Raw genomic sequence first — 135,916 nt, 5'->3', positions numbered from 1 at the left:
TTGTGCCCGTTCCATGAGAGGTCCAGAGGGTGGCAACATGAGAAGGGGGTCTTTTCTGCGGTGGCTCACCGCTTGTGGAAGGCTCTCCCCAGGAAGGCTCACCTAGCCCCTTCCTTGCATATATTTAGGCGCTAGGCAAAAGCATTCCTCTTCTCCCAGGCCTTTGGCTAATTAAACAATCCATGGCCTATTAAACTGTAGGGAGAATGTTGTTTTGTTTGTTCCTATGGTATGTACGGTGGATGCTCGGGTTGTGAACATGATCCGTGCAGGATGCATGTTCGCAACCTGCAGCATTTGCACCCCGCAGCGGCACATCTGGGCATGTGCGGGTTGCAATTCGGCGCTTGAGAGCCAGTGTGGTGCAGTGATTAGGAGTGATAGACTCGTAATCTGGGGAGCCGGGTTTGCGTCTCTGCTCCTCCACATGCAGCTGCTGGGTGACCTTGGGCTAGTCACACTTCTCTGAAGTCTCTCAGCCCCACTCACCTCACAGAGTGTTTGTTGAGGGGGAGGAAGGGAAAGGAGAATGTTAACCGCTTTGAGACTCCTTCGGGTAGTGATAAAGCGGGATATCAAATCCAAACTCCTCTTCTTCTGTGCATGCGCGACCGCCGAAACCCGGAAGTAACCCATTCCGGTACTTCCAGGTTTCGGCAGTCCATATCCCCCAAAAAACGCAACCTGAAGCATCTGTAACCTGAGGTATGACTGTATTTTTGTTTTTTTACATTGTAAAACACCCTGTGATCCTCAGATGAAAATAATAATTGATAAATAACATTAATGTGTGGTGGGTAGCAGCCCTGTTAGTCCAGGTAAAATTACCAAGAGCCTTGTATGGCACCTTAAAGACCTAACTTTTTCTTATGGCATAAGCCCACTTTTCTGTGTATGTACAGAAGAATGTAAGAAGAGCCTCCTGGATCAAGCCAGGGACACATGTAGTCTAGCATCCTGTTATCACAAGAGGCCAACCAGATGCTGGTGGGAAACCATCACCTCAGGAAAGACTCGACCAGAAGAGCACTCTTACCCTCCTGAATTTTTCAGCAACCTGGTATTCAGAAGCACTGACTGCAGCCTCCCAACTGTGGAGGCAGAACATATCATGGCTACTAGCCAAGTTCCAGCAATGTACTTTCTTTTATCTGTCTTGATTCTTCCAGCATTCATGCACACAAGGTTGTAAGGAGGGGGATTGTAAGCAACTGGGGTCAGAGGAAAATGAAATGCAGGAAGGACTGACAATTCAATTAGAGCCAGAATGTATTGAAAATAAGCACAGAAGCAGTGTTAAGTGATAAAATAAAAATGGCAGTGCTGAGTTAGTTAACATCTTTACAGGGGAAGGAAACCATTTGTCTGTTCAGACCGCTATATCTTTATACAAAGAGTTACATGACACAAAAGGAAAAATGATTGGGAAGGAGGAAGAAGTGAAACTCAAGCGCTTTGTTAAACTGTGGAACTTCCTACCACAATATGTAGTGGTAGACACCAGCTTTGACAACTTGAAAGGAGAATTAGAAAGATAAGGCTATCCACACCTACTAGTCATAATGAATATATATTGCCGCCAGTATCAGAGGCCATATGCTGCTGAACACCAGCTGCTGGGGCAGAGGGTAAACGGCAGGAGAGGGCTAATTCACTCACGTCCTGCTTGGGGCTTCCCCTAAGCAGCCCATTGGCCACTGTAGTGAAGCCGAGGACAGAATGGTGGTTTACATGGGTATATGGTCTGTTCCAGCAGAACACTTATTAGGTTCAATGTATTTAAATGTGCAGTCTTAACCAGGGGCAGATTTAGGTTTGATGAGGCCCTAAGCTACTGAAGGTAATGGAGCCCTTTATATGTCCAGCTGTCCTTTGTCAACAACATATTGTTGCTATTTTTTGTGTTGAATTTATGCTATATGGTAATTTATGGACCTAGTAGGTATCTAAAGCCATTTGCACATAACAAAATAGGTATTTTATCAACGTAATTGTTGAACTGAAATACAATTAAGAAGTATATTTGGGGGAAGGCCAAGAGAGTGGAGCCCTAAGCTATAGCTTGTTTAGCTTATATGTAAATCCGGCACTGGTCATAACCATTAACTCCTTTTTTTGTTATTCCTGTCTTTTCCCCCCTCCAAGCCTGCCACAAGAGTAACATTTAACTCCTTAAGGCAAACAGCTGGCATCCTTGCAGTCCAACCTTATCTTGCTTACCTGGAAGCAATTGCGCATAGGATTACAGTCTTGTAGCACAATTGTTTGCCTGTTTGCTCAGAAATGTTTGTTCTGAAAGGAGCTCCCCAAAACTGAGTGAATGGGTGGTAAAATGGCAAATGCAATTCCGTGTAAACAAATGTAAAGTGATGAATGTTGGGGGGGGGGGGCGGATTTCACATATATACTTGTGGGATCTGAACCAGCAGTGACTGACCAGGAACAATGTCACAGCATTGTAGTGGCCAGCTCAGTGAAGATGTCTACCCAATGTGCAGTAGGTTTTGGACTTGTTCCACTGCCCTCAGAAGCTTTGGGGTGGGGCCTGACCCAGGAGAGGGCATCCTCTGTGGCAATTGTTTTTAACATTGAGTTTAACTTGTTGTAACCTCCCCTGGGATCTTAGAGCGCAGGGAGGGGAATTAATAATTATTAGTAATAACAACAACAAGCTATATTCCCCAGATTCTCCATGACTATTAAAGGAGTAAATAGTGCTTTAAACAGATGGTGTGGCTGTGACCTTTAACAATCCCTGTGTTTTTTCCACTATCAGAAAGCTTGGCCACACCTTTCTCCCCTTCCCTTCTAACCAGGTGAATGGGGTCAAGGTGTCGGCCTCCTCTCTTTCAACTGCCTTAGCTCCCAGTAGAGACATATCAATTGAATATGATGTGCTGTTAACTCTCTTTTGTCAAGTCCTAGATTCTGGCCAAGTGTCTTCTTAGGCAAGCCACACCTGATAGCCCTGCTCTCAGAAATATACCGGTAATAGCACACTAGTTTTCTACTAGTACAAACACGGAATTTAAAATAAATAAATAAACTCACTTAAAAGTATACTCTGTGCTTCATAGGAATAAAAGAGTACTATGGGGGGGGGGGGGAGATTTGGCCAATTGCTGGAAGTAAAAGTAACATTATATTCACCATCTGTTATATTGCATTTTGCAGAAAGAAAGTGTCATATCAGTATGAGATTGTAAGCAAGGTATACATGTTTAAACAAATAATAATAGGACAGAGCTAAACATTTTCTGCTGGCTATTAAACTGATATTTTGCTGTATTAAATTGTGCTGCTTTGCTTGATTATGAAACCATGTTTGCCTGTTTAAACAAGTAAATGCTGGCCCACAAAAAGGTGAGCTTGAGGGATGTTTTTATTTTCATTACCATATTTTATATAAAAATATAGTTTTATAGTGTTTTTAAAATAAATAAACACATAAAGGGATAGCGTCAATGAATTGAATTAGGGTCAGTGAAGACCAGCCTGTAATTTGCATATTTCTTCTGGACACTATTGATAGCATTAGAAACACAGATGTAATATTAATGCAGGGGGTGGCTTCTAAATGGGACTTAATTTGTTGCAAAATATTCCCCCCAAAATCCCTTGCATGAGGAGTGGAGTACCAATCCCAAAGCAAACTCCCATCTAGAAGCACTGACCTTTTTATTTAGCCCGATCCATAATTATATTTAGGGACGCGGGTGGCGCTGTGGGTAAAAGCCTCAGCGCCTAGGGCTTGCCGATCGAAAGGTCGGCGGTTCGAATCCCCGCGGCGGGGTGCGCTCCCGTTGCTCGGTCCCAGCGCCTGCCAACCTAGCAGTTCGAAAGCACCCCCAGGTGCAAGTAGATAAATAGGGACCGCTTACTGGCGGGAAGGTAAACGGCATTTCCGTGTGCTGCGCTGGCTCGCCAGATGCAGCTTTGTCACGCTGGCCACGTGACCAGGAAGTGTTTCCGGACAGCGCTGGCCCTCGGCCTCTTGAGTGAGATGGGCGCACAACCCTAGAGTCTGTCAAGACTGGCCCGTACGGGCAGGGGTACCTTTACCTTTACTATAATTATATTTAGTTCTGGCCAGCTATTCAAGCATAGTCTCTGATTGGGATTTATAATCAGAGAATTGGAAGGGACCCTGAGGATCACTTAGTCCAACCCACTGCAATGCAGGAATATGCAGCTGTCCCATATGGATATCAAACCTGCAACCTTGACACTATTGGCACCACACTCTAACCAGCTGAGATATCTCCCTCCGTTCAAAGTTTGTTTGAAATTATCATAACACAGTAACCAATCAACAGTAAATACTGGGCTGTTTTACAGTGCAATTCCTGTATGTGTCTACTCAAAATTAAGTCCTGGCATTACACCTGGGTAAGTGGGTATAGGATCGCAGCCTCGTTTTCTTTAAAAGAGTCATAAGCCTGTTTGTACCTGCAGCTGCTAAAACCATTTATTTCAGTGACTGTAACGCTGCATTGAACTGGACAGAAAGTAATGCTCTCCGCTGGGGATGAAATCCAATAATATATTAATGCAAATCATTTGTCATGGCAGTTGCATGTTTCAGGTAGAGGCACAGACTAAAGTGCAGTGAGTAAAACAGTTTTCATTAGGCTTGGTTAAAGAGTTGGGCACTGTGGTGTCTGAGAGCTGTGAACCAGGAAATGCGTGCTTCAAACATCACATGATGAACTTATAGGATGGCCTTGGGCAAGTCCTTATCTCTCAGCTGTCCTCTCCTATCTGGAGTATAGAGCTAATAATACTTAGCTATCTCTCGAGATTGTTGTCCTAAAGATTACTGAGATAATCTGCGTGAAAGGCTTCTGAAAATCTCAATTCCAGTAGACAAAAAAAGCACTATTCAGACATCAGCAGGCTCCAGGGCAAACTACATTTTGCAGAATTATGACAAATCTTCAGGGTGGAACCATCGGCGGGAGAGGGGACAGGCAGACCCCACGCTCAGTGAGCGGTGACAGACCTTGGAGTCCCAAATTTCAGCAGCGCCCTGTTGGACACCAAAATTGAGTGCCCTCTCCGCTTCTTGTGCGCCATTCTAAATCATAGTCGTGGCATCCCCTGCAGCACCCCAAAGGCTTGGTGCTCAGTGTAACCAAATCGATCATGCTCCCCTAAATCCGCCTCTGCGGTGAGCATGGAATGCTGAATCTTGCTGATTGTGTATCCTGCAAGAGAGTTCCACGAACAGAACCGCTCAACGCTGCAACTTTTTTGTTGCGTGTCTCATTTCAATGCCGTATTTGACTTTGATAGTCAAATTGAGAGCAGAGCATGTCTGAGGACATCCGCTTGAATGAAGGGTAGGCAACCTAAGGCCCGGGGGCCGGATGCGGCCCAATCGCCTTCTCAATCCGGTCTGGGAATCAATATGTTTTTACATGAGTAGAATGTGTCCTTTTATTTAAAATGCATCTCTGGGTTATTTGTGGGGCATAGGAATTTGTTCATTATTATTTTTCAAATTACAGTGGTACCTCAGGTTAAGTACTTAATTTGTTCCGGAGGTCCGTTCTTAACCTGAAACTGTTCTTAACCTGAAGCACTACTTTAGCTAATGGGGCCTCGCGCTGCCGGAGCACGATTTCTGTTCTCATCCTGAAGCAAAGTTCTTAACCCAGGTACTATTTCTGGGCTAGCGGAGTCCGTAACCTGAAGCGTATGTAACCTGAAGCGTATGTAACCCGAGGTACCACTGTACAGTCCGGCCCACCACGTGGTCTGAGGGACGGTGGACCGGCCCATGGCTGAGAAAGGTTGCTGACCCCTGACTTGGATGTTCTCTCTCTGGCTCACAAGCAATCGTGCTAGCTATAGGATGAGGGTACTTTTTTAAAAAAAACACCACCACCAAAATATCAGTAATAGTTCGAGTGACTGCTGTTTGCTAAAACAGTAATGGCACATCTGCAAGCCGCAGTACTTCACAACTACAGCCTTGGCTCTGGAAACTGCACACCTGGTTCATTATAGGGCTTGTGAAAATTCATAACTCATAATCTTAACAGGGAAGGTAAGTAGGCTAATCTTGGCAAAGATTGCTCTCCAGGGAGCGAAATGAGGCCAAGCGACCAAAGAGGAGGAGCCGATCTCTGTTGAGACTAATGTCCCTTAAGTATAGGGGTGAAAAGGTTCTGAGGGTTCCTGCCGAGAGTGGGAGACCCACAGTGGGGCTTCTTTTATTTCTGTAAGCGTGCATCTGTTCAGAATTACCCAGGAGGAGGGAAGGTAGATTGAGGATAAAAATAAAACTGAATAGAAACATTTCCAACTCTCTCTTTAAAAAACAAACCACAAAACCCCACAAAACCCTCTCACATGTGCTCTATATTATTAACTTTTTTTTTAACACTGACTGCAGCCAGAATATAACATTCAGCTTTTTCACAGCTTGGTTGGATGCATCTTACCCATATTCAGTTGGTCAATAATCTACATAATCAAAATAACAATGTGAAGCAAAGAGAACAGTCACTGTAGAGTAGACTCCAATATTTTCATGGTGATGTGGTATATTACTGTAACTTTCTTGCTCTCGTGGTTGAATGGAAGCATTTTTGACAATTGATTCTAAGCATTCTAAATATGTGTCTCTTTCTGAGGCATTATCTTACACAGGAAATATGCAGTCTAGAGTCTAGATCCTATACTGTACATGATCTCTATTCATGTGTTTTCCTGTCTGACCCACCTTCTGAATAACCCACTGAGATGCTTCTCCCTCAAGCTGTGCTACACTCTCTAAATGTTCTAAGTTCTGCACAAATGTCACTCAGCCAACATAAAGCATGTTACTTACGCACAATATCTTGATTTGCGTGATTTATTTCTGCCAAAGGAGCACTTATAAGAAGGCTTCAGTTGATGATCTGAGTGAGATTAGAATTCCTCCTGAATTCAAGGAGGATGAAGGTGGCTTCCAAGAGACTAGCTGAACAGAAGAAGCCCATATCTGTGATTAGCTTGTGTATAGGAAATGTACCCGGAAGACAAAAATGTATTGCGGAGTTAGTGATCTGACACAGTTACCCTTCCCGCCTCTGTTCCTTCCCCCTCCCTCACTCTTGTTAAGTTCTTTGATGGTGTGAGAACAGTCTTTAATGTCCTGAGAACCTTGGGAGAAGGTGAAGCCCCACACACAGCTGCCTTAATCAGTTGTTACCTTCTTTGATGTTAGACATTGTTTTGAGAAAGTGAGGCATTGGGAGGGGGTGGCTAATGGATGATCTGCACGTAGCCAGCCTGGCAAGCCACATAGGCTATCTATAAAATCGGATGGTTTGGGCAGAGTTTCTTTGAAGCTTGTGCATGGACTGATTGGCCGCAGGGCCGTGCAAACTGAGGCTACCTGGGGGAGTTGCTTCACCACTTTTTGAGGGCTTCCAAGTGGCAGATTGAAGAGCTTGCTTGGTATGTACCGTATTGGCCCGAATATAAGCCACACTTTCCCTCCCTAAATTTGGGCCGTGAAAAGTATAGCTTATATTTGTGACTTTACTGCATGACTCCCCCCCCCCCCAAGGAAGCAGTCCAGGAGTGCGGGGCAGTGGCGCCCCAGCCGCCTAAGGTAGGGGGAAGGGGGGGAGGCCACCAGCAAAGCAACGCACCCCCCCCAGCAGCCTGGGAGCAAGGGGCAGTGGCATGCAAGCTTCTGTAAGGAAGGGGAAGGTGGAAGGCTGCCGGCAAAGTGGCGTGGCTCCCCCCCAAAGGAGCCCGGAAGTGTGGGGCAATGGCACGCAGTCCGCCCAGTGCTCCCAAGCCTCCCCCGGTGCCAGCTTGGGAAGGAAGTACCGGAAAGTACAAAGTAGCCTTTAATTTTAAAGGTGTGGCTTATTTGCAGGTGCGTCTCATATTCGGGCCAATGCAGTATTAAAATATTTAATCTTCTCACTCACCTGTGTTTTGTATTGCTACTGAATCTCATTTTAAAAGAACCACCTTGCATTTGTCAAGACAGCTTGGAGCATGAAATTATGTCTTGAGATGATATAACAGGATCTCTGATACAGCTGACGACAAAGGTGCTGATTGGGCCCCAGCCCATGGGTGCTCAGCGGCAAGCATGCAATGTGACATCAAGGGGGAGTGGGGCCCCTTTTTTCCTGGGTGATAGTGAGCAGAGGCAAAGGCCAAGTTTAGGGTTTCAGCACTGAATGACTGAGACTGGGGGGATATCCTTGGAGTCGGTTAACAGTGAGAAACTGAAGGAGGGGCAGAACTTCATGGGACCTGGCGATTACAGGCTAGAACTAAGAGACACAGGAGATTGTGGGGGGTTTTTTTTGGTTTTTTTTGTTTTTTTGTTTTTTTTTTTTTTTTTTGCTGTCCTTTGAATCCAATGCTGCCCTTAAGGGGGAAGCCAGACCTGCATAGGATCTGAATGCTCTGCAATCCCTCCTTCTAGGTGCAGGTTGTATATATGTGCAAATAAAACCATAGATCATAAAGACACCACAGTCTCTGCTGTGCCTAATTTCTGAAGGAAACATGAACTCTGGATAAGCTCCTGCAACCCCTGGAATCTCACACCACTTGGAGATAGGGCGGCATGTATCAATATTCCAAGAGGCAGTATGCTTCTGAATACCAGTTGCTGGAAGCCACAGGAGGGAAGAGCAATGTTTTACCCAGGTCCTGCTCGTGGGCTTCCCTTTGGTGTCTGGTTGGCCACTGTAAGAACAAGACGCTGGATTTGATGGGCTACTAGCATGATCCAGCAGGCTCTCATTATGTTCTGATGTTCATGAGCAGACACACAGCCTTCCAGGTCTTCCTTACTACGGTGAGATAATTTATATTTTAAATTACATTAATTATCTCTAAATATGCATCAATATGTATAAATTAAAGGTAAAGGGACCCCTGACCATTAGGTCCAGTCGTGACCAACTCTGGGGTTGCAGCGCTCATCTCGCTTTATTGGCCGAGGGAGCCGGCATACAGCTTCCGGGTAATATGGCTGGCATGACTAAGCCGCTTCTGGAGAACCAGAGCAACGCACGGAAACGCCGTTTACCTTCCCACCTATTTATCTACTTGCACTTTAACGTGCTTTCGAACTGCTAGGTTGGCAGGAGCAGGGACCGAGCAACGGGAGCTCACCCCGTCGCGGGGATTCGAACCGCCAACCTTCTGATCGGCAAGCCCTAGACTCTGTGGTTTAACCCACAGCGCCACCTGCGTCCCTATGTATAAATGAGTATAGGCCAATTTTATGCAAACCTCTCTCCTTTTCAGGTGAGGCACTTCCACTTTTTATTTAACACACGTGCCCACCCTAATTGGTGCTAAGGGACTGTTAGAAAGATGACTCCCTTCAGACTAGACATGTGATTTTGCTTTGGACACTTGCTGAGTCTCTGAGATCAGCCTATTAGCACAGCCTGCTGATTTTTAGTAATTGCCTGGACTTGGAGGTCATCCCTGCACCACGAAGATAACTGCCTTTGGCTTCCATTACCACAATCAGCAGCCTTCAGGTACCCATCTTCACATTTGCAAACAGACAGGTTTATCGGTTTTGTTCAAAAGCAGGCTGCATCCCAGTCTCTCATTTTCAGAATGGCAGCAACCTATCTCAGTGCCTAGCCTAGCAGACTGCTTGCCATCTGCCAGCAGCAAAACAACATACAGTTAAATGTTAAATACACAGCAGTGCCATGTGACACCCAGAAAAGAAGGCAATGGCTTAAAGCTATATGGGCTTTGTTACATAAACAGCATCCTGAAATTAGTATTTGCTTTTTGAAAAGTAAATAGACATTCTGAGTGTTCTGCCTAGCAGATGGTGGGAACAACAGTTCTTTCCTGGGGGAAAATTTGCTTGATGACCCGAGGGGAACTGAAGTCCCTCTGCTCTCCAGATTGGGGCCCAGAGACAGTTTGTTTCATTAATCAGCTGATCAGTTTATATCCTCGCCCTCTTTGCCTGCCGGCTGAGACTTCCAAAGGGTGATGGGCAGTGGAGCTAAATAGCCAGTGAGCAAAGGTTAAAATAGTAAAAGCCAGCAAATCAGTGAGCAAGGTTATAGCTCCCTCCTGCTAGTCAATAAACCTGATTTACAAGTGTATTCTCTATTTCTGGTGATCACCGGTCATTATATTTTACATATATTTCTTTATTTCCCAGCAGTGTTTTTCCTTGCTTGATGGTGAAAGGGGATAAACTCTTACCCAACCAAAAATTATAGAAATGCTACTACTTATTTATGCCAACACATTGGTAGATAAATGTATCTTCACTACCCACACTCATTACAAGAGGTGGGTGGTATAACCACTTGCTTGTCACTCAAATCCTAAAGGTCCGCATAGTTGTGACGGTCCTTTAAAAGAAGTCACTACCAGATATTGCATATTGTTGTTAAATTTGCAGTGTCCCAGTCCATTTGGGATGGCCCATAAATGAATGATCCAAGAAAATAGGAATATACTGAGTCAGACAGGTGGTTCATCTAGTTCCATACTATTAATTGACTAGCAGCAGCAATCCCTGCAGTGGCCTCTCCCAGCCCTATGTGGAGATATCAGAGATTTAAACAGAGACCTGCATGGCAAACCTGTGATCTGTCATTGTTCAACTGTCCTTCTCCTGCCCTGGCTCAGCTTTCCCCATTTCTGCGCTACTTCATGTTGTGCCCTGCCCTTGAAGTCTGGGTACTGAAGGCTGTCTTTTGTAACGTGGCCATCCCATCCTGATCTGCTACCACTGGCACCAACATCCTCTGTCGACTTGCGATGGTGGCACAATGTCACAGGTCATGATGTTGCAGAGGAACAATAATATTCATATATAGCCTATCAGCAATGTTGAAATAATATTCAACTGCCAATCCAGCCAGGTGGTTTTTTGGGGGGGAGGGGGGGGGAGTTTGTTTTTACTTTGTTACCAATGCTTTTAGGACTGGCCCTGGGTGTAATTATCATTTGTACTTGCTTTGTTCTTACAAGTGGAGTATATTCCATATGCAGGTCAAGATTCTGTTCATCAGTGTCGGGATATTAAAAATGAAAGCACCAATATGCCATTGTTGGCTTTATTTTTCCCTTTAAAATCTCTTTATCTTCTAGGAATTGGAGCATGGCCTAAGCCAGTGGTTCCCAATTAGCTAAATACTGCAGACCCCCTGTTTTGCAAAGTCATGGACTTTTGAAAATTTTGATATCTCTATGGTAGTTTTTGTTATGTGAATGGTGCCATGGACCCCCTGAGTGGGTTACACAAACTGCCTGGCGTCTGTGGACCACCAATTGGGAACCACTGGCCTAAACTATTCCATGTTTTCTAGGCCTGCTCTAATCTGGATTTCACTGTAGTTTATAATCCAAGAACGTTGGCATCTCTGTCAATGCCTTCGTTTTCATTATTGCTCAGCCCAGCAATGGGAAAGGTTAAGGGGAAAAGACTGACAGCCTGGGAGTATAAAGGCTTATTTGGACCTGCTTAAGAGTCAAAAAATGAGCTAGTAACAGAAAACTTCTGTCTGTGCAGTTTTGTAATTTGTTCTGTAGTTATTTGATTCATGACTTCTGTGTGAATCTCATTTCTTCTTCTTCTTCTTTGTCTCTTCTCACCCTTGGCTCTTCTTTTTTTTTTTTTTGCCAGTCAGAGCCTTCTGATGTTGGCTTTCGACTATAAGATTTATGTAGGGATTCCAGCATGTAATTGTCAAATTTCAACTCTTCAATGAAATCCCAAACACTTGTTCTTTTAAAAGAGAGAGAGAGAGTGCAAATCAAAACCTGGAGCAAAAAGATTCAGTAACAAGTTAAGCATCAAACAACTCATTAGGTGCAAAATTTAGTTACTGGAATTCCTTGGAAAAACATGCCTCTTAAAAAGAATAAACAGACTTGGCATGAATCCAAGGTCTGGTGTCACATGATGTTTAATCCGTCAATACAGGACATAGTGAACTCATGAGTAACCTCCTCCTCCTCCTCTCATAGTCCTGCCTCCCCTCCAATGCCTTGCCCTTGGCTGCTGGGCTGCCACCTGCTCTCTCTATCCCACCCCACAGCTGCTGGTTTAGAATAACAAATTAACACCCACTTGCAGAGACCATTACCTACTAGGCATGACAAAGTAAACCTATTAACCTGGGACAGTGTGTCAGCTGGGAGTCTGAGAGGAAATACAAGCCTTCAAGAAGTGGGCAATTTTGCTAGACCAGCTGTAATAAAATAAAATAAACACTGGACCCGGAAGCGGTTTATCTAGGCCTACAAAGTAAAGAGACAAATCCGTAAGAAAATAGGACTAAACTGCATGTCTCCCTCCTTAACTCAAAAGAGGATGGGTGGAGTTTTGTTTGGAATGAGGGGCTGTTCCTGTTGAAGTGAAGGAACTGAGAATACACCCTGCCCAGAACCCTGGAAAACTCATACCAGTCGGCATAAACAGCATAGACCCTAGAGCAGGGTAGTCCAACCCCACATGCAGCCCTCAAGACCTGTTTTGGTGGTTCTCACCAACATTTGGCACCCCCACAAGCCTCAAGCTGCCTGGCTTTGGGAAGGAGGCATGAGGAAGCCTTCCCAAAGCCTAGTTAGCACTTTTCCATCTTTGAGAAGGAGGTAGGAGGGCTCTAGCACCCAGACAGAGTCCTGACAGAGCCTCCTTCCCCAAACCCAGCACCTTGCTTAGTTGGCTTTGGGAAAGCAGCATGAGGGCTGGGGGGGGGGGGGCAGAATTTTTTGCCCTCGCTCTCCACCCCTGACGCGACAAGGCAGTGTGCAGCCCATGGGTTCCATGTCGAAGCAGTCTTGCGACCCACTTGGTATGCAAAGTTGGACCGCATTGAACTAGGTAGATCTACTGGCAAGCTTCCTATGTTCCTGAAGGTTACGCATATGAACAGTGTAGCTATTCATCACATCAGTGGGGCAGGTGAAGTATGATGCCAAGAGACTCAGGCTACCATCCTAACCCAGTTACCTGGGAGTAAGCCCAATTGAATTTAATTGGACTTGCAAATGACTAGATTTGGTTAGGGTTAGGATGGCACTGTTATTGCAGTGAGCCTAGGAGATAAAAAGCTTCCTGGCTATTTCCCCCCCTTTCAGGTCAATTGCCAGCAATGCATGGGGCACAAGGCCGGTTTCTCCACACACACACCCTTTCAGACCTTTAATTTTGGAGGGCGATACATCTAAATGAATAGAGACAGGTGCACACTGAGTTCCAGCCTGCTGGGGCCCACCCCAGCTCCACCGTAATCCTGCTCTGAGCTTTGCCCCCAGTTGTTGTTGTTTAAATTGAAGAAAAACCCTAATTGCAACCAAATGAGTGCATTTAGTAACACTGATTTATTTTAATTGTGAAATACAGAGCAGGAAAACTAATAACGAATGCTTAATAGCCACGATAGCCACTTATTCCATGCAGCTATTTCAGGTGTCCCAGCAAGGATAGCAGACAACACAGTGACACCATGCATTATACTTCTGCACAACTACTTGCACTTATTTGTGTTCTACACAGTTGCTTTTTAAAGCGTACTTGCTACTGTTTTTTCCCTACCTGTGGGTGTGGTGTGGTGGTTAGAGAGTTGGACTAGGATCTGGGAGACCAGGGTTCAAATCCCCAGTCTGACCTTGGGTCAGTCACTGTCTCTCAGCTTGACCTATTTTATGGGGGGTGATAATGCAAGGCTGAAATGAGGAGAGGGAAAACTATGTACACCACTTTGAGCTCCTTGAAGGAAAAGTGTGATATAAATGTAATAATAAACAAACCCCTTTCCCAGCACGTCACTAAAATAAAATAAAAAAGCTGGAGGCACCAGCTATTGAAGTTTATTCAGACTCATTATTCTGTTTTCTCCCCAAGTATGGAGAGGCTGCTATCAGTAAAAAGCTTTCTCTATGTTCAAGCTCTCGAACTATGAGCAGTCCATATGAATTATGAATTGCTGATAACTTCGCATGTGGTACAATAGCTATCCTTTGTGCAGCTCCTTGCCTTAAGCACTTTAATGGTGAAAGCCTCCCCAAGGCTCTAGGGAAGGCAGTGCTGCGGAATGCATTCTCGCCCAACAAGCCAAATGATGTAAAAGCTGCCTTGGATTCCAGACAAATGAGGGGACTTGTTTCAACTGGAAATGGAATGGAATTCCCTTGCAATGCACTAAGCTCCTCTGCTCTCTTGTCAGAAGAAGAGGTAGATTGATTGTGCTAAAGATCTGGTCTAAACTTAGCTCTTGGAACTGCAAATTGGTTCTTGTTGCAAAATGAGTAGGCTCTAGCTGGCAAATCCTCCTTCCAAAATTTACTAGGCTCCTAGCCTGAAAGGTAGGCAGCTAGCACATCTCCTAAAATAGGTTAAGCTTTGAATAGGCCTGCCTGAAAAATGAATAATTTATCAGAATCACTGCAACATCAGCAATTAGTTAAGAAGCCAGAGGGAGTAATACTTGCACATCATCTGTCATTCTGACTGTTTTACATAAGACACAATCCTGTACGTACTCAGAATGTTGCTGGACTGCATCTCCCATCATCCCTGACTATTGCCCATGGTGACCTGGACTGATGGGAGCTGGAGTCCAGCAACATCTGAATGGCCACTGATTCCCCATTTCTGGGCTTGGCAGAAGCCCCACTCCACTGGCAGAACTTGAATTATGCCTACACACTGAAAATAAACTGATTCAACTGCATGGATGTGCTGGCACACCACTATGCCAGTATATTGGTAGCACTGATACAACCCTGCTGCAATATGCAGCAACAACCCAAGCAGGATGGCAATTATGGTGATTGTAAATCTATGCACTTCTATCCTGCCTTTCTCCCAAGTTGGGAGATGGGGAGGAGCAGATTAGGCCAAATCTTATAGACTCCAGCCATGTTCCTGTCAGTGGTTGCATCCCCTTTAAAGTCAAAGGTCTGAAAACAAGAATGGCATGAGATAAATAGTTCAGTACTCTGGACAGATCCAAGAGAAGAGACAATTGGTTCTGATAAGGGTTGGTTGCCGACTGAGCTCCTAAGGAGTGCTGGTTTGGGTACTTGGCTGAGACTGTCCTGAACCCCTGGCATACCTGATGGCAAGTCAGTATGTCAAAGTACATGCATCTAAAGTCCCATGGAGGTCCAGCAGCATCCAACATGGGCAGTTGAGCAGACACAGCACCTCAACTCTGCTTCCCTTTTAAACTTTGCTTTCTGATTGCAGCATCTGGTCTTGAGTCATGTGAACCTCACCATCAGATTCACTTGCTGCTGCTGCCGCCATTTTCATGCCTTTTTGCAATTTAAATCACTTTATTCATTTTCCACCACAGTGCACATACGTGGTCGCACCTCAGTGGGAAGACACCTGTAATGTACTATGCAAATAATGTTCAGGAATCCAAGTGTAAGTTGCTGTATCTCCATTATAGTATATCACTTGCTTTGTATGTAGATTTTTTTTCATTTTCAGTCACCGATATCTCCAAATAAAGGATCATAGGGGCCTGAAGAGACCACTGACCCAAGTCCCAGGAGAGCTGTTTGTCATCTGAATAGATGATACTGGTGCAAATGCACCAACGGTCTGACGCAGAATGGACATTTTATCCTTATAAGCTGATTTACTTTTGCTTTCAGCCAGTAGTCTGCTGAGCAGAAACTGGGTTTGGGATCTCATTATTGATAATCACAGTGGCAACCAGACCTATGCTTTCTTCACCATGCTGTTTTCAGACAGCTTGCTTCGATACAATTTGTGTTTCACAGAAGGAACACAGACTATGTTTTCTGCAGTGTCTTACAAGACTTGCATATGCATTTGCAGAGGCAGCAGCAAAGCATTTATTCTGCTTCATTGGTGTGACTTGGTTATTCTGGTGCAAACAAAATGTAGCAGTGATCTATCTGATCAGACTGCCCAGTTACTCAGAGGTAACAAAGGCTGGTAGTGGGAAGGTGCGATGTTAAGCATCCAATTTCCTTTGCTGTTGGGTGCTCAAAAGGTGGCATAAATCACACTGAAACCGCAAAGCAGTACATTAGCTGGTGTCAGAGGCATCAGCACAAATAGATGGTGTAACAAGAAGCAGCCTTGTTAAATCAATACTGTTTTAACAACTTGGGAGCCTCGGAATATTTTCCAGCCCGCTCTTCCTGGGGGCATCATCAGCCCATGTGGAGCTAGTTTCTGATGGTGGGATAATTACATTATTTCTTCCTTTCATCTCTTCAGTTGCTGCTTCATAACTCAGATGCCTGAAAAGCTTTTTCCATATGAGATTGGATAGAATTAGATAATGTGCATATTTTGACAGCTTTTCTCTAAGCCTTCAAATAGTTTTCCCAGGAAAATTTCAGTACATTATTGTTAAGCTAATCCATCTTTCCTGATTTAGATTTTAAGGGTGCTATCCTGTACTAAAGATCCACCAGTTTGGGGAGTCCTGGAATGTGGCAGATGCCAGCTGTGCGGGCACAACTGGAAACAATTACTCCATCCAAACTCTCCTAACATGTCATCCCCTAACAAGCTCCATGGACAGAGCTGTTCCTTACACTAGTAGAGTAGCAAAAACTGGGTAGAGACATGGACAGAATATGGGTAGCATGGAGGAACAGCACACTCAAGCCAGATATTGTATATTCCAGACTACATTGAGAGCAGGCCTTTGCACCACCCTTGGATATGGTATCATGAATTTTCTTCTCCTTGGTTTCAATGTGAAGGGGAAATAAAAAATAGTCATTGTCCCCGTCTTCCACCTCACCCACAGTGCCATAGTGCCATGACATACTATAGGACATGGTGTGATTCAACATCTGATCACAACACATCACCAACAGTATATAAACCCCATATATGAAGACCACAATATCTTGGTGTCCTCACTGCATACACACTGTATGCAAGGGGAAACCATAGAGAATGAGCACTTTACACAACAGGGAGCACTTTGTAGATATAAAAAGAGCCTGGACTCACTGACACACATGGAAACCTCAGCACATTGCCCACAATTTTGTGTCTAAAACCCTAACAGTTGCCTCACCTAGGGACTTCAGACAATGTTGTCTTCATAGACTTGCATGGGGGGAAATGAAAGTGACATCCCCAAAAATGGCTGGGGTGAGGGAGCTTCTTGTTAAGGATTCATGGGGCAATAAGGTCCTTGCTGGGGGTAAAATCCCTCCTTCCAGCCATTTTCAGGAGGATGCCGTCTATATTTCTCTATTTTGGGAGCTGCTCTGAAGCATATCTGGAGTTTCTGGACCACTCTACTTCAACTTGGACCATTTATTTACTTTAAATGATGTCAAAATACCTCCAAATCATCCTGCTTCAGTTCAGTATTCAAGCGTAGTGCAAAGTGGATGCAAATCTCAATTGTTTGGTCGCAGGATGGCATTCGTTTTAGTTGTACCTGGGTGGAGTAAGCAGTTTGCTGTTGCTGTTGTGTAATTGTTTCTCTAAATAAAGGGGAGGGAGAGATGTGTGGATACTGTCATTATAAGGTTTAGCCACTAGGTGCCACTGGTTAGTTTCCTGTCCCTGTTCAATTCTTATTGAACAGAGACAATAAAGTTCTCGTTTCACTTCCTGATGGTGTGTCTTTTAAGCCTTCCACAACAGTGAAGATGTCAGCACACAGCAGCAGCCCTTCTGCTGATTAGCAGAGTCCTGCCCTCTGGCAGTTGATGAGACTGTCCAGGTTCCAATGGGCAGAAGGAGCTGCAGATGGCTGGTAAGGATGCCAGCCCCTCTGTCAAACTGCAGAGTCTTTGGATCTTGACCAGTATGCTTCACACTGTAGCATGGCAGTGTAATGTTATACACACATCTACTCAGATGTAAGTGAGTATAGAACTGCAGCCTTAGACCACCAACTCTTTTACATTGCATTTTAAATGGGAAATGTTATAAATGCCAAAAAAATGTATTGTTTTCTTTCTTCAGATTCAAAAAATGATGCTATTTTGGAAATGGAAAATCAGCTGGGCTAAAAAAAAAAAGAAATATAACTATGGAACAACACAGCTGATCAGTGACAGATGCATACTTACATTCCAAATACTTACATTCAGGGTTTCTCAGCACTTTTTAATTGCCCAGCAGTTGCACGCATTTTCTGGCTTCCTGTGGAGGATTGTTGCCCTGAGACACAGGGCTAAGCACATGGCTTTTGGTCAAGGTAATTCCAAGAAATACAAAACCTTCTGGAAAACGTATCATGCAGAGCTGTAAAATGAACCCATTGTTGCTCCTGCACCCGGCTATCTCTTGACATCATTGCTGTGTACACAGCGCTCATTAGGACCCCCTCTGGCCACTCAGAAAGAAAAGACCAAACAGGGCAAAACAGCTGGTTAGTATATGTGCAGGGGTGTGGTGCCTGTATGCAAACAGTGCTTCAAGGAGCCACAGATGAGAAGAGTGTGTTGGAATTAGTCCAGATACAATTAAGTTAAAGGGGAAAGGGGCTAACCCTATAGACAAATATCCTGTCCTGTTTCAGTGAGGCATGCTACCTATAAAACTTATACCTACTCACTGTAGTAGCAGGCTCCCTCCTTGAAAATACACATTGAGTTGGAATCATACGGCTGCTGTTATGTGTGTTTGTGTGATGACTGCAAGTTCCAAGTGATAAATTGGCCATTTGAAGCTTCCACTGTATGGCAGCTGTCCTGAACTAAAACTTCTCCATAAATGCTGTTGATCACAATAAATTATGTTTTTTACAACTATGTATTGTTAACTGGAGCATTCTTGAGTGATAGTTTATCATTTTGATTGTAAGTCACTTTGGACAGTCACTTGCCCCCCAAAGTGACCTAATAATATTAATATTTGGGAGCAAAGAGATGATCATATTTAAGTATCATCTCACATTGTATTTGTCATATTGGCTGGCCCTGTGCTAAGGGACGTGGGTGGGGCTGTGGTCTAAACCACCGACCCTCTTGGGCTTGCTGATCAGAAGGTAGGCGGTTCGAATCCCTGCAATGGGATGAGCTCCTGTTGCTCGGTCCCAGCTTCTGCCAACCTAGCAGGATAGAAAACATGCCAGTGCAAGTAGATAAATAGGTATCACTGCGTTAGGAAGGTAAACAGTGTTTCCGTGTGCTCTGGTTTCCGCCACAGTGTTCCGTCGAGCCAAAAGTGGTTTAGTCATGCTGGCCACATGACATGGAAAGCTGTCTGTGGACAAACGCTGGCTCCCTCGGTCTGAAAGTGAGATGTGCTGCAACCCCATAGTCGCCTTTGACTGGGCTTAACCATCCAGGGGTCCTTTACCTTTTACCTTTCTTACCTTGGGCTTTAGTTGAATTTTATTTAGTTCTTAGAACTTCCATGGGGTGAGGGCAATTTAGGCTGGGGAATCTGGCACCGGGAAAAGAGTTACACAAACCATCCCTCCTATAGCCCAGTGCTGCAGCTTTTGATTTGATTTGGGTCTCCTCATGACTGCTTTTCACTTACAGAAAGTGAGGGCCCATCCACACTGGAGTTTAATGTGGGTTTGAATCTGCTTGTTTCTCTATTTATTTATTTTGCAGAGACCACACAATAGCCTCCTCAGGTGACAGACAGCCCCTGCACACCACTAAATGCAGATGTCCCCAATCCGTTGAGAATCCCAAAGGAAACGAAAATCCAATATAAAATCACATGTTATCTAACTGTGGATGTGCTGAAGTGCATTGTGTGAGAGTTTTCTTTTTACATGTGTGGTGATGTTTCCCGGGGTACAGTATTGTCTGTTACCACACACTCCTACTTCTGGTCCATTTTAATCCTTGGCAACTCACTTGAAAACATTCTTGAAATGCAAATCTTTGTTTCTTGTTTAACCCCTAAAGTATTATTTCTCATTAGAGAAATACCAACAGGTCAACATAATTTTAGCCACAAAATGATATTTAATTTTTCCAGCCCTATATACTCTGCTAGTTCTCCAAAGGCCACCTAGTGAACTTTATGGCTGTGTTAAGACATTCCAACCCTGTACTCTAACCACTGAACCTCAAATTATCCTCTTTTATTGGAAAGGGGCAGCTACAACCCCAAGAAAGAAAGAAAGAAAGAAAGAAAGAAAGAAAGAAAGAAAGAAAGAAAGAAAGAAAGAAATTTTCCTTCTAGTTTTTTTAATAAGTCCTGAAGAGTGTTGTTGTTTTTTTACACAGTCTTGATTACCTTGGTGATCTAACCATTTTCCAAACTGTGTTTCAGGCTGCAGTCAAGCAAATGAGATAAATGACTACTTCACGTACCATCTGGCTTCTGACAGGCTGACGGCAGAGTTCACCGGCTCTCCTGCTGACAACACCCTCTGCATGGCAGGCTGCATTAGAGCAGTTTGGAAAATGTAGAAGCCAGGACTAAGTGCAATAGGAGAATGCTCCATTTCATGTTTATGGAGGACACTAGGGCAGTCGAGGTATGACAGCAGAACACTTCAGATCATTCGCTACCAATTAAACACTAAGTTTGTATTTGGACGCTGATGTATATGATAAAATTGCTGTCCAACACTGCATGCTCCTTTTGATTCATGTCCAAACGAAGAGTGAAAGTCCCAGGTTGAAATCTTCTCTAGCTGGAGAGAACCTCAAGTAGGAAGGTTGAAGAAGGGGGTTACCTGGTATCTTGGAAAGCAGGTGTGAGTCACTCATACTTTCTCTGCAGCTGGTTTCTGGGGGAGGTAATAAACTGCACCATGTCCCTGCAGATCTGCATGTTATGGACTCTAATCTGAGACCTCGTTCAACTGATTCCATAGTAAAAACTAGGATCAGCCCAAGTCATTTTGCAACCTAAGGAAGAACAGCATTTGGCACTGCTCCTAGTTCAGGATCATAGGGTCTGAGACAACTAAGCCAGCACAATGAGTCTCTCTTGCACAAGAGCTGGGACTTTGCCACCTCTTGTTCCCCTATGTGCTCCTCTACCTTCCCCAGATGTGCTTGGGAGAGTCAAGAGAACACCTAGAACAGTATACAAGGAGGGGGAGATCATTCTGTCTGGCAAGCAATTTGTGTCCCTTCCGTGACACTCCAAATCAGTTGCCTGAAGCAACCATCTCTGTGTCCCAAATAGTAGGGCTGGCCTAAAAGCCAACACTGGTATTAACTTTGCAAATTGGCACATAGGCCCTGGCAGGCTGCTCGGAGTCTGTTATTAGTGGGAACCTGAGATGAATAGTTTCAAAATAAGGAACATCCTTTAGGACCTGTGGGAATATGACCTGAAATAAGGGCTATTTCCTCTAAATATGACTGAGATTATTACCGTGAAGCAGTTTATACAGAGGCGTAGGAAAGGGGGTGTGGGGGTGCAGTCCGCCATGGGTGTCATCCTTGAGGGGGGGTGTGACAAAATGGCACACCACAGGGGGCGGCACTTACTGTGGGGCCTGGTCTGCAGTGCGCCCAAGCCACGCGCCTCTCCTGGGAGTGACGCGGTAGCTCGGGCCCCGCGGTGCCCAAAACTGCAGCGTGGGGCTTGCGTCTGCCAGGCGGACTCTGTGGGCAGCTTGAAGCGCCACCCTCCAGAGCGGATCACCGCCCCCATGCACAGATTGCTGCACTACCCCTGTGGGTGGATCACCCCGCCCCCGCTGCTCCGAGTGCAGAGCAGCTAGCTATGCCCCTGAGTTTACACACGGAGAGGTACAGTGGTACCTTGGGTTAAGAACTTAATTTGTTCTGGAGGTCTGTTCTTAACCTGAAACTGTTCTTAACCTGAGGTACCACTTTAGCTAATGGGGCCTCCTGCTGCCGCCGTGCCACTGCCACACGATTTCTGTTCTCATCCTGAAGCAAAGTTCTTAACCCGAGGTACTATTTCTGGGTTAGAGGAGACCTGAAGCGTCTCTAACCTGAAGCGTCTGTAACCCGAGGTACCACTGTATCATGGAAATGAGAAATAATAGCATCAATAAAAGGTTCCCTTAAAATATGAGGCATTTGGTAGCTTTATGCAGAAGGCACAGAGTAGTACTACTTGAGATCAAGGGCTAAAGATGGCTTTAGGTGTAAAAGGTGCAGCAGTATCCATTCAGATAGTAGTCTTGTATGATTCACATCTTTATTTGGTCTAAAGCATTTGCCATGTGCCATGCTTGGAGTGCTGTTTTATGATGTTGGTTTTATGGGTTTTACGCAATACTGCTGTGTTGTATTTTCACTAATTGCTTGTTTATTGCCCTGGGATCTTCCGGCTGCACAGTAGATTACAAATACTACCACTACTGCTACTACTACAAAAAATCCCTCACTTTTTAAGAGTTGGCATTTTGAGAGCCTCCAGATTCTCAGCAGAAGCTTACGGTTTAGAGAAGCATCTGACATTTACTTGCTATTCTGAGAAATGGTTAAACATCATTCCTTCAACACAAAGCTAGAGAGTCTCTAGGATACAATAACAACTCAGCCTTTCTCCCCTCCCCACCCACAAATTCCCTGCCCCAAATTGGTTTAATTCCTAATCCTATAAAGCTCATGCATATACCAATCTGGTAATTTGGCTCAAGTCTGCTTTGAGAGTCTCTTGATATTCTTTTATACAAAAATGATCCTTAACAGTTGTTCCACTGTTCAATTTTACCAGATTTACTGAAAACATTTAGTCTGTTAATTGCAACATGCTTCCTACTGTATGAAATACAGCAACAGATTGAGGGTGAATAAAGATGAAGAGAGCAGGTTTTTTTAAATATATATATATATTTTTATTCAGCAACAACCAAGTCAAAAATGATTTCCTGACAAACAGTGTGGCTTATTGTCTATTCTCATATACAAACTCCTCCACACCAACCATCTGATATCCATTATTACCATTGCAAACAACCACTAACTCCCCAGCTGGTCAGCTCCATCTCAACACTGCAATAACCATTCAGGGCTGCCATATGGTACGAGAGTTTCCTGAGCTGGGTTGTCACTCAGCTTTATACATTTCTGAATCAATTTCCTTCTGGGGATTTTGTAATATATAATTTGGAAACCCTATTTTCATGCAAGCTGAAAATTTGGTTTGAGCGCGCTCTCTCTCTCTCTCTCTCTCTCTCTCTCTCTCTCACACACACACACACACACACACACAACACCTGATGGTTAATCTGCAGCTGTAGATCAACTGTCTAAAAATGGCGGAGGGAAGTTTCTAGCTTATTGTGAAGCTGCAACTACAGCTGAAGAGGCGTCTTGACTTAAGAGAGTTTATGTATGTCCAGTTCTAAAATGGATGCTAAAAGAAGTTCTTCCTAGGCTGCTGAAAGATCTGTTCTTAGGGTGCTTCCCAAAGCCAGGGCTGGGAAGAAAGCCCCCCCCCCAACCCCCAGAAATTATCTAATGATAGAGGTTCTGGGGTAGAGGAAAGGTGAGTTACTGGTGCCATTTAAGTGCAATAGATGTTCTTTCCCAATTCTGCTGGTTCATATGGACTAGCAGTGATAAAAATGGAGAACACCTGCTTCCTCCCCTTCTTTTAAAATTAAATGTATAACCTGCTTTTCTAAAAAAAATAAAAATATTTTTTTACTCTAGATAAAATAACGGACACTTTATTTATTTCCATTCAGTGTATTAGCACCAAGGAAGCTAAAAGGAAGACTAAAACTACAACAACATTATTTTAAAATAAGTTAATAGGTACATTGGCAGGAGCGCCACTGCAACCACCTTAATGCTTCACCCTCTCCCTTCCAGTAAGCACCAGTGACACCCCTCCAGGGAAGTGAGCTTGGTGGCTTTGCCCCACCAGGCAAGACACTTCTGCAGGGGTAGGATTTCTGTGGACAACATTACGACGTTGAAAACATTTCAACTCCAGGTCCTGTGTTTTTTGATGATGCAGATTATCCATGTTGCTCCAAGAAACTCTCTTGTGTCCTGGTCTCAGGAAATCTGCAGATGCAGAGGGCGCTTGCTGATGTGCCCACATATGGGGCAATGTCACTTCAGCTCATGTCACTTTCCTGTGGGGGAGGGAGCTCGAAGTTCAACGCATCCTGTTTACCCCAGTCCTTAGCTTTGCTTCATGTGGGATGCAGCTGCCAGATGTCTGAGCAGCACATCTTTTTCTCTCTCTTTTCCTTGAGATGCACAGCTGGTATCCCTGTGGTGGAATGCAGCATATATGAAGCTGGAAGGGCTTTAGAAAAAGTCTGGTCGTCTGTCCTGCCATCTGGACCCAATGCCCATCTTGATGACCGAAGGCAGTTAAATCATCAATCACAGCTCTCACCTAAGTAGCACAACAGCAACAGGTCTCCATCTTCTAAACACCCTTCCTGGGAATTGCAGCAACTACAAAACACAGCCAGTGTGGTGTAGTGGTTAAGAGCAATAGACTCGTAATCTGGGGAACCGGGTTCGCTTCTCTGCTCCTCCACATGCAGCTGCTGGGTGACCTTCGGCTAGTCACACTTCTTTGAAGTCTCTCAGCCAATTTAGAAATAATTGCTAGAATTTAAATAGAAAAACAGTGCACCTCACCCTAGTGAGAAAAATTGGGACCAGGCAGCCAGCAGCTCAGTCTGCTATTGTCTGATGGGCAGCATCAATGCGTCACCTAGTTGTAAAACAATGCTGTAAGGTAAGCCATTATTATTATTATCCCTCATATTGCACATGGGGGACTGAGAGAGAGAGAGAGAGAGAAAACGGGCTTCCACAAGGTGGAACTCCCTCATGCGGAAACTTGGGGGGGGGCTGCATGCCAGTGGCTAGAGGCTTTGCGCATGTGCGTGTATGCAAGCACACATTTCCTTCCTCATTTCAAGAATGCAAGAGGCATTGTCGCAGCTCAAGGACACCCCCACCAGCCAAAAGTGCTGCAGGAGGACCTGGGCACAGCTGATGAGGGGTGTCGCCTGGGAGGTTGTGTGACTTAGAGAGTGTCTGGATGGCTGCATAGAGAGGCCTGGATGCCTACAATAGGAGCCAGCTCCTAGGGCCCAAGGTCCCTTCAGCTTCCCCAATAAAAAATTCAAGGGGGCCACCCCCCAAGTTGATGGGCATTGCCATTCAAATGGTGTGCTTGTGCTGCATCTTGTGATCAACTATGCATGGCAGGGCTTATCTTGGGTCCCCCAATATTTTATTCAACTTGGTACGCCTGATGCCTACATTGGATTCCCTGTGAAGTGCTAACTAGGCTTTGGGAAGAATGTAGGAGGACTCTAGGACCCTGTCAGAGCCCCACACCTTCTTCCCAAAACCCAGCACTTCATTTATCAGGCTCTGAGAAGGCGCCCCCCTCAAATCAGTGCCCAGTGCATGAGCACTGCTCACACAGCTTTAAATCTGCCCCTGCCAAGGCTACCTGGTGGCATAGGTGAGCCTTGAACAGGGGACATCCTGAATCAATGCTTTAGCTAGTACACCTTTCATTACTTAAGATGTGAAACATGCATAGGATCATGGGAAGCTGCCTGCAAGGTCAATCTGTTTGTTCATCTAGCCTAGCATGGTCCACGCAGGTGTGCAGCAGCTCCCCAGAGACTTGGGCAACAACCTTTCCCATCATTGGCTACTGGATCCCTACTTTGTCTGGGGATGCCAGCAGCTTACCCTGGGACCTTCTGCAGCAAAGCAGAACCTCTGACCCCTGTTTGCATAATCTTGCTTATGACATTACACCTGAACCAATCTCTTTAAAGTGCCCATTTGTCCTGGTTGCAAAACTGCTGTGACAAGCAGAATCAGCACAACCAATGGGCTGGGGCTGAGCTGGATGGATAAAAGTGGGGCTGGGTCAGGTCTGTGTAGGAGGCAGAATGTTTGAAGCTTGAGGGAGGAAGGCTAAGGAGGCAAGGTTTCTGTCCAGAGCCTAAGAAATCGCAGAGTCCAGGCTTTCAGCAGCCAGAATTCTGGAACTGTGCTTGGAACTGAGTCTTCATGCCTAACCTTGTGAGAATTATGAGTGTCAGCGGGGAAGCCAGCTGGATAATGAAAGCACTCACAATTGAACAGGTGCTAATGAGCCCAGGCCTGCTAAAGATCAAAAGGTGAGCCAGGTGCACAGGTTTCAGAATGAGATGTTGAAGAAATACCAGCTGCAGGCACAGCAGGCTTTGGAAGATGCCTTCAAGCTGAAATTATTTATTTGCAGAGTGTTCTTCTGGTACGAAGTTGTTCCTTACCACTCTGGAAAACAATGGCCGCAATGGCCATTTGTACAGGTACAGGCTTTATTATTTTCTCCAAAGATTGTTAAGATTCCTGTGAAGATTTTGGATAAATACTATTTGAAATGACTGAGGTATCTAGAGCTTTGGCCAGTCCTGCTAGCAAATGCCTGCGCTATGACTTCCACTAGCACAATAAGGCTCCTCTCCTCTTTTCTCCCCATGCACCCACAAATTGCCTCAGGAAGGTGGACGGGATAACCCCCCCCCCAAAAAAAAACAACCATGCAGGAGGAGGAGAAGGGAGATTGTTCTATCAGACAAGTTGAAAGATATCCCCCCCCCCCCGCTACTGCGTGTAGAGTCAGTGGCCATTTTCAGAAAAATTATATACTGATTTGTCGAGCTATGACAAGAACAAGCCTTTTGCCTTTGCTTTGAGTTGCAATTAAACCAGGAAGTCTGTAATTAGTTTCCTGTTGCATCTCAACTGGGAAATTATGGTTACCCGCTTCAGACATGGTAAACCATGGTGTGAAGTTGGGTAGATATTGTGGCTTGTTCCAGAGCTGGTAACCATGGCTTCCAGGCTCAGATAGAATGGGAAACCATGGTTAATTAGACGGGACCCAATCAGGATCAAAAGGCTTGTGCAAAGCTCAGCTTAATATGTGGATACAGTGGTACCTCGGGTTAAGTACTTAATTCGTTCCGGAGGTCCGTACTTAACCTGAAACTGTTCTTAACCTGAAGCACCACTTTAGCTAATGGGGCCTCCTGCTGCCACCGTACCACCGGAGCCCGATTTCTGTTCTTATCCTGAAGCAAAGTTCTTAACCTGAAGCACTATTTCTAGGTTAGTGGAGTGTGTAACCTGAAGTGTATGTAACCTGAAGCGTATGTAACCCGAGCTACCACTGTATATGATCACTCACTTGGGATCACTCTAATTGCAAAGTTGGGTTCTATAAAAAATATATGAGCAAATGGTTCACAAAACGGTTTTTCCTAGCGCTGCTGGGTGTGTGCACCCTTACAGATGATATTAATATGGCTTTGGAGTGTATGGTTTAAGAAGTCTGGGTATTTTCATGCACAGCTGGCTGTTACCATGTACAAACATTTTTTTTTTTTTTAAAAAAAGATTGCTTTATACAGTTCATTACCATATCTGGCCATACATGAGAAGAAGAGTAGGGTCTGTGCAGTTATTGATTTTTCTAAACTGGGTTTAAATTATCTCATGGTTTGTGCGTGTTCGTTCATCAGGTTTTACATATGCATGCAGGGGCACATGGGTCATGCTTATTTTGTTAGCCGAAAAGCAAGATTACGATTACTATGAACAAGGCTTTCAAACATTCACTTCTCCTAATTGTGTGGTACATGACAAAGTGCAGCCACAAAGCAAATTTGAAAAGCACTGTATATCAAACTCAGGTTGTTTCCTTATCGGGCTCGTTCTACATTCTTGGTTTCTGCATTCATCATATACAAGAACATTTGTAACAGCAGCAGTCTCGCCCCTACAACAGCATACCCATTTCTCCAAAACAAACTAAAGAAAATCTCCGCAATACTAAACAGGTTCACACAGTCCACGCTTAAAGCATGGAAGGAAAAATAAGGCCCTGGCTTATCACCCACTATTCCAACATGCAGTACAAAACCTCCAAATAAAAACCTGGCAAGCCAAAGATCTACACTATCTAAAAGATTTCTACAAAATCAACAAACCCATACCAACACAAGAAATACAAGACAAACTAGGGGATACCCAAATACCCTGGATAGCACACCACCAACTATACACCACCTTAAACAAACCAGCAGTAAAATCAGCAGCCACTAGGCCCTTATACAATATACAAAATACTGCTCCAGAATCCCACAAACCCCTTGAAAAAGCAATGGGAAGACAGCATAGGCTATGAAATAACCCTTCCCAATGGACCAGAATGTGGTCTAAACCTCCGTTTAAATCCATCTCAGCCAAAAGAAGGGAACTCACTCTGAAACTCACCTACAGGTGGTACTTAACTCCATGGAAACTGGCGATGATATGCCCAGGAACCTCACCAAAATGTTGGAGAGGCTGCAGCTCCACAGGCACATACCTCCACGTGTGGTGGGAATGCCCCCAAATCCAAACCTTCTGGACAGCAGTCCTACAAGAAATATGCAAAGTAACTAAAGAGGTATTAGAACTCATTCCAAAACTGGCCCTACTGAACATTTTCCAAGATCATAATGACCACTCACATTATAAAGAGCTTAAAACTCACCTATTCTCAGCAGCCAGAAGCCTCATAGCCAGACACTGGAGAGACCTGACAGGAGTGAACATGGACAGCTGGTACCAAATCGTATGGGGAAATTGTTGGTTAGCTTCCTAGAAAAGCTAACCAACAGACTGAAACTGACATGGGAACAAATAGAAGAGGATGCCTTCACCCCAGTATGGCTCTCCTTTATCACATATACAGCCCAACAAGAAAAGAACAAGAACCCACCGACAGCATACGAATCAATCTGGCTAACTTGACCAAACAATTTCTCCCCTCCACACACACACACACACACACACACACACACAAATTTCACTGCAGACAACTAAAAACAATCAACCACACCCTGGGCCCCCCAACTCAACCTCTCTCACTACCAAGAAAATATAATAAACAGAAGGAGAACCTACCCAAATGACGCTGACATAAAACCCCCACATACACACTTCTCCCACCTCCTTTTTCCTCCTTTTCCAACCTTATTCTGCATACAACACTAATGTCTCTCATCATATGTAACTGACATATAGAAAAAAAACTTTACAACCTGAGAAAAGAGACAATGCATGTACTTTTGTAAACCAAGAAAATCTTTATTAAAAATAATTTAAAACAAAACAAAACAGCAGCAGTCTCTTGGTTTCCCAGGCATCTATCACACTTCTTTTTCTGAAATCACAGTCCCTTACCTGTGACATCAGTTTTCTGCTATAGGCATGATTAACTTGGCACACACAATGGATTAGCTATCCAACCTGGATGAAAGTGAGATCAGATAAAGCCTTCAGAAACAGGGTCAATGATGTATGTCATACAAAGGACACTGGCAAGAATAAAAATTAGAGAAACAAATCAACCCCCTAGAAACTTGCCCGCTTTCAAAATGTCTCCTACCAAATGTGGGCAAACCACAGTTTTGAAACGAGCCTAAAATGTTCAGTTTATACATTCCATAAGCCTCTTTACACTTCCCTGTTGACTCTTCTGTCTAAGCAACAGAAGTTCAAGACACACACACACAATTTCCTGCCATAGTATAGCAGAAATGCCTTTGCTATCAATCTGGCTGCAAATGTGAGTAATTCACAAGTACTGTGTAGATTTCAGACGCATTTGGGCTGCAACGGTCCTCAGAACCTGTGTCAGGAATGTTTTTTTGGAGGCCAGCTATCAAACAGTTAAGACACAACTGTATTCTTGGAAGGATTCACTGGAGGAAGTGTAGAAAAGAGCAACTCAAATTATCTGAGGGATGGAGCCCCTTTCTTATGAATAAAAAAACTTTAAAAGTTGCAATTTAAAAAAAAAATAGGGGAAAAATATGGCTAAGGAGGACCATGACAGATTTATAAAGTTATAAAGGTGTAGCGGGAGGGGTTGTATCCAACTAAGTCCCCTCTCCCCCCCCTCCCAAATCTGCTCTGGGGTTTTCCTGACCCTTCAGAGCAGTTTTCGAGGGGAAGGGGGTTGACACAGGTAGCGGAATTTCTGTTGTAGGATCAGAAGTCATTCCTCTCATTACAGCAACTTAGAGATTCCAAAAAGAGTGAGCCTGACAGATCTCTCCAGGAAGGTCATTCTAGTAACACAGACTCCACTCCTTGCCTACTTTAAAGTGGACAAGCCTTTGCATGAATGGAGAGTTAAATCTGTTACTTCCCCAGGCAAGCAATTATGATGTCTTCACGGCAAGGTGGGAGCCTCATCTGTCTATAATGCATCCTGTAGAGATTTATTTTGCAAGATGCTAAAGTGGACAGAAGCAAAAGGAGGGCAGGGCTCTTCTTGTATGCACCAGAGCTGCACAGAGAATGGCATTGCAGCAAGTGCAGCTGTGCTTGCTCATGTGTGGCCACATGTGTGTGTTGTTACCAGCACCCCCCCTGATTGGTGCGCCGCAGAATTTTTATGGGCATTGCAGCCCTGGGTATCATTTTTATGCCATTTCTGCATTTTCTGTGTTGTGCTTTCCCCTCCTGAGCAGTACACACATTGGCTACAGCAGCCACTCCTCCAGCAAAGCCCTCTACAGTGTAACGGAAGTACGTATAGGATTGCTCTGCATTTGGAGCGCGTTTGGAGCCCTGTGACAGATGGAAAATGGAGATTGGGAACAGATTGGTCCAGCTGACCGTGCTGTCACTTAAATCTGCCACTAGCCCAGATTGTTTTCTCCTTAAAAAGCATGTGTGCAGGATGAAATCCACAAAGCAAAGAAATTCTTCCAGAGAGATGTGCAGAACGTTGTCTTCTGCTGTTATTCCCGAACCAGGGTTGCATGATTAAAACGTCAAAAATGAAGGGAATTGTTTAAAAAATGAAGGCAACTTTCGATCTAGGGAGTCTGCGTCCAGATGAAGTTCAGTGGTGTTCATCAGCCCTGGGGGGTGGGAGAGCAGGTGAAAAGGGAAAAAAAAGAACATCTTCCCACTATCAGCTGTGGAACTGAATTGCTATGAAATAATGTCCAAAGTATTCAGAACTCATAGGCAAACAGTGAACTATTAGGGCAGTAGGGATAACAAATCTATGAAAATAATCAGTGGTGGGTGGTGCCCTTGGGACTGGTAGGGCAGAATTCACTGACAGTAGGTGGAGCTACAGTCAATGAAAGATGGAGTCAGCTAATTCTAGTTTCACCCTCACCCTTCTCCCTGCTTAAGTTCTGCTACAAGGGGCAACACAGGGACTAAGGAGGAGGAAGCTGTCAGGCAGAGCCATCCCTTGGACTCGTTGTGTGAGACAGGCAGTTGGGGCCTGCTTAAGAGCAGAAGGACATTGGTTGGGCAATGCCCATTGACCCAAATAAACCAGCCTCCATTTTCATCAGTAACACATCAACCTTTACAACATCGTAATGTGTACAATTCAATTAGGCTACAGGTATTATCTCTTGAAATAGAATTCACAGAGGCATAGACTCCAGTTGTTGTCATCCATCTGTCTCAGGAGACAATAGAGGAATGTGCCTTTCGGGTTATGTCAAACCGCCAGAGAGTTACAGCACCTACAGTGGCTGTAGAGGCTGATACAGGAGACATGTTTTGTTGCAGCTTGGGCAGATGAAGGTGTCTGGTTGTGCTGCTGCAGATGTACCATGGCATTTATTCTCTCTGTGCTCCTTCCCGTGGTCATTCCTCCACTGGTCACTGCTGCGGATACATGACCTGACTGTCTGTCTCCAGGCAGATTTCCACATCTTCAAGGGATTTCCACATGGTGCAGTTGATTTCCAGGGATGATCCCTATTCCCTGGTCCATGCCTTTGGCAGATGATCAGTGACCCTATTTTGCCCCTATTGCTGCCTTTGTGGGTGCCTTGTTTTGTTAATGTGAATTTACTAGAATTGTCATTATTCAGTGTTCATATCTAGAAGTTCAATTTCTGACCCTCCTAATGTTGTTGGATTCAGCCAAAGATGATGGAGGTTGTAGTCAAGTTATCTCTTCTTCTCTGGTGATCACTCATAATTGAGTAAGATTGTCTTTCATGAACATGGTCTTAACAGTGAGTCCGTAAGTGACTGTGGAGTCCAATTCTGAATCCACATGTCCTTCCACAGTGGGGATATAGGTTTCCTAGCAGGAGTTGATCATGGTGAGGAATTGCCAAGCGTGCCTTCCTCTTAGCATGTTTCTCCCTTTAGTCCTGAGTTTGAGCATCTTCAAGCCTTTGATAAAGGCTGTTCTCCAATTGGAGCACTCACAGGCCAGTGTTTCCCAATTGTTAGTGTTTATACTACATTTTTTAAGATTTGCCTTGAGAGTGTCTTTCAACCACTTTTGTTGACCACCAGTATTACGCTTTCCATTTTTAAGTTAGGAACAGAATAGTTGTTTTGGAAGACGATAATCAGGCATCTGAACTACATGACCAAATGGTGTTTCCATGCACTCGTCTGGCACTTGTCATAGTGTTCTGTTGCACCAGAAGTGGTTTAGTCATGCTGGCCACATGACATGGAAAGCTGTCTGTGGACAAACGCCTGCTCCCTCAGTCTGAAGCGAGATGAGTGTCGCACCCCATAGTCACCTTTGACTGGACTTAACAGTCCAGGGGTCATTTGCCTTACCTTTAGTCAAGTAATATCTGATAGGCCGACAGATTGCCCAACTCTGGAGTAGATGGATAGATGTATCTTCCTCTAGTGCACATGTAAGGAAATAGATGCACATGAATACTACAGCACCATGCAGCACACAGACTACCACTTCACATACTTGCAGGAGCTGATAACTTATTGCAGGACAATTATGGGTCTTAGGGTGCCATCAGCAAAAACACTTCTTGACTTTTAAATCAAGTCAAGTTGACACATGGCTACTATAGCATACAGCAGGTAGAGCCTTCAGCAATGTGGAATAGTGGAGGGAATGAAGCTTGCAAAGTAACCCTTGGGGTGTGTGTGTGTGTGTGTGTGTGTGTGTGTGTGTGTTGGGTGGAGCGGAGGGCAGGGAGTTAAAATGCATGTCCCCATTTAGGATCATAGTGAGGAAACCCTTCTCATTCTTAAGTTTCCTACTCACAAAGAACAAATACCAGTTTAGGGATCCCATTACCAAGGAAGGATTAGCTGTTGTGAGCAGCTCTCTTCCGTGATGGCTGTTTAAGAATGGTTGTAAAACAAGAGAGATTTAAAGCACATTCAAAGCACATTTCCCCCCCTCAAAGTATTCCAGGCACTCTCCTTTAAGAGTGCTGGGAATTATAACTCTGTGAGGAGCAAACTGCAGTGCCTGGAATTATTTGAGGGGGGAAATATGTGCTTGAAAGGTGTGTGTGCAGCTTAGACGTCAAGATACTCTCCTTGTCTTTCAGACGTGATCAGCTTAAATCAGTTAGGTTCTCCAGCTTTTAGAAACTTTCCTCATGAACTTGGATTACAGTCCTAAACACTCTTATGAGGGAGTTAACCCCAATGAGGTCCCTGGGACAGACTTCCGTGTGTGATCCTTAGTTTCCCCTTCCCCTCAGTATTCAGGATGTCGTCTTTACAGGTGCTGCCCCTGCTGGAAATGTTTCCATTCTCTGCAGGCTCCCTTTTAAGTGCCTGGCTAGGAGGAGCAGATCTGCTGGTATGGCAGCTGCTGCCACCTCCATCCATCGCCACTTCACTTCAGGCTCTCACTGTGAGCTCACCCCACTGCAGCTTCCCGTCCTTCTGCTTCCTGAGCCATTGCACGAGGCCCAAACAAAGCAGGCCTCAGTGACAGGCTCCCTTCTGCAGGCTGACAATGGGACACTCACACTTCTCCCATGTGACTGCCTTGGCAGCTTGGAGACGGATGATTCCGGAAGACTGTGGGGGATCGCTTTGGCTTTGCTTTCATGAATAACAAATGTCCCAGATCACCGCAGTGTACTAGTAGCAGAAGTAATAATAATAATAATAATAAATTTTACAACAATAACTATAGCATTTTACAAAAAGAGAGAGAGAGAAGCGTACAGTCTACAGTAGACTAAGGTTAGGAAGAGATATGGAGATGGACTAAACAATGGAAGAATACAAGACAACTTTAGTTAGTCATACTTATAGGCTAAGAATGCAATCCCAATCTGAGGATCAAGTGGAAGATGGAGAGTACCCTGGTGTGGCCATGAAAACCTCCTCAGACATAGAACTACTGCCAGTGGAGTCTTTGCCAGTATTTTACCTTGAAACAGAACATTCCAGGGATGGCCCAGAGGTGGTCTTGTATCCATGGCATCCAAAGCACCTTTGTTTCTTCAGGAAATGTGTGGACATTTTGAAGCTATTTGGCTTTTGTGGAGGGTTGGAAATATTGGGTGGGTGGGTGCAATACTCATTTTTGGGGTATTTGTTGCATATTGACAGTCACTTGGCTACTTTACAAACATAAGATGTATTATGTATAACTTGGTATACCATGGAAATGTCATGTCTGGTATATTAAAAGTACAGTTTATTCCTAGAATCCTGTAATTACAAATTGACTTTGTAACAATAAAGAATAATAAAGAGCTGATAAAAAGAGGCGAGGGGGAACAAAACTCAAGGAACACTACACAAAATTTAATTAGTCTCTTTTTCTAAATGATCACTATCAGTTTATTTCTTCACATTTGTCATCATATTTTTGTGGAATTCTAAAAGCTGAAGGTTTGCCTTAACTGAAACAAGCTACTAGCCTTTCACATGCCAGTTTATTTGTTGATTTGGTGTTATATTTCCAAACACCTGAAGATAATACGTATAGGTCAGTGACATCTCTTGTTAATACCGTTCTCAGCTTTCCCCAACAACTCCCAACAGGGCCAGGTGCAGGGCCAATGGTCAGTCACATTGGGAATTGTCACCAAAAGCATCTAGTGGGCACCAGGTTGGGGACAGCTGGCTTTAGCAGTTCACTAACACAGTATCACAATTATTATGTGTACAGATGCTTGTTAAAACAAATTACAGTGGTACCTCAGGTTACATACGCTTCAGGTTACAGACTCCGCTAACCCAGAAATAGTGCTTCAGGTTAAGAACTTTGCTTCAGGATGAGAACAGAAATCGTGCTCCAGCGGCGCGGCAGCAGCAGGAGGCCCCATAAGCTAAAGTGGTGCTTCAGGTTAAGAACAGCTTCAGGTTAAGAACGGACCTCCGGAACGAATTAAGTACTTAACCCGAGGTACCACTGTACATTATTACATCAATATCCTGGCTTTCTTCCAAGCAGCAATACCTGCCCTCAATAGCAACAACACCCAACAACAATCCTGCGAAGTTGGCCTGAGAGACAGTGGCTGGTCCAAAGCCACCAAGCGAACTTCATGGCTGAGTAGGGATTCGAATCTGGGTCTCCTCTGACTTAAGTCAGGTACTCCAGACACACAGAACAAAACCGATGAAACCAGTTGCAAGGCAATGTGAATAACGCAGATAGTCAAGCTAAGGGAATGCAAGGCTTTCAAGACGACCTAATGAGACCGTGTCAAGTGGCAATGATAAATCTCTCTCTCTCTGCCTAGTGCTAGACAGGGTGAAGTTAGCCATGAACTTTGGCAGAGTCAATATCTGAATGGCGGCTGTTTGGGTCTCCTGCTCCCGAAAGCCGTCTTCAATAGCAAGGCAGATTGAAGGAGGGGTGGGAGGTTGCATTATACTGCTGGGGGTTAATATCATTTTCATAGAGGGCACAGGGTCTCAAACAAACAAGGGGCCATTGACCAGATGGGGAGATGTGTCTGTTTAATCATGTGATTCAGGCCCCTATTAATCACAACAAAGGAGGGTGCCTTCCTAGCAGCTGGCCCCGGGAAAGAGGTTAAAGAGACATGTGTTGGGGCAAAGCACCGAGGAAGCAGGGTGGCAGAGTGACCAGACCCTTTGTCTCCAGGGTCATTAGCCATCTGACTAGAGGAGCAGGTGGGGAGAAACCTATTCCAAGCATGATCCTCTTTAACTCCAGAAGATACCTAGAAGCTGCTGGAGCTTGGCAGGGATTTGGGAAATGCAGGATTCAATCAAGGGCTCTGGAAGTAAAGGGGTGGGGAGCAGACAGTCTCCAGGGAGGTGGGGGCGTCTGGACAATCATGTTCGGCGAATGTGCTGCCTTTGTTGCCCAGGCTGATAATGAATAAATTTGAGTTAAGGAGCAGGATCTTCCCAATTATGCGCACTCAGTGTCCTCTTCCCGGTCCAGCTCGCAATGCCATGAGCGCTCTTATCAACCCAGGGCCCCTGGCAGAGGGCGGAACAGCAGCGCACACAATTGCAATCAATAACCACCAGATGAATCTTTTCCTGTGAAGAATGGAGCTCTCACTTGGCTGCCCGTAAGGAGAGAGGAGAAGGAGGACACTCTTTATTCCGATTAGGCGCCAGTGCTCTTCTTCAAGCTGATAATAAGTAAAAAGATGTCAGCCAATGCCAGATAAAGCAGATCTTTGGCTGCAACGGCTCAAATAAAAAGGGTGGTGGTTTTGGGGTTGTTGTTTTTTAAGGAAACAAGACTGTCCTCTGGAGATGTTACAGTGTGAGCTAGTTTATAACTTTGCAAGGAAGCACGTGGAAACATTGCCAGTGTTTAGGATCTCATTAACATGTCAGCATTTTACTATGGATGTTTTTAAGCCACAAAAATAACACGATGCATGATAATAGTACCTATGTATATCTGTCTACACTCACTCACCACACTGTAATTCTATTTACCTTTCATCTTGGAAAATAACTATTAATTATCCGTGTAGCATTAAATTCAGAAAGTCTAAAACATCTGTCTTGGGTGCCCATAGTCTGAGCCGCAGGAGAACTCTCTCTGATTAACTGGGGCTCTACCCTATAGCTATTTTATTCTGCGTTTAACCCAGTGTGAGAAGCTTTATGTTAATAGCAATCACATCACCCAGATGCAAGTGACCAAAGAGGCTATTTGCAGGATGTAGTGGGGTGGCAGGCCTTGGGTGTTGAGAACTTATAACAAGGGTGTGGAACCTGTGACTTTCCATAGCCTGTGAACATTAGTTATGCTGGCTGAGGCTGGTGGGAGCTGCATACCAAAAAGTCTGGAGGTTTAAAAATTCCCTGCCCTTGCCCTATAGGCTTGAGAATGTTTGGGCAACTGAATCTTGCACCTCTCTTCCTCAAATGACAAAAAGATCCTGAATCCAGTAAATGAAGCATGCTCCTTGACACTCTTAACATGCAAGTGTCACTTGTACAAGTAAATGCCATGGCTAGGGAAGGAGAGGATCACATGTGTAAGACTGGGAGGAAGTAGGCACCTTCTTGCTACCGTCCATTGATCTACCGTGGGCACTCAAACCCAGGCAGTTCTTGAACCGAGAAGGCTTCAAGCTGTGCAAAATGCAGCTATTGCCCTAAGTCATGGATGGAGAACCCGTAGGCCTCTAAACGTTGTTGGATTCCATCAGCCCCAGCCAGCATGGCCAAGGGTCAATAATGGAGTTGTCATCTATAGTGTGTTAGGGGAGGGGTGGTACCTCTGGTGGGGAACACGTCATGCTCCTTCTGGGGTGGTTGGTCCATCTTATGGTAACTTGAAGCAATGGGCAATCAAGCCCTACACCACCTTTGATCCCCACCCTGCCCTGCACCTAGTCTGGAGATACCCAAAACTGAGCATCCTTGGGTTCCTTCTGTTTGTGCCTTCTCTGGAAGCATCTCCTAGATCAAGCTGGTTGTGGACTGAGTGAAGAAGAAAAGAGAAATATCAGGGATTCTCCTCCTCTCTCTTTGTCCCTGCCTGGACAATTTCTCACAAGCCTTCATTTATAACAGTGGTTCTCAACCTGTGGGTCCCCAGATGTTGTTAGACTACAATTCCCATCATCCCTGAGCTCTGGCCTTGCTGATGGGAGTTGTAGTTCAACAACATCTGGGGACCCACAGGTTGAGAAAGGCTGATGTATACCCTTTGAGTTCTCTTATACTTCTTAAATTCCAGCCTAGAGCAATACTCTGTTGCTTCAGTATTATAGTAACCTTGGAATGGGAAGGTCATTTCAGCTTAAGGAGTGCATTCCCTTCTGCGCAACCTTCCAGGCACCTCATCCACAATCTAATGGGGGGGGGGCAGGGGCAAACTGGGAGCAGCAACGAATGTAAATCTTATCTTTGTAAAGTTGGCTACACAGGTTCACACAACCCTCTCTATTCTCAATTGAAGGCCTAATCAAAGTTCAAGGACACCACACAACCAGGCAAAAACACTCAAGAAGAAAGCAAAGTGATAATTGCTAAGTGTGGCCTGGGGAGGGGACCCAGAAAGAGAATCTTGGGCGAGGGTCACATCTGGACTCTAGGGCTAGGCTAGAAGTGCCTCGTGTTCATGCAATTGGTTTGCCTTAAACCTCCCACCCCATGTTTGTGTAAACAGACCTATGCCTAGGATGGGGAAATTTTGGCCCTCCATATGTTCTTGGACTAGAACTCCCACCAGCCTTGACTATTGGCCATGCTGGTTGGGGCTGATGGGAAATATAGTTCAGCAACATCTGGAGGGCCAAAAGATGTTTAGATGGTAAATCACTTGTTAAAAAATGGGATGGGGTGGGTAACAGCAATGGGGATTAGAGCACTGTTCTGTTTCTGTTCTGCTTGTTTAATACACAGACATTAAAGTTTAAAAACTCTCAAATGTTAGCTGATTGTGCATACTGCAGCTTTTATTCTGCAACTAAACCTAGCCTGGAAAACTGTTATTGTTGAAAACTCAAAAGGCACCCTTAAACAAAAGTAAACATATTTTATTTTCATATATATCATTATTTAAGCCAGCCTCGTTATTTTGAGAATGGTGGCTCGAACTGTGCTAATCCCACATGTCCACCCCTTTGCTTTCCCTGAAGAAGAAAGCATTTTAAAAATAATTCCCCCTCACGAAGCAGGAGACACACCACCTTCCAAGTCCCAGGCATAACCTTTCCAAGCCCTTGCTGTGTGAATAGGAGTCGAGTGCAGGCTTGCAGACAGCACCTCATTATCTGGACTAAGCCTTGATTTTCAGCGCCTGCAAATCTCTCCTTAGCAAAGACAGCAGTGGGCTAATTTCAATTAGCTGCTCTGTGCCATATGAATTCTATTAATATCAAAGTAATGAGGTAATTACTGTGATTTGAAGAAATTACTAGGGAATTGCTCTGGATGAAATCTAGCGAGCAGCAAATGAAAACATCTGTTTTCAAAGGAACAAAAGAATATTTTAAGAGGGACTTTTCGCTCCCCCACCCCACCCAAATTCCATTCTTCCTTTTTAAAAGGAATAACACATTCAACCTCTCTGATATTATCTCTGTAGAGAGTGGCATATGCTGAAGAAGGGGGAATGGTGCTGAACCTTTTGTACTGCCGTACCTGACTGGAAATGACTGTCATTACCCCAGACTCCAGCAGTGAACTGGACACCGAGGCTGAGTGGTGTTAATGCAGAAGTCACCAGGCCCAAGGGCCACCAGTGAACTGGGCACCCCCCAAGCCCCAAAAGACAGACACCACCCCGAACTGAGGTGTCAGAGACACATTTGAGAGGGAGTTTGGGAGCACAGGTGCAGGATCCAATGCAGGCAGTGCATGCAGCATAACCTTATAAGGTAACTGTTCCCAACCTTGGTCTCTTCAGGCGTTTCAGCCTACAACTCCCAGGCATAAAAGACTCCAGCCAGATCCCAGATGTCTGTTGCTCATTAGGAGATCTCCTTGGAGCTGTGACAACTGCACTGCCTTGTTGCATATGCTCCTCTGCAGGAACAGGACATGACAAGGACAATGCAGGAATGCGTCAGACAGGGCTTGGAGGACACACCAGTTAGGAAGCTAGAGGAGAACCATTTAAAGCCCTGCGATGCCTCTCTTACAGTCCTAGATTCCTCCCAAGAATACTCAGAACTATAATTTGTTAAGGGTTGTTAGGAAACCTCTGTTCCCCTCACAGAGATACAGTTTGGGAGTAGTTTAACAACCAACCCTCTTATGTGCTAAAACGTTGCCGTGTAAATGAGATCCTCAAGATTGTTGGTGTTTCCTTGGTGTATAGAAACTGGAATTGTTGGGTGTTTTCTTGGAAGTGGACATTTTGAAGAATGTTCTACACAGGCGGTGACCATTTTGCATGAGGGTTCCAACCACAGCCCCCACGGGTGTTGGCAGGCCAGGTATAAGCAGGCCTCACCTCATTACACCCCACCCCATTATACCCCCTGTTCTGCCTTCTTCCAGGTCCAAAAGGACCTGCGCATCAACAATCATGCATCATTTGGATGCACCAAAATGGTCACTGCATGTATATAGTTGACAGGTGAAGAATTGGAAGTTCTCTTTCCCCCCCTTTTTTAATCCCCTTGTTTTTCTTCTTTCTTATTCGTTTTTCTTTTCCTCCTTTCAGTTTGTGTTTTTATTTAGATTAGTCGGGTATTTGACATTAACCTTTGTATAACTTCTTTCAAACCTTAATAAAATTTATTGGGAGGAAAAGGACTGGTGATGTTTCCATGCGATTTGTGGGAACTGCCATTCCTTGGATTCTTTGGGGGCCCCCATGGCTGTTAAAGTGGTATAATGCTTTAAGTGTAAAGTGTGCATGTGGCCTAATTACTATCTCCTCCTAACGAGAACTGAACAACAGGAGTAAACATATGACTCCAATATAATTAAGTCTAGTGCAGCCTAATAACTAAGCTATATAATGACAACACCCACCACAACTCCCTTTTGCTTAAAACAGTTAAATAAATCAGCACTGTTGAAACATCTGTAGCTCAGGTAATCAGTCACTCATCTCTAAATCTGAAGGACTTCCAAATAACTTGATTGGAACAAACACCAATCTCAGTGGTTTAACTTTGTTGCCAGTCTTACGAGCTGTGAGACTCAGGCAGAACCTGAGAAGAGTCACTTGGGTTTTCAGCATCTGTGAACCTGGTTATGTACTAAGCTGTAATGCAGGCATAGGCAACCTTGGCCCTCCAGATGTTTTGGGACTACAACACCCATCATCCCTAGCTAACAGGACCAGTGGTCAGGGATGATGGGATCTGTAGTCCCAAAACATCTGGAGGGGTGAGTTTGCCTATGCCTGCTTGATGAACTATTCTCTCTCAGTGATTGTTCTCCATTTATATAACTATATAACAAAATCAATAAAAGATAGATAGATAGATATTTAAAAAACTTGGGTTTTCAGCTACTAGGTGCCTTCCCATTTGGTAATAGCACTTTTCAAGAACCCTGAGAAGTTGTAATCAATTTATGTTCAGTAATTAACATTCAGTCTCAGGTGTTTCAGCATCTGAAGTCTGCTGAGCCTTTTCTCTTATCATTTTGATATAAATTCTCTCCCCCAGCAATAAACGTAGTATTTGTCTGTCAGGGCCTGGTCCCATGACAGCAGGCTGGAGTGGATCAAGAGCTGGAACCAAAGAGGGCAAACCAGCAGAACAAGCCAAGCGTAAGAACTGAAGAGCAATCAGGATCAGACCAAGGCTAGAGACACCTAGAGCGCAGGTAGAGATTGTTGCTCAAGCAAAGCACCTGAGCCAAGAAACCTCTTATATTCCTTCCAGCCCAGGAGGAGCCAATGGCCATTCTGGGTGGAGTCAGGTCTTTCCTGAGAAGCTGCAGGGCTGCTGATCATTGCACAGGACAGCTATTGTTCTCAGAGTGGTTAAACGAGGGTGGGGGTCTTTGGTCCTCCAGATGTTGAACTGCATCTCCCACCCGCATGGCCAATAGTCAAGGCTGATGCAGGAGGCGGTGTAGTCCAACACAACATCTGGAAGGCTAATGTTCCCCATCCTTGCTTAAAAAAAGCCTCTGCATTATTTGGAGGTCTGTTCTAAATCTGTACTCTCTCTTCGGGAGTTGTACACTCACAGAACTCTTCCCACATTGTTCTGTAGTAGAGTGCCCAGCAATGACAAACACCACTATTCCCAGAGGAATAGGCTCCAATCTAACACACAGGCTTTTCCCTCTTGACTCACAGAATAGCTCTTGGCCGACCTCTGCTGGCAGCCTTAAATGGTGCACTTGATCTCTCTCTTCCTGCCTCCCTCCCTCTCGCTGCACCAATGCATTTTGGTGTGTTACATAGGTCGGTTCCATGGTACGATCCCACTCTACTGCACCCAACCATACCTATGCACCACCCATAAGTTTTCAATCATTGTCCCTCTAGTCTCCTTAACCTCAATACCTCCCCATGTATTTCAACCAGGACCTTGTGATTGTTCCTGCATTGCAGGGGGTTGGACTAGATGATCCTCAGGATCCCTTCCAGCTCTACAATCCTATGATTCTTTGATCATCATCCTTTGTGTGTCTTCTCCTGGGGTGTGGCAACAGAGGATGGGCCTTTTCTGTGGTGGCTCCCTGTTTGTGGAATGCTCTCCCCAGGGATGCTCGGCTGGTGCCTTCACTCCATGTTTTTAGGTGCCAGGCGAAAACATTCCTCTTCTCCCAGGCCTTGGGCTAATTGAACGATCTATGGCTTTTTAAAGGGACGCGGGTGGCACTGTGGGTTAAACCACAGAGCCTAGGATTTGCCGATCAGAAGGTCGGCGGTTCGAATCCCCGTGACGGGGAGAGCTCCCGTTGCTTGGTCCCTGCTCCTGCAACCTAGCAGTTCAAAAGCATGTATAAGTGCAAGTAGATAAATAGGTACCGCTCTGGTGGGAAGGTAAATGGTGTTTCCGTGTGCTGCTCTGGTTTGCCAGAAGCGGCATAGTCATGCTGGCCACATGACCTGGAAGCTGTACGCCAGCTCCCTCGGCCAATAAAGCGAGATGAGCACCGCAACCCCAGAGTTGGTCACAACTGGACCTAAGGGTCAGGGGCCCCTTTACCTTTACCTTATGGCCTTTTAAAATGGGACACAGGGGGTGGTATAGTTTTCATTTGTCCCTATGAGGCACGTTTTCCTGCTTTTAATATTGCAAACAGCCCTGTGATCCTCAAATGAAGGATAGAAAATTAATAAATAAATAAACAAACCAGGGAAGGGAAGATGCATCAGAATTCAGCTAGCCAGGCCCACGGGATTTCCTGGCCCTATCTGGGCTCTTTCTCTAGGATCTTAACACAGCAAAGGAGCAGGCTGCAGACAACCTCTTACACCGCTTCATGTTCTCCAAGTACCTGGTACTACCACCACCACCACTCTAGGGATCACGTACAGCCCAAGATACCAAGAGTCCTACAATCTCAGTTATTAGTGGAGACGAAATTAAATTTCACACAAATTCAAAATCTGGCAACGTCCCAGCAAAAGTTCTGCTTTCAAGGCAACACATGCAGGTACACACACACAAAGACATATTACAGTATGTATAAGTCTTGCCAATAAATTCTACAGCATTAATGTAGGGTTGGTGAGAGCACCCTTCAATTCTCTAGCTTGCTTCTGCAAGCCCTGGGATTCTGACTGACTCAGGGCAGGGCAGAATTGCTCTCCTATGAGAAAGAAGAGGAGGAAAGTGTGAAGTACATAGGTGGGGAGCAGCCCAAGAGAGGGGACAGCACCTCCTCCCCTTACCTTTAGAGAGCCACAGAGTAGACAAATTTCCTAGCAATGGGGCATCAACCACCAGGGAGGGGAGGCTGGGCAGCTGAAGAAGGACCCTGAGGAGCTGACTCCTGTTTCATCACCAATAACTGGGTTTGCCTCTGCTCTTGGCTGTGGACTCCACAGAAGTGCATGCCACCAAAAGCACAGGTCACAGTGTGCCTATCTTGTCTTTAAAAGCTGGCAGGAGGGGCATGACCAGTTGTTGATAAATCTTTACAACTTTCATTCAATCTTAGACCCATGATGTCCTTTTCGTATATTGTCCCCACATGCTTTATATCAGGCACCCCCAAACTCGGCCCTCCAGATGTTTTGGGACTACAACTCCCATCATCCCTAGCTAACAAGACCAGTGGTCAGGGGTGATGGGAGTTGTAGTCCCAAAACATCCGGAGGGCCGAGCTGGAGGATGCCTGCTTTATATCAATAAAATATAAAACAATACAATCACTGCTATTTTCTAGAAAAAGAGGTGCTGGAACTTGTCATGAACACCTCCCTCGCTCTCTTAGAATGGCAAAAGTGCCCATTTGAGAGGTGCTGAAACTGTGAGCTCCCCCTGAAAAAAAGCCCTGATTACAATAGAATAAAAATCAAATGTAATACAACATGCAGGAAAAAAGGCAGAATGAAATTATCCACTGATTTCATTAAAATTTGAGTGCAAAAAAATGGCAGGTAGTAGAAGCATCAATAGTATATAACTCTACGTATTCACAGACCATAGCCTGAAAGCATATTCTTGAAACTAAGCAGGTCTAGCTTTAGTGAGTATCTGGATAGGATTCACTCTCCAAACACCAGGTGTGCCGTCTTAACTTCCATGATGGAAAAAGTCAGGGCATAAAATCGTAATTTTAAATGTCTCCCTCCCTGCTTTTATTCTCTTACACACACATGGAAATGACTCCCATTTTTTTCTTACGGTAAACGTGGTTAAAAGATTATTTCCTCAACATGGGAAGCATTAGAGATCCCTGAAGGGATTAGCTGGTTCTGATTCTGAACACCAGAAAATGGATCCCACTCAGTATTTATGCCAGTAATGGGATGAAGGCCTTCTAATTTAATAATCTAGATAATGTAAATTAATCCTATCCCACAAGAGGTTATGACATCCCTCGCATTCTGACTGGTAGCTCGAAAGGGTAATTATGCCCAACAGCCATCTCTAGACAAGAGGAGAGGAAGTGCCAGTTACACACGCATGATTAGCTGTGTAAATAAATCTAAAAAGAAATTTACCAAGTCACTGGGCCATTAGACTCTGGTGTAAATGTCTGAAACATTTGCAAAGGCCACAATCCAATGCAGAGTTAAGTCAACAACAGGCCCTGCTTCTTTATCCTATGAAATCCAACAACTGTGAAGTTTTTCTTATTCTTTGTGTGTGTTAACTCAAAGTGTGTGTGTGTGTTGTACAGTATTCCCTAAATGATTCCTAAAGGTTTTCCCCCCCAAGATTAAAATTAGAAACATACTTCACCCTAGAGAGAGAGAGAGAGATCAGGACCAAACTAAACACAAGGGGAGAAATTTGATTCTGTTTGCAGTTTTGAGAAAGTACCTAATCTGTCCTTCCCAGACTGACACAGCTTGCCCTACACAGTCATAGTCCTCTCTTCAGAAGTTCACCCAGTGTGTGGATAGCAGCGTTGGGGATGGAAGAAGACAGGGCAACAGTGATAGTACAGCCCCACCCTTCCTCACACATGGCTGTTAATCACGAGAAGCAAAAAGCAAACGAGGCCAGGCATGGGAATTCTGGTTTGGAGCCACACTAAGGCTGCACCATGGAAGCAAGATGTGTCCTTACTTGGTTTCCTGGGAAGAAGCTCATACCTGATATTTTGGCAGGTGATGGAGCAGAAGAGTTCCCTATGCCAAAAGTATGGAGCATCCCGGACAAACTTTTCATATCTCACCCCCCTCTGTGCTCTGGCATGCATTTTGAGACTCGGTGCTATAATGGTTGTGTATAAGAGGGGATTTCAAATATTTGCAAATATTTATTTTGGTTCTACTGCTTTCCTACGTCCTATTGGATGAGTGGCCATTCCTTCCCCAGCAGCACAGCCCAAACAATGCCAATGAAGGGAAACAAAGCAAACTTCATATCCGCCACAAAGTTTCTTGGACAATTCAATTTTAGCCTGCGTTCTTTATTTGTAACAAATGCCACCTGTTATTTTTTATATCATACCCTTCCTCCAAGAGGTTAAGGAGGTTTACATGAAACAATCCCATTTTATTTCCACTACAACCCTGTGAGGTAGGCTAGGCAGGACATACTAACAGAACAATCACCCAATAAGCTTTGTAATGGAGTGAGATTTGAACTTAGTTCTCCTTGTTTCATCCCCATCACTCTGTCCACTGAATCACACTGGCTTTTATTTAAAATACTAAATACACACTTGGAATGGGTTTTCATGTCCCTACAAAGAAAACAACATGATGTTCTGCACAAACCCCAATGGATTATTAAACTATTAGGCATGTGATGTATTTATTTTATAATTGCCCAGATTTCCACCAGTATCAACTATGATGAAAAACATAGGGAAAGAATCACATCCTAATCATACTAGGTAATCAATCATTCTTCTCAAGCCTACCCTTCTCTGTTAAACACTGTGCTTTTGACCAGCAGGGGGAGCCTAAAGGCTACAGCGAAACTTTATGGGTTATTGAATGCTCCCACACCTGAACATCATCCTGAACATATTTTGTCCAGAACAGAGCATGGAGACATTCCACCTGATACAGAGACACTCTTTATAAAGCATCTGGATAACAATGGTCCTTCTATAGATTATGTCAATACCCTTTAAAAATGCTCCCACGCTTATTACAGGTGCCATCAGGGTAACCCAGCCAGATAGAACCAGCCAGATAGGCAGGATATAAATAATGAAATCATCATCATCAGTGGTTCATCACACAAAATATCATGAGAATTGCCTAGCTGGGTGCCAGTAGGAAATTCATGCAATGTTTTCGTTGCTCAAATTTTGTGTGCCCGTCCCACTCGTCTGTCCATTGATTAATATCAGTTTGCTTTACTATCATGTTCAGCTCATGGATATCAAAAAAGCATGTTGGCTAACAGCTAATTTGGATATTCACAATGGTGATACAGTACTGTGAATCTGAAGCCAGCACAAGTGGCCGTGTTTTGGTTCAGATACTGACCCAGTGAATACTTCAACATACATCTGGAAATACATTGAGATCACTGCATGCGGGGACAGTATACGACAAACTTTGAGATGAGGTGGCACATGTTTGCCCTCACCTGTCGGAGGTAGTAAGCTGTTGCACTCAGATATTGCTTGCAAGCTTCCCATAAGTATCTGGCTGGCTGTTGTGAGAACAGGATTCTGGGCTACATTGCCTGACAGCCTGATTCAGCAGGCCCTTTTATGTTCTTATCTTCTTATGCTAATGATCTTGACACACAATGGAGCATTCACAAAGAAATAATGGCAACTGATGTTGCCATACACAAATAATCATGTGAACTGACAACCCTCCAGGCATAAGAATGTTGTTGTTTAGTCGTTTAGTCATGTCCGACTCTTTGTCACCCCGTGGACCATAGCACACCAGGCACTCCTGTCTTCCACTGCCTCCCGCAGTGTGGTCAAACTCATGCTGGTAGCTTTGAGAACACTGTCCAACCATCTCGTCCTCTGTCGTCCCCTTCTCCTTGTGCCCTCCACCTTTCCCAACATCAGAGTCTTTTCCAGGGAGTCTTCTCTTCTCATGTGGTGGCCAAAGTATTGCAGCCTCAGCTTCACGATCTGTCCTTCCAATGAGCACTTAGGGCTGATTTCCTTAAGAATGGAGAGGTTTGATCTTCTTGCAGTCCATGGGACTCTCAAGAGTCTCCTCCAGCACCATAATTCAAAAGCATCAATTCTTCGGCAATTAGCTTTCTTTATGGTCCAGCTCTCACTTCCATACATCACTACTGATGCATAAGAATACAGTAATGCATCCTCTGACCTATGGAAGAATATTTGGTCTCTGAATGCACAAAACTCCCTTGAAAGTTTTTTGACTTTTGAGAATTTCTTCTCGGTGGGAACATTTTTCCACTCTCTGATCACAAGCTCTTCATTTCATGTCAGTAGCAGTTAATTTAATTAATGTTACCAGGGGGAAATGTCTAGCCCTTTTTCTATAAATACACAGAGGTTTTGAACACAGCTCCTTCTCTATGCCTGGAGTCTTGCAAAGAAGCAAGGTGCTATAACAGATCTGGGAGTAGCAGAGTTTAGGGGTGCAAGGGCATTCATAACTGCTAACGTTAGTGAATGTTAGAAATTAATGCAGGGTAGAATTTAGATAAGATTTGGAGTTTTGAAGGAAAAATGCCTGGCCAGAGCCTTACCTGCATAGAAGTCATTAACAGTGACAAAAGGTGTTGGAAGCAAGTCATTAACACATCAATGAAAACCATGATGAGGGCAAGAAATTCTCTGCCTGTGGACAGAGGGGAGAGTTCCCATGGTTACTGTGGAAGGAGAAAGGTTTAGGATTTCAGCTCCAAAGTCTAGGAAAACAGGGGAGGGTGCAGGCTGAGCCCACAGGGGAAAAAAGGGTTGCATTACACAAGGCTTGGGTTTTTTCCTAGCAAGTGTTTCTGGGAAGAAGGGGGTAGAGCCAGGACTCCAGACAGAGGCCACGTGAGGCAGAAGCATGATCCTGGCTGGGTGGGAAAGAGGCACAGAGTTGGCGTGCAGGATGCCTTGAACTCCAATGCTGCCCTGCTGTGGGGAACAAAACCCTCCTGAGATGTGATGCTCTGAACTCTCTCCAAAGAAGACCCAGGTGTAAACACGTGTGCAATAAATCATATTTCTTAAAGCCCCTGGTCTCCACTGTGCCTTGACTTCCCAACGGAAACACAACCCTGGGTGTTGTCAGGGCTTCAGGAATTCCACTCCTTCCTGTTGGCAGCAAGAAGCAGAGAAACAAGATAAAGGCCCTTTTAATGAGTTTATTCATTCATAACAGCAAGAGACAAAAGAACTCCGTCTACCCTAATCATGGTGTTGCTCCAAACTGGGCTCCTCCTCCCTCCTTCCTAGCAACAGTATCTCCCTTTACGGTGGCTCCTCATGCCAAATGTCTCTGATTCCTTTGTTCCTGCACTCTTAACGAACTCTGAGTTCTGGGAGAAGGGGGATCAGAAATACTTTCCAGTGGCAACATGTCAGCTGGCTGCTCTGCCAGAGTCCCCCCCCCCCCTTCTTCTAACACTTCCCAACTCTTCTCTTCGCCTATCTCTGAGCTGTGACTTCCCCTCAAACCCCAGCTGTGAATCAATGCTGCATTCCCCTTCTCCAGCGGCGTCAGGAAAAGGGGGGGGGTGTCATCTCCACCATTCCTCCTCCTCTCTCTCGCCCTCTTGAATCCAATCCCTGACAGGTACACACCTGGAACCCTGCAACCTTTGCAACAAGTACTACAATTAGCCAGAAGGTGAAGTCTGCCTTTGATATGACCTTATTTCTTATTGGCCTGTGTGGATGCTGTTAAGAGGCACATGCTTGGAGCAGAAATAAACCAGGAAAGACGTGGGTTGTATACAGCATTAGTCATCTTCAGAGTAGACCTTCCAACATCAGCGGATATGAGTAACTTAGGTCCATTATTTCCAGTGGGCCTAACTCACTTGGAAATAGCCTAATGCTCTGTAAAGCTGTATCACAGCCTTAACGGCTGCAGTTAAATATTATCATTTTATGCATTATGCTTGCTCTAGGGAGCTCCAGGCGGTGTTTGTAGGGTTCTAAGTCAGCCCAGTGCCATCCAACACAGCAACTGACCATAGCCAAACGCAGGCTGCATTCAGAAGTGGAATGTATTGTGTTAGTTTTACTGGACGCAATGCTAGTACTCCTGTCTTGATATCTTATGTTCCTTTTACATCACAGTATCTGTTTACTACTGGAACTGTGGCTTTGTGATCAATATACATACCACCATGTCGGACTAAATGATGAACAACAGGAAAGAACTACATGCTAGATACTGCCTCAAATTTTGTCACGTCACATTGCAAGGCAAAGCTGCTGTTTATCTATCTTAATGGGGCTGAAAATGGATTCCCCCGTAAACAATTAACATGGAAATTAGCACTAAACTTCTGCTAAATTCCAGAAGTTGCTTTGATATCACGTGAAAGATCACATAAAACGTGGAAATTAACAGGCAAAGAAACATCAGGAAGGCAGAATAAAGTGCCACATCTGAATACAGCCCCACATAGGATCAAGGAAATTGCTACATCAGGTGCCTTTGGAATGTTTTGCTTCAAGAAGAAATTCCTGAATTATGACAGTGTTCTGCTGGGAGACAGAACAAAAGGAAACTGGAGGCCAGTTCTTTTCCCCCATCAAAAATATTCTCAGTACTGGGGACAGTAGATTATGGCCAGAAACCACTTATGACCATGCACAAATGATGCAGGCATTATAAATGCAGAGTTCCTAGCAGAGCAGCAACATGTAGCCAGTGGCAGAGGAAGCCGCTTGGGTGCCGGGGGCAGGGTGAGCCGCCCATAGGGGGAGGGCATACAGCGGGGCCTCCGGAATCTGCCTGCGTCCTCCCACTCAGCCACCCTACAGCTGGGGGGAGGCAGCAGGTGGACCATTTGGGCAGCGCAGAGCCTGTGTGTGTCCAAGCCACACATGTCTTGGGTGAACTGCAGGTCCCACGGTGAGTGCTGCCCAGCATTTTGTCACTCCCCTCAGCGGTGACACCCGGGGCAGCCAGCACCCACCACACTCTCCCTTCCTCTGCCCCTGCATGTAGTATCTGAGAGATGGAAGAGGTCTTAGTGCAATGTTGGGGAGCCTATGACCCTTCAGCTGTTGTTGGACTCCCATCAGGCCAGTGGTCAGGAATGATGGGAACTGTAGTCCAGCAACACCTGGAGCCCCCCAGGGTCCCCATCCCTAAGTTAGCAAAAGATTAGTCCCAATTATTGCCATCTTCAAATATATCAAGGGCTGTCACATGGAAGAGGGAACAAGCTTGTTTTCTCTTGCTCTGGAGGGTGTTACTCAAACAAATGGCTTCAAGTTACAAGAATGGAGATTCCAACTAAACATCAGGAAACACTTTCTGACAATAAGAGCTGTTCAAGTGAAATGGTCTCCCTCAGTAGGTTGTGGACTCTCCTTCCTTGGAGGTTTTTAAGCAGAAGTTGGATGGCCATCTGTCATGGTTGCTTTAGCTGAGATTCCTGCATTGCAGAGGGTTGGACTAGATGACTCTTGGGGTCCCTTCCAATTCTACAGTTCTATGATTCTAATTAGTCTAGCCCAAAAGTGACTCACTTCTATCTTCCTACTGGCCTACTTTCCAATAGTTCCACAAAGTGCTCCAGACACCAGTTTGGGGCAGCTCTGCAGTTGGGTAACATTAGAAGGTAAAGATAAAGGTACCCCTGACCGTTAGGTCCAGTCACGGACGACTCTAGGGTTGCGCGCTCATCTCGCTCTATAGGCCAAGGGAGCCAGCATTTGTCCGTAGACAGCTTCCAGGTCATGTGGCCAGCATGACTAAGCCGCTTCTGGTGAACCAGAGCTGCAGACAGAAATGCTGTTTACCTTCCCGCCGGAGCGGTACCTATTTATCTACTTGCACTTTGCCGTGCTTTCGAACTGCTAGGTTGGCAGGAGCAGGGACCGAGCAACGGGAACTCACCCCATCGCGGGGTTTCAAACCGCTGACCTTCTGATCGGCAAGCCCTAGGCTCTGTGGTTTAGACCACAGCACTTGGGTAACATTATACTCTGAGCATAATGGTCTAACAAAGGCTCCCCTCTTTTGATTGTAATGCTTTTGCTTCAAAATGTGGGAAGCCAGCCCTGTTGCACTGGGGGACCCCTCCACCTCACCCTGCTGAGAGGGGCCCTGGACCTTTGTCCTAAAGCCCTGTTCTGATGGCACCACTAGTTTATGGGGCTGAACAATCCAACCCTCTCACAGAGCACCGAGGTTTGTGTAATGAAGTTGGCAGTCAGCTAGAAGCAAAGTACACTCAGGCAGGGAGTGCAGATGTTCAGATGTTGAGGTTATTAATTTGTGGGGACTAGGAATTATTGTACATCCAGGCAGGAGGACATCAAGAAGAGGCAATGTGTAGTGATCCTTTGGCTTTTCAGAATATACAATAAAACCCAAAACCAAAGGTAGTTTGAGGATCAGATCTGGGCTGTGAGCTGCTGATTAGTCGCCTCTAGTCTAGCCTGAAAGAAGATGTTTTGCTCCAAGCAAAAAACATTGGCAGGTGCGGAATAGAGCCCATGGAATAATCTTGAACTTGACAGTGGTGGTCTTGTAGATGTCAAATATAGATCTAGCCTCTTTCCTTCTTTAAGTTGTGCATAGCGACAAAAGTAACTTGTTCTATGCATTGAACAGAGTCTATCTATCTACAGTGGTACCTCGGGTTACATACGCTTCAGGTTACATACTCCACTAGCCCAGAAATAGTACCTCGGGTTAAGAACTTTGCTTCAGGATGAGAACAGAAATCGTGCTCCGGTGGCGCGGCAGCAGCAGGAGGCCCCATTAGCTAAAGTGGTGCTTCAGGTTAAGAACAGTTTCAAGTTAAAAATGGACCTCCGGAACGAATTAAGTACTTAACCCGAGGTACCACTCTATCTATCTATCTATCTATCTATCTATCTATCATCTATCTAACTATCTATCTATCTGCAGCATTTATATTCCACCCTGTGGCCAAAAAGACTCTCAGAGCTGCTTACCATTTCTGAGATGGTCCCTGCCCTCAGGCTCACTATCTGAAAAGACATGACTTGCGAAGAAAGAGGGAATCGGAGGGAAGAGGGATATGCAGTGGTCTCTAGCCCATGAAGTCTTATGCCTCAGTATATATTGTTACTCTGTAAGATTCTCAAGACTCTTTGCCGTGTTTGCTTTCCGCTAATCTGTCAGCCAGCTTTGGCATTTAAATGCTCTCCCACCCTAAAAAAGATATGCACCCATTTCACTGGATTAGCGTGGCAGAGCAATTTCATGATAGGAGAGTTGGGCGGATAATACGAATAACTTATGACAAACACTTCAGCAGAGTCACCGCAATCGCATCAGAGGGCAAAAGAGCTCTGAGTTAATATGGAGAAATGGAGCTTAATGAAATGTCACTGCTGAAGTGCCTGAACGATCTTTTAGCTTGATATATAAGATACACAGCAGAAGCGAGGATGCAGAAGGGAGCCTTTCTGTTAGCAAGATGTGCTTCATGAGCATAGCCAGTTTCCCCTCTCTCTCCCCCAGCCTTTTAACTATCAGAGAAAGAAAAATAAAAGCTGTTTCTATGTGCAGCTGAAAGAGGATTTAGTAATTATGCATCTTTCCCATCCCGCCTGTCATTATGGTGACAAAGAGTACCTTCTAATAATGTGCTGAGCAACATGGCAGCCATCTCTTGCATCTTCTTCCTCCAAGGTGACAGGAGCACAGGTCCCTTCTGTCTGGGCAAAGCAAGGGCCATTCACTCACACCTTATTCAACACTGACTTCGCCACTGAATATAGATTTGGTAGAGGAGCTGCAGCCAATGTAGATGAAACACAACTCTCCAAATACATGCCACCTGCTTTCATGAGTTCATCTAAAGCCACCTCAGGTGTGCATGATGTCTGAAATGGCCATAAGTGAGGAGAAGGCCTCCAGTGATTATTAGTCATGAAGGCCATGCTATCTCCATATTACTACCAGCAGCAGAAGTGTTGTGCTTCTGAGTACCTGTTGCTTCGAATCATGAGCAGGAAAGCATTGCTGCATTCATGCCCTGCTTTGGGGCTTCCCGCAGGCATCTGGTTGGCCACTGTGAGAACAGCCTGCTGGACTAGATATTTATTTATTTATAAAAATATGTATCTACTGCTGCATCATAAAAAATATATCACAGCAGATTTCAACAATATAAAAACCAAAGAGAAAATGAATAAATAGATTGAGTGGCAGTCCAATAAGTTTTACTCCAAAGGAGACCCACGGAAATCAACGAACATGACTAAGTTGTGTCAATTAATTCCTCTTAGTAAAATTTAGTTGAGTACCACTAATTTTATCCCCATGAAACATCTTTGGTATGTACGCTTAAATAATCTAAGGTACAAATTTGCCTGACAGCCTGAAGAACGGTTGCTCCTCACAATAGAACGAGGCTAAGGAACCTGTAGGGACGTGGGTGGCGCTGTGGAGGGATGCAGGTGGTGCTGTGGGTAAAACCTCAGGGCCTAGGGCTTGCCGATCGTATGGTCGGCAGTTCGAATCCCTGCGGCGGGGTGAGCTCCCGTCTTTCGGTCCCAGCTCCTGCCCACCTAGCAGTTCGAAAGCTCCCTTAAGTGCAAGTAGATAAATAGGTACCGCTTTATAGTGGGAAGGTAAACGGCATTTCTGTGTGCTGCGCTGGTGCTGGCTCACCAGAGCAGCTTCGTCACGCTGGCCACGTGACCCGGAAGTGTCTCCGGACAGCGCTGGCCCCCGGCCTCTTAAGTGAGATGGGCGTGCAACCCTAGAGTCTGTCAAGACTGGCCCGTACGGGAAGGGGTACCTTTACCTTTACCTTTAAGGAACCTGTGGCCCTCCAGATGTTGTTGGGAGAATAACTACATCAACCCTGACCACTGACCATAGGCTTGCTGGCCTGTGGCTGTTGGAGTCCCACAACTTCTATAGGATCACAGATTCCTGCATCCCTGCAGTAGACAATATTGCGCTAGATAAACCAGTAGTTTCATTCAACATAAGTCAGTTTCTTGTGTCAGGAGGTGGTGGCGCAATTACCCAGTTTCATCTTCATCTTCCTCAATCTATGGCAGCAGCCTTGAAACAAAGCCAATTACTTGGAAGCAGCTCCACTGATGGTGATTTGTAATTGATAAAACAAATGGCCAAAGTACTACAGGAGTGCTCCTCTGCCCTCGTGATTTTGCTTTTTAGTTGACGTCAACAGTAATTCTTGTGAATAAGTAGTTTTCAGGCCGCAGGGCAAATGTCTTCTGTCCTGTCCACGTGACAGCATGAAAATATATTATTTCTTTGATCTAGGGAAACTGGCATCAATCCCTGCAGTAACCGTTTCAAAAGTGTTTTAAAGTTCTGATAATTCGTTTGCATCTAACAAGGTTGTCATACTACCTGCTACCCCAGGGATGAGGAAGCTCTGGCTCTCTGGCCATAGCAAGACTACAATTCCTGTCATAGCTGAACATTGGCTAGGGGCTGATGGGAGTTGGAGTCCAACTTCTGAGGAGCCACACATTCCCCTTCTCTATGCTAATGAAAAAGAATGCTGGGAAATATATAGGCCAGGACCCAGCCTAGTCCTTTAGGCTGCAACCCTATCCCCATTTACCTGGGAATAAGTACCACTGAATGTATGGAAGTGATGTATGGAAGTGAGAGCTGGACCATAAAGAAGGCTGATCGCCGAAGAATTTATGATTTTGAATTATGGTGCTGGAGAAGACTCTTGAGAGTCCCATGGACTGCAAGAAGACCAAACCTATCCATTCTGAAGGAAATCAGCCCTGAGTGCTCACTGGAAGGGCAGATCCTGAAGCTGAGGCTCCAATACTTTGGCCACCTCATGAGAAGAGAAGACTCGCTGGAAAAGACCCTGATGTTGGGAAAGATTGAGGGCACAAGGAGAAGGGGGCGACAGAGGAGGAGATGGTTGGGCAGTGTTCTCAAAGCTACCAGCATGAGTTTGACCAAACTGCAGGAGGCAGTGGAAGACAGGAGTGCCTAGCATGCTCTGGTCCATGGGGTGACGAAGAGTCGGGCACGACTAAACAACAACAAGTACCACTGAAAATTATGGACATTACTTCTGAGTAGACCTGCACAGGCTTGCACTGTAGATAATAATCCAGAAGAAAAAGCGCCACCAGGACCAACAATTTCCAATGCAATAGGAATCCCCTATCTGTTACCTTCACTATCAAAATTATTTATTCCATTTCTTGAACATTAAGAAGGCATTATCCTAAATGCTTTGCTATATGTTAGCTGACAGCCCTCTGCTTTCACCATATGAATGACAGTATTCATAGAAACATTCTTCCTTTAATGCATTGACAGTAAGTCTAAAATCCCCATGGTATCAACACTTTGCAGTCATCTAAGTCCCTTTGAAAGGTCTCTTGCTGTCACCTGAGTGAGGAAGAGAGAGGGAGATGGGACTAGATTTTCAAAAGAGATCACAGTTCAGGCTTTCAAGTGATCATCTCAACTGAAGGCAGAATTTCAAAAGAGCTTTGTGCATGTTGCACTGTTTCACACTGAACCAGTTATTTTGGCATCCCTAGTTTTCAAGAAAAGAAAAGAAAAATCACGAATCTTAAAAGCAAGCTGGTGATTTCTCTACCTCTGGATCAAAAGAGGAGGATGAATAAAAAGCAGAACCTTGTTTACTTGCAAAACAAAACTTTTTGGCTGCCTATATAGTTTGGAACGTGCAGTTTTATAATATAGCTGTGTGTTACAGTGTGGAACAGGGCAGTACTTCCTAACATGTGGGCCTCAAATCCTGTGAAAGTGGGTTGTGGGATTTTTATAAGTAAACCCAAAATTATTATTTTTATCTTAATTGCTCTTAACTGGCACAATGAATGCTTCTTAAAACTATTTGCTTTGCTGGCATATCATAATGCTGTGTTGACACTTGTAACTGAATGTCAGAAAGACTTGAGTCTTACATATTAACACCTGGGAACTGCTCTCTGGTGACAGTTTGCCACAAGCTGTGCATACAGGGAGTTGTTTTGAGGAGCCTCTGCATCAGAGGCAAGCTGTAATAATCACCCAAAACAACTCCCTGCACAAGCACCTTGTGGCACATTGCCACTGGATCTGCTGCCAGGGTTAATAGTTAACCCACAGGAGATTTGAAGCCTGCATGGTCAAAATTTATCCATTGCATTTCAGCTTAAGGAACAGAGAAGTTTGAGTGATGGCATTCAGAGTTGTTGAACTGTCTGGCCTTGACCGGATGGATACTGGAATCAACAGGGGAAACCCACATGACCTGAAGGTGTTGCTGTGTAATGCCAGGTCAATGATGAATAAAACCACTGCCATCCACGACCTGATTGTGGATGGAGGATTTGACCTGGCATGTGTGACAGAGACCTGGTTGGAGGAAGCGGATGGGCCTGTCCTTTCCGCTGCTTGCCCTCCAGGTTTCTCTTACGCACAGCAACCCAGGTCATGTGGGCGGGGAGGGGGGGTTGCAGTGATTTTTAGGAAGTCATTAGCTTGCATCAGGCGTCCTACTGGGAAGACCCAGTTTTCTGAGTGCATGTTCTGGAAGTTGGGCAATAGGGGCAGTACAGGATTCCTTTTGGTGTACCGACCTCCCCGCTGCACCAAGGATTCCCTGTCCGAGCTGCTTCAGGTCGTGGCGGATGTTCTCCTGGAGACACCTAGTTTGGTTGTCCTAGGGGATTTTAACATCCATGCCGACACGACCTTACAAGGAGCCACTCGGGACTTCGTGGAAAGCATGGCGTCCATGGGGCTGTCCCTGAATAAGTTTGGCCCAACTCATAGTCATGGGCATGCCTTAGACCTGGTGTTCACCTCTAGTGATGTGGGTGATCTGACACTAAGTAAAAGTGAAACAAAAGAAGTGCCATGGTCAGATCAAGGAGAAGGGGACGACAGAGAAGGAGATGGTTGGACAGTGTTCTCGAAGCTACCAGCATGAGTTTGACCAAACTGCAGGAGGCAGTGGAAGACAGAAGTGCCTGGCGTGCTCTGGTCCATGGGGTCACGAAGAGTCGGACACGACTAAACGACTAAACAACAACAAAAACAACAGTAAATGTGTTATGCCTCTCAAAGAAAATTTTTTGGAAGTTGAGTTTTCTTTCCTTGTTGGGCCGAATTGCTGCTATAAAGATGAATGTATTGCCAAAAATGCTGTTTTTGTTCCAGACTCTACAGATTGTGGATAAAGTGGAGTGTTTCAGGAGGTGGCAGAGAGATATCTCCAAATTTGTCTGGCAGGGCAAAAAGCCCAGAATTAAGTTTAAAATATTAACTGATGCTAAAGAAAGAGGGGGGTTTGCCCTGCCAGACTTAAGGTTGTATTATGAATCAGCAGCTTTCTGCTGGTTGAAAGATTGGCTGCTTCTTGAAAACACTGATGTTTTAGATCTGGAAGGATTTAACAATGCTTATGGATGGCATGCATATTTGTGGTACGACAAGGTTAAAAGTCATAAGGCTTTCAAGAACCATATTGTCAGGAAAGCAGTGTTTAACGTCTGGACAAAATACAAAGACTTATTAGAAAACAAGACCCCAAGGTGGTTGTCACCAATGGAAGCCAAGGCCCGGAAAAGACTCAATATGGAGGCCAAATGGCCGAAATATTGGGAAATATTAGAAAAGGATGGAGATACTTAGAGGTTGCAGAGTTTGGAGAAATTAAAAGATAAAGTGCGAGATTGGCTACATTATGCTCAGATTAAAGAGGTTTTTAATTCGGATAAAAAGATAGGATTCCAGGTGGAAAAATCGAAGTTAGAAACAGAACTGTTAGAACCTAAGACTTTAGAACCTAAGGTACTTTTACCTTAGAACTGTTAGAACCTAAGGTACTTTCAAAAATGTACAACTTGCTGTTAAAATGGAATACACAAGATGAAACGGTTAAATCAGCTATGATAAAATGGGCACAGGACATTGGGTACAATATCATGTTTGCTGACTGGGAAAGGTTATGGACCACCGTGTGAAGTTCACGGCATGTAATGCCTTAAAAGAAAATATTATGAAAATGATATATAGGTGGTACATGACCCCAGTCAAGCTTGCAAAAATATATCACTTGCCCGACAATAAATGTTGGAAATGTAAAGAAACTGAAGGAACGTTCTTTCACCTCTGGTGGACTTGCCCTAGGGTCAAGGCTTTCTGGGAAATGATATATAATGAGTTGAAAAAGGTATTTAAGTATACCTTCCCTAAGAAACCAGAGGCCTTCCTTTTGGGCATTGTTGGCCAGAGGGTGTTAAAGAAGGACCGAACATTATTTATGCATGCAACAACAGCAGCAAGGATACTTATCGCCAAACATTGGAAAACCCAAGATTTGCCCACGCTGGAAGAATGGCAGACGCAACTGATAGACTATATGGAATTAGCAGAAATGACTGGCAGACAGTGGCGTAGCGTGGCGGGTGCAGGGGGGGCCGGCCGCACCGGGCGCAACATCTGGGGTTAGGGCAAATCCATGGGTTAGGGGGCGCAAATCCACAGGTTAGGGGGTGCAAATCCACGGGTTAGGGGGCGCAAATTACTTGCCTTGCCCCGGGTGCTGACAACCCACGCTACGCCGCTGCTGGCAGAATCCGAGACCTGGGAGAAGAAGCAGTGGAAGAGGATTGGAAGAAATTTAAGGACTATTTACAAAAACATTGTAAATTGTATGAGTGCTAAGAAGGATGCAAGATTGAAAACAACATGGCATCAGCAAGCTAGTTGAAAGGAACATGAGAATAGGTGAAATTTGAGAAAAAGACAAATTTTGGATTAATATTATGTCTAAATTAAGTATTTAAGCTCTTGATAAAAGTATTTAAAGTCAGAGACACAATATTGGAAAATTACAAAATAAGAATCGAAACAAGGTGATAAATTGCTGTTTAAAATTTTATAAATTAGGAACGCAGGAACGAGAGATGTGAGGAAGTCCAAAAAGTGAAGAAAATATGGTTATTAACTATTTGATTTTGTTGTGGTATGCTTTTTGTATTATGTGTTAATCTTTTCTTTTTTGTGTGTCTTTCTTTGTTTATTGTATTCTGGTGATGGTTTTATATGTGTTTGGTGATTATAATGTCTAAAATCTTTAATAAATATTTTATAAAAAACAAAACAAAAACAACAGTAAATGTGTTATGCCTCTCAAAGAAAATTTTTTGGAAGTTGAGTTTTGCAAATATTCAGTGACCACAGAATAGCCTGAGCTTGCTGATGAAGAAGTACCTGTGCTGCTGACATATCTTTGCAAGACGGTCTTTTCAGCAATGACTGCTATGAGGACAACATGGAAAAGCAGGCTATGTATCAATAAAAACTTGAGACTTTGTCTGACAAGCATCAAATCCCACACTTAACCTACTCGTTGGCAAAATGCAAATTCCACCATCCCACTGATACTTGCCAAAATGGACTTCCTCATGAATAAAACCATTAAAAATATCTATAGTTTGTTATATCTAGCACTGCTTGTGTAACAGTATGTTTTTGGAATAAATATTTATAGCTTATGAAGCAATACCCTGCAATTAGATGGTTGGTATTCTTCCATTCCCATAAACAAAACTGTGAATAACTTTGTAGGTACTATAAATATTTCAACAAATTCCACATTAATAGGGGTGTTAAGTAAATTTGTGCTTAAGTAAACTTGTGCTTGGTTATAAAATAGGGAAACTCGCAGTTAAAATGCATGAAGCCCCAGCAAGACCCAGAATTCACGTGACAATAAATCAATGGGTAAGCGTATCAAGTAAATTTGAACTTGTGGGTTGTCATACCGAAAAGGCTGGGAATAATTGGAATAGAGGAATGCCATCCACAAGACAGAGGGATCAGCTTAGGGGCCAATGTTTCCCTATCCCATCCCACACATCTACAATTCTGTATACCTGCGTTCATCTCCTGAACCACTTCCTACAATGATTGGAGGACCACCATTGCTCTAGGACAGGGATGGAAAACCTGTGGTTCTCCAGAGGTTGTTGAACTCCAAATCCCATCAAACCCAGTAAGCCTGACCAATGGTCAGGGATGAGGTGAGCTACAGTCCAACAACATCTGGAGGGCCACAGGTTCCTCATCCTAGCTCTAGGAACCTCCATTAAATTCTGGGGTTGTAGAAACAGAGATGTTTACACCACATCTCTGAGTAGAGAAGTTCTGGGGTGCAAGGCTTACCAGATTTTGTTTTGTTTTGAAGGAGCTCACTGGAAGCTTATGTGGCATTTTTTATTTATATTTTTATCCTTAGAGAAGTGGGGCAGTCAGGGGAAGAGCTCCAGCTTTGATTTAAAATGCTAGGCCGCATCTACACCATATATTTAAAGCACATAAGAATCCTGGGAACGGTAATTTGTTAAGGGTGATGGGAGCTGCAACTCTGTGAGGAGTAAACTACAATCACCTGTGAAGGCAAGGCTATGTTGTGATGGCAATTCCTGTCTAAGGCTGCATTTAAAGTGCATTTAAAGGTAGGAAAGGCTATGTAAATATGGAGGCAGCTGACTTGAGGGGCACCTAAGGTAAGAGCCTCTCCTCAGCCTATTTAGTCCCAGAGTCTAAAGTTACCTTACTGCACAATAATAGCAAATCGGTTCATGGCTCATGTTCTGCCATGACAATAAATCTATCGCCACTCTGTCATGGAATGTGAAGTGCTGAAAAGACAAAAGCAGCATATTAGTGGGCAGGCAGCAGCCATGAGGAAAGTGGCACAGAGCTTGCTCTCAGATATGCAAACTCCACAAGTCTCCAGAAAACAGGCAAGTGCAAAAAAAACAAACCAACAACCCCACAGCATTGGGACGGAGTGACCTGAAATGTAGTGTCAGGAAGAACCCACATGGAGTGCAATATTAATGGACCTTACCCCAGGACACAGATGTTCTAACTGGTCCTCTCTGCTGATGAAATTGCAGACACCACAGTTCCTATGGTGCACCTGGGCTTATGGTCTCCTGGGATCACAGCAGCATTTTCCTGAGTGCATCGCTTTGCCTCTTGAAGTAGGAATGGCAATGTGAGATTTTTATTTCTTCATCCATTGCATTTCTAAACTGCCCATATTTTAAATTGTTGTTACTTGCCCTGGGACCTGCTGGTGAACTGTGGAAAGTAAACATATTTATATATTATTATAGCTTAGTTCTCTGGGTGGCTTACAATCCCATTAAAAATATGAAATGTGGCCCAAGGTTTAGACAAATAATAACAATAAAACCAATTATAAATAACAGCAAAAAATAAGATAAAAAAAAACTAACAATGACATAGCAGCTAAAACAGCTAGGCATAAAGCCAGAAAAAGGACTAAATTGGTGCAAGAATCTAAAAGCACCAGTTAAATATATCCACTGTAATTAAAAGGCCTGGGACAACATGAATGTCTTCACAGGGCATCTAAAAGTCCATAGAGTGGGCACCAGGTGAGCTTCTCTGGAGAGGACATTTGATAACTGGGATGGCATCACCAAGAAGACGCTCTCCCTGGTAACTACTTGTCACCCTTCATTAGGTAGGGTGACTTGGGAGAAAGCCCTCCAGTGAGGCTCTCTAGGGCAGGGGTCAGCAAACTTTTTCAGCAGGGGGGCAGTCCACTGTCCCTCAGACCTTGTGGAGGGGCCAGACTATATTTTTGGGGAGAAATGAATGAATTCCTATGCCCCACAAATAATGCAGAGGTGTATTTTAAATAAAAGCACACATTCTACTCATGTAAAAACACCAGGCAGGCCCCACAAAAAACCCAGAGATGCATTTTAAATAAAAGCACACATTCTACTCATGTAAAAACACACTGATTCCCAGACCGTCTGCGGGCTGGATTGAGAAGGCGATTGGGCCTCATCTGGCCCCCGGGCCTTAGTTTCCCTACCCATGCTCTAGGGCCATGCAGGCATATATGGGAGAAAGTGATCTTACACTATAAGTTGTCCTGCTAGAATATACCAATGAAAGCAGTGCTTTTCTGCCCCTAAGGCAAGTTTCCATGGAAACAGGTCAGGAATTACTGAACTTCCTCATATATTCCTGCACCTCTGAGTCTTGCCTCTTTTTTTCTGCTGTAGGGAAGCTTTCTCCTGACAGTGCATACAGCCTCTCACAGAGCCTAAAGAGCACCAGTTGTGGATGTATCCTGAATGTGAACCTAACACAGTGCATCACATTTTCCCATATGATGCCATTTTTCTTACTAAACATTACTAGCACGTACCGAGCCTTCAAACTCAATGTGTACAGCATGCTAAAAAACGTTATCCGTTTTTGATAAGTTAGAAACAAAACCAATGTCTTACAAGATTACATTTTTTTCATCCACCTCGAAGGAGCTCAAAGCAGTGTTTCCCCCTTCGTTATCACAATATTGTGAACTAACGACAGGACCCGGGGAATCATTATCAGCCTGAGGGCCACAATCCTTTTTGGGCAACCTTTCAAGGGGCTGGGCCAGAGGCAAATGGGGGCTGGGCCAGAGGCAAGACTGGGCAGATCAATGAATGTTAACTTCACCTTTGTTGGGTAGGCTAGTTTCTACACATGCCTCTCTCTATTCTCCATCCAGGCAAGCACAAAGCATCCCAAGAGTTGAAGGACATATGTCAGGCAGGCAAAAACACTCAGTGTGAAAACAGGACCAGTGAGAGGTGTGGTCTATGGAGGAGTGTGGCCACAACAATGGCTCTCAGATGTTTCTGATGTACTTTGCCCTCATCAGTGTTATTTTTTAGATGGTAAGGTAAAGGGACCCCTGACCATTAGGTCCTGTCATGGCCGACTCTGGGGTTGCAGCACTCATCTCACTTTATTGGCTGAGGGAGCTGGCGTACAGCTTCCGGGTCATGTGGCCAGCATGACTAAGCCACTTCTGGTGAACCAGAGCAGCGCATGGAAATGCCGTTTACCTTCCCGCCGGAGCGGTACCTATTTATCTACTTGCACTTTGATGTACTTTCAAACTGCTAGGTTGGCAGGAGCAGGGACCAAGCAACGGGAGCTCACCCCGTCGCAGGGATTCGAACCGCCGATCTTCTGATCGGCAAGTCCTAGGCTCTGTGGTTTAACCCACAGCGCCACCCATGTCCCTTTTAGATGGTAGGGGAAAGTATATTCTGAAACTGAAAAATTCTTCAGTAGGGTGCGTCAGCCATGGGACCTGACTGAAATCACTTGCACTTGACACTTGGCTTTGGCACAGTGGAAAGCTGCTCTTGTGGTTAGTAATGTAAAACAAGTGTGCCTATTTTCATCTGACAAATGTTGAATGAGACAGGCTTCTGCCTGCAGCAGTGTAGCAAAGGAAGGCAACACAAAGTGTGCCAACAGTGATCTCCCTCTGCTTAGGAGGGGCTCTGTTCTGCCAGAGTAACAGGGCGTCTCTGAAAGGCTAGCATGAGAGGGATTCAAGTTCGCACTGGGAAATGTTGCTTTGCACAATTAAAGTGGATTTAAAGCTGCAACTGTGGTACAATAAGTCTGCTTTAGGAAGAAAAAAAACCAGAAGAAGAAAAAAACAGGAAATGCATGGAAAAGTGTAGCATGAAGGTTTAACGCGAAATCGTATAAACACCACACAAATCAGATTGAACGCTTAAAATATAATCTAACCTCCGCATATGCTTTGTGCAAACAAATCAGGATACTTACAGAATAAATTAGTTATCTGGAGGAACCCTCACCAGCATGCCTTTAAAAATAAATAAATAAAAATCAACAGGTAAAGCCTTTCCCCACATGGAAATGCAAAACTGGGGGAGATGTTACCTGCTGAATTTCATCCTACCAGGCAGCTACAATGCTGGGGCCCTGCACAGTGGTGCAGTCAGGTGATTGTAGATTCCAGTCTTAAAGGCTCTTAAGGTTAGATGCTAGAGCTAAGGTTAAATCCCTTCGATTTAGCCACATATTTCAAAGGGCCAGCGCTGCTCCATTTAGGGCTCCGCACTGATCCGAAAACCCTAATGTGGCGGTTCCCTGGGCAGCAGCGGAGCCTGAATTGCAGCTGATGCCCGTTATATCCGGGTCGCCTGAGAAAGCGTGCGGCGAACGGTCAGGTCTGGATCGGGGGCAGTTTTCCGAGACGCCCTCTCTCCTTTGGTCAGGGCGGCTTCCGGGCCTGCGCGAAATGAGTCTGGGGTGTTTCTCCAGACGGGGCGTCGCCAGACAAGCGCCGATGGGCCATGTGCCGGCGGGTCCCTCCCCCCTCCCGGGCTTGGAGAGGAGGGTCCGGGGGCGGCTCCGGGGGCGGGGCAGCGGCGGGCGGTGGCTGCTGCTGCTCGCTCGGCTGCCCGTCCGCCCGGCCGGTGGCTTCTCGCTGCGCGCCCCGGCTCCACTCCAGGCAGGCAGGCAGGCAGGCGGCGGAGGCGGAGGCGCAGTAGCGGCGGCTAGCCGAGGAATGCGCTGAAGATGGCGGCCGGCCGGAGAGCTCCCAAGAGCGGCTTGCTGGAGCTGCGGGCGCCGGGCGAGCAGTGGCTGCGGGTGCTCGTCACCCTTTCCGACGACTTCTTGAGCGTCAGCCCCAGCAGCAAGGGCGCCGACGAGCCGCTGCAGCCGCCGCCCAGCCCCGTGCAGCTGAATGGCGGCGAGCCGGGCGCCCCTGTCCCGGACTCCCTCGCCAACATCAAGCGCACCGTGCGGATCGTCAAGCAGGACGTCGGAGGGCTCGGCATCAGTATCAAAGGTCAGGGGCGAGGGACGGGACGGGACGGGGCAAGAGCCAGAGGACCCGGGGCTCGCCAGTTTGAGCAGTTTCGCTCTTTTCTCGCTCTCAACCTGCTGTGCGCCCCGGCCGCCCGGACAGACTTGGGAACGAACCTGCATATCTCTCCAGAGCCGAGTTTGCCTCCGCTGGCTGCGGGAGTGGCTATTTTTGGGCACTCGGCAATCGCCTTGCCCCTGCGGTGGCGGAGATGACACTGGGCAAACTTGAGCCGTGTGCTCGCCACTTCGGGGCTCTTGCAAACATGTCCTTCGAAGTCAGTTTAAAAGGAAAAAAGCTCCGAGGGACTGGGGCGCATAAGCTTCTGGGGGAAGTCTCCATTTCAGTTCTGGTGAAGCGCGAGGTATTAATTGCAACCGCTTCGGGAGCTGCTTAGCTGCCCAGAAGGAATTGGGACAGTGTTGAAGTTGGGAACGTGGTGGTAGGGACCTCGAGGAGTCTTGCATTCTTCCTGTAGGTCCAATCTAGGTATCTCACGAACGTGCTAACTGAACGTTTTCTAAGAATTTTATTGCATAACCAAGTGGAGAAGGCATTCTGTGTTGCTCAGAGTTTGCATGCTTCATTGGGAACGCTGGTTAATTAATAAGTGACTTAAAAAAAATAAGACCCTGTGAATTTGCAGTCTGCTGGACCAACATAGCTATCTGATCCTGATACAATCAGTAGCAACATTGTAATCAACACAACATAGTATCAACACAAATGTTTCTTCTCAATTTAGATTGTTGCAGAATGCAAACAGAATTGTATTCAGTGTTACTCCTGCTCAGAGCAGATCTGTTGAAATTGATGAACATTTGTGTTAATTTCAATGAGGCTACTCTGTGTAAAACACAGTTGGAGACAACCAATTGATTAGATTTACAAGACATCAGTACTGCAAAGGCCTTTGACCATATATGCAACAAAAATTGACTTGGCTGACAACTGAGCTTTGAATCTCAGCCACTTAGTACTGAATTTTATGTCATATCTGAAGAGCCACTTCATAGGATGATCAGTTCCCACGCAGAGATGATTTACATGTAGGGTAAAAAAAACTTTGGGCGTGAAGTGACCCTGGCAGTGCAGTCTTATACAAGTTTACCAAGAAGTAAGTTCTGTTATGCTTACTGGGACTTACTCCCAGGTAAGTGTGTATAGGATTGCAGCCTGAATGGCCTGAAAACTGTGTAGATTAACTTTGTGGCTGTATAAAACCCCAACTTTCTAGTAATGGGACTGCTCAGTGCTCAGGTGTGCACTTTGGCTTCAGAAACTTTCAACACCCATGTGTGTGCTTTACAGACACATTATGAACAGTCCCATCAAACGGAAGAGGTCAGTTGTCTGATAATACCAAGCAAACTGTCCGCTACTTACTCGCAACTACACAAGCTCAGCTTTGTATATGCAATATTCTCTTACTAGTTATTAGTTAGGAATCTAATAACATCTAGCCAGAGGGTCCCCTACCCCACCTTAAGAACTGGGTAGTGTTCTCTGCAACCCTAGAAATGCCACACAAGTGGAAATTCTGGTAGGCCTGAAGTTAGTTCTGGCGGCATTTTTAGCGTAACTGACTACATGTGCCGTGTGAGTTGATGCAAAGCTTTGTCCTCCATCACATACAGCTGCCTTGTCAACCCTAGCCTCTAATAAGGATTTGGGCTGCAAATGTGAACACCCTTACTTTGGACTATGTCCCATTGTATCTCAGTGGGGCTTAACTCTTAAGTAGATGTGTACAGGATTGCACCGTCAAACAGGTAAGGCTAGATCCTGGAAAACCTCTTGTATGATAAATGATGGCGTGAAAATTGAAACTGCAGAGAGATCTAGAAACTCAGACATTTGCCATGTACATTCTTTATTTCTTAGTTGTGTTTTTACTGGTAGAATGCACTCCTGCAGTTGGGCTAGATGGAAGCATACTTTTGCATCAGAAAAGTAGGCCATGTTCTCACATACTTTTTAGTCTAGGGAGTTCATTTCTTGTAGGTCTAGAAAGCAGGACAGGGACACTTTTACAAATCAAATATGCATTCCAGTCACTGGAATTATAAATGTCAAAAATTCAAGTATCACTTGTCAAAAGTGCCAAAGATGCAACAAAGGAAATTAGCATGATAGACGATTCCGTGAGTAATGGGAGATCCATGGGGGCATAAACTTGAAGATTCAGGGCCCTTCGGTTTTTTCCTGCAATGGCAATTATATAAGAAGATTTATGACTACATCCATTAGTAACATTTTTATTTGGCCTTTAAGTAGCAGTGTAAGGTGGAGGAGCCGACATTATTCAGGCTTATGCATCTGATGAAGTAGGCTCCAATCTCAAAAATTTATATGCTGCAGTATATCTGTTCCTCTTTAAGGTGCAACAATGCATTTTGTTTTTGTTGCAACCAATGAATGCAGCTGCTGCTCTGAAATCCATTTAGCAGCATTAAATGACTTGAAGATCATGCAGGTTGAACTTCATGACTGCATGAGATTTACTAATCTGGATTTCTTGGCAGTGTGGTTGCTTAATGCACAGGTGTCCTCACTTATTATGTTGATCCTTTCAATTAAAAGCTAAAATACAGTATTCGTGTAAAATTTAGACATGCATTTATATCCTTTAAATTAACTTGTGGACCCCATTGTTAAATTACATTATGCATGTAAAATTAGCATGCTATCTTTCTGTCTGAGGGGAGTTTTTTTGCTTTTCAAAATGAGGGTACATTCAAAACATGTAATACCCTTGACTATTGGAGTTTGATCATTGACTCAAAGCTTGTGTTCCTTCACATATTATTGGATGCAGCATAGTCAGAGTCCAGCAACAGCTGAAGAGCCACAGGTTTCCCACCCTGCTCTTAAAGAGCTACTATTCTGTTTAGCTGGCACAGGGTAGTGACTCTGAGCAATATTCAAGTGCATTATTCTTGAGCTTCATGTCCACAGGACACTCTTCAAATAATTTGAAACATTTAAAATGTGTGTTTTTTAATTGCAAATAAAAATCAGCATTTTTTCCACTGAAGCTAGTGGCTGCTAGTGTTGATTCATCGGCCCCTAATGTCTTAGGAGATGGGATATTTTGGCATATAAATCTTTGGAATAAATTCATAATTCATTTATATGTTGCCCATAGCTTGGTACATTTGATTGCTGCAAACTACAGGGCACCTGTATGCAGCTGTTGCTGATCCTTTGATCTATAAACAAAGTAATATAATTGTAGAATTAGTCCATGGGGCACAGTCTTGAGTGATAATCTTATAAAATACTGTGCAATATGGCATATCTTAAAATGAAGCAAAAAACCGCACAGGTAACATCTCTCTTCTTTCCTTTTACTAGTGTACCAGTTGGGGGTTCGGAAGCCTTGCACACTGAATATTTTGTTAAGCCATGTGTTGCTCCTTTCTACAGCAGGACTGGGAACCTGTGGCATTCTGGATGTTGCTAGGCTCCAATCAGCCCCAGCTAGAATGGCCAATGGTTAGGGATGATGGGGAATGCATAGGGTCTCCACTCCTCATCTTCATATTCTTTGAAATGCAACACCTGACTTGTTTTCCCTTTTTTTGCTTTTACTTCAAGGTGGCCGGGAAAACAAAATGCCCATTCTGATTTCCAAGATTTTTAAGGGGCTGGCTGCAGATCAGACGGAGGCCCTGTTTGTAGGAGATGCCATCCTTTCTGTCAACGGTGGTGACCTCTCTGATGCGACACATGATGAGGCAGTGCAAGCACTGAAGAAGACTGGCAAGGAAGTGGTCTTGGAAGGTAAGCAGGCTGTATTGCGGATGGGCTGAGAGGTTGAGGATCCCTGCCCTTTTCACTTCTGAACTTTTACTAACAGGATCCTTGGTTCACTCTGTTCCTGTGCAGTGCACAGGTGAATAATCTTCCCAGTGATGCTCCCCAGGTTCACTGAAGCAAGGGCCAACCCAGAAGTGGAGGATGTGTGGTGGTGACCAATATTTTAAGTTAGTTTAAATTACTAGAATTCTGGGACAAAACAAGTGCTCTATACTACTTGCAATCACGCTAGCACATTTCTGTTCTGTGCCAGGAATGGGGAATCTCTTTCAGCCCGAGGGCCACATTCGCTTGTCGACAAGTGTCTGGGGTCCATATTCCAAAGGCAGAAAGGATGCAGAGCAATGGATGTGACTTTTGAACCTTTGAACAGGAGTCTGTATTTCAGCTAAGGAAAAGTCTGAGCTTTCTGTACACACTGCCACACATCTCTCCAGCCAGACATTCAAGAGGCATTTCCCCCCATTCAGTAACATACAGTGGTACCTTGGTTCTTAAACTTAACCCGTTCCAGAAGTCTCTTCCAAAACCAACTTTCCCATAGAAAGCAATGCAAAATGGATTAATCCGTTCCAGAGTTTTAAAAACAACCCCTAAAACAGCAATTTAACATGGATTTTACTATCTAATGAGACCATGGATCCATAAAATGAAAGCAATAATCGATGTACTGTACTATCAAATAAATAAGACAGTATTGCAGATGATAAAAAAATATATATTATTTTTTCTTACCAGCACTGGTAGTAGTCATTGTTTGGATTGGGGGGGGGGGGGCTTTTATACATTTCCGCAGTCACACACACAATCAATCAGTCAGTAGCTGAACTGGGTTCCACACAGTCACAAAAACAAATTAACCGAAAAAGCCTCAAAAACAAAAACGCAAAATAAATAGCAAAAACTAAAGCTCCAGATACAGTGGTACCTTGGTTCTCAAACTTAACCCATTCCAGAAGTCTGTTTGACTTCTGAAATGTTCAAAAACCAAGGTGCGGCTTCTGATTGGTGCAGGTGCCCAGGAAACAAAAGCTGATAGCCACATCAGATGTTCGGCTTCTGAAAAACGTTTGAAAACTGGAACACTTCCGGGTTTATGGTGTTTGGGAACCAAGGCATTTGAGAACCAAGTTACCACTGTATTCCAGCCAGGTAGAAGCACCTGAACATGGCTGGTGAGGGGGGCAGAATCCCAAGGGCTGGATGGAGACTCCTGCAGAAATGCACCTGGTCCCCAGTCCTGCAGTTTCCCACTCCTGTCCTATACCGTGGCTCCTTTCCTGGCTATGCCAATATGCTTTGCAGAGATACCAGCTGTGTTGGAACACGGAGGCACCCGGGAGAATAGTCTTCACTGGCAGCTTGCCAGGAGCCTTAGGAACAGACCTAATCTGCCTGCAGATTGGCATACTGATCCCAGATAAAAACACACGAATGTGCCAGCCTATCTGCTCACACTAGAAATTCGTGCTTTTATCTCCCTTAACAGATTAATTGCAGGTGCTTGCTCTGTGATTCCCTCCCCGCCCTTCATTCCCTACAACAAAAATCTGCCGACTCAACATCTTTGTGGGAAAAAGCGCAACTCTAGGCTATGTCTCTTAAGCCAACTTGAGTTGCAGCCTTTGTTAACTGCCGAAATCCAGATTTAGCTCTGCACTCACTTGACGACAGCAGATATGTATTTCTTGTCTCATTTTAGTGATGGTTTGAATCCTGATGCCGCTCTCTAGCTCTGTAACAGTACAAATCATTGTAGATTAGCGTAGCTGGTTGTCCTAAGAGGAGTGAATGGCTACAGTAAGGTGCTTCTATCTCTTTGAAGGCAGGACAAGATCCCAAGTAGAACCGAGATTACCTTTATGTAGAAACATATTGAAAATCAGGGTCTTGGCTGCTGTCCTGAGCTTTGAAGTAATCAGAAGATTAATCTTCTAGTTAGTAACTTGATGGGGTTTGGTTGTCTGGTAATGAAAGAATATATTGTAGCGTCTCTGTTCTGGACATCTGGAGTTTTATTGATTGGAGAATCTGTAATCTGTAACAGTAAAGAGGTGAAGGAGTGACCCTTCTGAGTCTGTGTTTTTTCCAGATGTATTAGTCTGTCTTTCCTATCGACCAGGGGGATAAGTCTGGTATTGGCTTCATTTCTGCAAAGTCCTCTTGTTACCTGAGGAAACCCAAACAGGTTATAGATCATGTTCAGTGGAGATGTGAATTGCCACAAACAGTTGCAAATATCTGAAAAAGGAACTCACTGGCTCAAATATATGGGTCTGCTGCCTTTTCCCTCTCCCCTCCTTGTGTATTGCACATGCCCTTCCTTTTATTTATCACTTGAAATAAATTTTGGCCTGGTTCACCTGTCATACTGAGCCAAACCATGACTTAGCACAAACATTCCTTGGTTGTTCCTTGAGCTAAGCTATACTTTGGCATGGCATGTTGTCTGAACCTGGGCTTGTGGTTTAGCTCTCTCCATGCTGGCCACAAGCAGTAACTAAGGTTCATGCTTTGACTTGTTACTTGTGGCTAGTATAAAGAGAGCTCAACCACAAGCCCACAGTCAGACAATACGATAAGCCAAACCCTGGCTTAGTTCAGTTAGATGCAGCAACAGAACAACAATTAAGGGGCGGCCACAACCTCCTCCCTATTTAACCCCTACACTTGCATGCTTGCACTAAACCATGCTTGTTTGGCTTAGCCATAATATCCAGACCTTTGTTTAGTTGTCAGATATCTGGGGAAAGTCTATGAAAAGCCTGAATGCAATCAAACAAGGGAAGCACAAGCATTCTTAAGAATGACGATCTTTAAGGACATTACAGTGGTACCTCGGGTTAAGTACTTAATTCGTTCTGGAGGTCCGTTCTTAACCTGAAACTGTTCTTAACCTGAAGCACTACTTTAGCTAATGGGGCCTCCAGCTGCCGCAGCGCCACTGGAGCACGATTTCTGTTCTCATCCTGAAGCAAAGTTCTTAACCTGAGGTACTATTTCTGGGTTAGCGGAGTCTGTAACCTGAAGCGTATGTAACCTGAAGTGTCTGTAACCCGAGGTACCACTGTATTTATTTGTTTGTTGCATTTATATGCCACCTTTCCTCCAAGCAGGTCAAGGCAGAATATGTGGTTTCCCTCCTCCTCATTTAATTCCCATATCAACTCTGCAAGGCAGGTTAGGCTAAGAGGCAGTGACAGGCCCAAAATCACCCTGTGAGCTTCATGGCCCAGTGTGGGTTTGAACCCTGGTCTCCCAGGTCCTAGTCTGACACACTAGCCACTGCACCACACTGGCTTTTCATGGAGGATAAGGCTACCTGTGGCTACTAACTCTCATGGTAATGTTCTGCCACCAGTGCCAGAGGCAACATGCTTCTGAATACCAGTAGCTGGAAATCACAGGAGAGGAGAGTGTCATTTCCTTCAAGTCCCACTTGCAGGCTTCCCATAGGCATCTGGTTGGCCATTGTGAGAAGAAGATGCTGGACTAGATGGTCCATTGGCCTGATCCTGTGGGGCTCTTATCTCTACTGGATGGGTCTGGTGTGAGTTGTAGACCAAACAATTAATGGACACTAGATTGGGGAATGATGATATAGAGTAGTTGGCTCACTCATCGTTGCTGCCCCTATAGTTGTGGACCTGAGGTTTAGAAATTGTGGCCAGCTTCAAACCATGTTTTTGAAAAGCCAACTTTCCATCGTGTATAGCTTTAGGGTGGTCTTTGGTACTCATCCTACTCGAGGGGAGACCCACTGAAGTCAATGGACATGGCAAACTTAGGTTTGTTCGTTTCAGTAGGTCAACTCTTGAGTTGCAATTAGTTCATTTCCACCCTAAGGTTTGTAGAAAGAGGGGAAAGTCTTTTTCTAACTTAAAGAATCGTGTTGCTTGCCATAACAGCTCTCAATATTTAGACTTTTTTTGGTTTTGATCTAATGCTGAACAGTATAATTTAAAAATTCTCAATTCAGAATCCTCTATTCCTTTTATTAGTATTCCTTACATTTAGGTGACTAGTTTATTGTTGCTATGGTGACCAGAATTGCTTAGCAATTATTGGTTTTCTTTGTAATGCTGTGTGGTGCTTGTTTGCTTATACCTCTAAATATTTAAAGGGGGGGGGGAGTGGTCATTCAATGGATTTCCTGCTAAGCTGGGATGTGATTCTTTGGTACCCAAGAAAAAAAGAAGTTTAATGTAAGAAGAGAGACACTGGGAAGAATTCAGCTTGCCAGATGGAATGCTCCCCATCTCCTCTCCCTGCACGCTGTTCTGGGAGGGGGGGGGTCCTCTGATCTCTGCCAGAGCCAATTTGGGTTGCATGCAGGGGGGTGAGAGGGGGCAAAAGCCCCATTGTGCTAGTGGAAGTCCTTGAATCCAGCCCATTGGACTGTTTCCAATGTTATTCCTACTCGGAGGACACCCACTGAAATTAATGGGCGTGACTAATTCAGGTCCACTAATTTCACTGGGTCTATTCTGGGTAGAGTTTTGCTGGCATCGCCCCTGGGGCTCCAGTCCTTGTTTGGCCTTGTAGCTCCTTGAGTCTCTCCCTCGCCCAAGGTTTCTCCCTTGGCCTTGCCCTTACATTTCAAGCTCACTGGGAGGGATAAAACGGTGTGTGAGAACAGGGAACACAGCGTGCCACATCCTGAAGGAAGGGTGAACAGGACAAAAATAAGACACACACTGCTAATCCCATTTCCATCAATAGAACCTTTTAATTTGAGATGTCATGTATACCTAACAGTACTTGGAGGCATTCGACAAAGCAGTCTGTCTCTGCCTGTGAATATCTTGACAAGTATCTAAAACAGGTCCTTCTCCTATCACAAACCACCAGGCATAGATCCCCTTCTTCCATGGCACTGTCCACTTTGATTATGATGAATAGGCAACTGATGAATGTCCAGGGACTTGAGAGAACAGGATGCAGGACTTGGTGGAATTTGTTCTGGCAGGGCGACATGATGCTCCCTAGCTGTTGTTCAGCTCCTATCATGTCCAGCTAGCATGGCCAGTGGTCATAAGTTATGGAAGTCAGATTTCAACAACTGGAAGGCATCACATTGGCTATTTCTGAGTTACACATTTTTGGTGCTCCCTGGGGTGTGAGTGTGAAGATCTCATAATGTTCCAGGAGGTGGGTGGAGAACTAAGAACTTGCTGTGTTTTGTTTATTTTGTTGTCTTGAAACAGAGCGTGCGAGGAGTAGAAGGGGCAATTTGCAGGAAATTGATCTTTCTGTTTCCACTTAACAAGCAAGAGGTTGCTCTGAAAGGGTCTGCTTTTACGCGGGCTTTGAGGAAATCACAACACATTCTTTATCGTATATTGCGTTGCATGGTTGTGGCTCTCCCAAACGTTTTCTTATATGTTTCATTTAATGTAGATTTATGTCAGGTTTGTTATGGCCTGTGGTTGAACAAATAAACTTCTAAAAATGTTATATAATAGCAAATAGTAAAAAAAATATATTGTTTTATGTCTCCAGGGCTCTTTTGCTGAAAAGAAACTTAAGTCTGGGAAGCTGGGAAGGTGTGATAGGTTTCATTTAACAGTACCATACTGATAGTGGTCACTTATCCCTGCTTCAAAAAATTATCTTGAACTACTAGGAAGATATCAGTTAGTTGGCATAATCTTGTTGCATGTAGTTAACATTATTTGCACATCATGTTAGTTAATAAGACCACACCTACATGCAATTGTTTGCCACGTTGCATTTATTTTACTGGTAACTTTGTGAGTGTTCTCCAGGGTGAAATACCTCAAGTAAGTCTCAGAAATCTTACAGCTGAAATATCTTTTTAAAGTGGAATCCATTTCTGACACCCCCCCAGCCTCCTTTTCAGTCACACTTCTGCAAAACAGACAGGCTGTTGCGTAATTAATCAGTTTCCCAGTTAAATCTGCATATAAATTAAGCTGACGATGGGGAACCAGATATTGATGGAATGTTGCTCCCATCATTCCTGACCATTGGCCATGTTGGCTAGGGCTGATGGGAGTTTTGGGAGCCTGATGAACATCTGGAGGGCACCACGTTGACTATCCCTGATATCTCCATCAGTTTGTGTTGGGGCAAGGGGTACTGCTAGTGGGTGGGTGAAATCCTATACACCCCAAGGGATCATCATGCCCAGATGGTGGTTCCCTGCAGCAACAGCTGTTTTCCCAGAACCAGGCCTTAATTTGTGAGGGACACTTGTGGTTTTTAATCCCCTTGGGAATCCATTTCAAATATTAGCAAAAGTGTTTGCAAGCAATGCTGGCTCAAAAACCTTGACCATTTTTAAGCTGGACATGGAGCTGTTTGTGCATCCCTACCAGTTACCTTGGCTGCTCATCACCCTTCCTAAAGAGATCTGTATACATTCTGGGTCTTTGCTAGACTCTCCTGTCTATTTCTCCCATTCTCCAGTTTGTAAGTTATTCCCCTCCCCGCCCCTCCCCACTTTCCAGCCTCTGCTGAGTCCAAGCTGATTTTAGCTGTGCTCAGCCGTTTCAGCTGATTAGCTGCGTTTCCCCTCCTCCCTTGTTTTTGCTTCTTCTTTCCCCAAAGCCCACAGAACCACACATAGCTTTGTGGAATGTGCTGCTCTGCCCTGCCGATCTCGTTGAGTTTTATAACCTAAAGGGAAACACAAAACCCCTTTCTTTCGGACCTTGCAAGCATTGCTTCGTCAAGCTGCTAGCTGGGTACAACACTTTCTTTGTTTCTCTTTTATTTCTTAGGCAAAAAGAAAAACGAACTTAAAAAAAAAAAAAGCCCCAAGTTTCTGATCCGAAAGTAAAGTAGAAGAGATTTGGCCACTTAAATAGAATTGTAGAGTTGGAAGGGACCACAAGGGTCATCCAGTCTGACCACCTTGCAAGGCAGAAATCTTTTGCCCAATGTGGGGCTTGAACCCACAAACTTGAGATTAAGTGTCTCATGCTTTACTGACTGAGCTGTCCAGGAGGGCTTGTAGGAGGGCTTGTCCTAAATGGCTAAAAACGTCGTGAACCTAGAAAGCTGCTTTATAATGAGTAAGACCACAGCCAATCTAGCTCAGTATTGTCAACTCTGGGAGTGAGGAACCTCTGGCATGCCAGACCTCCGCATTTTGTCCACCAGGATACCTGCCCTACACATATGATTTCAGGTATGGGGGCAGGAAGAATCCTGGCTCAGCTGAAAGGGTATTTGCAGTCTTAACACCGCAATTTTCTTGCCAACCCAACCAACCACTGTAGCAAATTTCTTGCTATCAGTATGCCCATTAGTCAGAGCCAGTGTGTTTGTGTTTGTGTGTGTGTGTGTGTACATTGCACAGTTATTCCATAGGAGATATAATTGGACACATGCCCTCATCCCTAAGTGTTGCATCCTTAGTTATGGCATAAGGAAGGAGAGCCTAAGCTGAATGCAATTGTGGTCTTTGCCGTTCACCTATTCCCTTAGTTGGTGGTGTCTAGCTGTGCCACAAATTAAGTGATAGGTTATGATAGCTCGAGGGACGCGGGTGGCGCTGTGGGTAAAAGCCTCAGCGCCTAGGGCTTGCCGATCGAAATGTCGGCAGTTCGAATCCCCGCGGCGGGGTGCGCTCCCATTGCTCGGTCCCAGCGCCTGCCAACCTAGCAGTTCGAAAGCACCCCCGGGTGCAAGTAGATAAATAGGGACCGCTTACTGGCGGGAAGGTAAACGGCGTTTCCATGTGCTGCGCTGGCTCGCCAGATGCAGCTTTGTCACGCTGGCCACGTGACCCGGAAGTGTCTCCGGACAGCGCTGGCCCCTGGCCTCTTAAGTGAGATGGGCGCACAACCCCAGAGTCTGTCAAGACTGGCCCGTACGGGCAGGGGTACCTTTACCTTTACCTTATGATAGCTCAAGCCCAGCACAGTAAAATGCTGTAAAGTGATCGCACTTTCAATAGGCTGTGGGGTTATAACTCATCCATTCTGCCTTTAGTTGTCTTTTGGAAACACTCAGTTATGAAACAGTTGTATCAACTTAAAAATGTGAAAAGCCCATCTGATTTCCTGCTATCACAGGCTGTTACATTCTTGGGTGTTGCATAAAGCTGTGTGTGTGTTTGTGTGTGTTTACTTGGCACGCCTCTCTGGCTGAAGACTTAAGCTCAGCAACAGCCTTCTCCATCTCAAACACTTCCAGCTGTGCAGTTTTTGCATGACTGACCTGTGTATAGTCCTTGAAAGATCCCACCAGAGAAGAGATTGGTAACAAAAGGAAGGCAATGGAAAGAAAGTTAGAGTGCTTGGATGGGAAAAAGAAATAAACAGCTGTGGGGGTTGCAGATTGGACAATCCAGGATGGCAGTAAATGGCGTCAAGCTTCCCACCTAGGCTAAAGACTGAGCCTAGGATTCTGTTCCTAGAGGGACCAAGCAGATGCTTCTGGGAAGCCTACCAACAGGAAATGGGCACTTTCCTGTTAATGCAACAGCTATGATGAGTCATACCATCTCTGATCCTGGCAGTACTATGTATTGTGACTAGTAGCCATCAGTAGTCTTAGCTTCCACGAATTTGTCACCATGGGCATATTGATTCTTGCAGCATTTGACCACAGCACGCAGCTGTACAATGATGCGTGCTTTACTCATCATTTCCATTCAGTTGTGTGTGTAATAACACTTGCTTCACCACAGGGTTGGATGCTACAGACAGGTGCCATTGGGGGCACGGACACACACAAAGCAGGAAATTGATTTAAAATGGTTCTAAAGTCCGGTACTCTTCAGCTATCGGCTGTTTCCAGGTGCTTCATGAGTATTCAGTAATGCTTGCCAACACTCCTAAATATAAAAGAGGAAGATCTAGGCTGAAGCCTTGACAACCCTCGGTCACGCATCAGCTCAGTTCAGGCATTGCATCCAGCCATGGCTGAGGAGGCTGAGCTATACTCTAGTAGCGTTTTGTTTGAATTGATAAACCACAGTGTGAGCTCAGCCAGCAAATCCGAATTGGAAACTATTATTTGTTCTGCCTGTGGCTTGGCATAATGTTTGAACTGATGAACTGCAGCAATCATTCTTTCTCTGGGGGCTGCAGCCTCATGGATATAGGAGCGGGTTTTTTGGGACTTATGAAGCAGAGAGGAGGGGAAACTAAACCAGATAAGCAGTGCTAACCCATGATTTCCCTCTTGTATTCTTGGAAACTGGGACTGTTGTTTGCATCCTGAACAATGGCCAGTGCAATCTCAGGTTTGGTATGAGGTCTGAATTGAGTAGCCAGACACCTACACATCACTAGAGCATGTTAAAAAAAGTAAAACTAATAAAGTTAAGGTATGTTAATATCCAGATTTCCCCTGATCTGTTCTTAAATTATGTCAGAAATAAAAAGATAAGGACTTTACTATACAAGGTTAAACACTCTGTTAGAGATAGACCATTTATATCCTACTCTTCCTCCCAAAGGAATCCAGTCAACACATCTTAGCCTAACTCACATCACTGGCTTGTTGTGAAGATGAATTGGGAGGGGAAGAACCACATAAACTACTCTGAGCAACTTGAGGATGGGATATATAAATGCAATAAATCAATAGAAAAAAGGAACAATGATTTGTTGTTAAGTTGCAATTTCATAATAATAAAGCAGCACACCAGTAACACACCAGTACCAAAGTAGCTTCAGGTCATGCACAAGTATGCCGTTAACTCTTCTTCTCATTGGTTAAAGTTTGCCATCACCCAAAGATCAGCTTGCAGACATACTTTTGGGACACAATGACTGTGCCTCCATTTGCTTTTTGTCCTGATCAGTTTTCTATATAGAGTGATATTAAATGCTTAATTTCCATCCTGGGAGGTATCCGAAGCAGTTCAATTGATGTTCTTTGTGAGAGCCTGTTTGCTGTGTTAAGACTTGTATTATCTCCAGAGCCACCCCTATTGATATCTTGGTAATTTATATGTAATCAGTTTAATTATCAGAACCATTCAATATGCCTAAATAAAAAGGCAGTGTGGGATGGAGGAAATCAGTCTTAATATTGAAGATCATTCCTGCCCTCATAGCAGCTGGCTGGTCTGAACCTATGGACGTATCTTGTAATGCTGAACCCATTGTTATGGCAAAGAAGTATGCCATTTGGAGCAAATCCCCATAAAAATGGATTTATCTAGCGATTGGTTTGAACCATGTAACAATTACCATATGAAGCCTCCTTGTGCCTGTGATTACAACAATTGCTAAAAGCAGTTATGAGGAGCCTGTGGCCCTACCACCCCCGTCACCCCTGAATGTTGGCTGTCTGTTTTTGATGGATGTTGGAATCGAATAATGTCTGAAGGGACACAGATTCCCCAGTGACTGTAATTCTGCATCCAAGGGCTTTTAGTACACAGCCACGAGTTGATAGTTCTGACAGTGCGTCTTGTAATTGGGCCATGTAGCTTGAATGCAGTGTTGCTGGGCAAAGAAATATAGCGGCATGAGCCTTCCCCTTTAGCGGGAGCTGATTTGGATTTGACAGAAGCAGTGATGTGAGTCGGCCCGCACAAGATGGGTGAGAAAGTAAGCGATCGTGCCTCATCTTTTGTGAATCCGAACACGGCTGCTGAGTCTAACTTTAGGCCAAGCAGTTTCTTTCAATTTTCTATTACGGCAAAGCTGCTTCTATAATATTGCTAGAGTTAGCACAGTGGGGTGTCTGCCATCTGCTCTTTATAGCCTCTCATGCTTGTTCTCCTCCAGCCAGCCTCACCCACATGAGGGTTCCTCTCCCCCCCCAAACCTTAAACAAAACTGCAAGGGAAGAATATTGCATGCACAGAGAGGCACTGGGATTTGCCTCTTGGACAGCTGCTTTGGACAACTGAAAACTGGCAGTCTTCTCTGGTTTGATCTGTATTTGTGCCAAAGCTTAAAGAAAAGTGACAACACTGATACTGTACAGAGGCCTGCCATTTGCTGATATTCCCAGTCAAAACCTCTCAGATGGAAGCTGTCTGAAGCCTTTGCAGAGTTATAGATTGTGCGAGAGACGAAACGAGGGTTCTGTGTGCTGCTCTTGAGAAGGAAACTCAACCTAAACAGCTCCAGGTTTGCCAAGTGGCTCAGGAGGAGGAGGAGAAGAAGAGGAGGAGTTTGGATTTGATATCCCGCTTTATCACTCCCCGAAGGAGTCTCAAAGCGGCAAACATTCTCCTTTCCCTTCCTCCCCCACAACAAACACTCTGTGAGGTGAGTGGGGCTGAGAGACTTCAGAGAAGTGTGACTAGCCCAAAGTCACCCACCAGCAGCATGTGGAGGAGCGGAGACGCGAACCCGGTTCACCAGATTACGAGACTACCCCTCTTAACCACTACACCACACTGGCTCTCCAAGGAGAGTTTCCCCTTGGCTGGGGTGAAACTGTCTGGATAGGTTTAGGTTGGGGGTTTTCTGCCTCCTGTTTTCTCACTCAGCCTGTTAGTCTCTGTGCCAGTTAAAGGGCAATTTGTACATGTGCATCATATGTTTAAATTAGTTAAACAGTGTGATCCTATGCTTGCCTATTCAAAAGTAAGCTACATTCACTTTGCATGGGTTTTACGCCCAGCTATGCCTTTTGACAGGGTTGCAGCCAAATATGGACAAGTGGGCTGCTTTATTTTTTGCATTTACACCCCACCTTTTTCTCCAAAGAGCTGAAGGTGGTGAACATGGTTCTCCCCCTCCTCGTTTAATCCCCACAACAACCCTGTGAAGTAGGTTAGGCTGAGAAGCAGTGGTTGGCCCAAAGTCACCCAGTGAGCTTCATAGCCGAGTGGGAATTGGAACCCTGGTCTCCCTAGTCCTAGTCTGACATTCTAACCATGGATGGCTGCCTGGACAAGGAGTGCCATTCATAGCCTTGAGTCATAAGTATTGAAGAAGCTGGACTGTGTGCACAGTCAGATGAGCTGGCTGGAAGGGAGAATCCCAATCTCTAGTGTATAGAATCATTGAATTGTGGACTTGGAAGGGACAACGAAGGACATCTCGGCCAATGCCCTGCAATGCAGAAATCCTTTGCCCAACATGAACCCACAACCCTGAGATGGAGAGTCTCATGCTCTACCAACTGAGCTATAGAGTATAAAAGCCAGCGTATAAAACAGAGCCATTAACTAGTATGCTTTGGAGTAAATTGCCTGCTGCTCTTGCTGCAGAATGTCCTGAGGTCTTTTGAGAAATTCAGGTTGTAGTTTTTTGTGTGGTTTTTAAAGCCTTTTGAAGCATAACTGTGGAATGGCCAAGGGGAAAAGCCTCTTTTGTTCAGAGGCTGTGTTACAAAGGAAGCTGTTTTATATGATTCCTACCATTGGCCTATATAGCTTGGTGTTGCCCACACTGACTTGCAGCAGCAGGGTTTCATGCCAGAGTCCCTCCCAGTCCTCCTTGGAGATGCTGGGGATTGAGCAGGGCCTTCTGCATGCCAAGCAGGTGCTCCACTCCTGAGCTACTGTCCTTCCTCTTTAGTTTGCCCAAGAAGATGGTGCCTTTTTTTTGGCAAAACATTTATCTGTGAATCCTGGGTGGAACATTGGCCAGATGGTATTTGGGCATGGACATATATAGATTAATAGGTGGGATATTTATGGTGCTCTTCCACCCATTCCCTGCACAATCATAATCTGCGTAATTCTCTGTACAGGTACTGTGTGTACAGCACAAAATCAGTATTAAGCTTAAGAAAAGCAAACACCCCCTTCAGGTGTGCAGATTAACTTCAGGTGTGGGTGGATGGTGATGGTGGGGTTTGGGGATGAGTGTGCCAGCTCTGTTTCTCCTTGCCTTTTTCCCCATTGCCCTTCATGAGTTGGACAGTGACTGTGTGAACGGTGGAGCCTCTTGTGCTCTTGAAGGTTTCCCATGCACATTTTTGTTGTTGTTTAGTCGTTTAGTCGTGTCCGACTCTTCGTGACCCCATGGACCAGAGCACGCCAGGCAGCTGTGTCCTCCACTACCTCCCTCAGTTTGGTCAAACTCATGCTGGTAACCTCGAAAACACTACCCAACCATCTTGTCCTCTGTCGCCCCCTTCTCCTTGTGCCCTCCATCTTTCCCAGCATCAGTGTCTTCTCCAGGGAGTCTTCTCTTCTCATGAGGTGGCCAAAGTACTGGAGCCTCAGCTTTCTTTACAGCATTGGACTTTCCTTTCGCTTCCAGGCATATCCGCAGCTGAGCGTCCTTTCGGCTTTGGCCCAGCCGCTTCATCAGCTCTGGATCTACTTGTACTTGTTCTAAAATGCACTGGAAGCCTAAACAAGTAGAAATGGTTCTTTGCTTCACACAAGCTGGCTTCCAACTCCAGGAAGGTGGTGAGAACCACAGCTGGGAGCAGAGCTTGTCGCCCCCTGTCTGCCCCTACAATTTGTGTGCTAAGTTAACCCAATATCCTTTGTCTCACTGTTTCCTCTAGTCTGGAGGGGCTTGTGATTTTAATTTTTATTTTTTTATAATACAGAGACTGTTTACCAACAACAAACGCATGCACACCAGAAGTAGCAACCACTCTTCAAAATTTCCTTGCAATGCTCTCTAGAAAAATTATTATCATTCTGCAGCCTGGAGCTCCATTGGGGTCTAGTTATTATTCCAGCCTTCCTCAAGCAGGTTCTTTCCAGATGTTTTTGGACTGCAACCCCCATCAGATGGGAGTTGTAGTCCAAAACATCTGGAAGGCACTTGCTCGAGGAAAGCTGAATTAGACCATGTGAGTTTACTCAAGCATTATTTTAAAAACTGGCCTCTTAATCATATAATACCCTCCTTTCCCCCTTTCTTTCCATTTCCATACTGCTTGGGAGGAGGAGAGAGATTCTTTCAGCAATCCCAAGCATGCTTTGCCGGTTCCTGTGACCACTGCATGTTTTTTCAATTAACTCAAAAGTTTTCCAGATGCAGCTGAGACCTCGGCGTATCCAAAATGAAATGCACTAAGCTGAAAAATGAGGCTGAGTCAGCTCTTTCTCTCTCTGCAATGTTAATTATGTCAGCCCACACACCACGGAGCCTGACCTCTAACTAAGAGCGACCTCCTTGCCTGTCACGAACCTTATCCACTATTATCAAAACTACTCCTAATGTGTGCTCCTAAAATATCCATGTACATGGTTTGATCATATCCATTTGCTAATTCTTGTGCTGTGGCACATGATCTTATTATCGCCAGGTTAGGAACAAGGGTATTGCCTTTCCTGAGCCGCTCAGGTGGAAAGCCATTGATTCACATGAGCCTTGCAAAAATGTTTTCTAGAGTATTCTGGCTGTGGTGTGTGTTCTGTTGTAGTGAAATCATATTATCTGTCCTGCAGCCATGTTTGAAATGAGCAGAACAGGCTTCTGGAATCAAGCCGCTTCAGTTCATAGTCCCAGTCATCTATTTTGCTTCACTTTCCTTTTTTAAAAAATAAAAAGATTTCCCTTTTTCACCTGTCTAGTGATGGAAATTTTTACTTCCTCCTCTATAAGCTCTTGCCTCCTTCACTTGTTTTGATTTTTTTTAAAAAAAAACAGACTTTGAGTCAAAGATTTCATGGTTAACCAGGTTGTGTTTGGGACCTGGGGATCTGAAAAATTGCCTCCTTTTCCTGAAGACATGCTTGCACACTCAGATTTCCTCCAGAGACCCCACATCATATTCCACCGCCAGTTAAGCTACAGTGGGTGCGCATGAGAGACAAGGAACCTTGGTGCTAGTGCTGTGTTTTAGATGCTTTACTATGCAACAGTTTGTCAGTTTCCTCCCCCACTTGTCTTCCTAGGCAGGGTGTAGGCCAGCTTTTGCCAGCTGCACCTGCTGAGGCTGATGGGAAGTGTAGTCCAAAACATCTGGAGGGCACCGGATTGGCAAAGGCAGATCAAGATGCAGTTGCTTCAGTGTGCATTAGGTCTGGGCATTGACTTTCCCCTTCATTGCATTCTGTTTCTGCTTTTGCTGCTTCCGTCTGTTGAGTTTTGCTGATCTGATGCTTTGCTTTCTTTTTAACTGATGATGTATATTTTTATGATTAATTGCTACCCGCAGTGGATGGAAAGGCACAGTGAAAAACGTTTTAGCAACATAAAATAAAATGAATGCCCCGCAGGGGTCATATTGCTACACTGGAGAAAGCCCCTTTTCTGTAAAAGAGCATATTTCAGCTACTTTTCCTCCTCGGTTTTGAACAACTGATGAACCAGCTAACAACGGCTGTGTTTATAACTGTATGTCTGCAAGAGAGCAGAACTTTGCCAAGCTTCTGAATGTTAGTCGCTTCCTAATATTCTGTTCTAATTGCGCAGTTTCCATCTCTTAAAGGTAGGTCAATGTGGGGTGGGATGCAGTTTCATGTTCCCTATATGTCTGAATTTGCATTCTTTGAATAAACTCTCTCTCTAGATATATATATTCATAAAGAACATTTCTGAATTTTGCCAAGGGTATTCAGAAGTGCTTGACCTAAGCTCGCAGAGCCTTGGTCTCAGTGACCCCATGTTATTCGAGGTATATTGTCAAACAAGGTTGAGACTTCCTGGGTTTCAATAAAGATGTGACACAAAGAGCTTAGACATATAGCCCTTCTTCTGTCAACAGCTTACATTTACTTGGGTGTAGAGTTGTGTATTGGAGTGGTAGTTGCTACTCTGGTTCAAACCACAGAGTAGACTTAGGGTCAAGGTACACATTACACCTGTGCAGTTAGCCAGGAATTACAGCCAGCCAGGAATTGTTTTTCAGGATCCAGCATGTAGGGAAGAAAGGTTTATCCCTACCCTCCTTAGCTACAACACCCCCCCCCAGTAGTTAGGAGGCTTAGAGTTGTATCCAATGCTAGTCCTACACAGAGTAGACCCACTGATGCCCATTAATGTCAGTGGACCTGCTGAGTGTAGAAGGAGCATTGATTACAGCCCAGGGGAAAGAAAGAAGTTTTAATTGGTTTTGCAGCCATGGGGAAAAGAGATTTTTGTCTAAATCGTAGCTGGGGAGGGAAGGGAATAAACCTCCTCCCTGCATGCTGTGATCCTGATAACTTTTTGTTATCTCTAATTAATTAAAGAAAAATAAGATGCATAGTTCGCCGCTGCTGTGCATTAAATGTAGTGTATAGTTTCACCCTCAGTTTGTCATTCTAAAATGTTTAGTCCCTCTGGGGCTGAGCCTGAGATGTGTGTTGGCTCAACCTCCTTCCTGTCCAAAAGTGCTTTTTCCACTTTCAAGAGGACAGATCAGTTGATCTTGCTTGAAGAAGGGAGCGGGGGAAAGGAACACCAGCCCTTCTGCTTGCTGATGACTTTTCTGGCTAGGATTGTTGAAAAGAATTGTGGCATTTGTCCTGGGATTTATTTCGCTTTAATATTTTTGGTTCCTTTGAAATTAATCCATGCCTGCTGGCAAAACTAACAGTCTCTCGGTGCTCTAAAAACTTAAAAGACTTACAAAAAACCCCACGAAGTTGGAGCACTTTTAATGCCCACATTGCAGTGGGATTGCTACAAATGCATTTAAATCTCATCCACTGAAATCAATGGGACTTAACAGTGGCTTGTACCGCTCTACTTTATATGTTTTATATATAAAGAATGCATCTATTCATTGTAAATGCTTCCACTTCTACTTGATGGGTATTTAGATACCATTTGCTGCTACAAAATATATTCTGTCTCTGAATAGTGTCTCATTTGATGCTATTTTGAACTTCTTTGTTGCTGGCTTTAGTGCCCCCTTCAATTGCCCTTTATTGTGGAACTGAGTCGGTTTAGGATGCTCAGAAACCCAGCTTTGTTGCTGGGGTGGTTTCCGTATCACAGAGCACCTTTCAGCAACTGCGTTTGTGTGCCAGCTGCATCCCCTGCTGTACAGAGAGAGAGCCTGACCACAGTTATCCATGCTCTGGTTATCTCCAGATTTGACTCCTGCAGTTCATGATACAAGGGGGCTGTCCTTGAAGACAGTTCAGAAACTCCTGTTGGTTCAAAATACAACCACTAGGCTGCTAACAGGGCCAAGTGCATATCTCACTGGTTGAATAAACAGGTTTGGTGCTTGCCAGTTAATTTGCAAGCGCAATTCAAAGTGTTGGTGTTTGCTCTTTTTTAAAGCCTTACGTTACTTGGGAGCTGGGTACCTGAAGGATTAACTGTAACCAAGGCAAAACATGCGCCCTGACTTCTGAATATGTGTAGGTTTGGAATGGGGCGATGGGTGATCAGTCAAAGAGCTTAGTCAAGTCTTCGCCAATCTGATGCCGTCGAGTTGTTTTGAACCACAGCCCTCATTTGCCCCAGTCAGCATGTCCAATGGTCAGGGATGATGGGAGTTGTAGTCTAACCTGGTGCTCATCAGGACCACAAAGAGCTTTCTTTCTTTCTTTCTTTCTTTCTTTCTTTCTTTCTTTCTTTCTTTCTTTCTTTCTTTCTCTCTTTCTCTCTTTCTCTCTTTCTCTCTTTCTCTCTTTCTCTCTTTCTCTCTTTCTCTCTTTCTCTCTTTCCTTCTCTCTCTCTCTCTCTCTCTCTCTCTCTCTCTTTCTTTCTTTCTGGTGCATCCTCTTGATTATTCCATGTGGAGGAGGATTTTTGTTCAATACCACTGACATGGATAAGTCTGCCAAGAAATAAGGAAATTGTAGAACTCTGTCATTGAGGGAAGCTGTCGTGATTGCAGGATATCATATAACGAAACCAGTAGTTTCAAAAATTAAAAAGCGAAGTGTTTCAGGCCTCCTCGTTCGGCTTTCTTGGATGCAGAAATGCAACTGATCTCTATGACAGCTATTTGGGGGAACTTTAAAAAGCTACAGCCTTGCCACAGGGAACCCAGCTTAACTGATTCCATGTGCAACTTGCTAATAAAACGCTCACTGCTGTAATCTATACACTATTTATATCAAAGTAGTCCTTGATGTCTCATGAACATCAGCTGCAGCTCAGTTAAGATTCCTTTAGCTTAAAGTGATTTTTTCCTCAGAGTAGTGAATTTAGCTGTTTGAGGACTTCTTTTAAAAAACCAAAAAACCCTTCCATAAATACGCAAATACTTTTAATATAATTACTGATGATGAAGCAGCAGCAGCAGCAACTTCTCCCACCTTTCTCTTTTGAGGTTCTTTTATTTCTACATCCACATCTCTTCAGTGGTGATTAGAACCTCAGGTGTGCTGCTGTAGGTGGGGAAGGGGGAGGATGAAAAAACTGGGGAAGGAATGGGCAGGAAAAGCTTTAAAGCAGGAGTCGAGAACCTCTTTTCCTACTAAGAGCCATTGGCCCAAGGGAAAAATCCATTGACAAAGCCAGTGGTGGGTGGAGCCAGACACAATATTGGGTGGAGTCTTTAATATTGCAGGATTATATAACTCTCTCTCTCTTTGTGCTATTCCATTCCTTCCTCCCTGCCCCTCACACACATGGCAGTTCTCAGAGGAACAGTCCAGAAAGCAAGAATGCAGATTTCTTACCCTGACTGTAAAGCCATATAACATATTGCAACCTGGCGTTGCTGCTTTTGCAACCAACATGGACCTTTCTGTGTTGAATGCAAGCACCCAGACTCTTGGATCAAACATTTTTCTAAACAAACTGCTTTTCATTCTGAGAACAACTTTAGCTCAGTGATGATCATCCCTTCTAAGTGAGGAACCAGGTGTTGTGTGTTATATCTTAGATGCATCCTAGGAAGCACTCTCAGCTATGTGTTAAGGATTATTATTCAGTGTTGCATAATTAGCATGACTGTTACCCTGTCTTTCATTTACTTATGTTGGGGGGGGCAGGCAGGTTTCATGGAAAGCAGTAGGGAGTGACAAGACATTTGGGCGTGCAATTGCAAACACCTATAATTAATTCAATTCGCATTGGCAAGCACCATCTAATCTGAAGAAAATGAGGTGCATTTAAAGTCCAAATACCGTTCAATTCACAGCCCCATTGATTTCAACACAACTCACACTGAAGGATCAACTAGACATGGGGTTGATTGTGTGAATGACATCAATGTGTACCTCTTTTCTACGTGTAGATAGAAGCTGGTGGGGAGCCTGAGCAGCCTCAGGATCAAGGGGAAGGAGCATTTAACTCTTTCTCTCCCTGCCTCTGTCAGACCAGAATTGCTTCTTGGAAGCTGCTCTTGCATTTCAAGGGAAACTCCCATTGGCACCAATGGTGGCTCTTCTTGAAATGCAGATGGCATCTTCCTAGGCTGCCTCGACTTTGCCAAAGCTGCTATTTGCCTAACAAGACAAGTGCACATTAATCGCATTCATGCAATTAGCACAGAATCTAGTTTGGCCCTTAGTACACCTGCCTTTCTTTGGATTGTCCCAAAAGGGTGTACCGAATAATGCTGTATGTACCATGCTGGATCAGATTAACGCCTGCCTCTTAGTCATCCGACATTCGGTTTCAGCTACCTTTGGAAACTCACTAGCATGGAATGCACATATGTTTGTAGTTCCCTTGGCAAGGTATACAGCAATTTGGAAATGGGATACTCGGCTCTAGCAGCAAGGGAACTCACCCTAAAAATAGAGCAGAAAGTAATTGGCAAAGTGCAGTGCCCTGCTTCAACCCCCTGTCCTGGCTGTTTCACTTTTCCTAACTGAACATTGCTCTGAAAAAGTGCCATACTGTACTAACCTCCTCCTGATGTGCCTGCAAACTGCATCTTACACAATATTAGAACACAGATCTGAATTTGCAGCTCAGAACTGTGAAATCCTTGACATTGTGTTGAAAACCAACCTCAGGCTTTATGATATTAAAGTCACAGTTTTTCATTGCAAACCATAACTCTGGACTGGGTTGTCTTGGGAAACGAAGCATTTTTTCCAATTTCCCAAGCATTTTTTTTGCCGGGGGGTGTCTTTTGGAGGAGAGGGGGAAAGTTGTGCATAGTAGGTAGAAAATTGCTTCTGGTTCCTAAGACTAGCAAATGAGATGGCGGAAATGCTGTTTTTGTACAACCACGAGGTCTAGAAACTTGAAAATGTCCAGTGTTTTTAAGTGGAAAAATATGCTCAAGGCTCCATCAAAAACCTATAGAGTGCCTCTGAATCTTCGAATGTCATTTTCCTTTTGGGGAGTTTTTCTGAGCGTGCTCTTGCCTCTGTTTCATCAATTCTCTCCCTCTCTCTACTAACCATTAAATGTAGTTTGAAGCAGGCACAGTTGTTTTTAGGAGCCAAAGGACACTTTCAGTAAGCTGCAAAGAGTCCGTTCATCTGTTTAACAAGGCCATCTCCCTATTGATACTTTATTAATTATTGAAGATATATACGAGCTCTTTGTTGACTGTGTCATCCAAGCGAAAGTTTCATTATTAAACGGTTGGCCTGGCTTTACTAATGGCTCATTTTGGAATCCATGCATCAGTTTGTTTTATTGACTACATTTTAACTGCTGAACAAGCCATTAAAGAAGATTTAAGTGAGTCCTGTGGTTGCACGACGGTTTCCTTCCGTGGTTGTATTGAGTATCCCTGAGAGTTTAGAATCACAGATACAGACACCTCAGCTTTTTCTTCTACCTGTTCAGTAAGTTTTATTCGGGGCTGGTGAAGATGTAATGTTTGTCGGTGAAGTAGGCTGCTAGATTTCTCCTCTAGCTCTTCTCCTTTTGGATGTCAATCTCCTTTCCCTTAACCATGGTCACACATTATATTGGCACTATTAATGGTTAGTTAATGGTTAGCTATTAATGGTTAGCTAACATAGTTACTTAACATAGTTAACAGTTTGAAACCAAGGGTTAAAAAAGATCAGCAAATACAGGATAGGAGGGAACCCACTAAGTCTGAGCTGGAAGCACTTGTTATGTTTCATGAGCATTTTTGGCAATGTTGAAAGGCATGCCCCACCCTCCTTTTACTTTAGCAGCTCAGGAAACAATGGACTTCGCTTGCCATCAGTAGTGTCTGCATGTAGTCAAATCTGATTGGCTGTGTTGTGACTTCAAGTCATCCTGTTCACTTCGTGATCCAAACTTCATGGGGAGGGAGAATCGACCACGTGACTCGCCCAGCAAGCATTTTGTTCACTCTTAATTGGCTTTGCTTACCCTCAGTGAGAATTTATATCCAAATCTTACTGACCGCAAAGCTTCATCTTCTCATCTGGCTTATTATGGGGTTCCTAATTGGCTGGGATCAGCTAAGTAGAAGCAGCAACAATTAGGAAGGAAAACTGGCAGCAAGCAGGGTTTTAAAAAAATAAACATTATCACAATTCATTTGTGGGGATGTCAGGAAATATTTCTGCTCTCTCGATGCACTGCTTTTGAGCAGACATTTGACACTGAAGAACACGGGGTGCATCTCTAGGGCTTTAATTGTCAGTATCGCTATTGGCTTTAATTGTCATTATCACTTTTTGCCTCTGTAGCTTTTAACCATTGTTAGGGGAGAGGAGACTTGGTGCCAACAGCGCAGCAAGGGAGTTTGTATGCCTGAGGCCTTCTCTTACCATGGGTAAGAATAAGTGTTGTCCGCTTTGAGGTTTCCTAAAAATGTTACTGGGAAGTAAAACAAACAGTCCAAGACCTTAGATCACAGCAAGACAAAGCCAGCTTGTGGGCAAGCGAACCTAAAATAAACCACAGGAAGTTTGATCGGCCAGGTTAAAAACATGAGCTTCCTTTGCAAATCAAGTTAAGCCCTGTCAAACCTGAGCTCCTAGGTAGCCAGAACCCCTCAGATCTGAGGTAACAGTTCACTTGCTGGCAAGTTAAACAGGCATTACGTTGGGAATGCAGCAGTTAGATTTCTATTTTTTTAACAAAAGCAATTAGGAAAAACAGATCAGTTTTAGAAACTGCCAGGACATAAAGACATGATCCCACTGTCTTCCCCACCATATTTAGTTTGCCACGTATGTGAATGGGAGCCCTGTGATTTCACCCACTGAGCTCCTATCTCCTGACCTGTCTCCTGTAACTGATTGGGCCTTCTGAGGGCTTAGATGTTTGCTTGAGGTAATGCCCGTCTGAAGAGGTGCTGACTTATTTACTGGACTTTAGCTCTCTGAAGTACCACATGTATTAGATTAAGCATTGGGGGAAACAGATGAAAGTGCTTCAAGCTCCCAATAGCACGAGGGCAGGGACGTCTGATTATACAACAGATTTTCAACAGAGGAGGTTTGTGTGCTTTCCTATTTGCACACATTTAGCAACAATAGGAATTAAGGTTTTCAGAATTTCCAGTTTCTTGTTTTCCAGGTTGTCAGATATGACCACTGTGATGGGCACTGCAAAATGCACAGTGGTGTAAAATGCACAGCATTCCCTGAGTATTCAGACAGGCCCAAGGCTAGGGGATGGGGTGGCCTCCTTTTGAGAAACACCAGCCCCCCCCCCCCGCCTGAATTTCTAGGGTTTTTCTTAAAAGTCTCTGGCGCTTCTCCTTGCAGAGATATAAGGGAAAATGCATAAGCAGAAATCCTCCCAGTTGACAAGTAAGGGATAGGGAGGGGGACGTTGCTCTGGAACTGGTTCCGCTCCTGATTCTGTTAAGCCATCTCCTGCCAATGTGTCCCTTTGCCCCTTTTCTTCTTCTTTCTTGTGCACATTCCCACCTTCTTAATGTCAGCAGTGGCAAGCGAGGTCAGTGGGTTGAACTGGATCTAAGTGAGGGATGCAGATTCTGAATTCATTAGCATCCTTTCAGACTGGAGTGAAGGCTGGAACCTGTCGTCCACAAGCTTCTGGAGTTCTTGCCTCTGAAAACACATCAAAATACATTGAGGAGTAGTGTATCCCCGCGACGGGGTGAGCTCCTGTTGCTCGGTCCCTGCTCCTGCCAACCTAGCAGTTCGAAAGCACATCAAAGTGCAAGTAGATAAATAGGTACCACTCCGGTGGGAAGGTAAACGGCGTTTCCGTGCGCTGTTCTGGTTTGCCAGAAGCGGCTTAGTCATGCCGGCCACATGACTCGGAAGCTGTACACTGGCTCCCTTGACCAATAAAGCAAGATGAGCACCGCAACACCAGAGTCGGCCACGACTGGACCTAATGGTCAGGTGTCTCTTTACCTTACCTAGGAACATGCTAAGCGGTCTTGTGCCAAGTCAGACCATTCCACCACTGGAGCTGGGGCAGTTTATTCTCATTAAACATTTGAGGAGTGCGGAGGAAAAAGAAAACTCTGCTCCTCCACCGCCTTGGCCACCGTGAGCCAGCGGGACTTTGCATTATCAAGTGGGTCCTTCTTAAAAGAGGCTTTCAGTAGTGGCAAGGCCAGCCATTAAATGGTTGGCAGTGCCAGACTTCCTATGAGGGGAGAAATCTCTGGTGTGCTCAGTGAAATCTGCCTCTGAGTGGCATGCTTAGAATTGGACTATTAAGACAGTGATCCAGGTCTCTTCCCAATCTTGCTGTAGATAGCCACAACAACTTCTAAATCTTCTTTGGCTTCCCATGCAATGGGTTTGGTAGCCATGCGTATCAAAGTGAATTAAAATCAGGGAGTAAAACAGTTGAATAGTTAAAACAAAAAAAATTCCTTCCAGTAGCACCTTAAAGACCAACTAAGTTAGTTCTTGGTATGAGCTTTCGTGTGCATGCACACTTCTTCAGATACACAGTGTATTCTTCAGTGTATCTGAAGAAGTGTGCATGCACACGAAAGCTCATACCAAGAACTAACTTAGTTGGTCTTTAAGGTGCTACTGGAAGGAATTTTTTTTGTTTTGACTATGGCAGACCAACACGGCTACCCATCTGTAGTTGAATAGTTGAATTCCTTCTCCCTAAGGCTGCCACAGCTCCTTGGTCTGGTGAACTGGCCATCTCAGGAATGTCTCTGGAGCCATCTCTTCCCCTTGAGGGTCTTGCTTACATGCTTGGCTGGAGTGAAGACATGCATAGAACTGGAAAAGCTCAGGTACAGTTTGATATTCTAACGCTCCAAACACTTATTTGGGGCTGAAGGACATGCCAGCTTCTTCAGATGCAATAGAGCTTCACATGACATCTGCAAGAACATTACTCCTTGTCTTCTACACCTCAGTAGGAAATAATAATTATAATGTTAAACCAGAACAAAACCTGTTGCAAAATCTTGATAATGATTCATTTTGTTTTATGTACACAGAGCAGAATATAAACATTCACATAAAACGTAGAAAAATCCTTACTGAAAAATTAACTTGCGGTTCAAGCTTCATGAATCTTAATACCGTCTGGTTTCATATTCTGGAATGTGCTGGAAAGTGATACTGCAATGGAATGGAAATATTCATAAAACCCCAGTCCTTTATTTTCTGTGACAGTCACGCTGCAGCTTCCAGAGGCTTCCAGCTGTTCTCCAGATGTGATTCGTTGGGTTATATCTATATCTATCGACATCGAAGTATATATAGCTGTTCCATAAATGCAGTTTGTGTAGAAAAGTACTTTAAATGTTGGGGTGTCAAGTTGCTCCTTTGAGCAGTAAAAGAGTAAACATGATAGTCTGATTTTCTAAAGATATTATAAAGTTTTATTTTGTGGTGTGTGTGTGTGTGTGTGTGTGTGTGTGTGTGTCACTTTTCTTCCGCAAAGCTTTAGATGACAAGTTATTGGTTTAACTTCTTAAGAAAATGGAACTTTGCAAGCATGTTGCTTAAAAAAAATAAATTATCCCTGTTTCCACTAGGTCAAAACCCCAAGTATAGGGTCTCTGCCAGCACACATCATTTTCACTTACTTCTATGGGGTAAATGATATTGCTGCCAGAGAAAACCATTTACGCTACTCATGTGGTAGAAGTGGGAACATGAAAATGGTTGGGCAGCAGTGCATCAGAGGTCTACAGAGCTTTGGCTCAACAGACCTGGCTTTGTGCAAGATGTAACCTAAATAGTGAACGCTGGATGTGACATTTCTGATTGTTCTTGACTATTCATAGCCTGGACTATCTGAACTTTCTCTAATGCTAATTAACAGAAAATAAACTCACTTCCAGAATTATGCTCATCAGTGGCAATGAGGCTACAGAGGGTACTAGAGTGTTTTAATATGCATGTAAATAATCAGCATGCAATTTCATTACAAAAATAATAGGCAAGCAAAGCTTAAGTAAGCCTTGTAAGGAAGCTCTGTGCTGCAGAACAGAGATTTTAATGTCCTGTTGTTTTGGTTGTGGAAAAACAAAAACTGGCATCTCTGGTCAAACTGTGATGGCAGCGCTGCGATTCATAATGTGGTGGTTCTCATCCAGCCACAGTCATGTACAACAAGTTTTTTGTGCCCATCAGAAGGCCTGAGAGAATGAATGAGTGAGAATGTGCATAAGGAGGTTGTATTCCATCAGAAGGGAGAAGCCTTTTTCACCCCAAGGGCCACATTCCCATCTAGTCAACCTTCCAGGGGGCCACATGTCAATGGTGAGCACAGCCAGAGAGAAAAGTGGACAGAGCACCAAATGGGAATTTTACCTTTGTACAGTAGGCTAAAGGGACGCGGGTGGCGCTGTGGGTTAAACCACAGAGCCTAGGACTTGCTGATCGGAAGGTTGGCGGTTCAAATCCCCGCGATGGGGTGAGATCCCGTTGCTCGGTCCCAGCTCCTGCCAACCTAGCAGTTCGAAAGCACATCAAAGTGCAAGTAGATAAATAGGTACCCCTCCGGCGGGAAGGTAATCGGTGTTTCCGTGCGCTGCTCTGGTTCACCAGAAGCGGCTTAGTCATGCTGGCCACATGACTCGGAAGCTGTACGCTGGCTCCCTTGGCCAGTAAAGCAAGTTGAGCGCCGCAACACCAGAGTTGGCCACGGCTGGACCTAACGGTCAGGGGTCCCTTTACCTTTACAGTAGGCTAATTTCTACAAACACTGCCACACACGCCTCTCTATTCAGGTAAGCAAGAGACATTGACCAGAGTTCAAAGACACATTCCAGCCAGGCAAAAACACCCAAGGGGGAGAACCATGACACAGCAGGCATTTTGCACATATTCTGTAAGACTTGCTTCATTTTCTTTTTTTGCTGGCTTGTCTCCTATTATTAGTCTAACTTTACCGTTGGTGTAGATCTTATTCTAGTAATTCTTGGTGGGCTGTCTGTTTAAAAATTTCTGGTTTCCTAGTATTTATTTATAAGCGTTTTATTGTATTTCTCTGTGGTGCTGTAAGGTACTACTCATAAAGGAGGCATATATATGTTTAGCAAACTGGGAATGTTAGATCTGAACTGGGGACTCGGCTACACAGCTGCAAATAAAACGTTTTAAATGTGTTGTAAAGTACAATATGCAAATGTGGCACTAGATGGCAACAGCTAGCTATGCAAAATTCAATATATTTTTCAAAACTTTTTTTTAATATGTGTGTAGATTCCACCTAGGTCACTGAGAAAGAAATTGACCTCTCTTAGAACTAAGTGTGGCCTTGCCCGCCAGCATACAGTACTTGCAGATATCCTATCCCAGTTGACCTAGGTTTCCTGTGCAGAAGTCATCTAGAACACTCCTTTTTAAATGAGTTGCATTTGTGTCATCACCACATAGCATTTTCAGAGATGAGGCAATCCTTTTTGCAAATGGGAGTGTGAGTGCTCGGAATCATGAGTTTTATAAGTGTGGAAGGAACTGTCTTCCAAAATAGATTGCAACCCATTTTCCATAGTTAAAACACTATACTGTATAAATAAACATTTTTGTCTCTGTTACTCCTGGCTGTGCAGACCAAGTAAGGGCCTCCAGAAAACCCATTGTTCAATTCTTTTTAAGTTGCCCAAAGTGACAGCTTTCACAACTCCCCTAGGAAATTGGTTGCTTAATTTTACCATCATGAAGATGTTTCTTCTTGCTGTTTGCCCTCATCTTTATTCTCTTAACTGAATCATGTTATTCTTAGCTGCACTCAGTATAGTAATGCTAAATAATTCCTTCCCCCTCCCTCACTTCTCACATTTATCAATGTTTGCCACTCCAGTGTGGTGTAGTGGTTAAGAGCGGTAGTCTTGCAATCTGGTGAACCGGGTTCGCATCTCCACTCCTCCACATGCAGCTGCTGGGTGACCTTGGGCCAGTCACACTTCTCTAAAGTCTCTCAGCCCCACTCACCTCACAGAGTGTTTGTTGTGGGGAAGGAAGGGAAAGGAGAATGTTAGCCGCTTTGAGACTCCTTAAAGGGAGTGAAAGGCAGGATATCAGATCCAAATTCTTCTTCTTCTTCTTCTTCTTCTTCTTCTTCTTCTTCTTCTTCTTCTTCTTCTTCCTTTACAAAGCCCGGATGACTTACACTTTATATATATGCCAATTTCTCATTGCCTCCCATTCATCATTCTAATTTCTGTGTTTCGGTAAATTCTGGTTGACGAACAAAATACGTCCCTCACACTTTTCAGCACCAGTGTCAGATGGTGGGGATGGTTTAGTTATTTATTTTCAGTATTTCTATGCTTCTTTTCGGGGCAAGCTCTCCAAAGGCAGCTTACATATCTGATTAAAAACATGTTGGACTCTCCTTCATTGGGGGTTTTTAAGCAGCGGTTGAAAGGCCATCTGTCATGGATGCTGTAGTTGAGACTCCTGCATTGCAGGGGGTTGGACTAGATGACCCTCGGGGTCCCTTCTGACTCTACAGTTATATGATTCTGTGGTGGGGCATGTTACTCTTTGTACAAGGTAAATTGCAAATATCTGCTCTCAACGCTCCCGTATCACTGCTTTCCCAGCAGGATTTTTCATTTTGTTAAGTTCGTGTTGGGGGAGAGGTCTTCAGGTGCAGATAACTTGGAGAGATCCAAATGGCTATAACTGGCCAAGCCCAGCAACATTCTCTCTCATGAATGGGTGTGTGACACCCTGACCAACTCCTTCACCTATCCGTGAGGAATGGTGATTCCATTGGATGCCCCTGGTCTCAATGGGGCACAAGCGTATCCTCAAGCGTTTGCTTACAAACTGGATCCAGATTGAGCCAGGCTGCATTTCATATGTCATTTTCAGGGGTTGGATATATGATGCTTTCTAGGGCCAATGATTTGGCATTTTTATAGTTAGCACTGTGTCTTTACCCCCACCCCATCTTTTAACTGGCAGGGGATGGGGGGAGAATGAAGAACAGAAAATTGACTGCTAAATTCTTACCATGACTTTTTTACTCTTTATTAAATTATAATAATAATAAATAATAATGATGATTTTTATTATTTATACCCCGCCCATCTGGCTGGGTTTCCCCAGCCACTCTGGGTGGCTTCCAACATAATATTAAAGTGCAGTAGTCACTTAAACATTAAAAGCTTCCCTAAACATACTTAACATCTCCTCCTCATCTTCCCTCTTTTGTCTTTGCAACAACCATGAGCAGTAGGTTCAGCTTGAAGAGACTTACTCACCCAAGGTCACACAGTGAGTTTCATTACTAAGCAGGGAGTTGAACCCAGGCTGCCTCTGTCCAAGGCGCCCTTTCTGTCTACTGCACCAAACAGTCCAGCTGAATCCATCTAAAATGTCATGTCTGTGCATTGTTCATGCTTCTGTGCTCTCTGATACGAATAATGTTCTTGCTGATAACAGAACCAGGTGCATGCCGCCTTCATAACACCTGGCTGGACATCCCTTCTCAGTGGATAAGCTTGATGCCTCAGCCTTTCGAGGCTCCCGTGTTTGCTGCCTTCTCAGCTCACATGACAGTTTCCCTTATCCAAGCCAATCTCAATTAGTTTTTCAATTAAGATTTCATGAGACGTTGTATCGAATGCTTTGCTGAAATCCAATTACCCTGCAGCCTACTACCATCTTCTTGTCCATTAATCTTTTAATTCCATCAGAAATGTCTGGCCAGCAGCAGCTCCACTGGGCTGCTGTAGCCTGTGGTTATACTCCATGTGCCGATTTGCAGACCCTTCAGAATCCCCACTATGTGCAAAGCCCTCTTACCCTGCATAAGCCGATGCCTGGAGGAAAAGGTTGAACTAAGAGCAGCAGGAGGTTTAGAGGGAACTCAGGTTATCTATTCCATGAGTGGGGCTGGAGAAGCCATTGCACACCTGCTGTATCTACACCCCCACATGAATTCGACCACTATCCCCTGCCATTGCTTTGCAAGTTAATAAAGGAAAGGTTTCACCTGCTGAATATACAAATATGGGTTTAGAGGTGATGGTCACTGGGTCAGCCATCTATCCCTTGAATCAGCTAAAGTCTGAATTGTGATTTGTTGTTCTGTTTAAGAGCAGGACCCTCCAGAGCCCAGATATTAGTTACAGCAGCACATTAGAGGCTGGGCCCTTCAGGTGTTTTCATGCTGACTGCTCAGAACAGATCTTTGTAGCTTTTGCTCTGTGGGGGTCTTTCTGCAGATGGCACATCTCTACGAAAAACACGCCAGCTCCTAAGCTTAGCAGGGACATTTTAGACACCTTAATGACGTTGGAGGGGAGAGAAAGAAGCCCTGCTGAGTCAGCTCAGCTTGAAATCTGCTTCCTAACGCCGTGTTCCAATGCAAGATCCAGGCAGCAGGTTTTTATTTTTGCACAATATGCATGGTTTTCAGATCATAAAGCGAGAAACCCTGTTCTCCAGAATACGATTATTATTATTTTTTTTGCATTGGGTGGAACTATGAAATCAAAATAAAGCAATAATAAACTCCAGTCCATGGTTACCACCCTGCACTGTCTGTTCTAGGATGATCATTTTTAAGCAGCTATTTTCTGTGGATTTGGATTCCCTTCACTGAGAATGTGTTTTGGGCTCATCTACACCATTGCTCCCAAGAGTTCCTCAGCTCTGGGTCCATTCTTGTGCCCCAATGCTACACAATAGCTCTACGAACCTAGGAGATGAGGCTCAGCTGTGAAGCTGCCTGGGTGACCTTGGACCAGGCACCATCTCTCAGCCCTAACTTCCCCAACAGGCTCGGTGTGAAGGCAGTGTGGAGAGGTTAGGTGAGCTATGTATACCACCTAGATCTCCTTGGAGGGAAGATGGGGTATCATAAAGAAGTAATTCATTACCACCGATGGGGCTTATGAAGAAGAGGAGTTTGGATTTGATATCCCGCTTTATCGCTACCCGAAGGAGTCTCAAAGCGGCTAACATTCTTCTTTCCCTTCCTCCCCCACAACAAACACTCTGTGAGGTGAGTGAGGCTGAGAGACTTCAAAGAAGTGTGACTGGCCCAAGGTCACCCAGCAGCTGCATATGGAGGAGCGGGGACGCGAACCCGGTTCACCAGATTACGAGACCCCTTCCCCATCTCAAGTTGGCATGCCAAATTCTCTCTCTTATATGTTTCATGCAGCATAGCTGTTGGAAAGAAATGTATTGGAGCAGGAAGGTGTTTGGAAGTGCACACCAATGTCCTAAAGAAGGATGTTATAGAACCATGCTCTAGCCAGGCGGATGGGCAGCTAAGGCCATAGAACATACTGCATTTGCATTATCTCGTTTACATACATTCTTGCTTCCTCTTGCACACTTCAGCTTGTCTTACTGCAGAAGCACAATGGATTGTTGGTTTTTAAAACTTCCCCTCCTTCATCACAGTCATCAAAACAATTCTAAGGAATGTTAGCCAATTCAGTCTCATTTTGTGAGCCCAAGTAAAATTCGGTCTCTGTGTGATGTCACTGTCTCTCACTCTACAGAAGAAGTGTCAGCAGTGAGTTTATTTCAGTATTCCCAAAGACAACACTTTGATATTTTGGAAATAATAGTCTACTAGACTTGGGGGCTTTATGTTCACAAATGGGTGGTCCAGATCAGTTTTTCCCCACGTGTAATTGGCATGTGGCATCCACACACACTGTTTTTTAAATCTCAGTTTTTCCAAAGGATTTTCTGTGGTGTGTTTCCTGGTCCTGCTCCCAATTCTGCTACACGCTTCCAATCTGGACATGCATGCAGGTATTTCTGCAACTGTGTGCATCTTAAAATAAAATAAAATCCACAGGAAGTGCAAAGAGCAAACCATGCCAGCTTCTGGCCATCATGTTTCACTGGGAGCAAAATGGAGGCTTGAAGGGGCTGGGGGTTAAGATGGGTCAACATTCATTTTTAGTTTGTGCTTTTCCTAACAAAAGAAAAATTCATTCTGAAGTCATCTTCAGAACTGATACTCAGCTATACCAAAATTCTGATAAAGACATTTTGCAAAAGACCTTTGTATTAACTTTAAAAAAGTCCTGCAATTACAGTCTCCAAAATAAGCTGAAAGCTTAACGGAACTCATTCTAGCCCAGTTTTCTCATTGGGAAGACACCTTTCCCAGCAGACTTTTGGATGAGAGGAGCTTTGACAGCATGAATTTATAAAGTATTTGCTGCTACTGCTTTTATTATGAGCTTTATTGAGATACAGTAATTGTTTTAATTTATACATAAGTAAGTTACATTCCAACATGCCTTGTGGTGTGTGGTAGTCCTATCATTTAGGTCTCCGGAAACAAAATAGCAAGGTTGTGCTCAGGTGAGGAACAAACTGAAGAAGTGACGAGGCGGAAGGGGCCCCCAGCCGAAACATCACAGAACACATGGCAAAACACCAACTTAACCAACATGTGCTAATGAGCTTCTACACCTGCAGAGACCAGATGTAGAATGGATTGTTTTTTACTTAGTGGATTTTCTTTGGGGAGAATAATTGTGGATTAAAAAAAATATATATTTTTAAAGAAAGACCAGCATTTTATTACGACGACACCATGTGGACAATGCAGAAAACTTTCATGCTTGAACAGCACCAATTCCACAGCAATCCCCCTCCTGGGAGCAGCTTCAGACTTTGTGTAGGATTTGTGTAGCCTTTTCTTCTCCCAAAGATGCTTTGCAAGGCTGTGGAGGTTTGCAGTCAGACTTTTCCATCTCTTAGATGGGCTACGTTCCCAGGTTGATGAGCCCTGTGTGCTACTTGTTTCCCTCTAAGGTACATGCAGAAACCACCTTCTTGACTATTGGACCCACTATTGGTTTCGTCCACTCAATCTGCCACCTGAGGAAGAGGTCAAAGTGGACCTGCCACATCTGTACACATGACTTGGAAGCTGGCAGGTTATTGTGAGAAGGCTGTCTTTCAGATACCCAGATCCCAATCAATGTCTTTTGGGCTTTGAAGGCCAACCATGAACTGGGCCCAGAAGGAAACCGTTCACCAGTTATGCTCTTTAGTGGTGTAATGGGGGAAGCCAAGCAATTTCAATAAAAACATCTCTTTCATAACTTTCTCTCCCCCACACTATCAATCTTCAAGAGTCAAATGAGAGCCCAACATGAGAAGCGTTCATTAAGCTTGGCAGTGATGGATCTTTCGTTCCAGCCCCCAGGCCACTAACACCTGGAGTTCCGGACATACCTTCAGCAAACAATCACTTTTGTACATTAAGGGAATTGAGTGATGACGTTCCATTTCATTGCTTGTTTACCACTGAGGTGCTCCCTTTCCATATCACCCCACTTCTGGCAGCAGATGAGAAGGATGAATAAAAGTAGTCCTTGAGAACATCCTAAACCCAGCTTTACCAGAATGGTTTCAGTTTCCCATAATGCTGTGGCTGTCCATGATAGAATATGAAGAAGGAATGTGCCCCCATGACACAGTTTTTCTATGGGTGTTAGGAAGTAAATCAGTAATATTAGCAATGATGCTTCCTTTCAGGAGGGACTGGTGATTAAAGTGCAGTGCTTTTTATAGTCTACTCTAAATCACTGATGTTTTCAGGAAGCCCCATGATTTAATGGCACCAGTGGATGCCGGGCTTTTGGGTTTTCATAGACCAGATAGGGAAGGGACCTGTTAAGGAGCTGTCATTTGTGTAATTTCTAGCCTGCTTTGCAAAAAAAAAACTGCTTAAGAGATGCCATGAGCTTGCTGATAAAATAGTGACAGACACAGAGGTTGAAATTCCCATCTATAGCGCTATTCAGTTTGGTCTATCACAGCTTTTGGCAACGCTGTGTGTTTCAGTGATTTTGCCTTGCAGCACAATTTCAAGATGTTGAACGCGGGTTGTCCTAGTCTGTGGTGGCTGGGTGGACGAGAAAGCCTGTAAACTGAATCCCAGGAATGGACCTAATAGCCAATAATAATAGCCAAGCAATACCTGGGGCAAATTTGGGGATACCTTTCAAGCTTCCCAGAAGAAAATGGTTACTGGTCATGGCAACCAAATGAAGCCTCCATATTTGGAGGTATATCTCCGCATAGGAGATGGTTGTCATCTTCATTCCTTACTGGTGAGCTTCCAGTGGCATCTGGCTGGCTGCTGCTGGAAACGGTATCATAGATTAGATGTTCCAATCCAGCAACAAATCTTATATTAGAATTCTAGAATCTTCCTAGATATCCAAGGGTTCCTCTGTAGATTATTTGCATACTATGTTAGCACATGTAGCCGAGAGCTGGGATAAGCCATTGTGCCATTTTGTATTTGCAAAACCTTACCTGCACAGTTTTGCTGGGACTGATGGGCATGTGACAAACACACTACAGTGCAACCTGCGCCTCCTGTTTCTGCCTGAATAAGCTTTTGTCTAGAGAGAGCTTGCTCTTGTCACCCCATGTGCCTGTTTTATGCTGATATATTTCTGTAGCTGTCTTTGATTTACAAGCAGAATGGAACCTGAGGTCACTCTGTAGCAGTTGAGCAATCCATTTGGAGGAAGAAGAAAAAAAAACCTGAAAATTTTCACACATGCTTCTGATTCCATTCCATTCTGTTATTATTATTTATTTCTTTTTTTAAAAAAAATCCAATTAGTTTCTAAGCACTGTAATCATCACCGGCAAGTGCTGTCTGCCTGGATTAATGACTTGGGACGAAATCAGAAGAAATATCAAATGTCTGAAAGAGCGGGGCTGCTATTTATAGTAAGAGGCAAAGAACATGAGGATCCCTCCCCCCTGCCATCACTCCCTCTCCTCCCCCCTCCCCGTCAGCTCCTGTCCCACCCAGGCTCTGGGATTTGAGGCTTCAGTTGTGAAACTCAATCCTGCTGCAGCAGCAGCTTTTATTTTTTTGCAAACGGTGCCCTTACCCTTTTATAGAAGGTTCAATTCTCTGGTTAAGTGTGTGAGGTCAGCCTGTGCTTGCCGTTCCCAAAGGTGGCTTGCGTGACGGTATGCACTCAGAAGAGACTCCTGCAGTCCCAGGGAGAAAGGGTGCCTTGGGGTAAAATAAAAACCAAAACCACCTGCTCCCATGAAAACTAAAATAACAGCGTGAGTTAAGAGAATCAACCCTTTGAGGCCCACTTTTAATGTCCACATCAAAGCACTTCCAAGTTGATGTTATAATTAGGGTTGTTTTCTACTATATAATAAAGTAAATATTTTCCTGCTTGGAGCCATAGACCATTGCATGCAATGCAGGGGCTTTTTTTAGAGAAGAGAAAAAACTACCAAAAGTAGGTTTGTATAACTTCCAGCCCATGCATGAGCCAGATGAAGCCTTGCTTCTCAGATACCTCTCCTGCACCACCATCAAAAAACAAGTAGGCTTTCGCAAAGCCTCCATTGGTGCCAATGAAAACCACGTAAAAGCTGGCTGCTGCTGCACGGGAGCGCCAGGAGATTTTATTGCCATGCTCAGGGCCTGTTTGGGGAGGATCATGGATAGGGATAGAAGGGTTAATCCCACCCTTTCCCATTTCCCCACAATTAGGCTTCTTACATGCCTCCATTGGTGCCAATGGGAGCTCTTTAAAGTGCTAGTGCTTAAGAGAGGCCTGGGGAAGTGTGGGGAGGAGGAATGAAATGCAGAGAGAAAGAAAGTGAAAGAACTGGATGGATGGAGAGTTTGAATGGGTGTGGGAGGAGTGGGGTGTGTGGCTTTGGTCCACCTGCGAGAAGATTCCCACTGAGGGAGTGTGGCTCTTTGGCTCTATAGGGATGCCCAAACTTTTTTCAAAGAAGGCCAGGTTTGATGAAGTGAACATGCGCGAGGGCCGGCCAAAGTTGCTGAGCTTTTTTTAGGCGTTTACCCCAGGACATATACTGCCACGGGGGCTGGATTTAATCGACCGGTAGGCCAGATTAGGCCCCCAAAAGGGACTTTGGACATGCCTGCTCTAAGAGGATCCACACCCCTGGTCTAAACACAAACTTAAAGCAAGAGCAATTAAACCTCCTAACTCATTTTCACCAAACAAAAAAGCTGCCTCTGTATTGGAACTCCTCTTAGATTTTTAAAAACTGTTTTATCATTTGTGTGTTTGCTGCTCTGGGCTTCTTAGGGAGGAATGGGCAAGATATAATGTAAGAATAAATGAACAAATCCTTAATAAAACTTCTGATAGTTTCTCTTTGTGCTTTTAGCAGGACCTTGATCTGCCCAAAGCAGCAGCCACAGGTTTCCTGGGCACAGAGACAGAATCTTTCCACTCGCAGGGTCAAGCTCTTTGTGAAAGTGGAAGGGGCCTGGAAAAAGGTGCCTGGCTGCTTTCCCTCTTAGGCAGCGGCTTTCATGCCTTATGCCTTAAAAAAAACCACAAAACAATACAGCATGACATTCCCAAGGAGTTTCCTAAGATAGAGGGTAAAGGTGGACAGCAATAACATCCATCAAACGCGGGGGAGGCAGAGGTGAAAGTAGGGCCAGTCGGGGTCAAATTGGGATGAAAGACATTTCAATTTAAGTGTTGCCTCTGGACGTGGCCAGTAATTGCTGCTCAGGTTTAAGGTTGACAAAAGATGAAATATACCGGTAGCAAAGGAATGCGGGCAGGAGCGGGGCAGGTACTCAGCAGAGTTTCACTGCAGAGCAAATGAGCTTGAAGCACATTAAGACAACCCCCCTGGCGAACATCCCAATGTTTGAAGACGCATGCTTAGTAATAGTAATAATAATAATAATAATTTATACCCCACCCATCTGGCTGGGTTTCCCCAGCCACTCTGGGCGGCTTCCAACAAAATATTAAAATACAGTGGTCTGTTAAACATTAAAAGCTTCCCTAAACAGGGCTGCCTTCAGATGTCTTCTAAAAGTCTGGTAGTTGTTTTTCTCTTTGACATCTGATGGGAGGGTGTTCCACAGGGCGGGTGCCACTACCGAGAAGGCCCTCTGCCTGGTTCCCTGTAGCTTTGCTTCTTGCAGTGAGGGAACCAGTGTCTGGGCTGAATGATGGGGGTGGAGACGCTCCTTCAGGTATACTGGACCAAGGTCGTTTAGGGCTTTAAAGGTCAGCACCTACACTTTGAATTGTGCTCGGAAACGTACTGGTAGCCAATGTAGATCTTTCAAGACCGGTGTTATGTGGTCTCAGAGGCCACTCCTGGTCTAGCTGCCACATTCTGGATTAGTTGTAATTTATGGGTCACCATCAAAGGTAGCCCCACATAGAGCACATTGCAGAGATAACTAGAGCATACACCAGTCTGGCGAGACAGTCTGTGGGCAGATAGGGTCTTAGCCTGTGTACCAGATGGTGCTGGTAAACAGCTGCCCTGGACACAGAATTGACCTGCGCCTCCATGGACAGCTGTGAGTCCAAAATGACTCCCAGGCTGTGCACCTGGTCCTTCAGGGGCACATTTACATTCTTCGTCGTCGCTGTCGCCACTTGGTAGGCTCAACATTGAGCTCTAACCTGTGTCCAGTCAGCTTCAGAATGAGTTATCTGCCACCGGCGCTCTAGCTGTCTCAGCGATTGTTTCATTGCCCTCAGATCTGTGGAAAACCACGGGGCTGTCTGGGGTCCATGCAATCGAAGAGGGCACTTCGGAGCCAAACAGTCAGTAGCCCTGGTTAACTCCACATTCCAGCAGGCCACCAAGGAATCGGCTGAAAGGCCATCAACATGGGATAAAGCATCCCCTACCACTCTCTGGTTCACCAGAAGCAGCTTAGTCATGCTGGCCACATGACCCGGAAGCTGTACGCTAGCTCCCTCGGCCAGTAAAGTAAGATGAGCACCGCAACCCCAGAGTCGTCTGCGACTGGACCTAACGGTCAGGGGTCCCTTTACCTTTACCACTCTCTGGAAACCATTTGGATCCATTAAGTGGTGGGGGTGGACCATCCAAATCGGTCCCACCTCCCGGCAGAGGGGAAGGGTCGCGGAGAAGTCCAGTTGCACCAGGGAGTGATCTGACCATGGCACTTCTTTAGTTTCGCTTTTACTTCGTGTTAGATCATCAACATCCATAGAGGTGAACACCAGGTCTAAAGCATGTCCGCGGCTATGAGTTGGGCTAGTGCACACGGCAAGTGCACACTAGTGTGAACCCTGTGCTTACAGGCACAAGTCTCCCTCCCCAATGGCATGAATGTATTGCTTATTAGCTGGCATGGGTTTGCTTCTTGCCAGCTGTATACCTGCGTGCTCTGGCCTTCAGAACTGTGCAGCCTCCAGGCAGTTCCACTTCCAGACTTTCGGCAAGACCCCCTCCCCACTATTATTCACACCTGTATCACCCTTGCCCTGTTCACTTTCCCTCTTCCTCTGGGCTACCTGGAGAGAAGAGGCAGCAGACTTTTTGGGTGGTTGGTGGTTGGTTATGCTATGACTATGCATGCCTCTTTCCAGCAGGGGAACTGGATGCAGCCAAAGCAGCAGGATTTAACCCTGCTCATCAGCTAATGAGCAGAAGTTGAATCCTGCTCAGTTTAGCTGTGGACACCAGTTCCCCTGCTGAGAACAGGAACACACAGTTCTAGTATAGTGTGCAGCTATTTGAAAGCCCTTTTGCAAACTGCCCCACTTCCCCCCCCCAGAGGATCAGAGAGCAGTGCAGACCTGTTTGAAAAAGGGCTTACAAACAGCCAGATCTGCCTTTTGAACCTCTGAAAACCAGAGGTTTAAAGAGCTGTACAGGGCTGTTTGCAAAAGGGCTTTTAAATAGCCCACACTGGGCTTTGACGTTCCAAAAATCGAGGCTTCAAGTGACCTTTGGTGTTTTGATAGGTGGGTAGCCCCATCCACCTGTCAGATTTAGCCTAGCAGACTAAAACCTCTCCCTTGTTCCTTTTCTTGGGCTGCTACTTTCCTTCCACACTTGGCGATCATCGTTTACAAACAGTGTTTGTAAGCTGCCTTGAGCTTGTGGGGTGAAAAAGGCCAGGGATGTGTTTTCAAACATAAAAAAATATATCTATTTAAAAGGGTTTAAAAGAGAAACAGTTGGTATATTGATGCACACAGAGAGAGATGTTGCTGCTTTAAAAAGAGCTGGTAAACAATACCTGCCACGGTCTAGAGTGTGATCCTCCAGTGTGTGTCATAGATGGTTGACGCAGCTTGAGAGAGGGAGAGGAACAATTGGCAAGGTGCTTCTGAACATGAGAGCGTTTGACTAAAACGGCTGCTTTAGGAACACAGGAACACAGGCCAAGGCTTTGGGTGATTGTTGTTGCTGCTTTTCCCCAAGAGAAGTTTGTACACTTAGAAGCGAAAGAAATTCAGCCTTGCAATTTACAGAGGAGTTGGCAAATCCTCCGCTGTTGCCTGAAGAAACAGTCCTTCAGAGCATTGCCTTAACTCAGGGATGGGGGACTTGTGGCTCTCCAGGTGCACTTGCATAATCTCTGACCCTGCTGGCTGGGACTAATGGGAGTCATACTCAGACACCATCTGGAAGGCCACCAGGTCCCCATCCCTTCTTTCCCTAGATCAGCTGCCCCTTCTGCCACATGCCCAGCCCAGACGCTTTCCTGGTAAGAGAAGACAGATTTGGATCACAGTGCTGGTTGCCAAAGGGCTTCAAATGAATGTATCCTCAGATATTTCTGACCTAATTGGCACATCTTTACCATCCTTAGTTTTACTTTTCTCATGGAGAAAGTCCAGTTATTAATATAACCAGTGCTATTTTTCTAGAAAAAGAGGTGCCAGAAATCACCACATTTTCTTAGAATGGCAATGGCGCCCACCTGAGAGGTGCCAGAACTGAGTTCTGGTGAGTTTTGGCTGAGAAAAAGCCCTGAATACAACTCTTTTGGAAGAGCAGTACTTGATGGCGAACTGTAGAAGCAATTCCATATTAAGCACATCACCCAGGAGAGATTGTAATTAAGGAATCACAAATGGCCCAAGATGCATTGGGTTCCAGACTCCGTTTTTGAAGAACAGACACCACCATTTTGTAGCCCTCTTTGCTTCCTTGGCTGTTTCGGTAGAGGCAGAAGGCACACCAGGTCGTCAGGCTTCAGCACAGTTGTTAGTGTGAACATAACTGAAAGGGTACGATTTCCTGAGGCAGGAGTAGATAACAGTGGAAGCTGTCTTATAATGATTCAAACCATGGTCCATCTAGACACAGTACTGTCAACACTGACTTGAAGTGGGTTTTCTAGGATTTTAGGTGGGGGTCTCTGGAAAACAGATGCCTTACCCCCACAGCACTCCCCCTAATAAATGTCTTCAGCATGTATGCTGAATAAGGCCATACTAGTATTTTGCAGGGGAGAAATGTGCAGCCCCCCTCCCTTTGTGGCAGACCACAGCGTTGGCTGTTGTACAGTCAGCAGCCTAAACCATAAGCACATTGAATGGGGCTGGCACAGTCAATACAGAAGTTGCACAACTCCAAAGGAAAGAGCGACACATGGAAACATTTGGGGTTAATCTGAGGAAAGCTTGAGTCATTGGCCAAGGCTGCACCACTTCAAAAAGGGACAATGTTCTTTGGTTAAAGCAGCCCTTTGCTACAGAGAGATGCTCCAGAATTGTTTGTGTGCCACTACAAAAATTCCAGGCTCCGGGCAGGCTGACTGAATCTTGGTTGCTGCTTTAGTAACCAATATATACAATTGATTCCATTCTTTCAATTGCACAATTGGGCATAGGACTAAGAGGTTTGGAGGGGTTTTTTAATGCACTTCCCAGTTTGGTTCATTTAAAAAAAAACAACCAATGGCAAAAACGACTCCATTAAGTGCTGAATTCACAGGTTTGGGAAATATAAAACACAGGAACATGCAAAATTGAGCATATCTCACTTTGGGTGGCCAGCACAATAGCTGCCATCTGTGCAGTCTAATGCATGCAGTATTAAAAGAAACAGAGGTCTCTTGAGCCATTAATGTAATGGCCACCACCTTAAGACTCAAAAGTGATTAAAAAGATCAGTGTGTAAATAACAGATTTCACACTTCCATGTTCCTTGATGGATTTGGATCAAGTATTTTTCATTTATCTAAGGTACTGTTTGGGCTTATGACTGCTGGTTGTGCTCATTTAAAAATCCAGGGCTGCAGAGGCAAGCCATAGTTCTATTTAACCACTATGATCCTATCATTTATGTAGCACCTTTTGAATGTTTCAAAACAGCTTTTCATCTAATGGGTGGTTTTTAATGCTAGCCCTACTCAAGGTACACCCATTGCAGTAAATGGACATGACTAACTTCAGCTCATTAATTTTAAAGGGTCTGCTCTAAGTAGAATTTAGTTGAATGCAACCCATTATCTTGATAGCCTAATAATAATAATAATAATAATAAAATTCACAGGCTAACAAGTTTTATTATTTATTCCACAGGCTACTGTCCACTTCATTAGTTTACACCAGGCTTCCTCAACCTCGGCCCTCCAGATGTTTTGGCCTACAACTCCTATGATCCCTAGCTAGCAGGACCAGTGATCAGGGATTATGGGAATTGTAGTCTCAAAACATCTGGAGGGCCAAGTTTGAGGAAGCCTGGTTTACACCATAATAAAATTTGTTAGCCTTTAAGATGCCACAAGACTCTTGACTCTGTTGCAACAGATTCAACAAGCATGGCTGCCTCTCCAGCACTTGTAAGGTGGGACATTGTTAGTGCCCTGGTGGCTGTTGCCCCATGGAAATGGTGGGGTGGAAGGCAGGGAGCCCAACTGTAGGTCCATGATAGGCTGAGCCATAGCCAATGACGGGGGAACCAACGAGTTCTACATTTGTCCCCCATCCTCCTGAGTTCTTCAAACGCAGCACTGAGATGGAGGAAGGGGAAGGGGACAGGCAGTGCCACTCCCTGGACAGGTTGAAAAAGGCAGGCAAGTGGGGACAGGTTGAGGGTAGGCTGCGGTGGGGGGGGCGGTCAGTGTGGAGAGCCAGTGTGGTGTAGTGGTTAAGAGCGGTAGTATCGTAATCTGGTGAACCGGGTTCGCTTCCCCGCTCCTCCACATGCAGCTGCTGGGTGACCTTGGGCTAGTCACGCTTCTCTGAAGTCTCTCAGCCCCACTTACCTCACAGAGTGTTTGTTGTGGGGAAGGAAGGGAAAGGAGAATGTTAGCTGCTTTGAGACTCCTTCAGGTAGTGATAAAGTGGGATATCAAATCCAAACTCTTCTTCTAATGGAGCAGTCTCCACTGCCTGAGGCAGAGAAGGGATTATAGGCTGGGTTAGGCCACGCCACGAATTCTGCCAGAGCAAATCTCACATGATCTGCCACTCTTCCAGCCCCGCTGTGTCACGTCCTTTCCCCCCACAGATCCTACACTTGCAGTTTCCCCTGCAGTACCCAGTTTCTGCTGCGCGTTGCACCACTTCCAGTTAATACGAACAGAAGTGTGTTGCTCTGCGTACACAAGCTATTTCTCTCTCCTTTATATGAGCTGATCCACTGCAGTGACAGAGGCTCCCACTAGACCACACTTGGAGCAATCTTGGCTGGCATCCCGGTGCCTTTGAACTGCGTGTTGGCTGGCGGTCGGAGAACAGCTTGCACAGGCGGGAACATTTATCCGACGTATTGGGAACAAGTGTAAAAAGTAATCTATTTAGCGCACTGTCAGATATCTGCCCCAACTGCCCTTGTTTCTTCGCGGTGCCCCTCATCGCTTTAAATAGCAGTTGTGCTGATTGCAAAGCGATAGGCTGAGAACTGCGGACTCGGCTTTGAGGTCCAAACTTAAGGATCCACTGCAGCACTTACTCTGTTTTAAATAGTTGCCATTGAAATAGGATCCTACGTCCGTTCCTCCGGGGTTTTTCCTGTCTCACAACCAGGAAGAGCAGGCTAGACTGCCACTGCACATAGAGCACACAAACGGTGCACTGAAGAGATAGGAATTGTCTGGCATATCACAATACATAGAGGATGTGCGCAGTTACTGCAATGCGCTCTATGTGAGGCTTCCCTTGCTCTTGACCCCGGAAGCTGCGGGACGATTGCTGACAGGAGTGAGAACCTGTCAGTATATAACACCTCTGCTGAAAGATCAGCACTGGTTGTCGATTTGCTGCTGGGCCAAGTTCAGGGTGTTAATATTGGTATATAAGGCCCCTTACGGCTTGGGACCAATTTACTTATGAGATCGCCTTACTCCATAATCGCCACATAATACTTGTTCTGCATTTGTGATAAATGGATGTTTTGGTGTGGCAACACCCACACTTTGGAATTCACTGCCTGTTGGCATTAGGCGGGTGCCTTCACTGTACTCTTTTTGGCCCCTGCTAAAAAACATTTTTGCTTAGGCAAGCTTATCCAGACACATACAGTGGTTACATATGCTTCAGGTTACAGACTCCACTAACCCAGAAATAGTACCTCAGGTTAAGAACTTTGCTTCAGGATGAGAACAGAAATCGTGCTCCAGTGGTACGGCAGCAGCGGGAGGCCCCATTAGCTAAAGTGGTGCTTCAGGTTAAGAACGGACCTCCGGAACGAATTAAGTACTCAACCCGAGGTACCACTGTAGCCTGTTGACCTGTGTTTTAGTGTGCTTTTTAGCTTAGCGTTTATTTTGATAACTTTTGAATGTTTTAAATAGTTGTTTTTAACTGCTTTTTTCCTGAAAATTTCCTTTTATTATTTTTGTGAACTGCTTTGAGGTGTCTTGTTCTTTTTTTTAAATAGTGAAGTGGTATGTTAATTTTGTGAAATAAATACTGGTGCACAAGTATGCTGCAGGCAAGATCTTGAAAAATTCAGAGTTACTTATGCATTTGGTGTGCTGAATAGGAAAGCTGTGTGTTCTTATGGGTATAACAGCAACTAGAATAGGGAACACTGGGGTGAATTATATATATATATATATATATATATATATATATATATATATATATGTTTCCAGTAGACTTTAAGGCAGCAACATGGAACACAATCAGGTTCTAGAAGTATTGATTTTGGCATGAAGTGAAAGGGGCTTGGGTTTAGTTGCCATCTGGCGTATTTGCATAATCACTCTGGCATTTTGAGAATATGGGCTGAGTGGATCTGTGCAGAATTTTTGGCTTGTTTGTTTGTTTGGCATGTGATAAAACCACTGCGTGATTGACTCACCATGTCTGTAGCTAGAAACTCAGTCTATATTTACCATGCCATCGCAGAGCTGTAAAAGCTTCGCTGTGTAGGTACAGGTTCACTTGCAAGCTTTTCTGACGTACATCTTGGAACAATGACATCTTTGCTTGCCACGTGTGCTCAAGATGCCACTTCAAACTCTGCCCTGCATTGTGTTAGACATTCGGGCTGCCTTTGAAAAGTGTTTAGAAATTGAAAACAAATGGTTCTCGCTAAGGATGGATTTAAAAAAAAAATCTCAATGTCAAGCTTATCTGCATGGATTTTTTTTCTTCTAATTACTGTCTTGTTTTTTCATCTTGGCAAGAAATGAAGCTGTGGTTGTTTTAACCCACCCTGAAATTGGTGAGAAATTACTTTTAATTTTGATTTCTCTTCTGTGCTAAGAACCCTTGCAGATGATCTAGCAATACAACGGTACACCACAAACCACAAATAGAAAAGGCGCAAAGTTCTTTGTGTTCTTACCTGCATTAAAGACATTCTCACCTTGCACAGCCTATAACTATAGGGTGGTTTAAAAGGAGAGCAAATTCTGTTCTTGTTCAAGAATGACTCTGGATAAGGAAAACATTCAGATTTCCAGCTTCCAAAAGAAAAGCTCATGAAGAATCTTTCACTTAAGAAGCCTTGCTGATGGCAGGCGCACAGGGTGTTTTGGGAAGCACCTGTGAAATCTGTCTTAGTTGATCCCCGGACTATAGATCACTGGAGAGCGGCAGGATTTGAAGCAACCTGTTGCAGGAGTACCTGGAATTGTACACCTGAACGTTCTGTGTGTTGGTTTTCTCTTTTCCAGTAAAATACATGAAGGAGATCTCTCCCTATTTTAAAAATTCCTCATCTGGTGCAACTGTAAGCTGGGACTCTTCACCAGCCTTTCAGAAGCAAGCTTCGCCTGCTCTCTCCCTACGAGACCTCAAGGAAGGCAAGAACATCCCCTTAAAAATGTGCTACATATCACGGAAATGTCTCCCCAGCGATCCAGAAAACAGGTAATGCCGCAATCCCCTTGACTTTTTCTCAGTGGTGTTATGCCACATGTAAAAGCATTTGTACATCAGAGTTGCACTTCGGCATGTAATCTTGACTGATCTGTGTGGTTGCAGGAAAATGGAATAAAATGTACAGAACGCCTTTCTGAAAGCTTGCATCCACAGCCTTTTTTCCTTTGAATGCTTAAATTTGTACCCCTCTGCATTGCTGAGATGTATTTTAAAGTGCTTTGAATGCTCAGAATGAGCTGGATCAATCCTATTAACTGTGTCAAATGAGTGGGATTACATCAATATAATATTGTGAGTTCACCCTGCATTGCAAATGTCTTGAGCTAAAGATGAGACCTAAAGAAGGCCATGGCTTTCAGTAGGACCACATGTAAGAACCACTGTCTCCAAAGCAAGGGCATTAGTAGACTTGGAAGCCATAGCATGGCAGATCTAAGTCAACTCCACCCCACCTACCAAGAGACAGGGCAGAGCACCCAGTCCTGATCGCAGATACACCTGAAACTGCAAGCCCATGTAGACAAGAACAATCCCCTTGAAGGCTTTGGAACTAGGGATAGGGCACAACTTTGCTTCAGTCCACATTGAAAGGTTTGTAAACCCACTAAATTTGCACCTCTCAAAACAATATCGGCACCAAAATGCATTCATCCTTTGGAATTCGTACTTCTCTGAATTTTGCAATGCATTGAAATAGGGGGCAATGTTTGCAGAAATGTGTATTAGGCAAAACTGCATGTAACAGTTTGTGTCTGGGCTGCCAGAAGGGTTTCATTCTCAAGTTAAGGGAGATTCTTCATGCAGATACCTGGAAGTGTGCTCAGCAGATGGACGGATCCCCTTGTTCCTTCGAGCAAAAGATGAGGTGTCTGCCCAGGCCTGGTTCAATGCCATCCACAGCAACATCAGTGCCCTGCTGCCAAGAGTCAAAGAGGAGCTGAGGACCTCACAGTCTGGAGTCGGTGTTGCAGGAAGTAGAGACATCAAGCACGTTGGTTGGCTGACCGAACAGGTAATGGTGATCTTCTTGGTTTGAACTGCACTGCTCATGGGGATATATATAAATGTCTGTAGCTACCAAACACAACTTGAGGAAGGCAACACAATCCCGAGGCAGTCCTTGGCCAACAAATCTTATCTCAAATTATGCCAGTGTGTGCATGTTCTTAGTCTGCACACTCTCCCTAGTTTGAGTTGTATAATGTTTGAAGTAGGGAGACTTGTCCAAAGTGGCTCTCTTTCTTATTTTATTCCACTTGTGCAAATGGATTCCTAATAAAACATCTGTGGAAAAGTAATTTTTATTGACCTACAGGGCAATCCTATACATCTCTACTCAGACGTAAGCCCCACTGAATTCAGTGGAATTTACACCCAGTTAAGTGACCATAGGATTACCATACCATACTTTTCGCACCATAACACTCAGTTTCCCCCCCCTAAAAGGTAAAGGGAAATGTGTGTGCGTGTTATGGAGCGAATGCAGGCAGGAGGAGCCACTCTTGCTGGCTGTTCGGCAGCCTCTCTTCCTCCGCTTGGCTCGCTGAGAAGCCAGCAACAGCTGAGCAACAGCTGAGTGTCGGGAGACAGCCTCTCTCCCTCCTGTCTGCCTGCTCTATGGCTTTTTGGCGAGGTGGGAGAAGGGAGGCAGCTTGGAAGCCGGCAAGAGCTGCCTGCAGCATGTAAAAGCCAAGGTGGGAGAAGGGAGACAGCCTCTCTTTCTCAGTGTCTGCATGATTTATGGCTCTCCCTTACACACATGTAAGTGGCTCTTACTCTGCTTTCTTTACAATGAGCTGGAAGGAGGGACAAAGAGGGCATCTCCTTCCGTCCCTCCCCCAGCACCTCACCGGTAAATTCAAACAAAGCGGCTTACAAGGCTCGTGTCCCTGCGTCTCCTCCTCTTTTTGCTTCGGTTCGAGGCAAGGCAGCTGCACAAATGTGAGCTCCCCCTCTCTCTTCCTTCCCTCCCTCCCTCCCTCTTCCAACTTCAAAAAATATTGGGGGGACAGCCAGGTAAGCCCCACTCACATACCACAATGGGGGGTGGGGGATGACTCCCTCAAATATTTAATGGGGGGGTGAAGGCACCTAGGCCCATAGGAGTTGGCTGCTTTGCCTAGGACAAATGTGAGCTCTCCATCTCTCTTCCCTCCCTCCCTCCCTCCCTCCCTCCCTCCCTCCCTCCCTCCCTCCCTCTTCCAACTTCAATAAAATATTGGGGGGGGCAGGTACAGGTAAGCCCCATCTCACAGACTGCAATGATCTCAAGACAAAGTGCATGCACACTGGTACCTTATATGAATGGCAATGCCCATCAGCATGGGGGGAGGATGACTCCCTCAAATATTTAATGGAGGGGGTGAAGGCACCTAGGCCTATAGGAGTTGGCTGCTTTGCCTAGGACAAGTGTGAGCTTCCACCCCCCTTCCTTCATCACTGTATTGGAGATACCATACATTACTGACAGTTCCTTCATTCACGTGGTTACAAAGCACGGATCCACATGGATCCTCAGGATTTTTGCACTGGGTCACCCCAAATTCACCATCAGATCACATAGCATGTCCATGGCTACAGCTTGCACCAAAAAAATCACGCACCCACTGTTGTCTGGGGCCGCAGTGGTGCAAAAACGTGGTTACAAAGCATGGATCCACATGGATCCTCAGGATTTTTGCATTGGCCTACCCCAAACTCACCGTCAGATCACATGTCTGTGACCACAGCATGAACCACAAAAATCATACATCCACTGTTTTGTTTAGAATATTTTTTTTCTTGTTTTCCTCCTTTAAAAACTATGTGCGTGTTATGGTTGGGAGCGTGTTATAGAGCGAAAAATACGGTATTTTTCGCTCTATAAGACACACCAGACCACAAGATGGACCTAGTTTTGGGAGGAGGAAAACAAGAAAAAAAATATTCTGAATCTCAGAAGCCAGAACAGCAAGAGGGATCGCTGTGCAGTGAAAGCAGCAATCCTTCTTGCTGTTCTGGTTTCTGGGATAGCTGCGCAGCCTGCATTCGCTCCATAAGACGCACACACATTTCCCCTTACTTTTTAGGAGGGAAAAAGTGAGTCTTATAGAGCAAAAAATACGGTAGTTACCAGGGCTGATTTGGGATCCTGCAGAATTCATTGTATTTGGTCACATGAACATTTGAGCCCTCTTCAGGCCTCTTGCCTGATCAATGAGAACTAGATGCCTATAGGTGGCTGAGCGCCCAATATCTCCTGCAATGCCTCTAGGTTTGGTTTCTGACTCCGTATAAGGCACCTAGCTTCCCATCTCCCTGGAAAGAGCCCATATTATACTGAAAATTCACAATGAACAAGAACTGTTCTTAAAATGGGAAAATTAAATAAAGCAAACGAATGAAAAGAAGCTGAGATGCATTATAACATTATCTTTTTGTCCTTCCTAAATCCATACATCAAGAGTCCCCTGCCCACCTCAGAAAAGCTTCTCTTATTTGTGTCAGAGGATTACGTTCCCCGAACAATAATCTGTCATAAGAATGGCAAGCAAATCCATGGACTGCTGATTGACACCTGTCCTGTACCAATCAGTAGTGGCCCCCTCTCATGCTTTTGTTTTTGAAGTAGTTCCCGGTGCTAAACAAAAACACCCGTCCTTCTCCAGACCATGCGGCCTACTTTACAGTTGTTTGTTTGCTCCACATGTGTAAGAGGAGATTAGTGATCAGTAGGTGGCTTTTCCTAATAATAATTTTCCTGCTATGATTAGTATTTCTGTCACTTTTCAGTGCACCAAGAAGTGCCTTAAGGGTTCTCATCTCATCAAGCTGGACGAGTGGCTGAATGGATTCAGACAGCCACTTAACAGCCTGGTCACATGGCACCCATTTGTGACTATGGCTGTTGCATGGCAAATAGATGGTTAGGTAATGAAAGCTTCCTATGGCCAACTTGGCATCTGCATGAGCTGCGTTAGCCGCCCAAGTCGAGCCCACTCGCTTCGCAGCAGAGTAGGATCTCATCTTCATCAAAACCCTGAACAGTAATCCACTGCACCCACCGCTGGATCCTTAATGCTGCTCTTCTCTAGAGCTCCAGCTGAGCATCTGGCCTTTGTAAGTCGCAGCTGATTTATATTTAGGCGGAAACTCCTGTCTCCTTCGATCTTACGCATTTTTATAAACATGCACATTGGTCCAGGAATGCCTTGGTTTGGATAACAGCCGGCTTTTACATTTCTCAAAAGGGAGAGCAACTCTTGCCTCTCTGCCCTAGCGTAGCTCAGTTTGATCTGAGCTTGCTTTCTTGAGCATCCATCTTGATTTGTTTGTACAAGGTTTGCAGAGAAGTTCTACGTTGGTTGTTCATTGAGCTTTAGTTTTAATGTGTTTATGCAGAGGTTATGTGGTTTCGTCCGACGTCCTTGTTATCCGGCACATTTCCCCAACGCTTTTCTTCCAAAATTGAATTTTATCCTCCTCCCCAGGTGTTAGAGTCTGCCACACATATCACCACAACATCACAGGTGCTGCTTCCCCATGACTTCTTCCAATAAGGTCTGTAAGTTGAAACCACCTGAGTTGGGTCAACTATATGGCTCTTCATCATGCGATCATTTCTTGCTCCACCTTCAAGGAAGGAACTACAGGACAGGCCCTGGAACTACAGGACAGGCCCTGCAAGGAAGGAACTACAGGACAGGCCCTGCGTGTATGGTTTCAGCATACATCTGTTACCTGGGAAAGGAAGAACTCATGGAGAAGTGGTTCATGTGCCACTGTGGAAATATCTGAATCTGACTAGAATGTATACGAACAGTATTCATATAACCATCTCCATTTGAGGGTTACATCACTGGAAGACTATAGACAACTGTGTTCTGTCAGTTACAGAGTCTGCTTGATAGCTTCCAGGTGTCTATAGGGATGCTCACGGAATGTAAACGTCATGAATCTTGATGAAAAATGTCCTCTGCCCCTCTTGGACTCATGTGCACATTGGAACTTGGCTACCCACAATATTTCATACTTCTCTGGATGTCGTCATGCAGTTCTCAGCAGTTTAAATGATTTGAAAGAGGCATTTACATACCAATTTTGCTAGCAATTCACAGATTAATGCAGAAACAGAATAGAATTGGGTCAAAACATGCAAACGTGGCACAGACCAGAAGCAGATAAGGCCACCCATCTTTCTTATAAAGCCCTATATTATGGATGAGGAACCTGTAGCCTTCCAGTTGTTTTTACACTACACCAGGCCTGACCACTAGCCATGCTGGCTGAGGCTGCTGGGGAGTTGGGGCCAAAAACATTAGAGGGCCAGAGGTTCCTCACCCTTGCCCTATAAGCCTAGCATGTCTTGGACAAAACTGTTCCTACATACACCCAATAAAGTTCTTAGGGTGTCGTCTTTGCTCTGGACTCCATCTGCCCACCAAGTGTTATAAATCAGCTACTGTACAGAACAGGGCCTTCTCTGCACTGGCTCCATAATTAAGATATTCCCAAGAACAACACATCTACCCTGCTTATAGTGTGTCTTCTTCCCCTGTTAGCTGTGACAATTTGAGCGTTTCCATCTGTTCTGTGCTTCTGTGACTGTTACTTTGTTCTCAGCTTCCCGGTGATGGGACGAAGAATATCCTGGCCCTCCTCACTGAGAAGGAACTTCTCTTCTATAGCAGCCTTCCGCAAAGCAGAGAGGCCCTGAATAAGCCAACGCACAGTTTCCCTCTCATCGCCACCAGGTAATGCAAGCCGCAGTTTTGGAACACGCATGTTGCTCTGCTCGCATGTTGCTCTGCTTTCCTGTTCAGAACTTGATTTGCTGGAGTTTGTGAAAGCTTCTTTCTGAGTAGCTGGGTTACAAAGACCAGGCTCCAGGGATGTCACCCTCCTTAACTCGATACCCCTCTTTCTCTTGCGTAGTCTCTGGTCCTCTCTCTGTCACTGCTTGGACTGTGTCACTACAAATAGAGCTCCCCAGCGAAGAGAGAGCTTGGATGCAGTAAACAATCTTCTCTTCACTCGGTTATGATGGTTAAAAGAGTGGTCCCTTCCCATTTCTTATGGATGGATTCAGGAGCAAGCAGTCATATAAAGGCTGTACTAATTCCAACGTTTTGAAAACATCTCCATTTAAGGGGTTGTCCTTTCCTTCCCAAATTGTCGCATGCCATCCCTTCCCCAACCTGGTGTTCTCCTCATCCCTGAGCATTGACCATGCTGTCTGGCGCTGATGGTTGACCAAAACAGTAGGGGAGCACTTCAAACACTTTAGGGGTGCATTCAGACCAGGGCAAAATTGTGTTAGTTTTCCTGCTGATAATGCTTGTGCTTCTGTCCTGTTTTCTAATGTTCCGCCCATGTTGCAGTACCTGTTGGGTTAATGGAACTGTGGCTTTTCCACCAATATTACCGTGCTAAATTTCACCCATTTCCGCACATGCGTGCTTCTGTTCCCCCATAGATTCCCTCATGAAAGCAGCAGGAAGGAACTGTATGCTAATATACCACCCCAAAATTTGTCACTTTACTTATTTATTAGTGTTATTATTAATTTGTATACCACCCTTCATCTCAGGGCGGTTCGCAACATAAAAATGCAATCTAGAAAACACAGGCTACGGAATGGAAACAAAACCAAATGAATACCCCCCCCCCCGATTACCCCCATGATTTCCCAAGTTAAGGGGGCTTCAATTCCCCCCCCCCCCTGTAATCAAATAACACAGAAATGAGCAGTAAACATGTGCTACATTCCATTCGTTTTCTTGATGGCTTTTGCGTCATACGACAAACTCAAATGTAGTGTGGAAATCAACAGTTAGGGAAACGTCGGGGAAATGGAACAAACTGAGGTGTGAATGCAGCCTAGGAATGATACAGCTAAAAATGAAGAGATCCTGGTGCCTGGCGAGTGACTCTAGTTTTTTCTCCCCTTGCCATTTGTGGACTGACTCCCTCTGTCAAGCCCTCTTTCCTTGTCAGAAAGTTTCCTTACTCTTGCTTAGTAGCACTCCCTAATCTGAGTTTGTGTATGTTAGTCAAAGTGAAGAATATATGAGTGATCTTACTCAGGGAGAAGGGTCAGGGCTCTGTCCTACCCTGTGGTTCCATCTGAAGAATCGTTTGTATGCCTTTGTATACCAAAAATAATATGCAGCCACCACTCATGGAATGGTTTGGTTGGTTTTTAAAAAACGACGTTTAAGAAACTGGAGATGGGGTGTTCCTTCTGTTTGAAGCATTTCTATGGTTCTGCTGCCCCCTTGTGTTTAGGGTCTGAAATACAAATTACCAGTCAACAGAAATATATTAAAGAAAGGATTTTGCCTTTTTTTGATAGGCCTGTGTGTGTGTGTGTGTGTGTGTGTGTGTGTGTGTAAGAGGGGGTGGAGGGAGAGAGGGAGAGGGATGGGTTTCAGAAGATATGCTTTGCTCCATGGATGGTGTTTCTGGGCAGTTGATGGTGCAGCTGAGTTACAGATGTTATTCGGGTGACCTCTAGTGGCCATTATGTCACACAACTGTTCTAGTGACAGAACAAGAAACCAAAATAAAAGCGAGGCTTTGCCACCGAGTGTACATTAAATAGAGGGCCAATCGCACTTGCCTTCAAGATGCGCACACAAAAACCTCTCACATGCGTATCTTTAAAAAGTGCCATATGTGAAGCAGCCCTGTAATCCAGCACAAGTCCATGGGTTGACAGGATATTGACAGTATACAGTCGCAGGTAATGCAGGCGTTGACCAGGTTATAATGCAGCAGCTTGAAAGCAAACATGCATGTAAGAATTCCTATGGGGAAATCTGGATTTGGGTTTCCAGACTCCGTATGGGATGAAGCTTTGTCCTGTGCCTTTAATGCAAGGGTGGGGATGCAGATCCTGGATTCCTCCACCCTTCTGTGGTCCATTTTGACACCTAGGAGGGGTCCACCCATCTGACGAATCCCTTGATCTCACTAGAAAGTCAAGTTGCCAGTTTTTCCTTTGAAGTGACCAGCCAAGCTTGGAGTTACCACCACTCAGCTAATTGGCACTGACTTCAGCTCCCACCAGCGCCAGACACCATAACTAACGTCAGAGATGATGGGAGTTGTAGTCTAACAACACCTGGAGGCTGATGGGTTTCCCACCTTTGCATTAACCTTTGGGACAATAAAATGTATTGGACTTCAAGCTACCACACGACCTCTTGGTATATTTAGACTTCTGCTGTGTCTCATAAAATGCACACTCGATTGCTCGCCGTGCATTAGCCTAGCCCCAGGCTGCAGTATTGGCTAACTGGTAATCTGACCATGGAAAGAGTTTGTTGCGCTGAAAGGCCCTTTCTGACCCAATCCCTACAGGCTTGTGCATTCTGGCCCATCCAAGGGTTCTCTCCTCTACGACTCAGAGCTCTCGTTTGCTTTGCGGACCGGAACCAAGAAAGGCGTAGAGACGCACCTGTTTAGCGTGGAGACACACCGGGACCTGGCCACGTGGACAAGGATGCTGGTAGATGGTTGCCACAACGCTGCTGAGTGTGTCCAGGAAGTGTCGACAGGTCAGGAAGCAGGTGGAGCTTCGCACATGGGGACTTGAGGCTTTCCGAGGAACGGGAATGAGTCCATGGCCCCATTTGCTTGGGGGGTTCTCCAACTTGCCAGTCCTGCATTGTAGACTGACCTAGAACCAGGGCTTCTTTGGAGAGAACCTACTCTTTAGTCCAGCACCCCAAGGCATGACTGGGTAAACTGGGTTAGGATAGGAGACTGTTATCCCAGCAAAATAAAAAAATTCCTTCCAGTAGCACCTTAGAGACCAACTAAGTTAGTTATTGGTATGCACTTTCGTGTGCATGCACGCTTCTTCAGTTATCCCAGCATTACTGCCACTTCTAAGCTCAGCATATGTGAACTAGCTGCTGGATAGTTTATTTACCCTTGAATAACGGGAGAGTAGCTTAGATGACAGATCTTTGCCTTGATTATGAAGAGCTGGGGGGGGGCACTTTCTGGTCTCTCTATATGCTACTCCCAAATGATTATAGCCAGCAAGGGATGCGGGTGGTGCTGTTGTCTAAACCACAGAGCCTCTTGGGCTTGTCGATCAGGTCGGTGGTTCAAATCCCTGAGATGGGTTGAGCTCCCATTGCTCTGTCCCAGCTCCTGCCAACCTGGCAGTTTGAAAGCATACCAGTGCAAGTAGATAAATAGGTACCGCCGCGGTGGGAAGGTAAACAGCATTTTCATGTGCTCTGGTTTCCGTCACAGTGTTCTGTTGCACCAGAAGCGGTTTAGTCATGCTGGCCACATGACCCAGAAAGCTGTCTGTGGACAAATGCCAGCTCCCTTGGCCTGAAAGTGAGATGAGCACCACAATCCCATAGTCTCCTTTGATTGGACTTAATCGTCCAGGGGTCCTTTACCTTTTTTACCTATAGCCAGCAAGAACCTGCAGTAGGTTTCTGTGTCTCAGCATCAGTCCATTCTCTAGAAAGCAAAGTTCAATGCCAAGTTCAATTCAGGCTTTTCTCTTTCTCCACCTCCCGTCCCCAGCATGCACATGGAACGGGAGAGACTGCACGTTGTCCATTCACATCGAGAAGGGTTTCACCATCTCCACCCTGGAGCCAGGCCTCACCAAAGTCATTCTGCTGCAGCAGCCTTTTGAGAGGCTACAGATGTCCTCAGACGACGGGGCCAAGATGCTTTACTTGGACTTTGGCAGCTCAGAAGGAGAGATTGTGAGTTCCCTTTCTTGCCTTTCTGTGCTCTTCCAATGAGTTTTCAGGGAAGCAAGTGAGATGTAATATGTAGGAAGCAGAACCCGCTGTATCGTGTCCTTGGGGTATTTCCTGGAGCTGGATAAGGGTTGCCCAGACAGCGGCTGATGGGAAACTGTTGATACTAATCATTGCCATTATTTGCACATTGCAGAATCTCACGGGGGGAACTGAGGCTTTAGAATGAGCATTTAGAATTCAGGGAAATAAGTGACAGGAATGGCTCACAGAGGTTGTCTCTGTGGCACAAGTCTTAAGTAGGGGCAGCATGGCAGAAGAGCATGGCTCAGAGGAATAGAGCAGGGTCCTGTTGCTTTAGAGCAGAGATGGGGAACCTCATCTCTCCAGATGTTGCTGGACCACAACTCTCATTATTCATGGCCTTTGCTTATGTTGGCTTGGGCTGATGGGAGTTAGGAGTCCAACATCTGGAAGGCCCCAAGTTCCCTAGCCCTGCTTTAGATTCAGAAGAGGCTGCCTTGTATCGAGCCAGAACATTGGTCCATCTCTCTTAGTATTGTCCACACTGACTGGCAGCACTTTCTTCAAGGTTTCAGTTGGGTATCTCCCAACCTCTCCTGGAGAGGTCAAGGATTGAACCTTAGACCTTCTACACGTAAGGCAGATGTTCTACCATTGAGCTACAGTCCAGACTCAGCACAGTGGTAAACAGGGCTTGCCATCTTAGGAGAGCAAATAGGGCTTTGCTTGAATGTAATTTACAGGCCCTGAAAGGGGTATGTGCTGTCCTGGACTTTGAACCCATCATTTTAAACTCAAATGGGCAAAGCCCATGGCCCTACTAGGCCTTTCAGAAGGCTGCTGAGGGTCAGAGTGACAGCCCAGGGTGGCAGCATGCCCTGTGTGTATGCTTGGGTTTTGGAAGTGGTATGTTTGTACTAAGCAGAGAATTGTCAGGCATGGGTTTGTTTGGTCTTGCTTTTGGGGCAGGAAAGTGCTACGACGTGGCAGTTTCTGCTATTTCAGTTTTGGTAAAAATAATCAAAAAACAAGGCAGTGGAATAAATTATGCAAAGCGAGGAAGTATATGCAAACAACTTAATTTGCATAATATATCACAAGTACAGAGTTAGAGTTTAGGGTTTTTATCCTCTTAAGGAAATTTTGCACAGTATGCAGAGTCTTAGAGAAGACCAGCATGGGCAAGAATCACACATAATTCAATTGGTCCTTGGTCTTAAATTATTATTATCTTCCTGGCACCAGTGGCAGGTTGTCCCTATAGCACATTCACTTGTCTCCCAGTGCTGCACCCTTTATTATGGGTTATGTCCAGTGCTATTCCTAGTCAGAGCAATCCCATTGAAATTAATAAGCATGACTAACTTAGGTCCATTAATTTCAATGGGTCTACTCTGAGTAAAACTTAATTGACCAGAACCCAGTGTTTGGATGAGGCATCCACTGTGATCCCTGATCTATCCTGAGTTTCCGTCTCCTGCGATGGAGAAGAGACCATATCAGCCTATGGTCTGTAACACTAGCTGCAGCCACTTTTTCTCTGAAGGGTTCTGCAATGGATGGTTAATGTACTTGCCCAGTTCTTCTACATTCTGAAGTCATTGCTTCTTTGTTGCACAGCCAGCTGTAACGAAGAATCAGATTTTCTAGGGAATGCAGAATGGTGAAATGCTCTGAACCAGCCCCTCATTACTGTCCATGTTCTTCCTTCATTGCAGCAACTAGATCTTCATTCCTGCCCCAAAACCATTGTCTTCATCATCCACTCATTCCTCTCTGCCAAAGTGACCCGGCTGGGGTTGCTGGCATAGGGACACAGGGCAGAATCTGGAGAGAGGCAAGACTCCACGTGATCTATGCACTACGGCTATGCCTTCATGGCCAAAGCACATTTTTAAGAACGCCATTACAGACTGGAACAAGGACAAAGGTTGTCATGCATCCAAAGCCAAAGGAAGCCAGTAGACTTCCCGGACAACTGATGGAAACTCACGGACAGGCAACTGCCTTGGCACCCAAGTCCCAGGATGGACAGCCCATGCAATAAAAATGCTCCTGTAAAGTTGCCCATCAGCACATGATGTTCCTAGAAAAAGAAAGAAAGAAAAACCACCACAAGCTTGGAAAATATGAGACTGCTGAAGATGTCATACCAACCCAGTTCTGCCATCACATTAGTGCCTTGAAGATGATATTTTATATATATATATATATATATTAAAAAAATGTTTGTATCAAGGTTTTATATTTATATAGCTCAGTTTATGAACCATAAAGGGATGCTTACAGTGTTGTTTGCTCTGCGTTTGTCACGACCATTTTACACTCAAGACTGCAATGCTGTGCACATCTGCGTGGGAGTAAGACCTATTCAATGTAGTGGGACTTACTCCAGAGTAAACATGCATAGGGGTTGAGTTGAAAATGTGGTAGATTAAGCCAGATCTCTTCATTACCTGTAACACATATAATCGGGGGGGGGGGGACGGGACACACTTAAGCCATTGTCTGACATGCAGCCGGCATAAGCTGAAATATGGCTACATGTATTTGCCGATTTATCCAAACTTTGGGGAAAAGTTACAGAAGCCATAATTTTAAAAGAGATGCTCAAGTTGAAAAAGATCAGGAAGATGATTTTTATTCTTTATTGGTTTGGTTTGCTAACTCTTGACACCTCGATTTTTGTTTGTCGGACATATGTTTTAACCGGAGGTGCTCTTGAGCGGGGGAAGCAATTAGTTTTATGAGCTGCAAAATCATGCATGGAATTATCTTTATTATTTTGTTTTCCTTTTGCGAAAATAAATACAGATTACTAAAGATGACTAAAGCAGAGTTTGTTTCCCTATCTGAATTGAAAACAACATTTGGCGTTGCCCACCAAGCCTGAAATTTACCAATTTTTGACACAACAGTGGCTTTCTCATCTCAGTTTAATTTTAATTGGCATAGCTTTCTGGCTGCTTCCTGTATACATGACTATTATCAACTAATCAGAGTCCTGTTGTTCAGTAATGTTTGGCTCCGGTAAAACTGCCTACATGACTTTCGCTCTTTGCTCATCTTATCTGCTCTTAATTCATTTCTTAAAAACTTTTTGCGGGGGGCGGGATATGGGAATTCAGTAATTGGTATACCTCCCCAACACAGCATGACACATACCTTACACGTATCATTCCAAAACAAGCTGTGATGCTTGCCACTTACATGACTCTTAACGCAACCTATGCTTCTTGCACGCATACAGACATTTCAGAGGTGTTCGTTTCTGCTGAAGGGAACAGCGGGAGGGACAAGAAGGTGCTACTGCCAGCGACTGCCTCGCTACGTGGCCTTGCTCATCGTGAAACAGTCCACATCATAATGCAGAACACTCCAAAAGCATTTCAGGGAACGCCAGCCAGCTTCTCACCAGCACTCCTATTAGGTGAGCAGGGAGAATTTGCTCACTGCAAAACCTAAGCAAGAGAAAGGACATTTATTGTAGCAGAAGGGCATCAAATAAGAATTCCCTACCCTGAAAATAAATGCTGCCTTGAGGAATTCAGAATGCAAGTTCAAACAACTTTTCACCAGGTTCAGAAGAAAGTAGGGTTGACACAAACCCACTCACAATTTGAAAGCAGATGGGGTTTTTTTGCCATAGTGCTCTGGCCAGGCCCCTCCAAGCGCTCACACATGAAGCATGAAGTACTTCAGCCCCCACCCTCCATTTGAGGGGAAGTTTTGATTGGTCCAGAATATCATCTCATGTAGAAGAGCCGTACACCCAGGGAAAAGCCTCTTCACACAGCTCCAAAACAGGCAACTAGCAGGCTGAGTGGATGCAGCAGAAGACCTTAGCTAGCCAAAACAAGCACTAGGGCTTTAATCTCATTCCAGTTGCCCCCGCAGCAGCACTTTTGTTTTTAAAGGAGATTCTGTGCTGGATTGTTTGTCTTATTTAGTTTGGCCCTCAGATTTCATTCTCTCTCTCTCCCCGCCGCCCCAGCTCTTCTGCCTGAGATCCTTTGAACGGGAAATGGCACCAGGGATCGTGTCTGGGGTTTTCTGCATGCAACAATGCGATTTACATGCTTACAGTTCCTACTATTAAACTTCCCGCATAACATTAACATTCACCAGAGCCCAAACAACACTGCAACAAATGGATTATTGTGGCTAAATAAACAATGATTAGATTATATCATATTGCAGCTATGACAGCAACTTCAGCTGACGGGATAATAGAGATTACTTGTGCAGTCTTGCCATGTGTGTGCATAAATATTTTGTGGAAGAGATACACGCATCGGTGTGTTCCCTGGAAAGAACATCTTGGTGAAGTGTGTGTGTGTGTGTGTGTGTGTGTGTGTGTGTGTGTGGTGTTAAGAACAAGCAGCCTGAGATCCTTAAATCACAGGCATTGCCTTAATCTGTCTTTTCCTGGCATCAAGTGGTCCAGCTGTTTCCATGCCTGACCCCAGATTTCTCTCATAAGGAGACTGCAGAAACCTGCCAGGGAGAAGATGACAACTTCAGAGGTTGATGAGTCCTTTCCAGAATGGCAGTGCTTCCTTTGATGCTCAAGGCAGGGGGCTGCGAGTTGGCTGGTCTCGCCTATTAATTTTGATTTGTACTTTTGCCTGCTGCCTAGTGTGCCATCATTGGTCGTTTACTCACCCACCTGAACGGAGCAAGACCTTCTTCACAAATGACCCGAGAAGTGGTGAGAGGAAGCACCCCTTGCTACCAGTCTCCTCACAGCAGATGCCTAGGCTGGGTACCTGTCACCGTAGTATTAACCTTAAGGTTTGGGTGTCTGCTAGGTTCTTGCTCCTCTCTAGGAGAAACAATGTCAAGCAGGGACCAAATCTGGAAAAAAAGAAAAGTGGGGTAATTTGTATAGGTTTGCAGAATTAAACTTTTACTGCATTTGGGTTACTTTAGTGCAGAATTTTGACAATACCCCACACTTTTCTTTCAATGCAGCATACAGTGGTACCTCGGGTTACATATGCTTCAGGTTACAGACGCTTCAGGTTACAGACTCCGCTAACCCAGAAATAGTACCTCGGGTTAAGAACTTTAATGAGAACAGATGAGAACAGAAATAGTGCTCCGGCGGCGTGGTGGCAGTGGGAGCAGTGGCGTAGCATGGGTTGTCAGCACCCGGGGCAAGGCAAGTAATTTGCGCCCCCTAACCCGTGGATTTGCCCTAACCCCAGATGTTGCGCCCGGTGTGGCCGGCCCCCCCCTGCACCCCCCACGCTACACCACTGAGTGGGAGGCCCCATTAGCTAAAGTGGTGCTTCAGGTTAAGAACAGTTTCAGGTTAAGAACGGACCTCCGGAACGAATTAAGTACTTAACCCAAGGTACCACTGTACACCTGTATAACTGAAGAATGCCTACAAGAGAAAGCGGTTGATTCTGCATTAAAATTACTCCAGCCTTATGACTTTGCACTGAAGTGCCAGACTGCAAACTGTGGTTGTGCATACAAATCTCAGTTACGAATTAAGACTCCCAATACATGGGCTACTCTCTCTCTCTCTCTCTCTCTCTCTCTATATATATATATATATATATATATTCAAGGCAACATCTCTGCCCTTCATTCCAAAGAACAGGAGTTAAGTGTGGAATTAAGACTTGAACTTAATGCCAAAACTCAAGCCATTCCTATTGTCAGTTTCCCCTTGGGAAGACTTAATGCAGAACTGGATGTGGAACCGGCGAGCCTTTTCTGTTGTGGCTTGTGTATACAGTAGTGTGGTGGCAAATTCAGATGTCCAGGGTCCCCTCGTGACAGACATGCCCCCCCCCCCGGTCACATCCTCTTCTAAGATTATACAAGAACCCCAGGAGCCAATCCTGAGAGGCTGGCTTACCTTTCACTCTGATTGGCTCCAATCAGCCCAAAGGGTATGAAGACTTCTCAGTGGCTGAAAAGCTCCCCTTTCATGCTGACTGGGTGGTTCTAGGGCCCTGGAGTTCGGGATCCTGCTGCAGAAACGATAGCAGGTCTTCAACCCTCTTGTCATCCTGGACCACTGCTCCTCTGTGTTTATATATAAAAGCTAAAAGCTCAATAGAAAAGCAATGCTACGTAGTTGTAAGTAGTCGTGCCATACAGGTAGGCCCCTGTGTTTGTATCCATGCTCTCAGTCATCATTGGAGAAGAGAGGGAGAGTCACGACTCATTAGGAAGACAAAGGCTCCCATTATCTGGGGAGAAATGTTCGTTTTTTACGTATGCAAACCATTAGCTCAGATACAATCTCATCCCAAGTGCCAGGTATTCTAAATATATAAAGAATGGCACTCTTGAGCAACAGTAATAAATTGATTCTGCAGCAAATGTATTCTCTTTCCCCTTGGCTGACGCAATTGCTGGTTAGCGGTTGTCATGGTAATGCCATTTCTATACTCTGAAAAACTATTAGATGGTGCTGATTGCACAAGCCTCTCACAAAAACAATGTTAAGAGTAGTAACAACAAGAAGAACCGAGAGCATTTGCCGTTTTTCTTCTGCAAAAGTGTGTGTGGCTGTGTTAAAAAAACAACAACTATCAGGCCGGTGTGTAAATCAGAATGTGCGGCACTGCGCAGTCAGTGAGTGCATCTGCAAAGTGTGCGCATGGATGGAAGCATTCTCAGCACGACTTTCAGACAGATGGCCTGATATTGACCTGGAAGAGTTTTCTGTAATGTCTACACCAATCTGCAAGAGAAGATGCTCCAATCCACCCCTCCAATCACCCCGACTCTTCCTTCCAGGAAAACCCACAGTTTATCGCTGAATTGGAACAAATGGCAATTGGGTTTCTGTTTGTTCCAATTTAGCTCTAAAGAGTGGGTTTTCCAGGGGAAAGCAGCAGGACAAAGGCAAAACCACTCAGAATTGTGCCTAGAAAGCATGGGACAAGTGGAGAACTGCTCAGATCCATGCTTTCTAGGCATGGCACAAGCAGAAGTGTGGCTGAGCCATGGGTGATTTCAACAGTAACCCATAGCTTAGGTTTGGGGGACATGTGGTCCTCCAAATGATGTTGTACTACAGCTCCCATTATTCTAGATTATTAGTCATGCTCTTGGGGTGCTATTATTATTATTAATTACAAACCCATAGCTTAGGTTTGGGGGACATGTCCTCCAAATGATGTTGTACTACAGCTCCCATTATTCTAGATTATTAGTCATGCTCTTGGGGTGCTATTATTATTATTAATTACAAAGTGTACACTACCCAGGGAGCAAGGGCTATGGGTATGAAGGCCCACGATGAAGCAACATTGCTGAAGTTAAGATTTAGGTCTGGTCATTGCCTGGCTGGGAGACTAAGGGTGCTATTCAACTAAGTTTTACTCCAGAGTTGACCTATTGAAATGAATGGACCTAACTTAGTCATGTTCATTTATTTCAATGAAGCTGCTCTAGGTAAAATTAGTTGACTACCATCCTGGAAACCTTCTACATGCTGGCTTGAATTCCAAGGCAGGACACAAGTGTAGTAAGAAATACCGTCACTGCAGAGAAATATCAGCTTCTAGGATGTCGAGTAAAACAGAAGATTTATTATTTGAAAAGTCCTCACCATTTCACTTTAGAACCATCTCCCCCAGTGGTTCCAGTTTTACATTAGCCGTGACCATCAAAGTGAAGTGGATGTTCATGTTTCTAGAGGAATCAGAGTCATTTCTTGGGGGGGGGGGAATGAGGAGGGTGAAAACAGGATCCCATTTGAGGGAGAACAACTGGGCCAGAAGATTGGTTCAGCTCACCTTCATTACTAGCCACGGCAGCAATCTTATTTCAAGATTAAGAGCGGCCCTATGATTTACCACACGCACATGTCACATTCCCAGAAAGCCTGGCTAATATGGATTGGCAAAAAAAAAAAACCCACCACCCAACAACCCCAAACTTACTAACTGTTAAATCAATACAACAAAGTAATTCAGAAACAGATGGCGTGTTTTTCCTCTGATCAAAAGCATGTCTGTTCTAGGAAAAATATTATTATAGTAATTTAGCTTCCTGTTACTGCCCCGCTGCTATTATCATTTAAAGCTGATTTCAATAAAAGAATCACTCCCAATCCACATCAAGCTTTCATTTTACTCCAAAGGGCGACAATTCCACTTCAGAGAATATAGGCTGGGGGGGGGGGGAGAGGTTGTTTAGAACTGGTTGACCTAACATTCATCGGAGTTCTCAAGGGCGACCTACACACAGCAGCATGGTTCTGTGCACAGGTCCCTGTGGTCACAGCAAGTGTATACAGCTGATGCATCTAGCTAGACCTCAGTAAACATGACTGAATGTCTGCTGGTAGGTATGGAGAGGCACATTCCCATTTGGGGGCCACTGGTCTGACACGCAGCTGGAATGCAGTCACTGAAACAATTCGGCCGAAACCAAATGCTTCAGGTCCCATTATTTTCAATGGGAAAGAGTTAAGCTGAGGTAAGACTTCATCCGAGTAAATGGACTTAGCTTTGATCATGCCCAGTCACCTTGATCCAGCCAGAGAGATCTGTGCATATTATTGTTGATGGACTGCCTTGATAATAAGAATAAGAATTATTATTTACACGCCTCCCATCTGGCTGGGTTTCCTCAAAAGGTGTCCAGGACAATGCATAACAGAAGATAAAACAACAAATTCATGAATAAATAGAAAACATGCAAAAGCCAAAGATACCTATAAAATAACAGCGCTATTCAAAGAGGGGGTGGCCATCCCCTTTTCTCTCTGCCACCCTTTATCTCCCCCCCCCCTTGCCCTGAAACTCCCTCCACAGCAGGCTACCAAGGGAGGGACAGATCATTATTGCCAGAAGTCCAAACTGATCACTGGCAGAGGGCATTTTCTCTTGCCTTCACCTACTCCGCCTGGCTCAGCTCTCCCTGCTGCCCTCCAGCCCTCGTTCCCTATAGGCTCTGCCGCTTACAGGAAAAGTGGCCGAGGCCTGTGTGGTGCCCATCCCTGCCGTAAGTTAGCAGGATTGGGAGAGCAGGCAATCTATCTCCCTAGACAAGAGATTTGCCGCTGTGGGAGCAGCAGACTTACAAGCCTGTCTGTTGATGTGCTTCTGGTGAGCCTCCACCTATGCCCAACCAGTATATTTGTAAATAAATGGAAATACTGCAAAAGTGACAAATGGAAGTCAAGTCTGGATAAAGCATGTGCACCTGAAACTTCTCACTGCTTGGTGAAGCAAGAGGGAGCACGAGAATCTATTGCTAAGCAAGACAAAACCAGAAAAGGCTCAATTCCAAAACTGTCCCTCATGCTCACAAATGTGGTCCATTCCATTCCTAAACATGGGCATTGTTTTGTTTCTATTTTTTGTGCTTTTATCTTGTATTTTTATCTTGTAAACTGATGAAGGGCAGAATAAAAAGTTAAAATAATAATAATTAAGACCCTCCACCAGATAAAAAATAGAAACATGGGAACTGTTTGTTTAGTCCTCACAGACCTACAATTCACAGCACCCTTAACAAGCTATGTTTTCCAAGATTCTTTGTGGGGGTGCTTCAAATGTATGGGGCGTATAGAGCCACTGTTGGCTCTGCTAGTTAAATAGCATGAAAACGCTGCACGTTGGCACGCGGTGAGACCTCCTGGCAGGCATCTGAGAGAAAGAGCTATACTGTAACTTGGGGATACAGGGAAATTGGCCTCCTTTCAACTTCCTCCGCCCACTTGATTTTAGCTCACTGGTTTTTGAGAACAGGATAAAATGCTAAGTAACATGAAAGAAACAAGCTTCTTTTTCACAAAACTCTTCCACTAGTCAGTAATTTTAATCAGAAGAGGTACTTATTCTGTGGTGGTTTTGTGTGGCTCCTGGCACTGAATAATTCTCCCTCAGAACCCCCATCTCTTTTATCTGTTCCTTTATTTTCTTTTTTTGAGAACAACACAGAACCTCCTTTGGAAACACCCGTGATGCCACCACACAGGGAAACTTTCCTTATTTAGTGTCATGGGCCAAGTGAAAGCAAGATTGCAGCTACTGTGAATTCTCTTAACCAGAGAGAAAAGGCTTCTTATGTCTCTGTCATCTCCTGTTTATCCTCTAAGTTGGTCTTCCTGCTCTCACAGGGCAATATTGGCTGTAACAGACTTCTGTTTCAGTGTAAAGATATTGATATCTTCCACCCCGAAAGTTGCATTTTGTAGGAGAATTTAAGGAACCAACATTCTGCTGATATTTGGGTGTGTGTGACAAGGTTAATAAAAGGTAAAGGTAAAGGTGACTATGGGGTTGGGGCGCTCATCTCACTTGCAGGCCAAGGGAGCCGGCGTTTTTTGGGTTTTTTTTTGTTTGTTTAATATGCTTTTTATTAGTTTTCTTACTTAACAAACACATACAAGAAATTAACAAAAATGATAAAACTACATACATACATACATACATACATACATGTTCTTACAAAAAAACTTATGCCACCATGTTCTTAATTCCCAATTCCTTATCTTCCCCAATAGACTTCCACCTTCCTCAAAGCAGGTCTGTCTTATCTATTTAATAAACTGCTTCTTTAATCATTTTGCCATTTCTTCTGTTATCTGAATACTATACTTATAATCCATATTGTGGTTTGTGAAAATTAATCAAAGCATGTCCAGGTTTTAACTTGAGGGCACTGTTTTTTTTAATATTCTTTATAAATTTTCCACTCCTTTTTGAACTTTTGGTTTGGCTGTCTCCTAATTGTCTCTGTCATTTTTGCCAGTTTGAGATATTCAAATAATTTATCCTCGCACTGCCAGACCTGAAACCTTATTACAAATTGGCTTGCTTATATTGGTTAAAGGATTGGATGTCACTGCAGAACTCAGATTTACTAGATTTGGAAGGTTTTGATAACTGTTTTGGGTGGCATGCATACCTGGAATATGAGAAAGTTAAAATTCATAGAGGCATCCTGAACCATATTATAAGGAAATCACTATATAAGGTATGCAAAAAAAGAAGAAGATATACAGTGGTACCTCGGGTTACAGACTCCGCTAACCCAGAAATAGTACCTTGGGTTAAGAACTTTGCTTCAGGATGAGAACAGAAATCTCGCAGCGGCGGCGGCGCGGCAGCAGCGGGAGGCCCCATTAGCTAAAGTGGTACCTCAGGTTAAGAACAGTTTCAGGTTAAGAACGGACCTCCAAAACAAATTTAAGTTCTTAACCCAAGGTACCACTGTATTGAAACCCAAAACTCACTGGTGGCTATCCCCTTTGGAGGCCATAGCAGTGAAAAGAAAAAAAAATGGAATAAATTCTCTATGCACCCACCTGCCCCCCAGGAAACCCCAGTTTGCCCTGTTGGAGGAAATGAAGGTCTGTTCACAGCACTTGGTACACTAAAAAGAGGGTTGCGGAAATTAACAACCATCATGATACATGTTAAGAAAGTAAGAGGATGTTCTACTTCTCTACTGGTAAAATGTTGCTACATTATGTATGTCATTATGTAGTTTCTGACCTTTTAAAACCAGAGAGAAATGCCGTGTTGAGGCATAAGGTTAAATGCCAAAGAACAAGAGCCAAAATTAAGTCACTCAGGAAGGACAGTAGATTTCACTCTGTGTCTGCAATGCAAAGAAGTAAATGGGATACATTTGACCATGACGTTCTGGTGCCAGGCAGAGTAGACCACAGCAGGCAAGATGAACCAGTGGTCTGATCATGTCTAAAGCAGCTTCCTAGGAAGGTCATGGCAGGGGTGATCAACTGGAGGAGTGAACGGAGATTCAGGAGTGAAGAGGGGAAGAGGACCACCAGGTCTTGATCCAGCCTTCCCTAGCCTGGTGCACTCATGACATCTGGGTGTCATCAGACTGGGGAGGACAAAACCTTAATCAGTTTCAGAATTTAGTACTGGAGCCTAATTTTAGTACCAGGATTCATTTTTGGAATGGTTCAACTAAATATAATAATAATAAAAATCTCTGACAATGTACCTACTATGGTGTGTGTGTGTGTGTGTGTGTGTGTGTGTGTGTGTGTGTGTGTAAGTAAAAATGTCTTCTCTTGGAAAAAAAAACCCAAGGTGTCTAATAACAGTGCTATACACATAGCACTGATCAAACCTATCCATTCTGAAGGAATTCAGCCCTGAGTGCTCACTGGAAGGACAGATCGTGAAGCTGAGGCTCCAATATACTTTGGCCACCTCATGAGAAGAGAAGACTCCCCGGAAAAGACCCTGATGTTGGGAAAGATGGAGGGCACAAGGAGAAGGGGACGACAGAGGGCGAGATGGTTGGATAGTGTTCTCAAAGCTACCAGCATGAGTTTGACCAAACTGTGGGAGGCAGTGGAAGACAGGAGTGCCTGGCATGCTCTGGGGTCCATGGGGTCACGAAGAGTCGGACACGACTAAACGACTAAACAGGAACAAAATACACATATTTAGGCTTGTGCAACAGGATATCCTAGCGATGTAGCTCCCAGGCAGACTCCTGTTCTGTTCCCCCCTTTTTAGAAATTAATAGGGGTTACCAGGAAGTCTGGCATGGTGAGAAGAATGTGTGCAGAGCCCTAGACTGGAGATTGTTCTGGACATTGTCAGGTCAGGACTTTGATGCAGAAGTCCAGGGCCCACACAGCAGAACGACCCCCAAATGCATCAGGGTTATCTTACCCTATGTTGAAGTATGTGAAGTCATGCCCATTGGCATTTAAAGGGGAGAGGGGAAGGCTCTGCAATATCATTAAGCCCAGGGTCTAAAAATTCTTAGCCATGCCACTAACTGGAGACAAATTCTGTTCCTAACAGTATGGGTGCAATGGCTGTGGTGGGCACTGGAGGGCAGCAAAGTGCCTATGGCAGGCCCTCAGAGAAAGAGACAATGAAATCTCTGATAAGGTTGTCCTGGGCTGTTTGCTTACTGCAGCAGTACAGCATTACCCTGGCAATATCACTTGTACTTTTCATTAGTCATTTGTGACCTTTTACTTCTGTAATCAAACAAGACAACCTAACACTTAAATCTGAGCATTTAGGCCTGACATTTACAATTGGTTCTCAAGTTAGGGAGACCAAATGAAAATTTCCTAGCAGGCAGCACACAATGGGGGGAAGGAAGCGCCAAATAATTCATTTGCTGAGTAACATGTATGTCATCCCTATTCAATCATCTGTATCTGACTGAATAATATCAGTTGATATTTGTACTGGAGTGGCTGTCATTAAACAGTCAATATTCATCTGGAATTACTGGCACACCGAGGTATCCAAG

The 135,916-nt window shown here is 44.7% G+C and overlaps 1 protein-coding gene and 1 long non-coding RNA gene across 2 annotated transcripts; one reads left to right on the top strand and one right to left on the bottom strand.

The window, feature by feature from the left end:
- Positions 1-55,565: 55,565 nt before the first annotated feature.
- Positions 55,566-58,246, bottom strand: LOC144327832 (uncharacterized). Its single transcript, XR_013392990.1, has 2 exons — positions 58,118-58,246; positions 55,566-58,076 (listed from the first exon to the last, which is right to left on the bottom strand). It is a non-coding gene; the product is annotated as an uncharacterized LOC144327832 (long non-coding RNA).
- Positions 58,247-64,550: 6,304 nt separating this feature from the next.
- SNTA1 (syntrophin alpha 1) lies at positions 64,551-125,497 on the top strand. The gene is made up of 8 exons (XM_028734875.2): positions 64,551-64,967; positions 68,586-68,771; positions 112,724-112,919; positions 113,736-113,943; positions 118,533-118,663; positions 121,275-121,471; positions 122,466-122,653; positions 124,393-125,497. Exons 1-8 carry the CDS (start codon positions 64,694-64,696, stop codon positions 124,483-124,485), a joined length of 1,473 nt encoding a protein of 490 aa, XP_028590708.2. The 5' UTR covers positions 64,551-64,693; the 3' UTR covers positions 124,486-125,497.
- Positions 125,498-135,916: the final 10,419 nt, after the last annotated feature.

Source organism: Podarcis muralis, chromosome 5, assembly GCF_964188315.1.
Source record: "Podarcis muralis chromosome 5, rPodMur119.hap1.1, whole genome shotgun sequence".
Classification (NCBI taxonomy): Eukaryota; Metazoa; Chordata; class Lepidosauria; order Squamata; family Lacertidae; genus Podarcis; species Podarcis muralis.
This window is presented reverse-complemented; position numbering and strand designations above follow the sequence as displayed.

Bases quoted from the DNA above. Each gene is read 5' to 3' on its own strand.
- SNTA1 (XM_028734875.2), top strand. From the start codon at position 64,694: ATGGCGGCCGGCCGGAGAGCTCCCAAGAGCGGCTTGCTGGAGCTGCGG. The intron at 112,920-113,735 runs GTAATGCCGCAA...TTCTTCATGCAG, and splicing joins CCCAGCGATCCAGAAAACAG to ATACCTGGAAGTGTGCTCAG. The intron at 121,472-122,465 runs GTCAGGAAGCAG...TCCCGTCCCCAG, and splicing joins TGTCCAGGAAGTGTCGACAG to CATGCACATGGAACGGGAGA.